This window comes from Rattus norvegicus, chromosome 5 (assembly GCF_036323735.1).
Source record: "Rattus norvegicus strain BN/NHsdMcwi chromosome 5, GRCr8, whole genome shotgun sequence".
Classification (NCBI taxonomy): domain Eukaryota; kingdom Metazoa; phylum Chordata; class Mammalia; order Rodentia; family Muridae; genus Rattus; species Rattus norvegicus.
The window spans coordinates 65,455,071-65,575,139 of NC_086023.1; the positions used below are offsets into that span (position 1 = coordinate 65,455,071).

At 46.0% G+C, this 120,069-nt stretch overlaps 3 protein-coding genes, 1 long non-coding RNA gene and 1 pseudogene across 11 annotated transcripts; 2 read left to right on the forward strand and 3 right to left on the reverse strand.

The window, feature by feature from the left end:
• Positions 1-6,418: 6,418 nt before the first annotated feature.
• On the reverse strand, positions 6,419-16,949 carry Trmo (tRNA methyltransferase O). Of its 3 annotated transcripts, none has more exons than XM_039109455.2 (5): positions 16,711-16,867; positions 15,333-15,507; positions 13,844-14,001; positions 10,247-10,873; positions 6,419-8,750 (listed from the first exon to the last, which is right to left on the reverse strand). In XM_039109455.2, the coding sequence occupies exons 2-5, from the start codon at positions 15,359-15,361 to the stop codon at positions 8,491-8,493; spliced, it is 1,074 nt and encodes a 357-aa protein (XP_038965383.1). In that variant the 5' UTR covers positions 15,362-15,507; positions 16,711-16,867; the 3' UTR covers positions 6,419-8,490. The 3 variants fall into 3 exon arrangements, with proteins under 3 accessions (XP_038965383.1, XP_038965382.1, NP_001020823.1); XM_039109454.2 differs by lacking the exon at positions 16,711-16,867 and adding an exon at positions 16,411-16,641; NM_001025652.1 differs by having other exon boundaries at positions 8,387-8,750; positions 16,817-16,949.
• Positions 16,852-41,141, forward strand: LOC120102868 (uncharacterized). Of its 4 annotated transcripts, none has more exons than XR_010051791.1 (3): positions 16,852-17,107; positions 24,775-37,993; positions 39,522-41,141. It is a non-coding gene; the product is annotated as an uncharacterized LOC120102868 (long non-coding RNA). The 4 variants fall into 4 exon arrangements; XR_005504742.2 differs by lacking the exon at positions 16,852-17,107 and having other exon boundaries at positions 30,710-35,840; positions 37,592-37,993; XR_005504741.2 differs by lacking the exon at positions 16,852-17,107 and having other exon boundaries at positions 30,710-34,638; positions 35,726-37,993.
• On the reverse strand, positions 20,158-40,314 carry Hemgn (hemogen). Of its 3 annotated transcripts, none has more exons than NM_001389257.1 (5): positions 38,986-39,119; positions 30,579-30,710; positions 26,799-26,892; positions 22,132-23,393; positions 20,158-21,156 (listed from the first exon to the last, which is right to left on the reverse strand). In NM_001389257.1, exons 2-5 carry the CDS (start codon positions 30,655-30,657, stop codon positions 21,047-21,049), a joined length of 1,545 nt encoding a protein of 514 aa, NP_001376186.1. In that variant the 5' UTR covers positions 30,658-30,710; positions 38,986-39,119; the 3' UTR covers positions 20,158-21,046. The 3 variants fall into 3 exon arrangements, with proteins under 3 accessions (NP_001376186.1, NP_579828.2, XP_063143129.1); XM_063287059.1 differs by lacking the exon at positions 38,986-39,119 and adding an exon at positions 40,181-40,314 and having other exon boundaries at positions 20,941-21,156; NM_133294.2 differs by lacking the exon at positions 38,986-39,119 and having other exon boundaries at positions 30,579-30,751.
• A 16,889-nt stretch (positions 41,142-58,030) lies between the features above and the next one.
• Pfdn6-ps1 (prefoldin subunit 6, pseudogene 1) lies at positions 58,031-58,548 on the reverse strand (annotated as a pseudogene).
• Positions 58,549-83,801: 25,253 nt separating this feature from the next.
• Positions 83,802-106,235, forward strand: Anp32b (acidic nuclear phosphoprotein 32 family member B). Its single transcript, NM_131911.2, has 7 exons — positions 83,802-84,029; positions 93,320-93,469; positions 96,942-97,064; positions 101,649-101,877; positions 103,334-103,458; positions 104,989-105,058; positions 105,795-106,235. Exons 1-7 carry the CDS (start codon positions 83,976-83,978, stop codon positions 105,860-105,862), a joined length of 819 nt encoding a protein of 272 aa, NP_571986.1. The 5' UTR covers positions 83,802-83,975; the 3' UTR covers positions 105,863-106,235.
• The last annotated feature ends 13,834 nt before the right edge of the window (positions 106,236-120,069 follow it).

Sequence of the window (120,069 nt, forward strand, 5' to 3'; positions counted from 1 at the left end):
CCTCGGGTTGAGGATTTAGCTCAGCGGTAGAGCGCTTGCCTAGCGAGTGCAAGGCCCTGGGTTCGGTCCCCAGCTCGGGGGGGGGGGGGGGGGGGGTGACCCTCTTCTGTTCCCGGATGTTGGTTTCTCTCATCCAAGCCCTCTTTCTTTGCCTGCCCTGTGACCTACTGAGTTATCACCAACCTCTGCTTCTGTTCAATCAGCATTTTAACTTTCACAAGAGTAGAATATATCATGTCTATTGTTCTGTGCTTAGCATCTTTCACTTATGAGCTTCCAGTTTCCTCAGTGTTGAGGCGAAGGACAAGAGGTTTGGTCAGGTTTCTGTTTGGTTGTTTGATTGGGCTGTTTGGGTTGTTTGGGGGGGGGGGGTTGTTGTTGGTTGGTTGGTTTTGTGTTTGTTTTGTTTGTGTTTTAGGCAGGGTTTCACATAGCTCAGGATAGCCTCAAACTCCTCTGGCCTCCCAGCCCCCACCTCCCAAGCGCTGTGATTAGGGATGTGTACCAGACCTGGTTTAGGAGTTTACCTTTTTTGAGAGTGAATAATGAACTCCATGTTCCTTGCGCGTACACTAAAGCTCCAGAGCTGAAATGAAGGGCATAGGAGAAGCTTCTGTTCACTCCGGTAAAGCTCCAGCCTCCCACCACATCCTGGACTACGGACGCTGGATGCACAGCCTCACTTTTCTTCTTTTTAAATACTAACAACCCCAAAATTTAGTGGCTTAAAACTATAAACATTTTGCCTATTTGGTGGTTGCCTTGATTCCAGCACTTGGGAGGCCAAGGAAGGTGATCTCTGTGAGTTCAAGACCAGACTGCTCTCACAGTAAGTTCAAAGCCAGGGGGGAACTACAGAGTGAGGCCCTGTCTAAAAACAGGAGAGCTCAGCCTATCAACATCCCGGTTTCTCCTTCCTGGTTATTTCATTTCATTTCATTTTTATTTCATTTCATTCTGGCAGCTAGGCCAGTTCAGAAAGAGTTGGCGCGTGTATGGTGGCCTCCCTCGCATATTTAGTGACTGGATTGATGTCCAAGGAGACTGATCTGTCACTGCCAACCAAGCTGATCTACTGAAAGAGCACCAGCCCCAAAGGACACTGTTGTTAAGACAAAACGGCAACCAACAGATTGGGAAAAGATCTTTACCAATCCTACAACTGATAGAGGGCTCATATCCAAAATATACAAAGAACTCAAGAAGTTAGACTCCAGGGAGACAAATAACCCTATTTAAAAATGGGGTTCAGAGCTAAACAAAGAATTCATAGCTGAGGAATGCCAAATGGCTGAGAAGCACCTAAAGAAATGTTCAACATCTTTAGCCATAAGGGAAATGCAAATCAAAACAACCCTGAGATTCCACCTCACACCAGTGAAAATAGCTACGATCAAAAACTCAGATGACAACAGATGCTGGTGAGGATGTGGAGAAAGAGGAACACTCCTCCATTGTTGGTGGGATTGCAGACTGGTACAACCGTTCTGGAAATCAGTCTGGAGGTTCCTCAGAAAATTGGACATTGAACTACCTGAGGACCCAGCTATACTTCTCCTGGGCATATACCCAAAAGATGCTCCAACATATAAAAAAGATACGTGCTCCACTATGTTCATAGCAGCCTTATTTATAATAGCCAGAAGCTGGAAAGAACCCAGATGCCCTTCAACAGAGGAATGGATACAGAAAATGTGGTACATCTACACAATGGAATACTACTCAGCTATCAAAAACAATGACTTTATGAAATTCATAGGCAAATGGATGGAACTGGAAAATATCATCCTGGGTGAGGTAACCCAATCACAGAAAAACACACATGGTATGCACTCATTGATAAGTGGATATTAGCCCAAATGTTCGAATTATCCTAAATGCACAGAACACATGAAACTCAAGAAGGATGACCAAAATGCGGATGCTTCACTCCTTCTTTAAAAGGGGAAAAGAATACCCTTGCGAGGGGATAGGGAAGCAAAGTTTAGAACAGAGACTGAAGGAACGCCCATTCAGAGCCTGCCCCACATGTGGCCCATACATATACAGCCACCAAACTAGATAAGATGGATGAAGCAAAGAAGTGCAGGCTGATAGGAACCGGATATAGATCTCCTGAGAGACACGGCCACAATATGACAAATACATAGGCGAATGCCAGCAGCAAACCACTGAACTGAGAACGGGACCCCCACTGAAGGAATCAGAGAAAGGACTGAAAGAGTTTGAAGGGGCTTGAGACCCCATATGAACAACAATGCCAACCAACCAGAGCTTCCAGGGACTAAGCCACTACCCAAAGACTATACATGGACTGACCCTGAGCTCCAACCGCATAGGTAGCAATGAACAGCCTAGTAAGAGCACCAGTGGAAGGGGAAGCCCTGGGTCCTGCCAAGACTGAACCCCCAGTGAACATGATTGTTGGGGGGTGGTAATGGGGGAAGGATGGGGAGGGGAACACTCATAGAGAAGCGGAGGGGAGGGGTTAGGGGGATGTTGGCCTGGAAACCGGGAAAGGGAATAACAGTTGAAATGTAAATAAGAAATACCCAAGTTAATAAAGATGGAGAGAAAAAAAAAAAAGCACCAGTCCCGGTACACAAACTCCTCCTGCCTCGCTCTGTGCGTGGCTTTCCTAATTTAATTTAATGTGTCACAAGTTTTCCCTTGCAGCCCCCACTACTTAAAAATGTGCAGTGTTAATTTTTGCATTTAAACATTTTTAAATTTTGTGATGTATATGCATAGAAACCTGAGCAGAATTTCTAATAATCCTGTTTCTCTGAGACATGGTCTCTCTCTGGACCCCGAACTCTTGTTTTTCAAGACTATTAACCAGCAAGTCTGTAATCCTCTTGTCTCTGTACCTCGGCGCTGGGGTTACAGGCACTTACGGGACCGTGTCTGGCTTTTACTGCATTCTGAGATGTAGTTACAGACCTCATACTTAAACTGCACGTGTTCTTGCTATCTTTCAGTGTGCACGAGCATGCATCTTGGCAAGAATAGGAAGGTAGGAAGGTTCAGCCGTTAGGAGAGTTTCTTGCTTTTGCAGAGACCTAATTTCAGGTCTCAGTGCCTACACGGTGATTCATAACAGAGTAGCTCCAGTCGCAGAGGATCTGACGCCCCCTCCTGGCCTCCGAGGGCATTACACACATGTGGTTCATTTACAACACGAAGGCAAAACACTCATCACACATAAAAAAGTAAATCTTTAAAATAATAATAACACGGGGTTGGGGATTTAGCTCAGTGGTAGAGCGCTTGCCTAGGAAGCGCAAGGCCCTGGGTTCGGTCCCCAGCTCCGAAAAAAAAAAGAACCAAAAAAAAAAGTACCAAGCTAAAATAATAATAACAGGGAGTTAGGAGGGGGGAGAAAGCCCAGAAAGAAAAAAAATCTGGTATCCATAGTGTTCCTGGATTGTATCTGCCTTGGCTCTACGAGTCCTCCCAGATACGGACTCCTCCCATCACTAAGTCTGTGGATAGTTCTACTGCATACCACACACAGGCTCTACCCTGCCAAGGGTGGTGTGGGCTTCTTCGTGCCCCTCATCTCAAGCGCTCTCGCGCGCGCGCGCATACACCCTCAACATTGCCTCTCACTCAGTGGACACAGCCGGTCTTGGGTTCCAAAGCTGACTTTTATTGCTGACGACTCAACCGACCGAAGTTAGGGATCCTATCCAGGCAGTGGGCCAGAGCCAGCCCAGGGGACACTGGGAAGGCAACCTCCGCTGTCACGTGACAGGTGTGCTCTACTAATGCGAATACTCAGCTCACCAGTAGGTGGCGACGAGTGAGCGGCTCCTATAAGCAGAGCACCTTAATCCGGATGAGATGAAAACACTTTAGCCATTTCTGAACCAAGGAGTGTTTGGTGGCTCAGACCTCGGCCAGCAGCACCAGACGTCTTCTATTTCCCGGAGGCACAAGACTATGCCCAAAGCTAGGAGAGCAGGAAACAGCAGTCCACCCCCAAGGACAAGGGTTCGGCTCCCATTATCCTGCTTAAGCAGGGTAAGTTCCACAGCTCATGTGCGATGTGCGTTGGTTTTGGCTTCGCGATTTGAGGTGACACGGCAGGAAATGAAATGTTCTTTATCATAAACACCACGTTTCGGAGGGCATAGATCAAAAGATATATAGCGGTGAATTTAAACACAGAAATCTAACTTCTAAAGTTACACTCTCCAAGATGCCTGATCCACTCCAAGCTGAATAGAGGACATTTTCCTTAAGTTCCACACATAAAAATAATGTACGCGGGGTTGGGGATTTAGCTCAGTGGTAGAGCGCTTGCCTGGCAAACGCAAGGCTCTGGGTTCGGTCCCCATCTCCGAAAAAAAGAAAAAGAAAAAAAAATAATGTAAGCTCCTATAATCAGAAAACAACTCACATGGACTGAAGAAAATAGAGCAAACAGTGCCTTTCCCAGTGAGTTCTGGAGACCCCTCTGCAGAGATGCCTTGGGCTGGGGCTATGGTTAAGAGGACACTATTCAACCCATAGCACCAAGAAAAGAAGTAATCTTCACCAATATGTGTCCACCCATCCAGAACCTTCTACCCATGTAGAAGCAAGGATTTGTATTACCTTGTTTTGTACAAATGGATGGTGAACTGGTTAGTTTTGTGTGTTAATTTGACACAAGCTAGAGTCAGGGGAGAGGAGGGAGCCTCAGTTGAGGAAAAATGCCTGTAAAAGATCCGGCTAACCGGCATTTTCTTTATCAGTGATTGATGGGGAGGACCCAGCCCACTGTGGGTGGTGCCATCCCTAGGCTGGAGGTTCTGGGTTCTATAAAGTAGGCTGGACAAGCCATGAGGAGCAAGCCAGTAAGCAGTGCCCCTCCGTGGTCTCTGCATCAGCTCCTGTCTCCAGGCTCCTGTCCATTTGAATTCTTGTCTTTCCTTCAATAATGAACACCAACATGGATGTGTTTGATGGGAAATATAAAAATATGATTTACCTTTTACTTTACAAACTTTCTAATAGTTATACAATCCCTTTCAAACCACAAAGAGTACCTTAGAAGTATGTGGTAACATAAAAACTTCATTCACGAGTAACATTTCTAGATCTCTAAAAGCACTTTGGGGAATCGATCTTATAGTTCAGCAGCCAGCAGTCTTTCTGAAAAGGACCAGTTAACAAGATATTTCCAGCACTGCCAGCCCATCTATGCCATGCATAGTTTCTCGGTTTTTGCTTTGTTGGTTAGGTAGTTTTTGATTATATTCTTCCCCTGCCAATGTAAAGACCAATCTTAGCTTCAACCAAGAAACAGGCCTTCAGGGAGAGAGGGCCACTGAGATGACCCAGAGGGTAAGGACACTTGCTGCCAGGCAAGAGGACCTGAGCTTCAAGAGCATGAAGCCGGCTCTAGGTGCTGCTCTCCCACTAGGTCTGGGTCTCCTAGTCTGCTGCACGCCTCTACCACTGATGACTGTTCTTTTCCGTTGCAAGAGTGAGAGGGAGTACAGTCTAAGTGGAGAAATAGTATCTATTTATGCTTGTGCCCATAGACCTTGCTGCTCTCAACCTTCTACTTTATATGCCAGGGTGCAAAGAATAAAAGACTTCCGATTGCTCAGCCCGAAATGGAAGCCCTGTATCACAACTAATCCTCCCAAGGTTCACAGATCTTACAAAAGAAAGAATGTAGGAAGTGTAAGCCAGAGATGATGGATGACTATACAAGAAGTTAGCGTCTTCTGGACACGACAGAGCAACTGCACCTATGAACTCACAGTGGTTTGACAACATGCGCAAGACCCGTGCAAGCTCAGCTGCCAAATCCACCATGGAGATGGGAGTTAGACACCAAATCCCCTATGGGCCATGGAGCGATTGGCAACTGTTAGCTGCTGGGAGAGGAAGAGAGTTTGTGTAAGAGTGTAGGCCCTGATGAGTCAACCTGAAAGGCCACACACCCAAAACCACTGGGCAGCACATGAAGAGGTTTTGTTTTGTTCTTTTCAGAAAGGACACTAAGTTGGGGGATAGGCAGGAGTGGACCTGGGAAGAGCTGGAGGAGGGGTGAAGATGATCAAAATATGTTCAAGACTCTCAGAGAAATAATAAAACGGTTTTTGGTTTGTTTTTTAAGAGAGAGGCTGGGGAGAAGGCTGGTGGTTAAGAGCACTTGTTCTTGCGGAGGACCAAAGTTTGATTCCAGCACCTACAGCAGCTCACAACCACCTGCAACTCCAGTTACTCTGACCTCCTCAGTGCAGGACATGCCATGGTAAACACACGTACACGCAGGCGAAACACTCCTATGCAGAATTAAAATCTCAGTATTCGGTTCTAGCCCCTGGCCAGGCATTCACAGGCTCCCTGGGTTCCTGCTCACATATGGAACGCCCACATACAAACGTACACACAGCTAAAATAATGAAAATAGGGATTTTTAAGAGGTAATAATCATGCATTTTATAAGAGAATAAAAAGTGAATGGTATGTTTTGTAGTTATAATTCTGTCACAGATCTTCTGTATTGGGGGTGGGTGGGAGTATAAAATATATTCAAAACAGAGAACTCATTTAAGCTGGGCACCGTGGAGCACACCTTTGATCCCAGCACTCGGGAGGCAGAGGCAGGTGGATCTCTCTGAGTCAAGGCCAGCCTGATCTACAGAGTGAATTCCAGGACAGCAGAGCTATATCATGAGACCCTATCTCAAAAAATTGAAATTAAAAAGAGTATAAAATATATTCAATCCATATTTAATGTAATGCTCTACAACTTCCATTCCGAATGCTAACTCTATCTGGTAAGCTGCAGAGTCACTGGATCTGGCTAACTTGGGTGATGTTCTTACTTATTTGCAAGGATTTTGTTTTTTGAGACAGGGTTTCTCTGCATAGCCCTGACTATCCTAGAACTCACTCTATAGACCAGGTTGGCCTCAAACTCTGAGATCTGCCTGTTTCTGCCTCCTGAGTGCTGGGATTAAAGGTGTACCATCATGCCCAACTCCAAGGGTATTGTTTTAATAGTTTTAAAAATGCAGGTGCCACTTCTGGTCTCTACACCCACACATGCGGACATATCCACACAAAATACACCCACATGAACAGAACACACGAACAAGAAGGTGTCAGAACGCCAACTTCTTAGCTAGGACTCTACTATATGTCTAGATGTTCCTTATGGAGACGCCAGATAAAGGTTAAAGGGGACCTCTGAGCTATTTTACAACTTCTAACAATCTTTTAGCTTTAGAAAAATTGAATTTAAGATCCTGTCCCAAAACATTGCAATGTCAAAGGTAATAACCAGCTACAAACCAGTCTGGCTTAGGAGTGGAATGTCATCAGCCGCAATGACTGGACAAGTTTCCACAGGCTGTGGGGTCGCTTCCAAACCGTGATCAATCAGCTCTGAGATCTGCAGCTGCGATTAGGAAAGAGCGTCATGTTGACAGGTGTCTAATTTGGTTACTCCGATTGTAAATCTTCAGTTATCTCAGACCATCTCATTAAAATCACCTACAGGCCACACATTCTTACAATCACTTCCTACATGGCATGGACCTGTGTGGTGTTAATTAGTTTATCAACCTGTAATACACTGCCTTGTTTATGTCTACCTCCTCCACAAACCATGACTGGCGGCACAAAATGAATCTTGAGCCAGGTGTGTTGGTGTAGGTCTATAATCCCAGACCCAGGAAACTGAGAAGAGAATCAGAGTCCCAGGCTACCATGGGCTATATAAGGGTCTGCCTTGAACCTGTCCCACATTTTATTCATTTCATGTTAATCATCTAAAACTAAATCACGGCAGCTTCTTCACAGTCACAGAGTAACTGAACACAGAACAGAGAGGTCAGGTTCTTGAGTGAGGAAGGCTGATGTGAACTGCTGAATGGATCAGATGAAACATGAGAGGCCCTGTTAGAATGTTCTCTGTTGCCATGTGTGGTGGCCACCTTTAATCTAAGTACTCAGGAGGCAGGAGCAGGCGCATCTCTGAGTTCAAGGCCAGCCTGGTTGAAGAGCAAGTTCCAGGACAGCCAGGGCTACACAGAGAGACCCCGTCTGGAAAAACCAGTAAAATAAAATAGAATGTTCTCTGTGTCGAGCACCGAGAATAAAGAGTGTTTCCAGGCAGCCCCTACGGCAGCACTTTGGGAGTCTTCAGCACTGGAGCAAAGCCCACAGTGAGTACTGATTTTACAGTGCTCGGGTAAGTTTACTGACATACATTTCCTTTGCCAGGCAGAGTGGCCTGCACCGGTAAGCCCAGCATTAGGACGCAGAGGTAGATAGATCTCTCTGAGTTTAAGGCTAGCCTGGTCTATAAAGTAAGTTCTAGGATAGCCAGGGCTACCTAGAAAAATCCTTTCTTGGAAAACAAAAACCAACAAAATTTCCTTCACATAAATATTTTAAACAGAGCCGATTAAAGCAGTTAGATGACAGGAGCCGGCACATCCAGACACCAACGGAGCTTCTGAAAACACTCTAGGCTCCTCAAGACCCCAAGGCCACCAAAGACTCCTCAGGGTCAGCCACCTCAACAGGCTCAGAAGCCAGTTTAATCCTCAGAACCTCTGCAAAGCCATCACCAAACCAGCACGTGACATGTGCTATGTCCACAGTAAAGAAGAAAAGGCGGTCCTCACAGAGCTTCCGCCGGTACACAGACCGAGGGTCTGCTGACAGCATAGCCTCAATGGCACACTTGGCTTCCTCTGCGGAATGGAAGTATTTAAACGACGTCTGACTAGCACCTGCAACGAGAAAGCCAGAAGCCTGTAATTACAACCACGCAGGTCAGACTTGAAACAGTGAGCTCAGCATGAAATATGTTCGTTCTGTACGTCACATGAAAGGAGCAGGGTCAGAGACGACCACCACCATGAAGTATTTACTATCATTAGAGTCAATATGCACGCGCCAAAATAAATACACACTGAAGTGTGCACAGGTCTCCAAAACAGGCAAGGCAAGCTGTAGTGTTTGACTGTGCTTGGCCCAGGGAGTGGCACTGTTTAGAGGTGTGGTCCTGGAGTGGGTGTATCACTGTGGGCGTGGGTTTTTAGACCCCCACCCTAGCTGCCTGGAAGTCAGTCTTCTCCTGGCAGCCTTCAGATGAAGATGTAGACCTCTCAGCTCCTCCAGCCCCATGTCTGCCTGGATGCTGCCATGTTCCTTATTTATGATAATGGACTGAACCTCTGAACCAATTAAATGTTGTCTTTATAAGAGTTGCCCTGATCGGGCTGGAGAGATGGCTCAGTGGTTAAGAGCACTGACTGCTCTTCCAGAGGTCCTGAGTTCAAATCCCAGCAACCACATGGTGGCTCACAACCATCTGTAAAGAGATCTGATGCCCTCTTCTGGTGTGTCTGAAGACTGCTACAGTGTACTTATATAAGAGTTGCCCTGATCGTGGTATCCATTCACAGCAATCAAACTGTATCTATTTCCAACTGTAACCTGCTAACACTGCCCTTTTCTCTGCTGTGTCCTATGCCAGGGTCACCTTCTGACAGTGTTTCTGTGTGCTTTTCACAGTGCGCTGACTTCCTATCCCTTGAGCTTTCATCTCTTCAGCCATTAGAAGACCAGCTCCGTGGAGCAGGGCAGGGGTTTTCTGACCCCTTTTCTCCCTGCTCTTTCTCCCTAAGGCCACAGTGCTGGAGAAGCTCAGTGAAGAGCCACACAGTAAACACTGCATGGCCCTCTCACTATGGTCATGCTGGCTGTTTACTGAAAAGTAACCCAAGAACAGCTCTCAACCCCCTGGATATCTGTCATCTCCTTGGAAACCAGCTTCTTGCTAGCATCCGCATTCCCACCTCTTAGCAGCCAGCAGCTTCCTTCATTCTCCATCTGCTATGGACTAGGGAAACCAAACAACACATGCTAAGAACCGTGTGTTAAATGGGCTCCAAAACCGGGTCCTGTAACCTTTCCTTGGCAGGAAGTGCATGTTGGTGGGGGAAGCAGCATTGCTGTGAGATCCTAGGGGGCCCTGATAGGATAAAACTGATACCTCTTTGGCTAGATAGGAAAGTAAGGAAGAAATTGAGTGCATTCAAGTATAGACCAAACACAAGCCACAGTATGAATGCTATTCAAAAAAGAACAGAGAGGCAAGCAGAGCTGGAGACATGGCCCGACGGTTAAGAGCACTTGCTGCTCATACAAAGGACAGTAAGAAACACAAGGAACATGAGCTCATCTCACTCACTCCTAGGAGACCCAGGGTAGCCAAGCTCACCTCCTGAACTGAGCTTCCTCAGATCCATCTCTGCATGAGGAGTAAACCGGACTTGTAAAGTGGCTACAGGAGCCTCCTTCACCCAGCTGGGGACAACACTGCAGGGCACTCTGTCAGCTGTCCTGGCATGGCAGGAAGCATCCCACCGTGTTTCTGCACTGCTCCCCCGCAGGACCAAGGCACCTTCCACTTTCCTTGGTCTATCTGTGCCTTCTTCCAGAAAGCTCTTCAGCTCCTGTGGGCCAAGCTGATCTTCAGGCTCATCCATGGTTTCCTCTCTGCTTGATTCCAGGGCTAAATCCACTGCTCTCTCTCTGTCCTCTGGCAAAGTGTGCTGGATTTCTGAGGTGTCTCTGAACTTCTGGGAGTTTTCATCCGAGGTCCTGTGTTCACGGCATTTCGGTTTCTCCTTGGTGCTGTGGCAAGGCTGTGCTTTCTCACACCCTGAGAGCAGCTGCTGGTCACAACTGTTAGCTGTGGCGTCAGATGGGCCCGCAGCCCTCAGCTTGTGGTGTTTAGTCTGTGGCTCCAAGTTCTGTGGTGAGTCGTAGTCGGCAATGTAGGGCTTTATGTCTAGCACAGGTGTGCCGTGTATCATGTCAATTCCAGACAGGTATACAGCTCCACCTGAAGGGATAAAGATCCTCTTAGGGCTCTACAGTGGATGATGGGAAAGGCAAACGTAGGACAGGATTACCCCAAGTCTCCCTCATGAGCCCCCCAGACTGACTGGAAACCCACATCTCCATCTACCAAACTCCTACTCTTCAAGGCTCTCACAGAACACGACATTTACAAACCTTCCTGGCTTTCTTTCTTCTGGGTCTCACAGAGGCTCACTCAAGTATACACACCTCCACTCAAGCCCTTTCATACAGAATGACAATGGCTGATTGACGCCTCTGTGCCCTGACAGTCAGCAGGCCTCGGAATGAGTTCACTACTCTTTTCATCGCTCCCAGGCACATACCAGTCCCCAGTGGGTCACCAGGACCAATGTGCATTTATTTCTACAGTGGCAAGCAGACTGCAGAAGGCCCAACGTTTCCCAATTTGTTGCTCGTGCCTCGTGTAACCCATCTGAGTTCAACTTATATCTAAGCCACTGAATATGGCAAAAGAGCTCTATGAGTTCCATATAGGACTCCCTGCTGACCAGACTCAGCCCAATGAGCTCTCCCTGCAGACTGGTGAAGGGCACAGGCATGGTGGGGAAGCCCAGGTGGCAAGCAGCCATAAGATGTCCTAGAAATATGCACAGCTTTAGGACCTGAGGGTGTTTGCAGCCAATACCAGCACAAAGCTGAGGCCCTCAATCCTGCATCTATGAGGACATGCACTCTGACACAACCTCCCAGAGGAACAGCAGAGATGAGCCCATTCTGCTCGACCCTAGGAAACAGCGAGGTTCTAAACACATCACCAAGGTGCTCTGTCTGTAAACAGATACGCTTTGAATCATTTTGTTAATACAGACCTAGAAATGTCCATAAGGACCCCAAAAAGTCATCAGGGCACAAGACCCTCCAACTAAGAATTAAGGTCTCCTGCTGTTCCACTTGGATAGCTGCTGTCCACACCCTGCTACTGGTACAGAGCCTCCTATGCTGACTCTTGGAACACTGACTGGATGAGAACCAAACACAGCATGCGCTCACGTTGACTCTGAGTCTACTGAAGAACACCATGATTGCAGGAAGCTCCAGATGGGAGACGTGCTGTGTGCAAGCCTTTGGAAGACGACCCTGACTATGGAAATAATGGGATACACAGGAGAACCCGAGCGTTCTCAGGAAAGTCCTACAGTGCTCAGGGCTCGGGCTATCATGTCCCTCTGCATGGACAGTATTATTATGCTGTTCTCTCGCCAACTGGCCTCCTAACACATGGCTCGTGACCTTTTATGACAGGTACAAGGAGCAGCACTCTTCCACCTCTACACTATTCATTATTGATTACTGTTTGCCCACTCACGCCTCTGACTTCATCTCTCTCAAGAGTAGGCTAAATTCCGTATGAGCAGGAATTCTTATCTGAGTTAATCACCAATGTATCGCTACCATTTACAAGACTGGCACAAAGTCAATGATTAAAAAGAAATGCAGTGTGGTGGTTTGAACTCAAAGGGCTCCAAAGGCTCATAAATTTAAATACTCAGTCCCTAGCTGTTTAGAAAGGATTAGGAGACCTGCCTTGCTGGAGAAGGTGCGTCATTGGCTGTGGGCTTTGAAATCTCGAAGTTGTCTCTCCGCTTCATGTATTTGGATCAAGAAGTAAGCCCTCAGCTACTGCCCCAGCACCAAGCCTGCCCACCATGATAATTATGGACTGTAAATAATCCTCTGAAACTGTAACCCCTGAATAAGCATTTTCTTTTATAAGTTGCCTTGGTCATAGTATCTTATCACAGTAATAAAAAAGGAACCAAAACATGCCGTTTGCATGAGTGATCAGAAAATGTCCTACAGTGCTGTTGTCCATTTCATAAGTCCACCTCAACAAAAGCGGGTGGATACGGCACTAAATTTTCTGGACAACCCACCTAACAACTGAGCACAATTCAACAGAGTGCAGGGCCCAGATAGAACAAAGCCGTCCTGAAGAGCACTGAGAAACTGTCATTTAAGACCCTCAGCTAAAACTCTGTGGAGTCCAAGAGCCAAGTCCATGCTTCTGCCCACTCCAGGGGCAAGCAATCGAGATGCAGCTTGGAATGGCTCTCCACTCTTCCACCCATGCTGTCACCTTCTGCCTCTCTAACAAAAGCAGTGAGCAATTCTCTGAGCTGGGGCAGAACTCAGTTGATAGAGTGCTTTCCTACTATGCACAGAGCCCTGGGTTCAAGCCACAGCCCCCATGTAAAGTAGGCTGTGATGCACTCCTGTAATAACAGCACTCAGGAGGCAAAGGCAGGAGGTCAAGAGTTCAAGACCATCTTCAGCTCTATATGGATTTCAAAGTCAACCTGGATCCATAAGGTCCTGTATCAAAAACAATAAAAAACTAAACAAAATAAAAAAGCCAAATAAACAAACAGAAGCTCTGAAAACATCTGCCTAGGTTATACAGGAACACAGTTGAAACCAATCTGGTCTTCTACTGTGGCACTTCTACAACCTGACACTGCTAAAGCTTGCAGGGTAACTCATCCCAGGAGACACAGCACAGCTGATGGCCTGCCCTGTGACTCAAACATCTCTTCATTCAGCCTGCAAGAGGTTAGGACACCTTTCTTCTGCTTTCCAGAAATGTATAGCAACTGAGCACATACATCACAACTGAAAATAGCCAGAAAGTTTTAATCATCTTGTATTTCCTACATCCCAAGTCTTAAAGAATCTTCTTACTAATCTAATGCTTACAAAACCTATGAGTTCTTAAAAACAGCACTGGCTTTCATAGTGGGCTAATGAAATAAGGTCTGAGCATCTCCCACAAGTCTGTCTTAGTGTTTCCTAAGTGTTCCCAATGCTGACACCCCCAATCCTCACACGGTCCTAAGGGCTGCAGGCTCTCAAAGGTGACACTGACAGTGTTGGCATGAACAGCAGCTAGCGGTTTTCAAGGAGTCAGACAAAGGTGAAGCGGGTGAGTTACCTTCCACCTTCTCCAGCTTGGCCAGTGTCAGTCCTATTGCATTCGGGCGATGGGGGCTCCGTGTGGAGAACACTCCGGTCTTTGCCCCGTTCAGCCTAGGGGGTTGCACTTTTGCCTTGTAATTCAAATGGCCGTTTTTATGAAAGACAAACAAGATCCTATTGAAGATAAACCAAGACACTCGTTTAAGAAGGACAGGCTATTTCTGTACAGTGATTTGGGAAGGGAAGTGATCTCCCACTAATTAACACGAAGAACAGTTCTTACTAAGTTTATCAGTCATAAGAAAATAGGCCCTCCCTCCCTCCCTCCCTCCCTCCCTCTCTCCCTCCCTCTCTCCTTCCTTCCTTGTAGCAAGAGCATCATCTCCATTCTTTGTACCCAGCACAATGACTGGCATGCTGCAGGAACTTAGACTTGTCACATGGCCAAGTGAACACTGCTTCTAAGTGGCTGCTGCTTGCCATGTAATGGACTGGACATTTTCATGCCCATTTTGTACCTGAGCAATCCTAGGAAGTAAAATTTAGCCCTCACTCTGAGGGTAAAGAAACCAAAGTTCAGAAAAGTTCAACTTGATGAGGCCTTTCTAAACAGAATATGAAAGCCAGAAACTATGAAGGGAACTAGTAACAGTTTGGAATTTATTAAACCATCAAATTCAGGTCTAAGAGATGTTTGCTATACACAATGGGTTAGCCAATATTGACAATATGTAAGTCATCCTTACATAAGTCACCAAGGAAAGAACTCAACTCAAAGGACCCAAAGAACCAGAATGTGCAGCTTACACGGGAACCAAAAAACAGCTAGCATGAGCGTCAATAATTAAGATAAACTAAAAACAACACTGTATTTCCCTGGTGGACATGTAAACATGGACAGAAACAGAATTCCTAATGAGAGCAAGTAGTATCCAAATTTCTAAGGCTTTTTGTCTTTTAGGGAGAGTACACTGAACTCTTCAATTCAGCAACTTCTCTAAAAGGTCGGATGATAAGTATTTTACGATTTGTTTCCACTATTCTGCAACTGAAGCAGTTTTACCCTGGTCGTCATACACAATATATAAACCTGTAGGTATGCCACAGACAATGCACAGTTTCAGATCATGCTACAGTCAGCACAGCTGTGATCCCATAAACATACTATATTTGGTGCACAGACCACAGTTTGCTGAGTCTTGTTCTAGAGACCAGCGTAATGACCCACAGGCAGAGTCTAGGAGGTGCTTGGTGTAAGCTAAACAGAAGAGAGCCATAATAATTAGAACAAGCAGTAATTAAAACACGTTCCCTCAGTGAATCACAAGTTCCTAATGGTGTCCAAGGATGCAAACAATCAAATGCACAAACTGAATATGGGAATCTACACATAATCCATAATCATACAGATAAGGGTGGTATAGGTGACAAGCTTCAAAGCTGCCTTCAATTGGTGTACTTTCTCAGGGTCCACGGTACCACTTCTAACTAAGAAAGCAACTTACCAAACATGAGAAAACTGTTCTAGGCCCATCAAGGAATGTTCAGGATTATTAAAGATGCTCTTTCTGATCTTCAAACAGGCTCTGGATTGGCTACAAATGGATGGCTGCCTTGGAGTACCAATCTTGGCTGAGAAACATGATTCCAAGTACCCTATTGGCTCAGTTAAAAGATTCCCTATGGAAGAAAACCGAGTAAGAATCATTACTCAAATGGTCAAAAAAGAAAACCTGTTTTTCTCTCAACTATTAAAAACATGTTTAAATACAAAGTCAGCCTCAAACTTATACACCTCCAGCATCAGCCCCATCCCCTAGCTGCTGGGATCACAACTGTGTAGCAGCATACCATCTCAAGTTTTACTTATAGTTATAAAAATTCATAAATTATATTAATATAATGCATTGATTGTATATTATGAGGTAGAAATTGTAATTTATAATTACTTCTTTTATGTTCTTTGAAGAGACACTCCAGATCTCCATTTTATTTAATTTGCATTAAATCTGTCCTATTATATCTTATTAGTACAACCAGTAAGATCTGGCACTGTCTCTCACAACATGTTTCCTTACTTTTTGCTGATACAAACTCTTATTACTATAGGAATGTAGCACACCTATTTTAAATCGCAGTACTTGGGGTTGGGGATTTAGCTCAGTGGTAGAGCGCTTGCCTAGCAAGCACAAGGCCCTGGGTTCGGTCCCCAGCTCCGAAAAAAAAGAAAAAGAAAAAAAAAATCGCAGTACTTGGGAGACAGAGACAGGCAGATCTCTGAGTTCAACGACAGCCTGGTCTATAGAGTGAGTACGAGACAGCCAAGGTTTCACAGAAAAACCCTGTCTTCAGGGTATGAGTGGAAAGACAAGGACCCTCTATACGGGGGGGGTGGGGGGGGTTAAAAAAATACACACACACACACACACACACACACACACACAATACTTCATTTACTTTGATTGAATTGTATAAAAGCGGACACCACACTGTAAATTATCTATATAAACTAACTGGCTTTCTTTCTCCATCTATATTGTATGTACTTCTGACAACTTTCAAGTTTTCTCCAAGAATATTTACAATTACTGCTGTATAATTTCTGTTTGGGGGGGTTTGTTGTTTTTAAATCTTCATCCATGCTCTTGTGGAAGAGGATCAAAGACAAGAAACTGGGGCCAGATGACAACATCCATCACATGCATCCTATCTCCCTGTCTCCCTAAAGAAAAAAAAAAAAAAAAAAGACCACACAACACACGTGGCCGACACAGCTGCTATGCAGAGACTAAGAGCAGCCCACACCCTGAGTACCAAAAGCGTAATACGTCACTCCCGTTGGCCTTGGAGCGTCACGTGGTGGCCTGGCCACGTGATCCTTACTTTGGCGGCAAGGACAAGAACACACGTCAGGCAGCTCGCGTTCTTCTCGGCAGGGAAGCCGGCAATCTAGCTTAGGGCGCGGCGCGGCCTGTTTCCTAGAAGTTACCTGTCTCCAGGGCCGGCTGAGCGCACCCACATGGGGCCGCTGTAGCACTCGGACCCTGCTTCTCCAAGCCGCGCATGGTTACAGGCCGCTGCGCCCCCCCGCTGATTTCCGCTTCCGCTTCCGTGCTTTGGCGCCTGCGCAGTTGTCGCAAAGTGCGGGGTCTTGGAGAACGACCTCAATGGCGGCCCAGTACCTCGTGGAGGCTGGGTATCCTAACGCTGCGCGGCCCCACCGTTCACCCATCGTGCGGCGACGGCGGTCTCGCGACAGCATGCAGTGTGCCCTCCGAAGGTGGGACGTGTGGCTAAAGATGTACTCGCAAAGATACCCTTGAATTGTGAGCGGCCTCGGTGACCAAAACTAACCATGAATTTAAAGGGAAAGGATGTGAATGGCTCATCTATGATCACATAGCAAAAGCACTGGAGTTTGGGACTTTTTTTTTTTCATTTATTGTGTGCGCGGGAGCATGTCGAAGTCAGATGACAAAATGCCGGAGCCGATTCTCTCCTTTCGCCGCGTGGCTCCCAGGATCAAATTCGGGTTGTGTTAGCCAGTTGCTTTACCCGCTGAGCCGTCTAGCGGCTCAAGAACTGGAGGTTAAATGTTTAAAATTCTCCTTGGGCGTGGGCATACGGGTTATATTTATCACTCTGCTCCACTTTTTTAGTAATAACTATTTGTCGGGAAAGGCCAAGGAAATCAAGAGTGGTAGGTGTTACAAGCAAGCTAGGAGTTAATAAATGGGTACGTTTCTTGTGCTCCAAACCACTGGAACCGAAATGAGAGTAAAGAGCCAGCTCATACATTATAAAAGTAGGCACCAACAAAAATTGTATTTTAATCTCATGCAATATCCAGCTGTCTTTAACCACTTGTAAGATTCTTTCATCCAAACTCTGTACAGGGATTTCAAAATCTTGTTGACTTAGAAGGGGGTGGTGGGGACTCCACCTGACATTACCTGTGATATAAAATATTAAAAATATGTGAGTCCGCTCCCCCCCCCCCCCCTTTCTTGTAGATAACCGTTGTCTAACTAGAGAAACAAAGTTTGAATACCTTTGGGCACCTTTGGGTACAGGCTGTAAAAATGGGTTGGATAAGCTGCAGTCGCCACTAGTCGGCGCTGTTAATAAGACAGTCAAAACTGAAAAGTGAAAGGTGCTAGTCCTCCCGAAGACCTGCCAATCACTTGATAATCTACCAGCAGTGTATAATTGCCAACTGTGCCAACTTCTGAGACTCAAAAAAAAAGTAGACTTGGAGGTACTGGACCTAGGAATCTGTCTTTTAAAATAACCTAAAGGAAGCTGAAGCGATGGCTCAGCAATTCGAAGCAAGAGAATTTTCAAGAGGATCCAGGTTCCATTCTCAGCACCCATGTGGCAACTCCCACCTTGTAGTAACTTCACTTCCCGTGTATCCGATGACCTCTTCTGGCATCCACAGTCACCCACGCACACATTTAAAAGCCCGACCTGGTAGCTCAAACTTAAATCCCAGCACTGGGGAGGCAGAAGCAGGCTGACCTCTGAGTTGGAGGTAAGCCAGAGCCACAAACACAATTTTTAAAAATTCTTCAGTAGCTCAGGCATGCCCAGATCCCTTCCTACCACACAAGGAGGCAGCACAAAGTGGAGCTTAGGTGGATTCTGGGAGATTCTAATCCATTACCTCAAAGCTCTAAACCAACAAGAAAACAGGAATAATTTGATTCACTCTGGTGTCTAGATAGGAATAGTAAGAAAATAATGAATTTATAGGGAATGGTAGAAGGAAACAGGACAAGGGGTGATGGAGATGGCTCAGTGGGTTAGGCACTTGCCACACAAGTAAGGGACTAGACTTTGGGTTCCTGGCACCCACGTAAATGCTGAATGGATGTAGTGGCCTACAGGTAAGGACAGGTAATTCCTGGAACAAGCTGGATAGTTAGACTATCCCAAGTATTGGGCTCTGGGTTCAAGTAAGAGCTCCTGCCTAACTATGTAAGCTGGAGAGCAATTGAGGAAGACAGACATCACCCTCTGGTTTCATAGGCATGTACCTATATGGGCAGCTATGAACCAGCACGCCAGTACCTGAAAGCCCATAAAACAAAATGGCTAGGGGTGTAGCTCAGTGCTTGTCTAGTACGTACAAAGTCCTAGCATTGGATAAAGCCAGGTGTGGAGACATGCTCACAAGGTGAGTTTCAAGTCATCCTGGGACATATAAGACCCCATCTTCAAAAGGACCAACAAGAAAAGATAAACCCGAGTGGTTAAGAGCATTTGTCGCTCTTGCAGAGGACCTGGGTTCAATTCCCAGCACCCACATGGACACACAAAGCTCTCCATAAATGCAGTTCCAAGGGATCTGATGCTGTCTTCTGACTTCTGTGGGCACCAAGCATTGCACGTGCACGCAGGAAGCACTCGTACTCATAAAAATACATTTAAAAATGTAAAACCTTAGACATAAAGCCATAAGGACAAAAATGTCCATGTGTAGATGTCACATAAAGTATAAAACCCTAAGGGAGAGTCCTGAGCGCCTGTATACTTGAAGGCTCCCCTGGTGGCTCGTGCTGCTCTGTGCCACCCCCTGCAGGGGAACAGGCTTGTCTTTTTGATGTAGCCTCAGAGTCTAGCACGGTCTTGCTGAATGAGCTTTTATTTGCCAAAGTTATAAAAAGCCCAAGGAAAATCCAAACTAACAAAATATCAGGGAATGTTTTCAAATATTTTCCCACCCAGCACTGTCTGTCCCTGCCCCTGGTCTCCTGTCCTTTTCAGGTCACTGTGACCATTGTCATCAGATGAATTCCTGAAATATGAGAACTTCAGCTTCGCTGTGGAAAAGCCTTACTCCTCAGTTTCCTGATAAACTATTAGGTCATGTAAGTCTACAAGTCTATCAGGGCTAAAGACACGGCTTCACTGGTTAAGAGTACTTTCTATGGCCCAGTGTGGTGTGTGTGCCTTAGTTGCCTCTCATGATGCAAAAAGGTGGGCAGATCTTTTGAGTTTGAAGCCATCATAATCTACATGGCTGGTCCCCCAGATCAAGAGCCTTGGCTCAAGAAAAGGGGGCAGGGGTTCCTAGTACCCATGTCAGATATCTCACAGCCTCCTGTAAACTCCTGGTCCAGGTGGGTCTCCACACATCAATAATAGATTAGCTGCCGTGTGGTAGATTTTTAGCAGGTAAACCAACTCTTCCATATGGACCTGACATTGACAGTTAGCATGAAGTTCACTTGACCTTGAACTGTACGGCCCTGGGTCTCCTGTACAGATTCTCCCCGTCCCTCCCACTGCATGCGCTATTCATACGGCGCCGACACTGTTTCCTTTGGTTTGGGGGAGTTTATTAATAATACTTTAACATGGATTTTAAGCATGAGGTTTAAGAGAAAGAGCCACAGAAAGGAAACCACTGAAGAGCTAGGGCGTAGGCTGCTCAGAGAGGAGCCTGTTGCACTCGGCACTTTTCTTTTGGAATAATTTTTTTCTGCTGTGTTCCTCCATGTGATCAGATTAACCTAGTGAGCAAAGGCACTGAGCCATTTAGGCGTTTTACAACCCCAGCATAAACCAAGATGCTGTCTTGGTAACACAGCTAAAGCCATAGAAATGACGATGTACATTTTTTTTTACAAGTAACAGTTTAAAAAATAGAAATAAAAAGTCCAGGTTCACACAGAAATAAATGGCATTTATCAATTCAAAAAAAAAACTTGCAAGAATTTTTAGAATAAGAATTGTTCTGATTAACTCAAAGAGACATGTAAAGTTTGAGTAAAATTCTGATGTTGCTACAACCTCACTAATTGACAAAATTCACAAGAAACTATATACTTTCAAAATGCTAAGTGTTCATATTAAATTGCTATCTTTTCCTCAGAATCACTAAATATATGTTTCTTCTCAGAGGGGAAAATCAATTACTCAGCCTTTCCCCGCTCTTACTGTCTTCCCCCATATACAAATACACACTGTCAGGCGCTCACACAGGCGCAAACACACACACACACACACACACACACACACACACACACACGTTATTGTCTATGTGTTAGAGCCTTAAAAATGTTAGTTCTCTCCTTCAGATAAGATCTACAAATGAAAAAACATGAGTTAAAATAGCAATGCAAATTTTAGTGATCGCTGCGGTGTTTCAGTAAAATCACAAGAGACACGTATGCTGTACGGAGTTGGTCTGCAGCTTCATCACCGAGCACTGTTAAAATAGAGCAGAGCTGTGGACATCATTTTCTGGACAGATCTTTTGAGGACCCTGTGGACCCGCTGGAGTTTCTGGGTCTTGATCTGCTTTGTTTCCTTCCTCCAGGTCTGTAAAATCAAACAAAATGCAAATAGATTCCATGCTTGCAGACACGTTTGCATTGGATCAGAGTCTTAACTACTAAAATGCCACATCACGGGAACAATGGGATTCTTTTCATAAAGAGCAGTGGGTGCTCTGTTTTGGACACATGTAATTATATGCGTGTTATGTGTACCCAGAGCATGCGGGACCCTGTGATGCCTGAGAAGGGCATTAAGTCCCCTGGAATTGCGGGCGGTTGTAAGCCGCCACATGAGTGCTGGAAGCCCAACTTGAGTCCTTCTCCAGAACAGTAAGTGTACGCTCTTCACTACCCAGGCCGCGCTCATTCAGCCCCAGGTGCTTTTTGTGTGCTTGTTTGGTTTGGTTTTTGAAACATAGCCCTAGCTGTGTGGAACTCACTATGGCGGCTGACCTAGAATCCACAGAGATCCGCCTGCCTCTGCGTCTGCCTCTTAAGTGCTAGGATTAAAAGTGTGGACCACAACCCCCAGCTCAGGATTTTGTGTTTTAACAGGGGTGGGGGGAGTGCTTAGGAGAAATGACTGTATACTTTAGAGCACTTGCTACTCTTCCAAAGGACTAGAATTTGGTTTTGAGCATGAAAACCAACCAGCACAGCTACATCGTGAGTTCTAGCTCAAAAAAACAAAAAGAACTTTTTTAGTGTAGCTTCTCAGAATAGGTAACTAGAATTTTCAATTTCTTAAATTTTTTTGGAAACGTGCCAATAGAGGGTTGGTAGCCCAAAAATACATTTTACTTAAAAAAGATCCAGTGAAGGGTTGGGGATTTGGCTCAGTGGTAGAGTGCTTGCCTAGCAAGCGCAAGGCCCTGGGTTCAGTCCCCAGCTCTGAAAAAAAGAAAAGAAAAGAAAAGATCCAGTGATATTCGTAGTTCCCATTGAAATAACTGGCTACTGTCAAAGACAGCTTTAAATCACAAACTCTGAGGGAGCTGCTGTTGTACAAATCCCCTACCTTGAGAGAAAGCACCAGCGTCCTCGATATCCTGTGCATCAGGGTCCTGCCTCTGGGCCCCACCTACTTCCTGGGCTCCTTCTGGAAGGCTGTGTTTAGGCCCATCCCTGTTCTTACAGGTCTTGATAGAGAGGTCTTCAGGCCCTGACATTTCATGACGGCTTCCAGGTGAATATTCTTCAGGCCCAGGTGATTCTTGGATGGTTTTATGAGAGGAGACTATAGGCACAGTGAATTCTTTGTAAGTCTTGTGAGAAAGGAATTTAGGTTCAACTGCTTCTTGGTGTGTTTTTGTAGAAATGTCTTCAGATACAATGCATTCTCCGGCTTCAGAAAAGCAGCCTTCAGCCACAGCCGTTCCCAGATCTGGGTGGGAAGTATTTTTTCCTGGTGTGACTGACATGGGGGTTACATCTGACTGGGGGAGTGTTTTGGGGGAGCATCCTTCTGGGCCAGCAGCATCTCCAGGTGTTATACAGGGAAGGGCTTTGGGAACAGTCATCTCTTGATGTGTTTTAGAAGAGAGGACGTCAGGTCTGGCCACATCTTGGCATATTTTCAAAGTATGTTCTTGAAGCACAGTTGGTTCCTGGCACATTTTAAGAGAGAGCGCCTCAGGTCCAGCCATATCCTGGGGTACTTTGGAAGAATGGTTTTGGGACACAGTTGTTTCTTGGCACATATCAGGAGCTAACGCCTCAGGTCCGGTCATATCTTGGGGTATTTTGGAAGAATGGTATTGTGGCACAGGTGTTTCCCGGCACATTTTAGGCGAAAGTGCCTCATATTCAGCCATATCTTCGTGTGCTTTGGGAGAATAGGTTTGGGGCACAGCTGTCTCCTGGCACATTTTAGGTGAGCGTGCCTCAGGTTCAGCCATATCTTGGCACATCTTAGGAGAATATTGAAGTACTCCTATTTCTTGGCACGTGGTAGGAGAGAGAGCTTCAGCTTTGTCCCTTCGTTGGTGTGTTTGAGAATGGTTCTGTATAGTTATTTCTTGGCACTGCAAGCTTTCTTGGGGTACTTCAGAACAGTGTTCTGTAGGCACAGCTTTTGTGGGGGATGCTCTCAAGGGAAGGGCTTGAGTTGCAGTGTTTCCAGAGTACTCAGTTTCTTCCTCAGCAGGTACCAATACCTCCTGTACCCTTTCGTTTTCTGTTTGTGACCAAGACTCTGCCTTTTGTTCCACATTCCCTTGTCTCTTTCGGCCTCTTCGATTACCTTTTCCTGTTCTCTGATACTTGCGTTTTTTCTGTTCTCTGCAGAGAGACCAGAATTAATGACAACAGAGCTACAGGATTCAAATGAATGCTTCCAATACCCACCCCTGTCCTGTGCCCTTTTTACACGACCTTAAACAAGCACTTACTCTCCCCAGATGTCAATTTCCATGTTTGCAAAATGAATAATCCATGTTAGGAAAGTGTTCTTTTAGGAGTTTATGGTTTCATAGATAAAGTAATTCTCAAGTGTATGTGTGTGTGTGTGTGTGCTTGTGCACACACACAATGAGGAAGGAGGAACGGAGGGAGGAGGGGAACACTTGGGGAGATAGTCCAGTGGCTTGATTGAGTTCTAGCTATCTTTAGCACCCATGTAAAAATATGGAGTATGTGGTACCATGAGTTTATAATTTCAGAGCTGGTGAGGCAGAGATCCCTGGGCCAGCTAGTTGAACCTAATTGATGAGCTCAGACCAATGAGAGAGACCCTGTCTCAAAGGAGGTGGATGGTGTCCCTGATGGTCACCCTTGACGGTGTCTTCTTGCTGCCTCCCCACCCCCACCCCCAAATACCTTCATAAGAGAGAGGGAATGTGTTAACCCAAACTAAAGATGTATGGAAAAGCCTATGGAAATCCACTGGTTGGCAAGTAATTAAAATGTTTAATTAGGGCTGAGGAGATGGCTCAGCACTTTCTGCTAAGCCTGATGACCTGAATTTGTTCCCAGGGTCCATGCGGTGGTAGGAGAGAATTGACTCCTACTCCTACAAGTTGTCTTCTGACTTCTACATGCTTGGATGCTCCCACATACCCACATACTAAATAAATAAAATGTGATTTAAAATATAACTTTTAAGAAGCCAGGTGGTGGTGGCATAAACCTTTTAGCCCAGCACTCGGGAGGCAGAGGCAGGGGGATCTCTGACTTTGAGGCCAGCCTGGTCTACAGAGTGAGTTCCAGGACAGCCAGGACTACACAGAGAATCCCTGTCTCAAAAAGGATAAAATCCTGGATTTGGATAGAAATGCCCTATATGAGTAGACAGAACTCCCCACAGAAGTCCTGGGTTGTGGCTATGGTGACATATACCTGTAAGCACAGTATTCTACAACCTGAGGAAAAGGACTGACTTGAGTTCCAGACCAGCCTGGGCTAGTGTGAGACCTACCTTTTTTATTTGTTGTCATTTTGCAACTGTGTTTTACTAGGTAGCCTGAGAATTACCATGTAGAGCAGACCAGGCTCAAACTCAGATATCTCTGGCTTCCCAGTGCTGGGGCTAAAGGTGTGTCAGTACACATGGCTCTGAGGCCCTCTCTTTAAAAAATTAAACCAAATAAAGGTACAGGGACCCCAAGGGTAATGTTACAGCATCTCAGCATTTGTTCTCTCTCTCTCTCTCTTTTCAAAACAGGGCTCTAGCTGTCCTGGAACACTCTCTGTAGTCCAGGCTAGCTTCAAACTCAGAGATTCGCCTTCCTCTGCCTCCGGAGTGCTGGGGTTTTAAAGGTGTGCGACATCGTGCCAAGCTTGTCACCTCAGCCTTTTGAACTGTTATTCCAAGGTAACAAGACGATTATGAAATCCTTTTTTTGTTGTTTGTCTTAGTTTTGAGACAAGGTCTTTCTATGTAGCCCAGGCTGGCCTCAAACTTGGTGATCCTCTGCCTTTCTCTCCCAAATGCTAGATTCTAGATGCTCAGCACCAAGCCTAACTCCAACCTTGTCAAATGATAATTTTCCCCTTACATTTATGTATTTTATGTGGGAGGGAAGTGCATGTAACACGTGTTTGTGTGTGTGCGCGTGTGTGCATGTGTGTATTGTGTATGTGTGTGTGCGCACGTGTGTGTGTGTATACGTGTGTGTTGTGTATATGTGTGTATGTGTGTTTGTGTGTGTATGTGTGTATGTGTGTGTATGTGTGTTTGTGTGTGTATGTGTGTGTGGTGTGTGTGTATACATATGTATTTGTGTGTGCGTGTATGTGTGTGGTGTGTGTGTGTATGTGTGTGTATACATGTGTTTGTGTGTGTATGTGTGTGGTGTGTGTGTATGTGTGTGTATGTGTGTGTGGTGTGTGTGTATATGTGTGTGTGCGTGCGTGTGTGTGTATATACTTGTGTGTGTGCGTGTGTGTGTATATGTGTGTGGTGTGTGTATGTATGTGTGTATGTGTGTGTATACATGTGTGTGTATGTGTGTGGTGTGTGTGTGCGTGTGTGTGTGTTTGTGTGTGTATGTGTGTACGTGTGTGTGGTGTGTGTATACGTGTGTGTGTGCGTGTGTGTGTATGTGTGTGTATGTGTGTGATGTATGTGTGTGTGTGTAGTGTGTATGTGTGCGTGTGTGTGTGTGTGCGTGTGTGTGTGTGTAGTTGTACACTCGTGAGTCTGGAGACGTAGGGGCCCCTGTGGAGCGGGCTATAGGTACTTTCAAGTAGCTCCATGTGGATGGTAAGAACTAAATTTGTGTCCTTGGCAAAAGCAATATGTATTTTTTAACTGTTAATCTCTCTCTCCAGCTCCACAGTGTTTTACTCTGTAGTGCAAAGCCTGGCCTGGAGTTCACAGCAATCCTCCTGCCTTTGCTTCTCAGGTTGTATGATTTTTAGGTGTGAGCCATCATGCCGTGTATCCTCTCTTTTTTTATTATTATTTTTTAAATGTATTCTTCTCTCATATATTACATCCAGATCACAGTTTCTCCTCCCTTCCTTCCCCCCACATCCCCTCTTCCACAGATGCACTTCTCCTCTGTTTCCCTTTAGAAAAGAGCGGGGGCCCCATGGTTATCAACCAAACAAAACAAGTTATAACAAGTTACAACAGGACTAGGTGTACATCTTCACATCAAGGCTGAACTCAGTAGGAGGAAAAGGGTCCCAAGAGCAGGCAAAAGAGTCAGTCTTTGTGTTTCAATTTGCGTTCTCACTAAGCCCTGTGAAGCATTAAAGTCCCGATCTCCCAACACCACCTCTTGAGCGCTTGTATGCACCACCAAATCAGACCTAAAGTACCCTTTAAACACTGGCAAAACCAATAAAGGGTAACAGAAGCTTCCCTGGATGTCTGCCGCAGGGGCTGATGGAGACACAGAGAAAGAAAGCAGGGGAAGTTTCTTGTGTCACGACTCTACTGCTGTGACCTTGGGCAAGAGAGTTAACCCACTGGACTCTACATTAGAAGCAAACACACAAAGAAAAAACACACGGGGGGGTTGGGGATTTAGCTCAGTGGTAGAGTGCTTGCCTAGCAAGCGCAAGGCCCTGGGTTCGGTCCCCAGCTCTGAAAAAAAAATAAAAAATAAAAAATAAATTTAAAGCAAAAACACACAGGCACAACACCAGGCGACTCGGACGACTGTTGTGAAGGTTGTGTGAGCAGGAGCACCGCCGTGCCACACCCACGCTCACTCCCCTCTTAGGAAAGGAACCTACCCAAGTTGCCATTGTGACGTCTGCCTCCCCTGTGCCTCAGCTTTTCTCTTCTTCAGTTGTTCTCTGTTTCTCAAACTCCAAGATCCAATGATGTCTGCCGGGTGAAAAGCGAAGTTACTGCAGTGTGTACCGGTGACCCATGGTGTGCCTAAGCAAATATCTCACCACACAAGCTTGGTCACAAGTTATGATTTATTTACCTTTACATCATATTATTTCCCACGGACAGGTGTTTTTGCCTGCGTGTGTGTCTGTGCCCCACAGGAATGAATGGCTGGTGCCTAAGGAAGCCAGCAGAGGACATCAGATTCCCTAGATCTGGAGTTAGAGACAGTTGGGAGCTGCCATGTGGGCGCTGAGAATTGAACCCAGGTCCTCTGGAAGAGAAAACAGCCAGTGCTCCTAACTGCTGAGCCATCTCTCCAGATACCTACAGAATTTTAGAAATACTACCCTGGGTTTTGTCCTGGATTTATGAGTTCAAGGACTAGGTCTTCCCTATCCTTACACAGTCAAAAAAAAAAAAAAAAAAAAAAAAAGAAAAGAAAAGAAATGTGGAGAAGATTCTTTTTTTCTTTTTTTAGATAGGGGTCTCAGTATGTAGCCTGGACCTGGAACTTGTGTAGGCTAGCCTTGGACTCACAGCTCCACCTGTCTCTGCACTAGGAGCGCTGAGATTAAAGACTTACAGCAACATACCCAGGGAGCAAAACAGTTTTCTTTAGTTTTTAGGGTTTTTTGTTTGTTTGTTTTGTTTTTTGAGACAGGGTTTCTTTGTGTAGCCCTGGCTGTCCTGGAACTTGCTCCATAGACCAGGCTAGCCTCAAACTCAAGAGATCCACCTGCTTCTGCCTCCTAAGTTCTGGGATTAAAGGCTGGAGCAGGCATTTAATGAGCATTTAAGTGTGAAAAGCTTTGAGACCTACACAGATTTGTTCAGAAGTGTGCTATCAACCTACTGACCCACTCAAAATAAATTTATATTTGCACAGGTAATTTTTTAAAAGGCTTTATTCTATCGTTTCTGACATAATGACCTGTCTTTACTGCATTCACTCTCTCCATCCATGCCACATATTACAGAGTAGTGATTTTTACCAAGATTTTTATCTTTTATTCATCCAACATTAGGTCAAAAACAGTTCTGTGACACAGCCTTCAACACTATAATCTTCTTGTGACATGGTGCTTAAGCTAGGTGACACCTTCTCTGGCCACTCAGCCCACTCATGGGAAAACACAGAATATCATTACCACTTGTCATTTTTCCTTATATGTAAAACTGTAATAAAATCAACTCATAGCCTGGCATGATGGGGCACACCTTTAATCCCATCTCTCGGGAGGCAGAGGCAGGAAGATCTCTGAGTTCGAGGCCAGCCTGGTCTACAGAGTGAGTTCCAGGACAGCCAGGGCTACACAGAGAAACCCTATCATAAAAGACCAAATAATAATATCCAACTGAAGTAAGCATATTCACATAACTGTTTTTTTTTTCTCTTGGAGGAATGGTAGACAGGGTCTCTCTCTGGTACATCCCTGGCTGGCCTCGAATTCCTTATCCTAACTCTGCTGGGACCAGAGACATGTACCAGCAAACCCTGCTCGACTGATGCTTTTATTATTAGATTCTGCCCTTACGGTTGTATTTATTAAAAATTATTTGGGGGGGGCTGGAGAGATGGCTCAGCGGTTAAGAGCACGGACTGGGGGTTGGGGATTTAGCTCAGTGGTAGAGTGCTTGCCTAGGAAGCACAAGGCCCTGGGTTCGGTCCCCAGCTCCGAAAAAAAGAACCCAAAAAAAAAAAAAAAAAAAAAAAGCACGGACTGCTCTTCTAGAGGTCCTGAGTTCAAATCCCAGCAACCACATGGTGGCTCACAACCATCTGTAAAGAGATCCGATGCCCTCTTCTGGTATGTCTAAAGACAGCTACGGTGTACTCACATACATACAATAAATAAAAAAAATCTTAAAAAAATTATTTGGGACACTAAGGGTACTATGAACAGCAAATTCTGGGCTGAGATGATGGCTCATCAGGTAAAGCACTTACCACAGAAACATGAGGACCAGAGTTCATACATATCCAGTGCCCATACTTATATGGGTTAAGTGGGTATTGTTGGCCTGCATGTGATCCTAGTTTGTAAGGCCTGAGACAGGGGTCCCCAAAGTTAACCAGCTAGGTCATCTAGTCAAACTAGCAAGCTCTGGGTTCAGTGTGAGACTCTAACTCAATATCTAAGGTAGAGAACAATGAGTGAAACAGACACCTGATGTCAAACTCTGGCCTAAGCACACATGCCTATGTGTCTGTACCCACTGTGCGCACAAATACAGACATATCCACATGTATGACAATGTACAACACTACACAATTTTTCAAGAAAAAAAATTTTAAGTCTACTATGACCTAAATTTGAGAAAAACTAGTAGTTCTTTAACACAGAGCCTCTCAGCATGTGGGGGTGTCTGCTCTGCACTGGCAGTCCAAGAAAGGAAGTGCCCTTGGACCAGGACTCCTGTTGTTCTTGGGGCAACAGTTTGCTTTCTTTCTCTCTCTCTTCCTTCCTTCCTTCCTTCCTTCCTTCCTTCCTTCCTTCCTTCCTTCTTTCCTCCCTCCTTCCTTCCTTCCTTTCCTTCTTTCTCTCTTCCTTCCTCCCTCTCTCCCTCCCCCCCTCTCTCTTCCTTCCTTCCTTCCTTCCTTCCTTCCTTCCTTCCTTCCTTCCTTCCTCCTTATCTAGTAGCACTGGGAATTTAACCGAGAGCCTCACACATGCTAGTCAAGCATTATGCTACTGAACTATGTTCCCAGCTCCTGGATCCTCAATAGATATAAATTATATTTTTACCAAACTCCAAATATAATTTTCTTCAAAGTAGGAATGTGAGTAAAAAGCCACAGTGGTTTCAGCAGTGTGGCTGTCTATCACTCAAAGAAATGACGGGATATTTTTTTTCCTACTTGGCACTACAGTTCTTGCGTGTGGCGTCAGTGTGATCACTTGTGGATATGGATTCTTTTCGGATTTGATACTATGTATGCTATGACTTAACACATCTATAAGTAAGCACATATACTGCTATATCACGATTTTTTTTTTCTATTCTTTTTTTCGGAGCTGGGGATCGAACCCAGGGCCTTGCGCTTGCTAGACAAGCGCTCTACCACTGAGCTAAATCCCCAACCCCTATATCATGATTTTAACAGTGTTGATAGCCATCTTAATACAATGATGACCTTTGTGATCGAGCCTGTGTATTTAAGGTTTTTTAGTCCAAGAAAGAGTCTATGGGTTCATTAAAAGCTAAAAGTTTTCAAACTGTGCCCTAGGATAACTTAGAGCCCAGGGTTCCACACAACACTTAGAGAAATGTTACTTTAGAATAGATCTTAAGATAAATTAAAAGCCAAAAGAGTAAGCATTCGGACAGGTCAGACCCTAGAGGAGTTCCTGTTGTCACATCCTTCCAAACGTCCTGCCAACTGGCTCTGTCACAGAACAGGAGGAGTTGGATCCTCCTGCCACAGCTGCCCAGTGCTGGGTATCTCCACTCTCTCCCATTTCAGAGAATTTCTCACTAACAATTTCTTTATTTCCCCTCGGGTTGCTCTAGACTGTTAAGTTCCTAGCATCCAAATGCAGCTCAGTGAGTCAGGCCCATCTTCCCACAGATGCATCCCACTGCCCCTTTCATCTAACCAGTTCCCAAACAACTAAAAAAAGAAAAAAGAAAGAGGAAAGCAGCATCCCCCAGCAGCCCCACTCTGTCTTTACCTGGAGCATGGGACTTCTCTACATGAGCTTCAGGGGTCTGGTTGAGCGTCAGATGAGATTGGTCCTTCCTCACATCCATCTTGCCACAACGCCTTCTTGGTATTTGCTCCGACTTCACAAGCAACCTAAAAGCTTTTTGAAAATATCAAAACTAACACTTAAAAAAAAAAAAACCACAGACACACATTCAAGTCTGCTTGTCACTTCCCGCCTAAAAGTTTTATCTGGTTAGACCACAGCTGTGGGCGAATTCCACTTTCTTTATCACACTGCACAGGTGTGAAGGAGGGGGGATGGTTGTCAATGGCCCTGTCATCCTGCAAGCTTCACTTTTATACAGGGAACCCCTATGGCACAGTCAGTCATGTGGGGCTTCCTGCTCAGCAGCCATACTGCTATGTGCCTGGGTTCCTTTTTAGGACACCAAATGGCTATGCCATTCCAAGCTGTGGCCGGAAGGATGGCTTTTTCATGAATGGAGGTGGCCATGTATAGGAAGAACCCTGGGTTTAGGCTCTGACCAACTCCATGGCCCAGAGCAACCCACATCCCTTTCCTGTGCCTCTACTTGCCAAGTGAGTGAACAATCACTCTTGCCTGTTTCAGACATTTCTTATGAAAGTGAAGCCTATAGAGTTGGCTATCGATTAATCTTCCTAGGTAGACTATTGATTAATCTTCCTAGGACTGGCTCTTTTCACCGTAAGCTGTTGCAAACTATCAGCAAGCCTTGCTGTTGTGACCCTAGAATAGACAATAGACACAAAGCCCTAACTAGGCTAACAAAGCTAACCTCCACTGCTCACCAGTCAATGACTAGTGAAGCCTGCTGTTAACGGACCGGAGAGGCAGGTGGCGGGGGGAGCCTCTCTGAGTGAAAAGACCTGGCATTATGTTCCAGAAATGAAGTTGAAATCGAAGGAACTGCTCTCCAGCGGATAAGTGGCCTGAAGACAGCAGTAGGCACAGGAAACCACGGCTCAGCCAAAGAGGGAATATGGAGGCCAAGGTCAGGAGACACAGGGCCCATTGTGTTCTGGAGATAGACTGAGAGGAAAAAGGTTTGAGTTCCAGAGCCTTCCTAGTTCAAGTTAGCCTGGAGCCAGCACAGACCTGGAACATGGAGACGGTACCTTTGGTATCTAACACACTCATGTCAATACATGTTAGGTGCTTTACTATTAGTAAGGACGTGGGCCCAGCACAGTGGCATAAACTGCCATCCTAGCACTTGACAGGTACAGTCAGAAGGGTCAGAAGTTCAAGGTTGTCCTCAGCTATCTGTTTAAGAAGCTGGAAGTAGGGACCAGCCTGGGCTACATGAGAACCTCTGTCTCCTTCCTCTACCTCTCTGGCTACCTTCTCTCTCTTTATGTGCACATGTACTATATACCTTCTCTATGTTATATGTGGGTATAAGAGAACACACAGAAAGGTGGTAATTAGTAGAGTGTGGTGGCACACATGAGTTTCTTATTGAGTTTAACATAACTCGATCTACTTCCCTTCTTTATTCTTGTTTGCTTTGAACAGGATCACCAACCAGGCAGAACTCAACTCACCGTCCTCCTGCCTCAGATTCCTGAGTGCTAGGATTAGGTATGTGTGATATCATGGTAGCTGAGGAATGTTGTTTGAAACATTCTGAAAAGAATTGGTGACAATACAGCAAACCCCCAAGTCCCCACCACTAAAGTGTTACCTTTGCGGTAAACAAGCAAGGTTCACACCTCCTGTTCCTTACCTCTCCATCTTGCAAGTAAAGTATTGAAAATCCAGGGAACTCTCAGGGGAGTGCTAGTCAGAGGGACCTCATGGAGAAGAATAAGAGGCATTTTCTAATATACCTTTTAAATGTTTTTGGTTTTCATATATAGAATTAAAGGCTTCGACGATATAATCTTTGAAAATTATGTTTTATAATCTAGACCAGCATTTTAATTTTTATTTATTTATTTATTTTTTTTTTTTTGAGCTGGGGACCAAACCCAGAGCCTTGCGCTTGCTAGGCAAGTACTCTACCACTGGGCTAAATCCCCAACCCCTAGACCAGCATTTTAAATGCTGTAACTCTTAGTTTGGTTTCTGGGTTTTGTTTTGTTATTGTTTGGGCTTTTTCTGGTTTTCTGTTTGTTTGTTTTGGTTTGGTGTTTGTTTGTTTGTTTGTTTGTTTGTTTGTTGAGACAGAGTCTCTCTATATAGCTTTGGCTGTCCTGGATCTTCCTATGTGACTAGGCTATCCTTGAAGTCAGAGTTCCACTTGCCTCTGCCTGCTGAGATTAAAGTCATGTGCCCCATGTCTGGCCCTAGAATGTTCTAATTTTTAATAGTTGGGTAATAGTTCAATAAAACAGTGTTATAGAATCCTTCTGAGAACACCTTCAGAGGATGGCAGAACTATTTCTAAATCAGATTTCCTCCAGAGTTCTTGATACCTATTCAGGGATGGAGTAGACTGGACAGGATGTGCACCCTGTGCTATCTACCTTCTGAGCAAAATTGTCAGGCCACAGAGGTGGGCAATGTAGTCCCTGAGTTCTTTGTACTCAAAAGGGATGGAGTACATTATTTTTTTAAATCACAGTCTCATGTATCCCTGGTTGACCTTGAACTCAGTATGTAGCTGAAGTTGAGTTTGGAATGTCTTACCCTTCTCCCTCCCTCTCCAATGCCAGGAGTACTAAAATTACAAGTGGGGACCACCATGCCGGGAGTATCTGATGAGAAGTCAGAACCCAAGACTTCATGAATGCTAGCTGAGTACTGTACCAACTGAGCAAGTTGCCAGCCCAAGGACACACATCTTTATTGGAAGGAGATAGAACATAGATCCTTTGTACTCCATGAAAACTCCCCAAGGTCATTCTCTGTGGCTGCACCACTCTCCCTGTATCTAGAAGCAGTGTGAGAGGCTCGGGAGGGTGGGGTCTCAAGTTGACAACAGACTGAGGGTGGAGGGAGCAGTAGAGACACTTTGGAGAAACCTAGATTGGAAGTCAGGCAAGGTGTCTCTGAGGTGATAAGGGTCAAGAGCGGGAATTGGGACAGAAATAGCCATGCTGTGAGCCCAAGGGTACAATCCTTCTGTGTCTGCCTCTGTTACTGAGTGTGAGGGGCCAAGCATTGTACCCCTAGACCAGGTCTTTATAACAAAGGCTGCCTTATTCTAAAGCTATGTGCATATGCACATAAACCCTCCCTCGAGGCCACAAGCTCCTGGCAGGACAGGCAATCACCAGTCCCGAGTCACCTGTTTGTCCCCATAGCATGATCTCAAAGGAGACTTGACTCCAGTCATCCCCACAAGTGGCCTCAGCTCTGTGTGTGCAGAGAGCTACCTGGGAAGATGTCCCACTGCTGTGAATTACTTAAAACAGGGCCACCAGCTAGCTATTCAAGAGTTTTGTTTTTTTTTTTTAAATCAATGCCCAGCTCCAGGAGGCTGAGGTAGGAGGGTATAAGGCTAGCCTGGGCTATTAGTGAGACCTGTTTAAAAACTAAAAAAAAAAAAAAGTCCCTGACATTATGTAGTTTATAGATTATTTATTTGTTTGTACAGTTTTCTCTGTATAGCCCTGGCTGTCCTGGAACTCACTCTGTAGACTAGGCTGGCCTCGATTCATAGATCCGACTGCTTCTGCCTCCCAAGTGCTAAGATAAAAAGTGTGCACCACCAATGCCCAGCTTAGTTTACAGCCTTTAAAAAGATGGTGACAGGGGTTGGGGATTTAGCTCAGTGGTAGAGCGCTTGCCTAGCAAGCGCAAGGCCCTGGGTTCGGTCCCCAGCTCCGAAAAAAAAAAGAAAAAAAAAAAAGACGGTGACACTTCCTTTTAATCCCAGCACTCAAGAAGCAGATCTCTGAGTTCAAGGACGGCCAAGGCTGCACAGAGAAACCCTGTCTCAAAGAGAAAAAAAAGAGAGCGAATGAAAGGAAGAAAGGAAGAAGGAAAGAAAGAAAGAAAGAAAGAAAGAAAGAAGGAAAGAAAGAGAAAAGAACAAAAACAAAGGAAATAAGTCAAAAATAAAAGAAGATCAGAAGCTGTGTGTGTAGTGATTCATGTGAGTTCTAGGACAGCCAGCTTTGTCTGTTATACAGAACCCCTGGAATGAGACAGAGACAGAGACAGAGACAGAGACAGAGACAGAGACAGATACACACAGAGACAGAGATATAAGTCCATCCAAAGACAATAATAGCCAGGAATGATAAGCTAAGAATAAAGGTGCAATGGTGGCTGCAATCTTTAAGTAAGGTGGGAGGGTGAGGCTTGACTTGCACAGGCTAACAAAATGGAAAGAGAGCCAGGGTGCTGACAGCATACAGGGCCTGGAGGATCTGAGGAGATGGTAGGATAAGGAGTGGGGGCTCAGAGGAGACCAAGTGGGATAGACAGCCACAGATGATCTGAGCAGGGGGCTGGTGCAATTTTGACTCCCGTCTTTAAAGGATGGCTGTGGATACTGTGTGGACTGAGAAGGGAGTGAAACAGGGAGACCAGTCAGAAGGACACAAAGATGAACCACGTGAGAAGTGACCACAGCTTGGGCTTCAACCGTGGTAAAGAAGTGGTGGTCAGAAATAGGACAGGTGGCCTGGGTTAATTTACAAATCGGACATGGGTCGGAAAAGCCAAAGACAAACGTTCGGGAGTAAACGGCTGGGAAGATGGAGCCGTTACCAGAAGGGGAAGTTGTGGGGAGATGAGCACTTTAGTTTGAATGTGCTGTCTCAGCCAGGGAGGACAGCGAGGGACCGAGAACCAGAAAAGCAGGATGTGCAGGAAGGTTGCTTAGTTGGACAGGAATCATGTCTCCCTTCTTGTCAGATTTTGCTGCTGTGAAGTGAACGAAGGCCTGGAGACTGACCTAACAGTTTCTTTCCTAACAATTCAATTCACTTCATTACAGACTGTGGCACCCAGGGAGGTTAAATATAGATTTGGCTGTGGACATACAGGTTAAACCAGATAGTAATTTGCTGAGGCCCAGGGCAAAATGAAAACCCAGGTCTCCTCCTTTGAACATCATTAAGATTCTTCAAGATGGTGGAAACAGACAATTAACCTAACACAGGGCCTCATTTAGCATTTATTGGGTCCTCACAGCTTCTTTCCAACACAGCTCTTACTGTCCTGCCTTCTCACAGCAAGAAACTCCATGAGGACACTGGTATAACCAAAGTCACAGAGCTAGACTGACGGCAAGAGCTGGGAACCCCGGCCCTCAGCCTCCAAGCCTGGCCCTTCTTGAACTACACAGAGGTAGGTTTCAAGACATATGGCTGTCCCACCTGGCCACCCAGCAGGTCTACTTAAGGAGCCGGATCTTGGCTGTGTCTCTCAGAGACCCAAATAGACTAGAAGCATAGGAGGGAAGGAAGTAAACATTTAGGAACCCCTGGCTGGAGGTCTTCATGGAGATAAGAGAGCAGAGGAAACAGCTTAGCCATGCAGCAGACACGGCTCACTCAATAACAAAGCTGACTTAAAAATGATAGTGTTGTTTGAGGCTAGACTAAGGGGTTTTGTTATTGGGGTTTTTTTTTTAATAGTTTTTTATTTAAATGTGTGGAGAGGGGGCAGAGGGAGAAGGTATGGGCCCATGTGCACCCTGGTACAGACTTCATACACCATTTGGATTCCAGGCATTGTACTCTGGTCAGGCTTGGCAGCAAGCACCTCTACCCACTGAGCCATCTCGACAGCCCTAGATTTAAACTTTCAATCCTCCTGCCCCAGCCTCCCAGGTGTCTAGAATTATAGGCCTGCATCACTGACTGATAGAACTTTAGAGCGAGCCCTTAAAGAGGAGCAGGAGAGCCTGCTTTATTCGTCACCTGCTTAGTCTGTGGTGCTGTGAAAGCCACAGGAGCAGGGTTTAAAGTCACCCAAGAGAGCAAAAGACTTGGGCAGCACCATCCCCTCACGGGGTAATCTGGGTAGAGTCACTTAATTCTTTCCACTCCTTGGTTTCTTTTTCTGTAAAACAGAATAATCTGGCGGGTTCTGTGAGGAGTAAGGAGACCAAGAGAGCTCTATAGGAAGTGAGACACTGTGCAGATATGAGGCCCACACATCTGGGCAGTGCACTGTGTAACTGAAGTGTTCCAGTGAGGCTGGGTCCTGTTCCTAAACACAGCAGGGGGTACAAAATCCCAGGAGGAGCCTCACTACACAGCCCTGGCTGGCCTGGAAGTCACTAAGTAGACCAGGCTGAGGGGCTGGGGATTTAGCTCAGTGGTAGAGCGCTTACCTAGGAAGCGCAAGGCCCTGGGTTCGGTCCCCAGCTCCGAAAAAAAAAGAAAAAAAAAAAAAAAGTAGACCAGGCTGGCCCTCCGACTCACAGAAGTCCGCCTGCCTCTGCCTCCTGAGTGCTGGGCGGCATGTTACTGCACCTTTTCTTGACAAAACTCTTTCTGAAGCTTCCAGTTGTTCCTCAAAGAATGGCTGGAGCTTCGTTGGCTCTTGCTTCCCTGTCAGCCTGTGGTCATGTGATAATGTGTACTGTCTCTGCTCACACAGATGCTGCTTGGAACACCAGATAATACTCCCTACAGCGTAGGAACAGCTGAAGCCTAGCTTCTATCTAGCCACCACTACCTTAAAAGGATACGCACAAACTTTTCACATTAAACATGACACTATATTGTACACCTGTTCTATTGTGTGTATGCAAATATTAAAGTATTTAATAATAACTCCGGTAGGCATCAGTGACTACACCTTAGGGAGTGGCACCCACCTGGGGAAAGACTTTTGCTTCCACCTTATTAAGTCACCAACAGACCTGTTTCTCCTGAACAATGGAACTAATAATACATTCTTGGATCCTCCTACCCCCACACTTCAGGTGGTGGGAGGGTAGCTGAGAGGCAGGGCGCTGGCCTAGGGAGGTACTGAGTTCAGTACCAGCCCCTCCTCACAGGCCGCTCTTTCGCTGTCCTAGAGTGGGGTGGGGGTTGACTGAGGATGAGCCCCTGCTCCTCTTGACTTTACACTCGCACCTTACACAGCTGACTCAACTCTCGCCTCTCAAGTATTACAGTGATGCCTAGTGCCAACCTCAACCAGCGTGACGGCCTCTCTCATCTTCAGGTATTCCCTGATGATCATTCTTTGCCAACGAGGAGCTTAAACCCCAGCACAGCTGAGCAGGAGAAGTGCTTGCTAGCCGCCTGGCTGATCCCCCCCCCCCCCCGCACCATATAAAACAGGTGTGATACCGCACATCTATAATCCCAGGTTCAAGAGGACCAGAGGTTCAAGGCTAACCTTGGCTACCTAGTATGAATCCAAGGCCAGCCTGGGCTACATGAGATTCCCTCTCATAAAACCAAAATAAAACCAAATGAACATGGGGGGACAGACATCGAAACAAGATAAAGAGAAACAATCCAAAAGCCTTCTTAAGAGAGGTGAGTTTGATATTATTTGGGGGGGGAGTGAACAGGAAATACATTTTTTATGGTACTGGAGTATGAACCCAGGATACCTGCTAGACCTGCTACTAAGCTACATCCCAAACCCTTTTTTTTTTAATGACAAGGGGTTTTTTGTTTGTTTGTTTGTTTGTTATTATTGTTATTTTTTTAAGACTTGTATTTTGAGACAGGTTTTTCACTAAATTTTCCAGGCTGGCCAAGTATACTCTGTGACCAAATATGCCTCTTGATTCAGCCTCCTGCATAGCTAGGATCTGGAATTACAGGCTGTACCTCCAGGCCTAACTTTTCCTCTTCTCCCTCCCCCTTCTCTTGCTCCTCTTCCTCCTCCTCTTCCTCTTCCTCTTCTTTCCCTTCCTCCTCTTCCCCTTTATCCTCCCTTTCCTCTTCCTCTTCCTTTTTCTCCTTCTCTTGCTCCTCTTCCTCCTTTTCCTCTTCCTCCCCTTTCTCCTCCTTTCTCCTCCTCCTCTCCTCCTCCTCCCTTTCATTTTTGATAAGGGTCTCACCATGTATAGTCTTGCCTTGCCTGGAACTCACTGTAGAGAAGGCTGGCTGCTAAGTGCTAACATTAAAGGTATGTGCTACCTCTCCTGGCAGTCCACCTTATACGACCCCATAAACTCCATCTGGCCAGTATCTCTTGTATCGTTCTTTTTTCTTTCTTTCTTTCTTTTTTCCAGAGCTGGGGACTGAACCCAGGGCCTTGTGCTTGCTAGGCAAGCGCTCTACCACTGAGCTAAAGCCCCAGCCCCCCTTGTGTCGTTCTTGTTTCTCTGCTTTTTCCACCCCTCCGTTAGAAGCATGGTGGAACCTCAAGAGAGGTCTATTCCCCTCTGATTCTGCTCACTTTCCCAGCCTACCCCGCACAAAAAGCTGGAACATTTCCCCCATTGCTAGCCCTGGACCGTCATTGCACCGTCTAAAATCCTATAAAGTCTCAGCGTGCCTTTGGAGGGAAGACGAACCTTAGTCCAGACAGTACGGTCAGCCTCCTGGTGTTCTCTCCCATGCCAATCAAACAGCTCCACTTGCCCTCCCTATTTCTCCTTGAGTCTTTCCAGCACATCCAGTACCATTGGTTTCCCAGTATTCTTCCCTGTGCCCAGCCTTCCAGGTAGCAAGTGAGAGTGCATCACGAAAGCCCTGCTACTGCTGCTGGTGTGGACAGTAGCCGCTCTGTGACCTCACAGAGGGCGCCCAACTTACCTGAGGTATCTCAGTGACACTGGCCAACAGACACCACTCCCATCTCAGTGAGTTTAAATCGGCCCCCGAGGTCACCTAACTTCAAAAGAAACAGCGCTAAGGCTCAAAACCACGGCTGTCTGATTCTACGATTCCACTGCCTTTCCCTACCTAGAATAATCTCCCTTTCCAGAACCATGATCTCACTTGTTAGCACATATTTTTATTTTTTATGTATAAATACATCTGCTGCGCTATATTCATTCACCAAACACTGAATATATTTCTGCTGTCGTTTTTGTTTGTTATCGACCAGGCCTTTCCACACAGCACAGGTTAGCCTTGAGTTCAACCTCCTGACTGCCGAGAGTGCACACAGCATCACCACACCTGGCCGCCCCATGACCCTTGAACGGTGATATCTCTGTTCTGAGGGGAGAGATGGATGCCTAACGCTGCCTCGGGACTGAAAGATGAAGACATCGCATGCTGTAGCCTATGAAGAGCCTGGCCTTGGCCGTCATCTGGCACTGGAAGGAAGGCAGAGCTCTCTGTTTGATATAGTATCATCTTGAATTTTTTCCTGATAGGGATACGTTTTTCACTTTATTCCACAGAAATAATAATAACTAATATGTATTTAGCCATTGCTTGCTATATCCTTGGCACTGTCTTATATATGTCATGTATGATTTAAAAAAAACAAAAAAAAAAAAACAAAACAACAACAACAAAAAAAAAAAACTCTTGTTAACATCCTTCAAGGCCGGTACTCTTCTATAGTGGAGGCCACAGGAGCACAGGAACTAAACACATGCCCTGTCACACCGCCCCACATTTCACTCATTGCTATGATAAAACACTCTGACCAAAAGCAACTTAGGAGAAGAAGGGGCTAATTTTAGCATCTAAGTCACAGTCCACCCTTGAGAGAAGCAGGGACAGGAACTTGTAGCCAGGCATGCTTGACATTACCTCTGACCAGGAAACTCATACACAGGCAAGGAAGTACAGCAGAAACCATGGAGGGGTGGAACTTCAGTGGACCATGCAGACTCAAGCTTAGCTAGCTGCCTTATACAGTCCAGGATCACAAGTTAGTCCTACCCACAATGCACTGGGACCTCTTATGTCAACTGACCATCAAGACATCCCCCACAGAATGCCCACAGGACCAATCTGATCTGGGCAGTTCCTCAAATGGGCCCTCCTCAGGTGATCTCATGACTGTGAAAGCTAAGACAGCATCCTTTGAGGCTGGCCCTGCCCTTACCTACCCTGCTCTCCTGGTGTTCGATCCAATAGGGCAGCAATATGTTTTCTTCTTCGTCTCCTTTCGTGGCTCCCCCCCTACCCCCTTTATGCTTGCTCTTTCTCCGCTCATTCATTGACTATCCTTCTTCTCCCCCCTCCCCCCCCCCCCCCCCCCCCCGGAGCTGGGGACCGAATGCTGGGGCCTTGCGCTTCCTAGGCAAGCGCTCTACCACTGAGCCAAATCCCCAACCCCCGTTGACTATCCTATACTCGGAACTACGCAGGCCGCAGGCCGCTGGGTACACAAAGGCAACTTTACCCCCCTAAAAACCCGAGCAGAGAAAACTAAGAGGAGAGCACAGCTTTAAGCCCAGAACTTGGTGGAGCAGATGCAGGTGAGGCTCTGAGTTTGAAGCCAGCCTGGTCTGCATAATCCAGGTCCAGGCCATTCAGAGCTACCCAACAAGATTGGGGGGGGGGGGGGTTAGAGAAAGAAAGAAAATGAAAGTAAGGGAAGGGACTGGAGTGTGGCCTAATGGTGAAGGTCACGCTTAGCATATGCAAGGGCCTGTGTTCAAATCCCAGCACCATCAAGACCAAACACAACCTTGAAGTAAAGAGGTGAGCACGAGCCCTGGAGAGATGCTCAGTAGTTAAGAGGGCCTGAGTTCCATTCCCAGCACTCATGTGGTGACTTATAACCATCTGTAGCTCCAGTTCCAGGGCATCCAACATCCTTTTCTGACCTCCATGGGCAAGCCTGTAGTAAACATACATGTTTGAAGACAGAATACTCAAACAAAATAAAAACGAGTAAATCTTTTTAAAAAACGTTCAAAGAGGGTTGGGGATTTAGCTCAGTGGTAGAGCGCTTGCCTAGGAAGCGCAAGGCCCCAGCGTTCGGTCCCCAGCTCCGGGGGGGGGGGGGGGGGGGGGGGGGGAGGGGGGAGAAGAAGGATAGTCAATGAATGAGCGGAGAAAGAGCTTGCCTAGGAAGTGCAAGGCCCTGGGTTCGGTCCCCAGCTCCGGAAAAAAAAGAATCAAAAAAAAAAAAAAAAAAAAAAAAAAAAGGATTAAGAATAGCGGATTTAGGGCTGGAAAGATGGCTCAGCGGTTAAGAGCACCCAATTACTCTTCCAGAGGTCCTGAGTTCAATTCCCAGCAACCACATGGTGGCTCACAACCATCTGTAAGAGATCTGATGCCCTCTTCTGGTGTGTCTGAAGACAGCTACGGGGCTGGGGATTTAGCTCAGTGGTAGAGCGCTTACCTAGGAAGCGCAAGGCCCTGGGTTCGGTCCCCAGCTCCGAAAAAAAGAACCAAAAAAAAAAAAAAAAAGAAAGAAAGAAAGACAGCTACAGTGTACTTATATATAATAAATGAATAAATCTTAAAAAAAAAAGAATAGCGGATTTAGGGGTTGGGGATTTAACTCAATGGTAGAGCATGTGAAAGGCTCTGGGTTCAGTTCTCAGCTCTGGAAGAAAAAAAAAAGAATGTCAATTTAATGACACCTTCCAACACAGTGCCTGGCACAAAGGTGACCTCAAGATACAGGCTGCTGCTGGCCAGCATGACCTTAATAGCATTAAATGATCTAGAAGCGCTGAGTCACAAAGCTAAAGATGGCATCCCAGCACTGCACTTCCTAAGCAGGGAAATGGAGGCCCAGGGAGGGACCTGTGTCTTGTGGACTGGAGCTGACTGACTGGCATTCTGAGCTCCCGGTTGGCAGTCCATCTGCCGTATCCCCTGGCCCGATGAAGCGGCTCCACAACATTCAGGTTGTTAACATTCTGCCTTCATTTCTCCTGCGTTTTTACTTATTTGTCCTTGAATAAACTCATTTTTTTCCCTCTAAGTGTTTAAAATGAAATTCTTAGGTCACTGCTGTAAGAAGCCATGAGCATCATCAGCAAAACCACAGGCCGTGGTATGACAAATTACATTTCTTCTAAACCACGTTTAAATAAATACCGACCTATCAAAATAAAAGTTTTCTTGGGCTGGAGAGATGGCTCAGTGGTTAAGACTGCTCTTCCAGAGGTCCTGAGTTCAATTCCCAGCAACCACATGGTGGCTCACAACCATCTGTAAAGGGATAGTGTGCACTGTTCTGGTGTGTGTCTGTAGTGTACTCATATAAATAAAAATAAATAAATCTTTTTTTAAAAAAAGTTTTCGGGGTTGGGGATTTAGCTCAGTGGTAGAGCGCTTGCCTAGCAAGCACAAGGCCCTGGGTTCGGTCCCCAGCTCCGAAAAAAGAAGAGAAAAAAAAAAAAAACATAAAAAAAAGTTTTCTCATCTCCTACACAGTGAATTTAAGGCCAGCCTAGGACTCATAAATTCTTGTTTTAACAATCAAAAGAAGCTGGGCAGAGTGCTTCATACCTGTATGTGTAATCCAGCACTCAGGAGGCAGAAGCAGGCAGATCTCTGAGTGTCTGAGGCCAGCCTAGTGTACAGAGCAAGTTCCAGGACAGCCACACCTACAAAAATAAAATAAAATAAAATAAAATAAAAACAAGAGACCACTGGATGTGGTGTCACGTGACTTTGAGGGTAGCCTATGAGTTGGCAGCCAGCCTCGATTATAGCAAGTTCCTGGTTACCCAGGACTCTACAGAGAGACCTTGTCTCAAAAAATTTAAATAAATTTAAATTTCAAATTTAGGGCTGGACAGATGGCTCAGTGGTTAAGAGCACTGACTGCTCTTCTAGAGGCCCTGAGTTCAAATCCCAGCAACCACATGGTGGCTCACAACCATCTGTAATGGGATCCAATGCCCTCTTCTGGTGTGTCTGAAGACAGCTACAGTGTACTTATAAATAAATAAATAAATATTTTTTAAAAATTTAAATTTACTTTCTCACTCAGGTGACCCGTTCCTTGCTTACAGTCTATTTCCAATCTGTACTATCACTTTGCTTTTGAATAATGTTTTCTTGCTACTTTGCAAAATAAATAAAGATTTAAAAAAATACAGCAAACAAAGAAGGCTGTGGGTACAGCTCAGCAGTTGAGCGTTTGCCTGGCGTGTGTGAAGCCCCCAGGTTCCATCCCTATTGCTGCCATTCATGTTTTCTGGTTTTATTTATTTGTTTATTTGGTTTTTTTTTTTTTAGACAATTGGGTTTTTAATGAGGGAGGGTCTCCCCTATATGGCTCCGATCCCACGACTTCTCCCTAACCTCCCACACACCGCCATTATGGTATGCCTGCCATACCTGGCTACTGACTTACCGTTATAGTACTGGGAAACCAAGTCCAAATCTGTTTTAACACTAAACTAACTAACCGCCTTCAGCTGGAGTTGCTTTGTGCTTCAAAGACTTAGAGGGAAGGACTCACCCGACTCTGTAGACTGCCACCCACCGCTCTTGTCCAATCAGCTGCTCTCTGAGGTAGGTAGTTGAATGCTCAACTCTCCAGCTCTAACTGGGGTTTAGATTCGCCCCCTTGAATCTTAGCTTCCCTGCACAGAATATGTACTAGAACCTAAGCTGATGACTAGCCCTATTTGTCTGGATATCCCAAAGCTCTGTTTCTAGCAGATTCTGTCCCCTGGAGCTTGAGTTGTAATTACCTACAGCAGACTCTGATCCGAAGGAGACATTCCAACTCTAGAGGCTGCTGGAGGATCCAGGGAATGAATGAAAAATAAGATATTATATATATGAATGGAGATATGTACACACACACATATTATATATATATATATATATATATATATATATATATATATATATGAACCAATCAGGCTCCTGGTGCCTCTGGTGGACATGGAGGGTAATTGTGTGATTCTGACTGATCTACTGGGTCCTGAGCTCTGGCTCTAGCAACTCTCCTTGGAGGGACCCAGTCTGCTCCCTGATTCTCTGACATTCTGTTTCCTCTTTCCTCTGAGTCCTCCTCTGGGTGAGTTAAGCACCCAGAGTGTTTGCATACCAAACACTTAGCTAATTGACAGTCTATTGCGTTCTGCTCAACAAATGTTAGGGTTTTCCTGTGTGCTTTGTCAGTATCCAGTGACACTCGGGTTGTATTTTTAGCCAGGTGGGGGCGGGGGAGGAGTGACTTCAGCAAGCAGGTCTTTCTTGCCTGACATGCTCCAAAGCAACTGTTAGCACCTTTACCAGAGGATGTTCAGGATCTGGTCTGCTCTGGTCTGGTTTTACCTGCAGGTATCCTGGGAGCGATCAAGGTGAGGCTGTGCCTCTCTGTGTTCCGAATCGTCTTCCTTTATAGTTATCACTGTCTCATGCCTCAGAGTCCGGAGCAGGATTGGGGCTGTAGCTCAGCTGGAAGAATCCTTGGTTTCCATCCCAAGTACCACATTAACTGGGAGTGGGGAGGGTGTGGATGCTAGTCAGCATTCTGGATGGAACTGGAGGGCCATTCCAATTGGAATTCAAGATCATCCTTGTCTAGATGTCCATGTCTGAGACCCTGACTCAAAAGGTAAAAACTAAAAACAGCCTTGCCCAGCTTTGGCAGACTCCTGTGTGGAAGCTACAGAGCAAAGTCCCACACTCCACTGGGAGTGAAGGCTAACAGGTCTACACAGACTGTAAGGTGACATCACATCAGCAGGAGCTCTCCCTCTCCCTCCCCCTCCCCCTCCCTCTCCCTCTCCCCCCCTCTCCCTCTCCCTCCCCTCCCCTCCCCCTCCCTCTCTCTAAGACAGGATCTTGCCTTATAGCTCAGGATGGCCCCAAACTGTGTAATGCAATCAACAAACACCAAAAATTTGTGGCAATCCCCCTGCTTCATCTGGGATTACAGGTAATCCCAATACACCTGGCCAAGAATCGCGTTTCTTTTTCTTTTCTCTCTTTTTTTTTTTTTCTGAGCTGGAAGAATCGCGTTTCTTTTATCACACTTATTTTTATTTGGTGTGTGTTTAGGGAGAGAACACATGTGCCAACAGCATGCCTGTGGAGGTCTGAGGACAACCCGCATGACAGCCAGCTCTCTCCTTCTGCCATGTTGGTACTGAGAATCAAACTCAGGTCGTCGGACCTGGTGGCAAACACTGTTATTCATGAGTCGTGATCTCGGTGGGCCAACCCTTCTTGCTCCTGTGTTTAAATGTCAGAATGTCCTTGATGGTCAGGAGAGAAATTAAAACAAACCCAGGCCGAATAGCCATCCGCAAAGACTGCTACAAACTGCTAGCATGACTCACACTTTGTCTATCTGAAAAACTTTCTGACAAAACAGACGTTGGATGCACACATTACATAAAGCACACAGCCTTCCTTGTTAACACTGTGGACCGTATGTCTCTTCTCAGGGAACCCTGTCCCTTTCCCTTTCCTTCCTCTCCCTTTCTTTCCTTCTTTTCCATATTTTTAATTACATGTATTTATTTGCTGAAGCCATGTGTTGCCATGGTACACAAGTGAAGGTCAGAGGACAGCTTTAGGAGTTTCAGAGTCTCTCTTCCTTTTACTATGCATACCAGGGATCAAACTTGGGGCATCTGTCAGGCTTGGTGGCAAGTGCTTTACCTTTTATCTTTTTCTTTTTCTTTTTTTTTTTTTTTTTTTTTTTTCTGGAGCTGGGGACCGAACCCAGGGGCCTTGTGTTTGCTAGGCAAGCGCTCTACCACTGAGCTAAATCCCCAACCCCTTTACCTTTTATCTTGTAGGTTTCCTTTTCTTTCCTTGAGACAGGAGCTTATTATGTAGCCCAGGCTGGTCTGGAACTCTGTGTAGCCTAGGCTAGCGTTGGAATTCTGTGTCTAGGCTGGTTTTGAACCCCAAATCATCTAACTTCAGGGCACCCTATACCTGGCCAGAATCCGGACTCTGTATCGGCATGTGGGTAGGGTTTCTAATGCCCCTGAGATGATCTTTTTTTTTTTCTTTTTTGGAGCTGAGGACTGAGCCCAGGGCCTTGCGCTTTCTAGGCAAGCGCTCTACCACTGAGCTAAATCCCCAAACAAACCCCCCTGAGATGATCTTAACTTCTGTTTTGGCTCAGCTGGGACTTATGTGCAATGTATGGTTCTCATACTGGGAGGCAGGCAGAAGCCTGGCAGGCAGTTTTGTTTGTTTGTTTGTTTTTTACATGAGACAGTGTCTCATGAAGCCCCTACTGACCTAGAACTGTGTGGTCAAAGCTGGCCTTGAATTCTTGATTCTCTTGCATCTACCTCTCAAGTTCTGGGACTCTAGGCACACTCCACCACACCTAACTAAAACATTTTTGTTTATTTGTTGTACGACAGGTTTTCAGCTAGAGAGATGGCTCAGTGCTTCAGAGAATTTACTACCTGTTTCAGTTCCCAAAGTATACAAACCAGGTCACCACAGCTGCCCATTCTGATGCATGTTGCCCTCCGTGGTCACGTGGTCACCTACATACATGCAGTGCATATAATAAGCTCATGCAACTTCACACAAATACACATAATTTTTTTAAATATTTAGTTACTTTATGTATATGAGCACACTGTCGCTGTCTTCAGACACACCAGAAGAAGGCATCAGATCCCATTACAGATAGTTGTGAGCCACCATGTGGTTGCTGGGATTTGAACTCAGGACCTCTGGAAGAGCAGTCAGTGCTCTTAACTGCTGAGCCATCTCTCTAGCCCTAAACTCTTGTTTTTGAAAGGATAGATTTTGTCAGTCGGTGGTGGCACTCATCTTTAATCCCTTTAACCCCAGCATTTGGGAGGCAGAGATTAGCAGATCTCTGAGTTCGAGGCTAGCCTGATCTACAGAGTGAGTTCCAGGACAGCTAGTGCTACAAAGAAAACCCTGTTTCGAGAAACAAAGAATAAATAAGAAAGAAAGAAAGAAAGAAAGAAGAAGAAGAAGAAGAAGAAGAAGAAGAAGAAGAAGAAGAAGAAGAAGAAGAAAAGACAAGTTTCATGTAGCCCAGGTTGACTTTCAACTTGATATATAATACATAAAGGATGACCTTGAACTTCTAATGCTCTTATCTCAGCCTCCCAAATGGTATGATTACAAGTGTGTACCACCTTGCCCAGGGTAAATATCTTAAGTAACTTAATTCATCTAGCTATGCAAACTGCCCTTCCAGGATACCTGCACATATCTGACATAACAAAACTCTATTCTTGACAGACATGATAGATAGCTCATGCCTGTAACCACAGCTGAAGGGAAACACAGGCAAGCCGATGACTGAGTCCCAGGCCAACATGGACTATATAATGAGTTCTGAGACAGCCTGGCCTACACAGTAAATTTCAGTACAGCCTGAACTACAAAGTAGAACCCTTGAACCTTGAATCCGAAGGAAAACAAAAACCTCCCTTTGTAGCTGCATGGTGGTACACACCTGTAATCTCAGTACCCAGTACTTTAAGAGGTTGGGGCGAGAAGATCAAGAGTTCAAAGTCACCTTTGGCCTCATAGTGAGTTCAAGATCCAGCTTGGACTACCTGGGACCTGCCTCAAAAGACAGCCGTGAGGGTTGCAGAGTTGGTTTAGCAGCAAAGAACTCTTCCTGCTCCTCCAGAGGACCCAAGTTTGGTTCCCAGTACTTGCTCTCATCAGGTGGCCCACAGTCAACTCCAGGGACTCCTACACCCTCTCCTGGACTCCATAGGCTCGGATACAAATGCAGCTTACATTCATACTGACACCCACATTAAAAGCGAACAAGCAAGAACAGGACTGGAGATGGAGTGCGGTTGGTAGATGGTTTACCTAGCATGCACAAGGCCTGCATTTGCTCCCCAGCACCAAATCAAACCCAGGGTAGTGGTGTGTGCACACCAGTAATCCCAGCCCTTAGGAGGTAGAGGCAAGAGACTCAGAAGCTCCACATCATCTTCCACCTCAGAGCAAATTCAAGACCAGACTGGGCTTTATGAGACCCCATCTCAAAACCAAAAACAACCCCCTGCCCAAGCTAGATGGAATGGTGTAACCTGAATCTGCGTCCTTGAAAGTACCGAAGCTGGAGGATTGGCATGAATTAAGATTTTTGTCTCCTTGGGCTGGAGAGATGACTCAGCGATTAAGAGCATTGGTTGCTCTTCCAGAGGTCCTGAGTTCAATTCCCAGCAACCACATGGTGGCTCACAACCATCTATAGTGAGGTCTGGTGCCTGCTTCTGGTGTGTAGGCATACATGCAGGCAGAACATTGTATACATAATAAGTCTTTTTTTTTTTTTTTTTGGTTCTTTTTTTTGGAGCTGGGGACCGAACCCAGGGCCTTGGGCTTGCTAGGCAAACACTCTACCACTGAGCTAAATCCCCAACCCCATAATGTCTTTAAAAAAATAATAAACGAACACCTCTTGGGCTGGGCCCCAGCTCTGCAGTAGAACGTTTCCCCAGCATACATAAAGCTCACGGTTCATGGCTGGTCCTGCAAGGAAAACAGAAAACAATAGCAAAACACCTAATTACCTCCTTCTCACCTCACATCCACTCCCCAAGATGGCACCCTGAAGGACATAGCTGTCTCTAGGGGATGGAGTGAGCAGAGTGAAAGCTTCCTAATTAGTTGATTGAATTCTCAGTAGGTGTTAAATTAAAATCTCAGCCGAGGTTGCTGACACCTCCGTCTCGTGAGGAAATGCCTTTGGCTGTAAATCCTGGTCATGGCAGGTAGAGGAAGTGAAGCGAAGCCTGATCAGATAACAGCTGCGTTGTGGAGAAGCCGGAGAAGGAAGACTAGGCTGGTAAGTGGGCAGCTGAAATGGGACAGTCTTTACTCTGATAAACCAGGCAGATGCGATCCTTTTTGGTCTGGAAATGCCTTAGAACTAATTTCTAGACCGAGATGAACTTTGAGATACAGTATATGCTAAATTTATGAAATGTAGGATCCCATCTACTTAAGAGGAAGCTAGGGTTTGTGCATCCAGAGTTCACAGCAGCCTCAACAGCGTTGTGAGATGCCATCTCAAAATAAATCCAGACATCATGATAGTTCATGTCTTCTAACCAAGTTTTCTAAGAGTTAACTAAAGACCCTCTACAGGCACAGAGAAAGGTTCTTGCAGGGCGGTGGTGGAGCACGCCTGGAATTAACCTCAGCACTTGGGAGGCAGAGGCAGGTGGATCTCTGAGTTCAAGGCCAGCCTGGTCCACACAGTGAGTTTCAGGATGTCCACGCCTACACAGAGAAACTCTGTCTTGGAAAATCAAAACAAAGCAAACAAACAAACAAAAGGGTTCTTTTTATTTTAACCATGGTGTTTTGTTCCATTTTCTGTGTGTGTGTGTGTGTGTGTGTGTGTGTGTGTGTGTGTGTGTGTGTGTGTTTGGCGGGGGTAGTTGTTTTTTGTTTGTTTGTTTTAAAGAGAACCCTAAGAAGCCAGGAATAGCTGTACATATATATAATCCCAGTGTTTGAGAAGCAAAGGCAGGAGGATCAGAAGTTCCTGGCAAACCTTGGCCATGTGGTAAATTTGAGGCTAGCCTGGGCTACATGAGCCCTTGTCTGAAATCCTCTCTTCCTCAACCATCTCCCCATCTCCAAAAAAGGAAAACTGCAGAACCCTACAGGTTATGGCTCTGATTATTGTCTCATGGCCCTGGAAGAGTGACTTCGGTTCCTCAGGCCTCTGCTTTTAATGGGTGAAGAAGCTGTGAGTCACACCATCACTTTCCCTTTCAGGACGTCCCGAGGTCTTTAAAGATAGAAATGCTGGGTGGAGTGGTGAATACCTTGGATTCCAGCGCTTGGGAGACAAAGGCAGGCAGTTCTCTATGTGTTCAAAGCCAGTCTACGTAGAGAGTTCCAGGACAGCCAGGCTACAAAACACCTGCCTCAGCCTTCAGAGGAGTGGGATTAAAGAGGTGAGCCACCATCCTCAGGCTGGAAGTGTCTTGGTGACCTTTAAGGTGTAGAGTGCATTTAAAAGAGAGCATCAGACCCAGCATGGAGGCTCATACCTGAAATGCTAACACTTGGGAGGTGAGGCAGGAGGATCATGAGTTTGAGGTGTGTCTGACAGCATAGGCAGGCGCTAGTAGCTATATTGAAAGCAGAGTTGGTCACAGCTCTCGCATTCTTCAGCCAGAGACACTCTTACTATAAACAACGACCCTCTCTTCTGCCCGTCACCAATCCCTCCACAGAGTTAGCCACAAATGGGTTCCTTCGAGAGCATTCTTTAAGGAGTGCAGTGTTTAATGAAAAACAAGGAAGGGGCTTGTGCTGGTCCCCACGTCTGCTAAGAGTCACAGCCTCAGACAGAGAAGCTTTCAGCAGGGCAACTGCAGGCTTCTCCCTTTTGCCCAAACCCTCAACTTCCAAGGGCCACCAGCCTCTTGGCCCGTGGGTGAGCTCCCAGGAGCTTGACAGTGCTGGAGGGGGTACAGGGGGGCCTTGCAGAAGCTGAGGAGGGTGGAGACGTCCACCAGTCTACGGACGAGCAGTGAATGCTGGTTATGAATAAGGACTGTGCTCTCATTTGGGGGTGAGAGATGAGTCACACAGTTGCTGGCCTGTGAGACCTCACAGTTTACTGAGAGAAACAGACCCATGAACGTCATGCGCAGGAAGTGTGATGGCCAACGCCTTCGGTTCTGGGCATAGTGGATGGATCTGTTTTGAGGGCTCAGGGAAGATTTTGCAGAAGATATTTAGTAAGTGGGGTGTAGAAATTCACCGGGGAGGCCGAGTTTGGTGGTGCTTGTCCAGAACACACACTTAGAAATCAGAAGCAGGAGGACCAAGACCACGGCCAGCCTGAGATACTTGGTGAAATCCTGTCTTTTCAAAAAAGAAGAAGGAGAAATGGCTCAGTGTTTAAGAGCACTGACTGCTCTTCCAGAGATCTGGGTTCAATTCCCAGCACCTACATGGCAGTTCACAACTGTCTGTAACTCCAGTTCCAAGGGATCTGACACCCCCATACCAATGCATATAAAATAAAAAGGGGGGAAGGAGACTGAAATGAGAGGGGGTGGAGAGAAGGAAATGGGGAGGAAAGAGTCCATTCGCCCTGAGGTGGGTCTAGGATGGAGGGAGCCAGTTCAAAGACATAGAGACAGGAAGGGCTTATTGACTCTGAGCAGAGGCCCAGTGAGGATGGAGAAAAACCTGGAACAAAAGAGGCACTTGGGGACCCCAGGAGCCTTTCTTACATTCTAGGGAGCCCCTGAGAGGGTTAGGAAAGAAAACATGGTGGGCTGCTAACACTAGCTCTCAGAGTTTCAGGGTGGACTTCTGGGTGGGAGGGGAGACATGAGAAGGGAACTGGCAGGACTGAAAGAAGGGACACATTTCAGTTTCCGAGAGATTAGAAGGTCAGTCTGCTAGATCTTGATTTAAAAAAAAAATTGTGTAAACTTTGGGGACAGAAAATTAAAAAGAAGAAGGTAGACTTCAGTCTTAGTGAGAATCCACAGGTAAGACACAAAGACTTGTCACACAAATCAGACCTTCATTGCAGCTTCTTGACTGTGGCCAGAAGTTCAAACACGTTGGTATAAACCAGTATTCCCTGCTATCCCAGCTCGGGCAGCATCTGTCTCGGCTCCAAGTCCAGTTGCTCTGTCAGAGGAAATCTTTTTTTTTTTTAAAGATTTATTTATTTATTATAGATGAGTACACTGTAGCTGTCTTCAGACACACCAGAAGAGGGCATCAGATTCCATTACAGATGGTTGTGAGCCACCATGTGGTTGCTGGGATTTGAACTCAGGACCTCTGGAAAAGTAGTCAGTGCTCCTAACCGCTGAGCCATCTCTCCAGCCCCTCAGAGGAAATCTTAAACTGGAGGTGGTGATTCTGTTAGTGGAAATATCATGGTACTCTCAGCACAAGAGAAGCTGAGGCAGGAATGGGTAAGACTTCAAGGTCAGTATGAGGTGTGAGTTCCAGACTAGCCCAAATATAGAGTGAGATCCTGGTTTTTGTTGTTGTTTTGGGGGTTTTATTTTTATTTTTAATTAATTAATTTTGAGGATACAGTCTCAGACATACACTGGAGGGAAGTCAAGGAGAGACAGTGCAGGATTAGTAAATCCTATCACTATCTTCACTAAGAACTGTGTCCTTCAAAATATCTCACTCCTGTAGCCTACAGTCATATACCAAGAATCTCATAAAGGATGGACATTTCAGTTGGGTCTTGGAGGAAAACAAGGGACAATGACAACTCTGAAGTGATAGTCTGGGCCGGCAAGATGGCTCAGTAAGTAAAGGAACTGTGGACAAGGGGGGAGACCTGAGTTGGAGGTGGAAGGAGAGAGATGGCCTGAGGTTTTTCTCTGTTCTCCACATGCACACACACCATACAAACACACGGAAATGCATGTGACTTTAAAGAGATGTCTACTGAAGTGACACGCCATGGCTAAGAAGGTGGCTCACTTGTTAACAGCTCTTGCTTCTTTTACAGAGCATCAGGGTTTGATTCTCGACATCCACCTGAAGCCACCTGAAACTCAGGTTCTAGGGGATCCAGTACCGTTTTGTTCCCCCATGAGCCTCATGCATCTGGTACACAGACATGCATTCAGACACACATACATAAAATAAATAAGCAAATCTTTTTTAAAAAATAAAATGAAAGTAAATGATATCTTAGTTGGCCTTTCTCAGGAACCCCCGGGTACAGAAGGGCTGAAGCTGTGGCTTAGTGGGTGAGTTGCTGTTTAGTATTCCCAGGCCTTGAGCTTGATTCCCATAACACACACACACACACACACACACACACACACACACACACTCACTCACATACACATTCATACACATTCATACATACAAACACATACACACTCACATATACATATATACTCACACACACATACACATACATACTCACATGCACATACTCACATATACATACATACTCACATGCACCTTCATACCTACAGACACACACATACACACACATTTACACACATACATACACACACATACACGTTCACACAAATTCACACACATACACATACATACAGACACACATACACACTCACATACACATACATACACACACACATTCACACTCACATACACATACATACACACATACATTCACACACTCACATATACATTCATATATATACACTCAGATACTCACACATGCAACACATTCATAAACACAATACACACATGCGCACATGCACACACACACACACACACACACACACACACACATGCACACATTGTTACACATTGTTTTATCCAATAGGCCGTAAGTAGTCATACACAGGAATTGAAGACCTAAAGGGAGTTAATATAACTGAGTGCTTTCATATTTTATTTTACTCTATTTTATTTAGGGGATGGAGAGACAGACGGCTCAGTGGTTAAGGTGTTTGTCGGTCTTGCAGAGGTCCTGGGTTTGAATCCTAGCCCTGACACGGTGACTCACAACTGTAACTCCAGCCTCAAGGAACCATTATGTTCTCTTCTGAACTCTGAGGACACTAGGCATACACATAGTGCACAGCCATTCGAACAAACAAAATATCCATACGCATAAAATAATAAAATAAGTAAATCTAAAAAAATTAGTATATTTTATTTAGTTATTTTTCACATTTGAGGATGAAACCTACAAGGCCTCACACATGCCAGACAAGTTCTTTTTTGTTTTGCTTTGATTTTTGGTTTTTGAGACAGTTTCCTCTGGGTATCCAGAAACTTGCTCTGTAGGCCAGGCTGGCCTCAAACTCACACAGATTTACCTGCCTCTGCCTCTCTAGTGCTGGGATTGAAGGGGTGGACCACCACGGCCCAGCGATAGACAAGTTTTTGACCACATCGGTTACACCCTGTATTAGTCAGCTGTCCATCCATGTGATCAAATGCTTGAGAAATGATCTATTTGAGGTCATGGTTTCAGAGATTTGAATCCATGGTCACTTGGCTTCATCTCTTCAGCACTGTGGTGAGGCCGGATATAGTAACAGGAAGGGCTACCAGGGGAACCAGGAAGTAAAAAGAAAGAGAAGAGGGTGCCTGAGGCAAGTTGCACTCTTCTGGAGCACGCCCAGGTGACCAGCTTCCTCTAACTGGGCTTCATTTCATGTTTCTGCCCAAAACTTCTGTCACCTGGAACCCAAGCTCATGGCCTTTGGGTGACAATTCACATCCAGACTACAGCAACCTTAGCCCAAGTTCCCAGGCGGCCGCCATATTGGAAACCTGCAGCTAGGAGTCCAGTTGTATCCCTAGAGTCCTCCATGTCTTCCTCCGAGTTGTCCTCCTGGTGACCTTTGCCTGTCCTCTTCTTGCCTCTTCCCTTCCACTTGGCACACTGGTTGGAGACCTTAGCTCCTGGCATTGCCTCTCTCTCCTGGTTATTGATTTCGTCTATGAACTGTCTGTCGTCTTCCCCTGGACTCAGCCTGGCTACCTCCCGACATGAGCAAGTATGAGCTTCAATGGCGTCATGTCCCAACCTTGTGTCCTGCCAGGCTTAGACCTTTAGTAGAACTTACTGCACACTCTTTCTGGATCATTTGGTCAACCAGTTAGCAAGCTGGAATTGTATCTGGTGTTTTCTCTCCCTGGCCACAGGCTCTGTGTGTGTGTGTGTGTGTGTGTGTGTGTGTGTGTGTGTGTTCGAGCATGTGCGTGTGCGTGTGCATGCATGTGCATGTGTGCATGGGGATTTAGCTCAGTGGTAGAGTGCTTGCCTAGGAAGCGCAAGGCCCTGGGTTCGGTCCCCAGCTCCAAAAAAAAGAACCAAAAAAAAAAAAGTTGATCTGTGAGCCGAGAACCGGAGTAGGCTTCAAAGGATGACACACGATGATGACAAATGACTGACCCTGCCTTGCGACCTGAATAGCCAACTGCTTAGGTGGTGGGCGATATACGATTTCAAATATGTGTGGCGGTTTCAGCTGGCCATGAACAGGAAAGCGAATGTACCCCTGAGAAACTTCAGTAGAGGTGTGGCTGGTGATCCAGCTTCTGCAATGAGTAGATACAGCAGGATGGATGGTTCTCAGAGTCAGAGAGAGAGAGAGAGAGAGAGAGAGAGAGAGAGAGAGAGAGAGAGAGGAAGGAAAGGAGAGGAGAGGAATGAGCTGGACATGAAAGTACTCACTTATAATCCTAGCATTTGGGAGGCATTCATGCTGACCTCTGTGAATTCAAGTCCAGCCTGCAGCTAGACTCCACTGTGAGACCTTGTCTAAAAGACAAAAGAAAAGGAAAAGAAATGAATCGACAAGGTGATCGAGGGTATGGATCACGACTATCAGAAGATCTGTGACAAGTGCACAGACCTCAGGACAGGTCCCTGAAGTACAGTCATAACATCTGAGAACTCGATCTGACTTCAGCTAAATTCCTGGGAGACACTTCTAAGGGTCAGAACCGTGATTTCCGATGACCTAACCCAAAGGAAAAGAGTGTTTGTCGTTGTTGAGCCCCTATAGGGGCCATGTGAAGCATGCCCTACTGCCAGCCTCCTCTAGCATGCACTGTCACCATAGTGATGGGCAGCTCCTTCCAAGCCAGCAGGCCTCTTTACTTGTTGACCTCGTTTAGTTTACAGGTGCTACATTGTCAGACACTTCTCCTTCCAGCTCAGCGTGCTCATTAAACAGTCTTGGCTCCTTGCGTGTGGAAACAGGTTTCAAGCACCGAGCCCCTAGCATCAGGCAGGATGGCAACATAATTTTAGCTCCTGAGCAAAATGACTCTCACAATATCGTCAGTACATTGTGCGCATTAACATTTGAATACACTGCATAATAAGCATGCTAATTATAGAAGAGAAGACTACTTGAAGAATAAAATGAGCTGTGATCATTAGAAGAGAAAGGGGCAGCAACTCGTGGCATGGGCTGTTGCCTGACAGTGTTCCAAAGGACAAGATGACCCTCGTCCCAAGGAAAAGGGAATCACTGTGATTATAATAAACGAATTGACGGTGGTATATCGATAAGAATATTTTTGAAAATAAGCCTATGATACAGTTAAACATATTCAAATTTACTACTATGAGAGAGAGAGAGAGAGAGAGAGAGAGAGAGAGAGAGAGAGAGAGAGAGTCTCCAGGCTTGGTGATGCAAGCCTGTAATTCCAGCTACTTGAGAGTCTGAGGCAGAAGCATCACAAGTTCAATACCTACCCATGCTACAAAGTGAGCTTAAATCTAGCATGGATAATTTTGGGAGACACTGTCTCAAAATGAAAAGTGAAAAAGCAACTGGGGATGTAGGTCTGAGTATATGTGAGGCCCTAAGTCCAATCCCCAGTCACACAGGCACACACACACACACACACACACACACACACACAGAGGCATGCATGCAGGCACACAAACATGCACACATACATACACGTGTGTACACACAAACACACATATGTACATACACATGCATGGGCACATACACCAACACACACATTCATGCACACGCACTCACAAGCATTCACACACACATGGATATGTCATTTGGTTGTTTATTTTTCTTTAAGATTAATTATATTTGGGGGCTGGGGAAATGGCTCAGCGGTTAAGAGCTCCAACTGCTCTTCCAGAGGTCCTGAGTTCAATTCCCAGCAACCACATGGTGGCTCACAACCATCTGTAATGAGGTCTGGTGTGTCTGAAGACAGCTACGGTGTACTTGTATACATTAAATAAATAAATAAATCTTTAAAAAAAGATTAATTATATTTTCATTTAGGTATAGTCATGTATCTGTGTATGTTATACACACACACACACACACACACACACACACACACATATCCAGAGGCCAGAAGAAGGCATGGAATCTTCTGAAGCTGGGAGCCATCTCATCCAGCCTTCTTCCTTTGAACAATTTAAAATATGAACCCTTATGATGATTCACTTCAACTTTGTAGAAATGGCTACAAGATTCCTCATCAGAGGTGACAGGCTAGGTTGGAGAACTTTTAGGTAGGAACCAAGAGCTGGAGTTGGGAAGCCAGTGAAGTACCTGCCACGCCTGCATGAGGGCATGAGTTTGATCATCCCTGGCGCCACGTAAAAGGCCAGGATCCTTCATCTGCCTTGCCCCCTTGGAGAACACTAAGCAGATGAGTGGCCTCAGGTTGCCATTCTCTACTGTGCTGATGTCCTGTCTGCAGAATCCCCTGGTGACATCACCCAAAGGGGTTGGATTCTGCTCTCCTATGGCCTTCTCTCTGGCCTAGCCTTTGGCTACCTCCATCCTTCACCCTCAGCAGCTGTCCCTTAGTGTGCTGGTCCCTGCGCTCCCCGCTGTATGGACAGGAACTAGTCCTTTCTTCAAGGTCTTACTTCTGCTGTGGTAGAGAGGGAAAACTGTAGACCTCCCCTCCCTTGCCTGATGTTCCAGGCTGTTCACACTTGTTGAAATCAGTTACTAATAAAGTTTTCTTCTCTTGAAAATAAATAACTGGGGTGGGGAGCAGTGCACACCTTTGATCCCAGCACGTGGGAGGCAGAGGCAAGCAGATCTCTGTGGGTTCGAGACCAGCCTGATCTACAGAGTGAATTCCAGGACAGTAAGCGCTGCATAGTGAGATCCTACTTAAAAAATAAGTAAGTAAATAAATAAATAAGAAAGAAGAAAACAAAGTAAGGGAGGGGAAAAAGGGAGCAAAGTTTTTTTTTTTTTTTTTTTTTTTTTTGGTTCTGTTTACATTTTATTGACTCAGGGTTAGCCTCATTCCTCCCTCCCCAGCCCCCTCCCCCTCCCACGGGGTCAGGCTTTCCCAGGAGCCTTTGCGTTCTGGGCTCGCTGGAACTCCTGCTGCAACTGAGCAAGGGTTTCCCCTCTGTTGCTCTGATTGCCTTTCGAGGTCCCGAAGCTGCGATTCGTAGCGCTTAATTTCCACTGTGATGTAGTCTAGCCTATTCCCCACTGTGGCCCGAGCCTCCCCCAGCTCCTGTTTGACAAGCACGGGTCCCAGAAGCTTAAAGACCACGTTGGATCCATCCAGCAAGGCCAGTTCCTCCTTCACGATGTTATTTTCCGTTAGCTGGGATTCAAGCTTCTGCCTCCCTGACATGGATTTACTCAAGTCCTTCTGCAGCTGTTGATATTTCTCTACCTCTCCCTTCTTTTGGATCAGTTCGGCCATGGTGAAGGAAAAAGCCTCCTGAGCGGGGGTCGCTGGGTCTCAAGCTCTGGAAGGCACCTGACCTCCCCTTCCTGGTCCTGCAGAAGGACAGCACGAGCTACCGTGGCCTCTCTGCGTCCAGAATGGTCACTCCCTCGGCACTGGAGAGCGAAAAGAAGAGACACCCCCTTAAATCCAAACCCTAACCTTTTCACGCTCTGCCCTCTGTATGGGAGCAAAGTTTTAAGAAGAGGAAAATTCATAAATTATAAAAATAGAAACAAACCAAGTTGTTACTCAGGAGTAACAATACCTAAGGTTGCTCATGCAGAAATGCAAGCACACAAGCTGGAACACACACACACACACACACACACACACACACACACACACACGCTGGAGCTGAGTGTAAGGCACACCAGAAGAGAGCATCAGACCCCATTACAGATGGTTGTGAGCCACCATGTGGTTGCTGGGAATTGAACTCAGGACCCCTGGAAGAACAGCCAGTGCTCTTAACCACTGAGCCATCTCTCCAGCCTCTGGCTTCCGTTTGTAGAACTTCACAACCCACCCCACACAACTAGGATGTTATTTAAAGCCCAGGGTGCTGACCCACACTAATAATCTTAGAGGTAGGAGGATTCCTAGTTTGATACCAATCTGAGCCACTTTGTCTGACTTCTCCTGGGGAGACTGTGGACACACCAAGGAAAAGATTCCACCCCAGCCAGACTTGAAACTCCTTAATGGATTCAAGGTTTCCTTCTGTTGTGACAAAATGTTCAAGAACAAGATAACAGCAGGTTTGCACATGGTGAAGGTGCTCTGTATCGGAGACAGTCTGGTGGATCTTACCACACACAGGGTAAAGGACTTGCACTCTATCTAGTGGGCAATTCCTCTCAAGGGTTTGCTCATCCTGGATGTTGTCTCAGCAGCTCTTCCCACAGCCACACTCCCAGCACTGAAGCTGAGTGAGGCAGGGAGGTGAATGGTCAGAGGCCAGGTGGGGCTACCCAATGAAACAGTGGCAAGTTCAAATCCCAGCAATCACAGGGTGGCTCACAACTATCTGTAATGAGATCTGATGCCCTCTTCTGGTGTGTCTGAAGACAGCTACAGTGTACTTATAGATAATAAGTAAATCTTAGAAAAAAAAAAAAAAGCAGAAAAACAAACATCCCAGCCTGGCATACTGGGCCAGCAGAATCTTGAGTTCAAGAATCTGAAGCCAGCATGGGCTAAAAAGCAAGGCTATATTTTTAAAAATAATATTTAAAAAAACAAGGCATGTTGGACTTTCCTTGGTGGCGCATGCCTTTAGTCCTAGTGCTTGGGAGGTAGAGGAAGGCAAATCTCTGTGAGTTCGAGGACTGCCTGTTCTAAGAGTTCCAGGACAGCCAGGGCTACACAGAGAAACCCTATCTGGAAAAACAAAATCATCGCCATCACCATCATCATCACCATCACCACCACCATCATAACCACCAACATCATCATCATCACCACCACCACCACCACCACCATCATAACCACCAACATCATCATCATCACCACTACCACCATCATAACCACCAACATCATCATCATCACCACCACCACCACCACTACCACCATCATAACCACCAACATCATCACCATCACCACCACCACTACCACCATCATAACCACCATCATAACCAACATCATCATCATCACCACCACCACCATCATAACCACCAACATCATCACCATCACCACCACTACCACCATCATAACCACCAACATCATCATCATCACCACCACCACCATCATAACCACCAACATCATCATCATCACCACCACCACCATCATAACCACCAACATCATCACCATTACCACCACCACTACCACCATCATAACCACCAACATCATCATCATCACCACCACCATCATAACCACCAACATCATCATCATCACCACCACCACCACCACCATCATCATCATCATCATCATCTAAGTAAAGCATGGCACAAATCTCTCAGCACTCTCAAAGTGGAGATCAGAAATTCAAGGCTTCCGGTTGGTATGCAGCAAGTTTGAAGTTAGCCTGGGTTATATGAGACCTTGTCTTCAGCTACATTTGTATGGAGCAGTGACATGGCTTAGTGTGTCAAGGTACCTAAAGCCAGCCCTGTCACCCTGAGTTCAGTCCCTGGACCTGCACAGTGGAAGGAGAAAAGTGAATGCTACAAATTGTCCTCTGTCTACCGCACCCATGTCACGGCATGCACGTGTTCAGACATACACACAAAATAAGTAAATGTAATAAAAATGTTTAAAGAACGTGGGGTTGGGGATTTAGCTCAGTGGTAGAGCGCTTACCTAGGAAGCGCAAGGCCCTGGGTTCGGTCCCCAGCTCCGAAAAAAAGAACCAAAAAAAAAAATGTTTAAAGAACTAAGTATACAACCAGGCACGGTGCATGCCTTTAATCCCAGCATTCAGGAGGCAGAGGTAGGCAGATCTCTGTAAGTTCAAGACCAACCTGACTTTTTTTTTTTTTTAAGATTTATTCATTTATTATATATACAGTACACTGTAGCTGTCTTCAAATACACCAGAAGAGGGCATCGGATCTCTTTACAGATGGTTGTGAGCCACCATGTGGTTGCTGGGAATTGAACTCAGGACCTCTGGAAGAGTAGTCGGGTGCTCTTAACCGCTGAGCCATCTCTCCAGCCCAAGACCAACCTGACTTACATAGTGACTTCTAGGCCAGCCAAGCTACACAGAGAGACCCTGTATCAGAACACAAAACAATAACAAAAAAAATTAAATATGTGTATGATAAAATTAATTCATTAAGATCAGCAAGATGGCTGGAGAGATGGTTTAGTGGTTAAGAGCACTGACTGCTCTTCCAGAGTTCCTGAGTTCAATTCCCAGCAACCACATGGTGGTTCACAACCATCTGTAATGAGATCTGATGCCCTCTTCTGATGTGTCTGAAGACAGCCACAGTGTACTTACACATAATAAATAAATAAATATTAAAAAAAAAATCAGCAAGACGGCTTGGCAGGTAAAGGCATTTGCCAGGCCAGCCTGACAACCACGTTTCAGTCTCTGAAACACATAGTACAATGAGAGAACTGACTCCCGACTGCTGTCCCATGATCTCCACATACCTGCTTTGTCATACACATTCTTGCATTCACATGTGCACATGCACATATAATGATGATGACAATAAAAAATAATAGTAATAGAAATTTAAAATTATATTTGGGTGTCGGCAGCTGTAGCGCCCACCCTGACCAGTAAGGAAGACGCAACACTGTTGGATTTTTTTCAACAGCCTTTATTGTAGGAACACCTAATTGTTGATACGGGGACCCTGAGGAACAAAGGCACCAGCCTTATATACAAGACAGGCTGTGACTGTAAACTTGTCCTCTGGGGATTGGTGGAGTATGAAATACCTTATTAGCATAAATATCACTCTAGTCTGATAACTGCTGGAGAAATGTCAACACATGTGCATTGTAGGTGTTTATCACCAACGATCACCGGATGTCAGCACCATCTTTAGCCACTCCCTACAGGCAACCAACTCCTGGTATTGTTAATAAGTTTCATTTATTTTCTTTCCTAGTTATCTGTGTTTGGGTGTTTATGCACAGGTTCTCAGTGCCTTCGGAGAATGAACCAGATCTCCTGAGGTTGGAGTTGCAGGCAATTATGATCTGGTCAGTCTGGGTTCTGGAACATAACATAGGTGGGGAACTTTGGAAGAAAAGGGAATGCTCTTAACCACAGTACCTCCAGCCTTTAAATTCTGATCTCCGGCTGGAGAGATGGCTCAGTGGTTAAGAGCACTGACTGCTCTTCCAGAGGTCCTGAGTTCAATTCCCAGCAACCACATGATGGCTCACAACCATCTGTAATGAGATCCATGCCCTCTCCTGGTGTGTCTGAAGACAGCTACAGTGTACTTATATATAATAAATAATTGTTTAAAAAAAAAGTTCTGATCTCATTAAACACTAGGAGATATGTTGCACGGCTGTTCTGGAAACCAGCACCTGGTAGCCATGGCCAGAGAACACCGGTGTATTTCGAAACCGTACAGAGTTTCAAACCTAGAATGAACACTTCCAGGAAGTAAAGATTTCAACTCCGGGCCTACAGGAGCTCCGTAATGAAGAGGACTGACTGCTCTAGCAGGACATGTTTGGTTCCCAGAATCCTTAGGTAGGGGTGAAAAGTGTAAGGCTCTGCTTACACAGAGGATCCAAACTTGATTTCCAGCACTACAACCTGGGTTTCCCGAATGTGCCTGTAACTTAAGCTGCACGAGGTCTGACACCCTCTTGAGCAGCCATGAGAATCTACAAGCGCACGCACGGGCACACACACACACACACACACACACACACACACACACACACACACACACTTAAATCTTAACAAAAGGTCTTCAAAGGGGGGCACTGCTCTGAGACCTTGACATCTGAAAACGTCTTTATCCTGTCCTTACTCTGGAAGGAGAATCTCAGTACATTCTAGGAAAAGGGCAATGTTAGTCTCCAACCTGGGACAAATGGCTAACCTAGAGCTGGCTGGCACACCCCACCCCCTACCCACCCCTTCTCCAGCCCAAGGCTTCAGCTGTTCCCCCACCCCACCACCCCCAGTTGCCCTTCCCTATATAATCCAGCCATTGTGATTATTGGGCCCTTTTCCCCAACCCCTACTCTCCTGGCTCTCGCCTCGCCTCACATGGCTCTACTCAGGGACAGTTTCACCCTGGCCTGTCCCAGATGTCCCTGCCTCTGGCTATGCTCTCCCACCTGTCTACAATAAACCTTTGCCAATACACCCAGAAGCAGTGGCAGCCTTCCTCTTCTCATTCACGTGCTCTCTGCAGACTATTGCAGAAAAGAATTTCCCACTGCCTTCAGGTTTAAGTATTTCACAGAGGAGTTCCGGACCTGGGGACCTGGGGACCTGGGGACCGAACCCAGGGCCTTGCGCTTCCTAGGCAAGCGCTCTACCACTGAGCTAAATCCCCAACCCCTCACAGAGGAGTTTTAAGTCATTGCTTTCGTTTTTCTTTTGTATTCATTCACTTTCCACCCTGACTGAAGGTCCACCCCCTCCCCCACCATCCCCACCCCTTCGCACATACCTCTTGGCTGTCTCTCTCTGACTCTCTGTTTTTCAATCCTTTTATCACATCTGAGATTTCATAACATTCCTTGTGGGACTTTCCTCTGGAATTCCAAAGGAACTGTGCTATATAGTACTTCTCAATGATTATGTCCTTACAGAGAGTTACTAAAAATATTAGCATGTATGCTTCCCTCAGTGAAAACAGCAGCTGCTTCCTGATCACCCTTTCCTGGCTGCTGTTAATTATCAGCTTGACACCATCTACAGCCACCAGGAAGGGCTTCTCAAGGAGCAACTGCCTAGATATGGTTGGCCTGTGGCATGCCCTTGAGGGACTTTCTTAATTGGTTCAACTGAGAGGGGAAGACACACCTTGAATGTAGGCGTTCAGCTCTCCAGTGGGTATAACTAGCTGCTTTTAAGCTGCTGCCTTGACTTCCCCAAATGTCAGGGGACCAGGAGTCCTGAGCCATGGAATAAGCTCTCTCCCTTAAGGTGGCCTCTTGTCAGGGTGTTTAATGACAGCAGTATGAAAGAGACCAGGGCACACACCAATGTGACACCTACTAGCCTCTAAGGTTGCCTGGTTCCCACAGACTTCCCTGTCCCCTCTGTAGAGCCTCGCTTTAAATAAATGTGAGGGTGATGAACACTCAGGAAAGACAGAGGTCAGAGTTCTGTGCTATTAGCAAGTAACTTGGAAAAAGCAGAGACGAGTCAGAGATTGGAGTGTGTGATATGTGTGTCTGTGTATGTGGTGTGTGTGTGTGTGAGATGTGTGTATGTGTGGTGGGTGTGATGTGTGTGTCTGTGTCTATGGTGTGTGTGTGAGATGTGTGTATGGTATGTGTAGTGTGTGTGAAGAGTATGTGTGTGTGTGTGGTGTGTATGTGTGGTGGGTGTGATGTGGGTGTGGTGTGTGTGTATGTGATGTGTGTATGTGTATGTGTGGTGGGTGTGATGTATATGTGTATGTGTGGTGTGTGTGGTGGATGTGATGTATATGTGTGTGTGGTGTGTGTGTGTGTGCGGTGTGTATGTGATGTGTGTGTATGTGATGTGTGTGTGTGGTGGGTGTGATATGTATGTTTGTGTGTGTGTGTGTGTGTGTGTGATGGATGTGATGTGTATGTATGTGTGTTGGGTGTGTGTATGTGCGTGTGTGTGTGTGGTGGGTGTGATGTGTGTATGTGTGTGTGTTTGTGTGTGATGGGTGTGATGTGTGTATGTGTGTGTGTTTGTGTGTGGTGGGTGTGATGTGTATGTGTGTGTGTGTGGTGTGTATGTGTGGTGTGTATGTGATGTGTGTGGTATATGTATATGTGTGGTATGTGTCTGTGTGTCTGTGTACAGTTTTATATACATACACAAATATATTACATCTAAACATGTTAATAGAGGGCTGGTGTTCCAGCACCTGTCTTTAATCCCAGCATTCTGAAGGTAGGGCATTCTGTGAGTTTGAACTAGCTTGGTCTGGTGTATATACTGAGTTCCAAAGCAGTCAGAGCTGTGTAATAAGAATCTGTCTCAAGGGGGCTGGGGATTTAGCTCAGTGGTAGAGCGCTTACCTAGGAAGCGCAAGGCCCTGGGTTCGGTCCCCAGCTCCGGAAAAAAAAAGAACCAAAAAAAAAAAAAAAGAAAAAGAATCTGTCTCAAAAAAAAAAAAGAAAGAAAGAAAGAAAGAAAGAAAGAAAGAAAGAAAGAAAGAGAGAAAGGAAAAAGAGTTAACAGAGTGGCTGAGAGAGGACTCAGCAGTTCAAAGTCCTCACTGATCTTGCAAAGAACCTGGGTTCCCTTCCCAGTCCCCACGTGGCTGCTCACAATTGTTGGCAACTCTGGTTCGAGTGAATCATACATCCTCTCTGGCCTCCGTGGGCACCAGGCATGCAAGTGGTACACAGACATACATGCAGACAATACACACATATGAGGTGAGGTGAGATTTGTACATAATGAAAAGACAATAAACAGAGTAGAACCAAAACCTCTAAAATGCCGACAGATTTTACAGAGTGGGATATCAGAGTGTGCCACAAAAATTGAGCATTAGAAGCTCTTAGTAATTAAAACTGTGGTCAGTAAGATTAAGGCAAATTTAGTTATCTTAAATCAGTTCCTCCTCCAGGAAAGAGCCCTCTAATTTCCCGCCTCTGGACACTGGCTATTAACGGTTCTGGAGCTAAGCAGGGCAAAGGGGGCTGGGAGAGCCGTCATCTGGGATGTGAACTTCCACCTATTTCCCTTCCTCCGTTTATCTTTTCCCTTTCTCAAACCCTGGTTAGTCAGGTATCGGGCCTCCTGGGCCAATCTCTAAATTATATATACACAAACACAATGATCATATATTTAAACACATAAATAACATTTAAACATGAATAATATATAACTCTGTGTGACATATATGTGAACATAAATGTATAATTTATATAATTTGCATGTGTATGCATATAAGATAATAATAATAATATATGACATATATAAATAAAAACCACGTTTCCATTAGAATGTCTCTATCTTTTTCTGCTACTTTCTGGAAAGACATGGAGAGCAGCGTGTTATTTATTGGCTCGTGTGTGTGTGTGTGTGTGTGTGTGTGTGTGTGTGTGTTGTGTATGAATGTTTGAGTGTGTAACTGAACCCAGGTGTTTGTGGTTTGGTATGCTCTGCAAATGCTATATCACCAAGCCATGTCCCAAGTTTCTTTTTTTTTTCTTTTTTGGTTTGGTTTTTTTTTTTTTTCAAGACAGGGTTTCTGTGTATGACAGAGCTCTGGCTGTCCTGGAAATCGATTTATAGACCTGGTTGGCCTAGAACCCATAGAGACATGCCTGCCTCTGTCTCCTGAGTGTGACAGAGCTCTGGCTGTCCTGGAAATCGATTTATAGACCTGGTTGGTCTAGAATCCATAGAGACATGCCTGCCTCTGTCTCCTGAGGGCTGAGATTAAAGGCATGTACCACTACAACCAAGCCTTCTTTTTCATGATTTATTTTTGAGACAGGATCTCACTTAGTTGCCCAGGCAGGCCTTAAATTCACATTTCAAACCCAGGATAAGTAGCTAAGGTGCTTATTTAACATATCAAAGCAGATCTGACCTCCAGGTTCTCCCAGCTTTCCTCAGTTACCAATTATGGCTGACACACACCACCCTCTACCCTGAACTCTCCAACCCAGGGACTGGGCTGCCCTTCCCCCTGAGACTCTTCCCTAAACAATCCAAACATTTTGATTACCCACCTCCTTTTGTACCTTTGGCTTCCTGGCTGCTGTACTTGGTTCCCCTTTCTCCCTTCCCCTCCCCCCTCTTTCTGGTTCAGGGTCAGGACCATTCTGGACACTCTCAATGTGTCTGCATCTGACTGTGCTCTCCCACATATCTACAATAAAAGCTCTCCTCCACCATACCTAGGAGGAGTCATGTCTTTCCTGGTTAAGCGAGTCACCGTGTGGTTGCTGGGAATTGAACTCAGGACCTCTGGAAGAGCAGTCAGTGCTCTTAACCTCTGAGCCATCGCTCCAGCCTTGGTCATGTCTTTCCTTTCCTTTTTATTTTGTCTCATTCATGATCTTCCTGCCTTAGCCTCCTGGGTACCTAGGAACACAGGCATGCGCCACCAGGACCAGCTGGCTTTGTTTTGGGTCTTCTTGTTTTCTTATATGTATAGGTGTCATTTGTGCACGTACGTATGTTCCTGTGTACCCGTGTACATATATGCATGTGTGTTTAAGTATAGGCCAGGGGAAAGCAGTCCCTACCTCTGCCTGGTGTTTCCATGGGGATCTGAATCTAGTTCTTCATGCTTGCATGGCAAACACTTTATCCACTAAATCATCTACCAAAAAGTTTCATTTCGTTTTTTGGTTGATTGATTTTTTTTTTTTTTGGTCTCCTTCCACCAACTGGGTTCCAGAGGGTGAGCACAGGTCATGAGGCTCAACAGCAAGCGTTTTTACTCACCGGGCCATCTTTCTTTCTTTTTTTTGTTTTTTTCTTTTTTTTTTTTCTTTTTTTTTTCTTTTCTTTTTTTCGGAGCTGGGGACCGAACCCAGGGCCTTGCGCTTGCTAGGCAAGCGCTCTGCCACTGAGCTAAATCCCCAACCCCCCGGGCCATCTTTCTGACCCCTTGTTTTCTCTGTGTGATTGATTGATCCTGGCTGGCCTGATACTCACTGTGTAGCCCAGGCTTGTGGTAATCCGACTAGCTCAGCCTCCTAAGTGCTGCCTAGGCCACCCCATGTTAATCAGTCAGGAACCTTTCTGATGCTCTACAACGAGGCTGGCTGAAGAGAGCTATAAATGGTTGAGTTTGTTTTTGTTTTTGTTTTTGTTTTTTTAAAAAGCAATAGATGCGGGGGAGATGGCTTAGCTGTTAATAGCACTCTTCCCGAGGACCTGGGTTCAATTCCCAGCACCCACATGACAGCTCACGACTGTCTGTAACTCCAGGGGATCTGACATCTTCACATGGACATACATACATGCATATAAAACACCCATGTATATTCAAGTAAATTTTAAAAATCTTAGAAAAAAGGAAAAGGGTGGTGTCGACAGTGAGCAATGGTAGCATTTAAAGGGTACAGCTTTCACCCCCATTTGGGCCTAGTGTCCTAGGATCTAGTATCTCTCTGAACCCCATGTCCAGAGACTAAACTTCTTCCTTTCCCCATTTTTCCCACTTCCTAAACTCTGAATGTTACTAAAAGACTACACACAGAGAAACAAAGGAGCCGAAAAGCAGGCCCCCAAACTACACCTAAGAGTTGGATGTGCTGCCAGCTTGGTCTCAGCACTGGGGAGGTGGAGGCAGGAGTTCAAGGCCATCCTCAGGCAGTTCCAAGCCAGCCTGGGATGTGTGCAACCCTGTTTCTAAACAAACAGATAAACAAACAAACTTGTACAGACAGAAAGAAGAGAAAGAGGAGGCAGAAGCAGAGGAAGCCAGTTATCAGGTAAAGGTGTTTGCATCCAACAGGCACTCCCCCTTCCATTAGGACGAGAAGGACTCTCAGAGAGTGACTGCTGGCAGCTGTTGTCAGTAGAGAGGACAGTGGCCAAAGGATCACTGTGTCAGGCTGCATTTTAAACACTTTGTAGGGCTGGAGAGGTGGCTCAGCGGTTAAGAGCACTGACTGCTCTTCCAGAGGTCCTGAGTTCAAATCCCAGCAACCACATGGTGGCTCACAACCATCTGTAATGGGATCTGATGCCCTCCTCTGGTGTGTCTGCAGACAGCTACAGTGTACTCATATATAATAAACAAATAAATCTTTAAAAAAAAACACTTTGTAATATTTCTAGTCTCTAGAATAGGTCTGGTAGGTTTTCCTGAGGCAAACTTCCCTGTCTCGTTGGTCTACACCCCTATTTGGATTTACTGTTTTCAAGACAGGGTTTCTCTGTGTGTAGCCTTAGCTGTCTCTGTAGACCAGGCTGGCCTCAAACTCAGAGATTTGCCTGCCTGTGCCTCCCATGTGCATGGATTAAAGGCCTGGATTTATTCTTAAGAAAGGGGACAGTGGTGTAGTTTGCCTTTGTTCTTTACCAGAAAGCCTACAGGGAAACAATAATCTGGTAAGGTGTAGATGGCCATCTGTTAATGACCTTCCAGGTAGTAGACATTGACACCTCTTGACCCAGGGTCTGAGTTGTGGCAAAAATCCCCATCTTGTGACCAGTTGTCAACATCTGCAGTTTTACACCTCATTTTCCACAAATCTTCCATCTCTAAGTGTGTGTGTGTGTGTGTGTGTGTGTGTGTGTGTGTGTGTACACGCCTCCATTTTGGGGTAAGAACAAGTCCATCCATCGCACTGATAAAAAGACAAAATTGCAACCCTTTATTGTGAAGATTCTAATTGGCTTCATTTTTCATTCTGGATTCAAGTAAGCCTTCAGGAGAGCGAACGAGGGCCTTAATGAAACACGCGGAGGGGGACGGCTGAGGGACGCCAAGGCAAGAACACAGGTGGGTCTGTCTGTCACAGCAATTTCCTCCTACCTCTTCATTCTCAGTCTCACTCCATCCTAGAACACTCTGTATAGCCAAGGCTGTCATCACACTCACAGCCATGCTCCTGCCTCCGCCCTCCAAGTGCTAGGATTATAGCTGTTAATTAAAGTGCTCACACCCAAGCTCTTTTCCTGCTACGTAGTTGATCTAACAAACAAAAGAGGGAGAGGGGGAGGGGAAGGAGGGAGGAAAAGGAAGAAGAAAGTGGACCAGTAGGTTCAAAAGTACTTTCTCTGTAAATCCCAGACCAGGAGATGCAAAAATAGAGAAACAGTAGCTGAAGCCAAGTTAGCTCAGGTTACCGATTTACATAAGGCCCATAGCCTGGGGAACTTCATTATCAGACCAGCTGAAACTGGTCTGTTGGGAAAATCTAGCTGCTCGTGCTCTCTCTCTCTCTCTCTCTCTCTCTCTCTCTCTCTCTCTCTCTCTCTCTCTCCCCCTCTCTCTCCCTCTCCCCGGGTTTCTAGGAAGCTCAGATAGCAACTTTAGCTTGGCTTTGTGAAAGTGGATGGCTCCACTTTTATTTTAGGTCTGGTCTGTTAAGGTGCTGGAGAAAACAATGGCTTATTATAACGTTTACCTAACAACGCACCAGGTATGGTGGCACAGGCCTGTGACCCCAACACTTAGGATGTAGGCAGGAAGATCATAACGACCACATGATGCTCATCCTGAATTCGGCCTGGGCTAGAGAAACTCTGACTTAAAAAACAGAGAGGGACTGGAAAGATGACTCAGCTGTTAAAAGAGCTTCCTGCTCTTCCAGAAGACCAGAGGTCAGCACCCATGTTGGTTGGCCCACAGTGGCCTGTAATTAACTCTAGCTCCAGGGAGATCCAATACCTCTGGCACACACACACACACACACACACACACACACACACACACACACACACACCTCAAAACAATGAAAATAAATCATTCGTGTGTGTGTGTGTGTGTGTGTGTGTGTGTGTGTGTGTGTGTGGTGGAAGAGCGACTGAAGAAGACACAATGTCAACATCGAGCCTTTACATACACACACACACACAACTAAAATACACACCCTTTTTTTCTTTTAAAGATCTACTCATTTATTATATATAAGTACACTGTAGCTGTCTTCAGATACACCAGAAGAGGGGATTGGATCTCCTTACAGATGGTTGTGAGCCACCATGTGGTTGTAGGAATTGAACTCAGGACCTCTGGAAGAGCAGTTGGGTGCTCTTAACCACTGAGCCATCTCTCCAGCCCCTAAAATATACATCTTAAGGCTAGATGTAGTGACAAAAGCCTTAAATCCCAAATCCCCCAGCACTGGGGAGACTGACAGATCCCAGTGTTCAGCAGACCCTGGGACAAAGGACTAAGGTGCATGTTTTACATATCAAAGCAGGCCTGGGCTCCAGGTTCTCCCAGCATCCCTCAGTTCCTTACTGGCATACCCTATCCCCAACCCTGAATGTTCTAGCCCAGGGAACTGCCCTCCCCCACAGAGTCTCTTCTATACTTAATCTAGACATTTTGGTCTCCCTACCCTTCTCTCTCTGTCTCTCTGTCTCTGTGTCTGTCTGTGTGTCCCGTTCCCCCACCCCCACCTCCGGCTTCTCTGCTAGCCCTTTTCACTTCCTTTTCCCCTTCCCCCCACCTCCCTTCCCTGTGAATTCCATGCTTTCCTTCCTTGAGGCCAGTGAACTCACCCAAAAGTAGCTTCCTAATAAACCTTCATTTAATATAATCTAATCTGGTCTGAATTGGCTCATTTCAGTGATAGAAAAGTAACTCATCACTGTGTGAGTTCAAGGCCTGCTTGGTCTACACAGTGAGTTCCAGAACAGCCAGGACTTTGAGGAAAAAAAAATAGTAAAATAAATAAACATTTGTAAAGAGGGGTGTGGAGGCACATACATGTTCCCAGCCCTGAGGAGGTACAGTTAGGAAGATCATAAGTTTAAAGTCTACTAAGGAATTTAAAGCCAGCTTGAGAATTCAATTTTTTCCCCCCAAGAATTCAAGAGAGAAAAAATAAGAACATCAAAAATGCGAAAAATAGGCTGGGGATTTAGCTCAGTGGTAGAGCACTTACCTAGGAAGCACAAGGCCCTGGGTTCGGTACCCAGCTCCGAAAAAAAAGAACAAAAAAAAAAAAATGCGAAAAATAGTTAGGAAAGATGTATCATTGCAAACTTAAAAACTGATACAATTTTTAAAAAGAATATATATATATATATATTGCAGCTGTCTTTGAACTCAGGACTTCTGGAAGAGCAGTCAGTGCTCTTAACCGCCGAGCCATTTCTCCAGCTGTTGGTAAACTTTTTAATAGTTTTACTGAGATACAGTCCATGTGCCGAGAGTTCGCCCTCCTATGTACACAAATCATTGTTAGTAGAATCAATATCACTACCAAGTTCCAGAATATTCTATGACTTCCCACCTAAATAAGGCCCACAGTCCTTAGTCACTCCCTGTTCCCTCTAACCCCTGCTCCCTCCGGCCTACCATCTGTTTCTATGGGTCTGCTTCTTTTGACTGTTCATATTAATAAATCATTTTTTTTTGGTTCTTTTTTTTTTTTGGAGCTGGGGACCGAACCCAGGGCTTTGCGCTTCCTAGGCAAGCGCTCTACCACTGAGCTAAATCCCCAACCCCCATATTAATAAATCATAACATATGACCTTTATGCAGTTTGACTCAGCGTGATAGTTTCCGGGCTCCCCTAAACTGCAGGGTGGGTCAATGCTTCATACTTTTTGGTGGCTGAGTAATATTCCATCAAATGGACATACAGACTCGAGTATTGTTTCTCTTTTACAGCCAAGATGGCTAATGTTTCTGTGAGTACTTGTGCACAAATTTGAGGTAGACATATTTTCGTTTTGTTGAGCACATGTTGGAACGTAATATCTGGCTCATATAGTAATTCTAGGCTCACAGTTTTGAGAGGCAGCCAGATTGTTTTACAAACAGTGCTCCATTTGACAATTCCACAGGCCAGACACAAGACACACACCTGTAACCAAGGTGTCCCGGGAAACTAGGGCCAACCTGAGTAAAGTGAGAAGGGTCTGTCTCAAGATAAACAGATAAAAGGCTGGGGGATCCACCTCATGGTAAGGAGAATGCTTGTGCCACTTGTTGCAGCTTCTGGGTTTTGTCCCCATAACTAAAAGGGCAAGAGACTGGGCCTCATTATAGGCTTGGGATTTTTGACTCCTGGGAGTGGTTTTATGAGATAAGGTTTTGTGCAGCCTGGGCCAGCCTCAGACTCTGTAGCTTAGGATGACCCTGAATTTCTGAACTTCCAGCCTCCATTCCCCTAGCGCTTGTTCCACCAAACTGCTTCGGGTACTGTCTTTCCTTTCTCTGCTTTGACTTTTATTCACATCTATTAATTACATGATAATGGGCTACACTGAAACATTTTCATTCACATAGATAATGTGTTTTAATCATATTCATTTCTCATCGCCCTCTCACTCCCTGATTACAGATTCTAGTCTTTTTTGGTTATTTTTTGTTTTTTTTTTTTTTTAAGATTTATTTATTTTATGTACAGCATTCTGCCTGCATATGTGACTGCAGGCCAGAAGAGGGCATCGGATCTCATTACAGATGGTTGTGAGCCACCATGTGGTTGCTGGGAATTGAACTCCTGACCTCTGGAAGTGCAGTCAGTGCTCTTAAATGCTGAGCCATCTCTCTAGCCCAGGTTGGTTATTTTTTTAACAAGCTCCTGGGTGAGGGATTATTTGTAAGAGCTCGGGGCTCCTGCTAGCAGTTACACCACTGAAGAAAATATTATTTTTTTTTTGTTTTTTTTTTCTTTTTTTTTTTTAAAGATTTATTCATTTATTATATATAAGTACACTGTCGCTGTCTTCAGACACACCAGAAGAAGGCATCGGATCTCTTTACAGATGGTTGTGAGCCACCATGTGGTTGCTGGGAATTGAACTCAGGACCTCTGGAAGAGCAGTCCGCGCTCTTAACCACTGAGCCATCTCTCCAGCCCTTTAATTTGTTTTTTAAGATGTTTTTATTTATTATTATATATGAGTACACTGTAGCTGTCTTCAGATACACCAGAAGAGGGCATCGGATCTCTTTACAGGTGGTTATGAGCCACCATGTGGTTGCTGGGATTTGAACTCAGGACCTCTGGAAGAGCAGTCAGTGCTCTTAACCGCTGAGCCACCTCTCCAGCCCTGAAGAAAATATTCTTGCCCTGGGACTATTAACTATTTATTCCCTAGTGATGCTCAAGGACTTCATGAGCCCTCACACCTTGATGTGTTCTTTTTCTTCTTCCTTTAAAAGTTATTTTGGGGGTTGGGGATTTAGCTCAGTAGTAGAGCGCTTGCCTAGCAAGTGCAAGGCCCTGGGTTCGGTCCCCAGTTCTGAAAAAAAGAAAAAAGAAAAAAAAAAGATTATTTTGGAGACAGATTCTTTTTTTTTTTTTTTTAAGGTTTATTTATTATATACATTATAGCTGTCTTCAGACACACCAGAAGAGGGCATCAGATCTCATTACAGATGGTTGTGAGCCACCATGTGGTTGCTGGGATTTGAACTCAGGACCTTTGGAAGAGCAGTCGATGCTCTTAACCACTGAGCCATCTCTCCAGCCCAATTGGAGACAGATTCTTAATAGGTAGAGTAGGATGGTTTGAGACAAAAAAAAAGAAAAAAGATTATTTTGGAGACAGATTCTTAATAGGTAGAGCAGGATGGTCTGAGACTCAGAGAGATCGGCCTGCCTCTGCCTCCCGAGTGCGAGTGCGGGGATTAAAGGCATAGGCTACCACGCCCAGTGACCCTGGAATTCTGGATAATCCTGCTCTGCCTGTTCGTGCTGAGCTTGTAGACTTGAGCCACCATAACCAGGATAGCCAGTGCAATTTCTTAGCACACTTTAAACGCAAGCACTTTCAATTTTGATAAAATATATCTTATATATATATATATATTTTTTTTGGTTCTTTTTTTCAGAGCTGGGGACCGAACCCAGGGCCTTGAGCTTCCTAGGCAAGCGCTCTACCACTGAGCTAAATCCCCAACCCCTCTTATATGTTTTTGATGTATATGTTTTTGGTTTTGGTGTTTAAGAAGGATTTGTCTAATCCAAGGTCACAAAGACTCACTCCTATGTTCCCTGAGTCTTATATTTTAACTCATATCGAGGCCTGTGAGCCTCGAGATACATCCTAGCCTGGCCTCGAGAATGCCTTATGAAGGCAAAGACGAACTCACATTTCTGTTTTTAAAAAAAAGCATTGAAGATGCATCAGCCATTGCCTCCTAGCCAAAGGAATGAAACCTACTTCTCAGCGGAGAAGTGCCAGTGTCTCCCCCTTTAAAACTCTGTCTGTGGGGTTGGGGATTTAGCTCAGTGGTAGAGCGCTTGCCTAGCAAGCGGAAGGCCCTGGGTTCGGTCCCCAGCTCTGAAAGAAAAAAGAAAAAAACAAAACAAAACAAAACTCTGTCTGATTCAGCTGCTCAGTCACCAGGCCAAAAGCTATGCTAAAGAGACATGAGGAAAGCTGGAGAGATGTCTCAGTGGTCAAGAGCACTGACTGCTCTTCTAGAGGTCCTGAGTTCAAATCCTAGCAACCACATGATGGCTCACAACCATCTCTAATGAGATCTGATGTGTCTAAGACAGCTACAGTGTGCTCATATACAATAAATAAATCTTTATTATCTCTTTAATCTCTTGAGACAGGGTTTCTCTTCGTATTCCTGGCTGTCACAAAACTTGCTCTATATACCAGGCTGGCCTCGAACTCACAGATCCATTTACCTTTGCTTCCCCAGTGCTGGGATTTAAGGCAGGTGCCACCACTGTGAATATTCTGGGAAATCCTTTTCCTGGAGTTCCTGCCCCCTGCATGGTCTCTACAGAGCCAACTGGAGCTTCTGGATCTGCCTCCAGGCTCTAAACAGCTAACCTCTTTTCCTTCGTCCTTTTCTTCCAGGTGCCGACCACAGCTTCCGGGTGCTTTTCCTCATACATGGGACTTCTCCACTCTTTTTTTTTTTTCTTTTTTAATGTATTATTTTTGTGTGGGGGCGTTTTCCCTGCACACATGTCAGTGCACAATATACCTGCCTTTGGCCCTCCGTACCAGAGAGTGTGTCTCACCCCTTAAAAAGGAGTTAAGGGGCTGGGGATTTAGCTCAGTGGTAGAGCGCTTACCTAGGAAGCGCAAGGCCCTGGGTTCGGTCCCCAGCTCCGGAAAAAAAAGAACAAAAAAAAAAAAAAAAAAAAAGGAGTTAACAGATTGCTATTAACTGCCACCTGAGTACTGGGAATTCAAAGTTGGGTCCTCTAATGCTCTTTTCTTTATATCTACTGACAAATTGTGTGCACATTCCCTCTAGTGCCCTTAACCTCTGAGCCATCTCTCCAGCCCCTCTCTACTTCTTTCTTTCTTTTTTTTTTTTTTTTTTTTTGGAGCTGGGGACCGAACCCAGGGCCTTGCGGTTGCTAGGCAAGCGCTCTACCACTGAGCTAAATCCCCAACCCCCTCTACTTCTTTCTTAAAGCCCCATTTCCTCCTTCCTGTCTGACCTTCGCTTAACTCAGAGGACATGGCTTTCTCCCATTCTTTTCTTCATTCTCCTCCATGCTGCTTCCAAGATTTACAACTTGCCTGCCCTGGGATTTTTCTATTAAATTCTAATAAAGATGGCCTTAAGTTGCCATTTGAGTCTGTTCCTAAATTACTTTATTAGTGAGACTAAGGTCCCCCAGAAGGAAACCCGATTTCCCCAGGTACATGCAGCAACAGTAGGCGTAACTCTTTCACCTCCAGGGTGATGGCATTACAGACGTGCACCCCCACCCCCACCGTGGTTAGCCGTGTGTGGTTTGCAGATCTAACCCAGGGCTTTGCGCATGCTCAGCAGGCCCCGTAGCAACAGGGCTACGTCCAGCCTTCCATTTATTTGCTTGTTTGTATTTGCAGTCCTGGGGACGGGACCCAGGGTCTCATTCATGACAGGCAAGTGCTTTGCCACTAAGCTACATCCTCAGCTTGAGTACTCTATCTGTCTCTCTCTCTGCGTCTCTCTTTGTCTTTCTCTCCCCTCTCCTCTCTGTCTCTCTTCTCTCTACCTGTGTCTCTGACTCTCTGTGTCTCTGTCTCCCTCAATTCCTCTCCCCAAAACAGGGTTTCTCTGTGTAGCCTTGGCTGTCCCAGAACTCACTCTGTAGACCAGGCCTTATCTGGTTGAACTCATTAAGATCCGCCTTCCTCTGCCTCCTGAGAGCTGAGACTAAACAACACCCGGCCAGGCTCCTCAGCTCTTTTTAACTTTTACTTCAAAACAAAGTCTCAAAAAAAAAAAAGAAAGAAAAGAAAAGAAAGAAAAAAGAAAAAAGAAAAAAAGAAAAGAAAAGAAAAAAGAAATTTATTGTCCGCCTTGGAATTTTTTACTCTTGCCTCAGCCTCCCTGACTGCTAGGAGTACAGTCCCAGCTGCACTGACAGGCCTGCTGTGCTAGACTCTTAGAAAATAACCTCTACTTTAGGCAAAAGTGGAAGGGAATCTTGTATGTTGTTAATGGCAGTGTATGCAAACAGTACAGTTGTTTTGTTGTTGTTTTTAGATTTTAAGTTGTGAGTGTGTATACATGTATATCTGGGTCTGTGTGGGGGAATGTGTAAGAGTTTAAATGCTCAAGGAGGCCAGAAGAATCAGATCCTCCTGGAGTTACAAGCAGCTATGAACTACTATGTGAGTGCTGGGAACCCAACCCAGGTCCTTTGAAAGATTAATTCTTTTTTTTTTTTTTTTTTTTTTTTGGTTCTTTTTTTTCCGGAGCTGGGGACCGAACCCAGGGCCTTGCGCTTCCTAGGCAAGCGCTCTACCACTGAGCTAAATCCCCAGCCCCGTAGTCAGTACTCTTAACCTCTGAGCCTCCTCTTTAGCCCCTCTAAGACCATTTTTAAAAATTAATTATTATTTTCAAATGAGGTAGCATTCTATAGTCCAGACTGGCTTGGAATCTACTAAGCAACTCATACTGGCCTTGAACTCTTGATTCTCCTGCTTCCTCACCTTAAGTGGCTGTAATTTCAGGCCTAATTCACCAGGCCAGGCTGACCTTTTCATTTTCTTCTGTTTATTTTCCAAGTTTGCCACAGTACATGTACAGATAATGATGACACAGGGCTAGGAGCCCAGCTGCCCTGGTTCAGAGAACGAGAGTGCCCGGTTATCTGGGATTTGACCTTTATGATCACAGAGACCACGGCTTTGAGGAGCCAGGTAAAGCACCTCAGAACTGTCCGAGTCTGGAGGGAGGGAGAGCTAACTGTATCCACTGCAGAGGCTCCTGGCTGGGCCGGAGCAGGTAAGGAGAGCTGGGGAACAGATGGTGGCTTCAGTCAGCAGGAGCCGGACTCTGATCATCCCTCAGCCCTCCTGGACATGGAAATCCCTGTGTGCTAGGAGAGGCTCCAGATGGTATGATGCAGTCCGCTGTTGGCAGGGCGGGCCCTGAGCTCTTTTCCAGTCTCAGCAGGGGCTCATTCCAAGTTACTCAAGAGAGACCAGGGATGAAACAGACAATAAGTCTTAGAAAGCCAAAACATCATTCTGAGGTGAGCCCTCTGCCAAAGGGGTGAGATAAGCACCAGCGGCCGGCGCAGTCACACATGGCCCCCGCAGAGAGGTGAGAGCCCGGAGGAAGTCAGAGTGCTCTGGAACCTGGAGGCTGGAGGGGACTTGCTTCGTGGCTGGGGTGCATCAGACGCCGGGCTAGAGAGGAGCTGCACCCAGGTGGGCAAATCTGAGGCGGGAGAAGCAGGGGGACCCCAGGAGTCTGGGGCAGGATGTCATCGCTCAAAGCCAGCCTGGGCCACATAGTGAAACCCTGTCTCAAAAACTAAAAAACAGGTCTGGTGAGATAGCTCGGCCTGAGGTGCCATCAAGTCTGAAAATCTAAGTAGAATGGACTTTATTGTGGCAGGAACATGGCCATCCATACATACAAAACAAAGTAATAAATGTGAAAAATTATATGTACAAAATAATTTGGGGTGGGGGGGCTGGAGAGATGGTTCAGCGGTTAAGAGCACTGACTGCTCTTCTGGAGGTCCTGAGTTCAAATTCCAGCAACCACATAGTGGCTCACAACCATCTGTAATGAGATCTGATGCCCTCTTCTGGTGTGTCTGAAGACAGCTACAGTGTACATATATATATATATATATATATATATATATATATATATATATATATAATCAATAAATTAATTTTAAAAATAAGTGAGCAGGCTTTAAAAAGTAATTTTTTTACAGGTAACCTGAGACTCAGAGAGGTTTGTTCGTCCAAAGGCATACAGCTGGTGATGGGACGAGATCTCCACCTCGATGGACTACTCTCCTTCCCATAGCTCTGATTCATTGTAATGGCAGGAAGGGAGATCAGGGTGAGGTTTTTGTTTGTTTGTTTGTTTGTTTGTTGCTTTTTAGAGATAGGGTTTCTCCGTGTAGCCATGGCTATCCTAGAACTCTCTATGTAGACCAAACTATCCTGGAACTTACAGAGATCTTCCTGCCTCTGCCTCCAGAGAGCTAGGATTAAAGGAGGGTACCCTCTGTTGGTTTTTTGGGATAGTTTTACTAAATTGCCCAGGCTGGTTACACTTGGTATTCTCCTGCCTCAGCTTCTCAAGTGCTCAGAGTATATGCTCAGGCCTCTCTATACAGAGCTGATTATTCAAGCCCCCCCCCCCCTTTCTGTTTTTCAAGACAGGTTTTCTCTGTGTAGAGCCTTGGCTGCTTTGGAACTTGCTCTGTAGACCAGGCTGGCCTCGGACTGGCAGAGATTGCCCCTACCTCTGCCTCCCAAGTGCTGGGATTCAAGACGTATGTTACCACCACCTGGCCTGGCTGATTTTTGTTTTGTAATTTTTGCTTTTACCCCTTAAAATATACATATGGACATATACAATAAAATGTAAGTACATTATTATTTATTTAGACAGTGTTTAACTGTGTGGTCCTGTCTGGTCTGGAGCGTGCTATGTAGCGCAGGCTGGTTTTAAATTCAAGAGTTCCACCTGCCTGCTTCTGCCTCCAGAGTGCTGGGCTTTGAAACTGTGCACCACCAGGTCAAGTTTCTTTGGTTTGGGGACAAAGTCTCACTATATAAAGCCTGGAAATGCTTGGTCTGTACACCTGCCTCTGGAATTAGAGAGAGGTGCTATCATGTATGACTTTGTGCAAACCTTAAAGGGGGAATAGGTGTGAGGACTGGTGGATCAGAGTGATAATAATATCCACAGTGAACCCTCAACAACAGAGAACTCTGTCCTCACAGCTGCCCACCCATTTCCCAAGGCTGACGAAAAGTGGAAGACAGTTCTGTCCCTGGGAGCCAGAGCTGGGGTGGAGGAGCAACGTATGCAAATGTCTCCACTACTGCACTCAGCACAAGGACAGAACTTACTCAGAACACTTGACCTTCCAGAAGGAAGCTGGTTCCCTCCACAGGGCTGGAGAGTGGGATGGGGCTGTCTGTATTCTGGCCACCCCACCTCTTCTGTTTTTACCTTTTGGTGAGTAATAGGACCTCTCTATTTCTGTCTCTGTCTCTGTCTCTGTCTCTGTCTCTGTTTCTCTCTCTCTCTCTCTCTCTCTCTCTCACACACACACACACACACACACACACACACACACAGAGCGAGAGAGACGGGGGGGGGGGGGTCTTCTGTTTTTCAAGGCAGGCTTTCTCTGTGTAGGCCTGGCTGTCCTGAAATTTGCTCTTAGACAGGCTGGCTTCAAACTAGTTCTTAACACCTGCTTGCATTTCCCTTTTCTCAACAGCCTAAGCTGCCTAGTTCCTAGTACATTGGCATCAGTTGCAACATGCACATTTGCATGTTGCACATTTGCACGTTGCAAAGGACCTCCTATGCTCTCAGGTTGGCGACCAAGCTCCTCCTCACCATAAGTATCTGGAAATGTGTACCTGTTAGCTCCCCCTGCTTCCTTTCTCTCCCTCCTCTTTCCAGTTTGAACCCAGGCCATGTACATGGCTAGGCTCTACCAGTGACCTTTCACCTGGTCCCTAGATGTGTGATCTTTTCACAGTTGTCACTTGTTATCCACACTGTGTCGTAGAAATAAGGGGAGAAACTGGTGTGGTGGCACATACCTGTGAGCTCAGCGCTCAAGAGATAGCAGGAAGAGCTGGAATTTAGGATCACCCTAGGTTATATAGTGAGTTTGAGGCCAGCCATGGCTACATGAAACCCAAACTATGACAAAAAGAGTGGGATGTGCACAGTGGTGGTGGGGACAATGGACATAGAAGTATTTGGTATTTAGAGAGTAAAGACTTTTGTTTAACAATTCTTTTGTACTTCAGTGTGTGTGCGCGCTCGCATGGGTGTGAGTTTGAATGCATTTGGGTGCAACAGAACATGTGTGGAGGTCAGAGAAGAACCTGTGGGGGGTCAGGTCTCGACTTCCACCATTTTTTTTTTTTTTTTTTTTGGTTCTTTTTTTCGGAGCTGGGGACCGAACCCAGGGCCTTGCGCTTCCTAGGTAAGCGCTCTACCACTGAGCTAAATCCCCAGCCCCGACTTCTACCATTTTGATCCTCTTGCCAGCTCTAAAGAGTGATGGTTTTTAAATCCTGAATGGTGGTGTTTCCGCTCACGGAGTTTGTGGAAGGCTTGGGTCATTGGCCAATCTGAAGTGAGGAACGGGTCCAAAAAGTTACCAGGTCTCAGTCTTGCTCTCTGACGTTTTAGAGTGTGCTGGAATTCACATGCATTCTGATGCACACAGGTGGTTTTAAGACTAAAGAAGTGCCCCAGCTTGACACTGTTAGCATTACTGTGCATGGGCATTAGCATGGACAGAAGTGGTAGGAAACTCATGAGCACAGTTGCCCATAACAAACCAGAATGTTCTCATCACCGTCCCTCCTTTCCTTCCTAGAGCTCACACCATGAATTCATGGATGGCTGCAGGTTGGATATGACTGCATACTGTCCCTCTTCCTCACACAGATCCATTAGTGATGTTAAACACAGCAATATTTAACATCAGGCCCGGTGACGGCAGCCCCTTCAGGCCGTTGGGCTGAGAGTCCTGTAGATGTTGGCAGGGCGATGGGACACACCCTGTGCTGCCTGCCTGTGTTATTTATGCCCCTGGCAGTGAAGCCCCTGACAAAGAAGCGTGTCACTGGGACACATGCTCTTTGTTCAGAGGTGCATGCCAGCACCGGCTGTGCAGGAAGGCACAGTGCCCTATCTGTAGTCACTCTTCCTTCGACTCTCTTGCCTTCTTTTTTTATTTGGTGCATGCTGTGGCTGTGTTTATTAATTACTCTGTAGCTTAATCTTATTAAATACACATTCATCCTGTGGACTGTTTACCATGGGAAAGCGTCCTCAATACCACAGATTTTGCTTTCAAGAGAGAACAGTCTGAACATACTAGGCAGGATCAATCTTACCCTCCTTGGGAGTTACCAGGTTACTCCTCTCTCACATACACTATACCTCGAACCAGCAGCACAGGACAACACCTGTGGGCTACCTGCTCTCATAGGGCCCTCAACTGTTACCCACCCAGTGTACCAAAGTAAGAGTCCCCAACGGTGACTCACTCTAGACCAGGGTGGTGCAAAACTATGGCAGATTTGGACCAGATCTATAAAGTTAAATTTTGTTGGGGTTACTGGTAGTGATTAAACCCTAATTCCTCATTTTTTCAATTAAGATATCACCAACATCATAGGGGTAGCTGAAAGTTAAATGGGGCATAACAGAGCAAGCTCTTAAAAGCCAATGCTCGGTGATTGCTTATGGAAGCGTCTCAGTAGACTTTTTTCTTTTTCCTTTTGCATAGCTCAGTGAAGCCTATCACATTATAGTTAGAGATCGTTTGTGACAAGGAGCATACCACTCCCTTCCTTTCCCCACATTCTCCTGTGGCCTTCCAGACTACCACAGGAGTCATGAATGAATCTACACCTAGAAGTGTTCACCTTTCTCCATAACCTACACATTTTCTTTTACCCTGAATTATTTCTGAAACTGATATATAGTCCATTTAAAAGTTTGGGCCTCTAAGCCAAAATGGGATGATAGAAGCTTCTCCCATTAAAATCTTAGGGTAATACCTAGAATAATGTTTTTCTCCATTAAATAGTAATTTTTGGTGCCTCTGGTTAATATCAGAATGAAGTAGGCTCCTGACTTAACACAAAGTCGTGTGCTTTAAATCCAGGGACTCTTAAAATTAGATCTTGACAAAGGCTGCCAGCCCAGGATTCACCTTAATGAAGACCGAGAATGTATACATCTTCCACAGGAGCGCCAAGAGATAAAAGTCAGAGGGTAGGGACTGAGGCTTCATTAAAATTACTAATGGCTTCCTTTACTAGTAGCTCACATGTTTAAAAAGTGTTTATGGATAGTCGTTCTGTGTCTCTTTGGACAGTTTGTAGTTTACATACCAATAAAGTTTTAAAGTATATTTTAAAAAAATTAAAAAAAAAAAAGCGCCGAGGGAAAGTCTCCTGAACTGGGGATGCGCAGATGGGGCATGGCTTGGACAAGTGGCTGGAGCTGCCCCTGCCAGTGTCGTAGTGCAGCTTCCTCGCAAGTACTACGCAGTACAGTACGGCTGGGCAGCGAGCACAGCCTCACGAGGGGTACTCGAAGGCACTTCTAACATCACTGGACCTAAAGGTTGTGAGGTCGGGCTGTGGTCTTCAAACAGGGGGCACAGGGTGAACCCCAAAGCCACAGCCTCTGAGGGCGTCTGAAGGCTCAGGCGAAATTGGGTCTGGGAGAGCCCGGAAGGCGCGAGGCAAAGCTTGTCCATAGACGTACAGGCGAGCGCGGGTGGGGGGTGGGGGTCCCGGCACCGGAAGGTCTTACATCAGCCAGCCCACGTGCGACCCGAGGGCCAGGAGGCGCGCGCGGCCCGGGAGGCGGCGCCGCAGTCCTGGCTGAGTTTAAGGCGGGTCCCGCCCCGCCCTCCGTGCGCCTCCCCAGTCCGCGCTGCAGCCCGGGCTCCCGAGCCGAGCGTCGCCGCGCAGGGCCGAGTGGAGCCGAGCAGCCGCCGCGTCGCGTCGCCGGTTTAAGCGCAGTGCGGGGCCTTGGCCGGGGGCGGCGGTAGTGAGGCCAGCGCCGCGCTCCAGCCCCCTTTTCCCTCCATGGTTTCTCTCCGCTCCCGCGAGTAACTTGGCTCCGGGGGCTCCGCTCGCCCGCACGCCCGCACGCCGCCCGGGACCACGCCGCCTCCTCCAGCCGCCTCCTTCCGACGGCCCTCGCCGCGCAGGCCGGGTCGCCTCTCCCCCCTCCGCCCCCGCCGCGGAAAGTTAAGTTTGGAGAGGGGGGACGAGGGGAACATGGACATGAAGAGGAGGATCCACCTGGAGCTGAGGAACCGGACCCCGGCAGCTGTAAGCAGAACCCCTCGGGCACCCGCGCCCCCGATGACTTGCAAGTAATGGTGGCCACCTGCGGGCCACCGGGCTCCGGCCGCGGCGCGGGGAAGGCGCTGCTCGCAGCTCGGACGGGGACAGGGAAGGCGGGCGGAAGGCGCGGAGGGGGGAGCGAGCGCGCGGGCATTAACTCTTTGGCGCCCGCGGGCCCCCGTGGCCACGGGGAGGACGGCGGGTGGAAAAGCAAACTTTGAGCCGCTCGCCTGCTCGGTCCTCTCCCGGAGGGAGCGCTTGTGCGTGTGGCCGGCGGCGAGGGCGGGCGCGGGGGTTGTGTAACGCTGGGAGCCATGTTTGCAGCCTCCCGGGATGCGCGGCCGGGCGGAGGCCGGGCCTGCCGAGGAGCCGCGCCGCCAGGCCCGCCGCGGGGCCGGGCCAGGTTCCATGCGCCCCGCGGCCCGCAGGGCCTCGCGGCCCGCGCTGAGAAGGGGGTTCGGGTCCCTGAGGGGCACGGAGCCCCCTCGGGCGCGGCCTGGCGCGGAACGGGGGAGGGGCGGGCCTGGCGGCGGAGGTGGCGCAACCGCCGCCCCTCCCGAGGCCAAGTTTGAAAAAAGGATGCGCTTCCCGCCATTTTTCAAGCCTAAAAATACAACTTTGCCCCTCCTTTGCCCGGCTCGCCTTCGCCCTCGGCCTTGCCCACGCGGGCTTCCTGGGTCGGCCGGGCACCGTCACCGCGGTGGCTTCGCCCTCCCCCGCGCCGCCGCCCGGGGCCTTGCCCGAGAGGGAGGCCGGCCCCTCGGTGTGGGCGGCCGGCGGCTCCGCGCGCCAGCCGGGGCGCGCCACAGCGCCATGTTGGCGGGCGCCGTCTTCCTCCGCCGGGTGAGCCGGCCGCCCTCGCGCTGCCTGTCGGTCCCCGGGCTGCCCCCGCCCCGCGGGCTGGGCTCCGCGCGCACTGGAAGCGCGGCGCTCGGCCACCGCCGCCGCCTCATTCCCTCGCGGGCGCCCTCCCCCTTCTTAAAAGGGCAACGGTGGCCGACGCGGGGCTGGGGCGGCCTGGGCCCCGCACGTGCTCCACGCGGCCTTTGCGGCCGACCGAGCGCAGGCCGCGGGCCCGACGCCGCCCTCGTGCGCCGCGGCGCGTCTGGGCTCGACCCCGGCCCCACGATGTCCTGTGGGACGGGCGGCCCGCGGCCTGGGCTGGCGTACGCAGGTGACTGTGGCTAACAAGTTGGGAACTTGTGGAGATGGCCTGCCTTGGTGCGCCTGGCATGCCCGAGGCTTTGTGTTCCCTGCCACAGGCCTTGAGGTCGGCACCTCCGAAGTGTGGGGCGGTCCCTGAGGACTGATTGGGTGGTGTCCCTGTTCCCCGGGGCCCTGAGCATTTCACCGGCACGTGTCCCTTCCATCCCTCAGTCAGACATTTTGTGCCCACCACGTGCTGGGAAATTGAGTTGTTGAACCATCTTCTTCCTTTAACTTGAAAAGATTAGTATTAAGCCTTGAGCTTTTCACTCTAGTCAGCCACAAAAATCAATGGAATATGAAGTAACTAAATTTAGGTAAAACACCCATTTTCATATTAAACCCTCTTGACAAAGGCTAGAGCCATGGAATTAGAAGTGAATTAGGGACTACACCTTTACAGGGTCTGCAAGCAACAAGTGGTTGACGGATAAAGCATTGGCCATTGGCCACCCTTGGGTCTCTTGAACCACTGATTTATTGCGTTGTTTAGCTTACAGTATGACGGGGCCTGAGAAACTTGTGTAAACAAGAGTATCTGCTGCCCTCCTGGGCCTCACAATGGGAGGGGGGCTTGCTACCTCCTTTTTGTACCTTGGCAGTATAGGGGGAAAGTGTCTTTTTGAGATAGCCACGAAGATTATGGGGGTTGTGAAGGGCAAGCTACTTGGAGGGAGTCAGGCCATTGGTTAATGCTTATTTAGAAAAACTTTGACCTAAACTTGAAGGATTTGAAGGGAAAATTGTCGCAAATATTTTGCCGCCCCCCCCCCTTTTTTTTTGGAGACATGGCCCTTCAAGCAGTATGTAGTCTCTGCTGACTTCTAACCTGCCATCCCCCTTCCTTCCCTCCTGAGTACTGGTACCATCACTCCTGGCAATTCGGGCGCCTTGTGTTTCACATGCAGTGTCTTAAGGCAAGAGTTCAACCAAGACGGTGCCTTTTAAATGAGCTGACCTCTCTTGAGTGTGCTGGTGCTCTGACACAGTCCTCAGGAGGCAGAGGCAGGCAGGTCTCAGTCAATATGAGACTGGCAGGGTACTGCAGGGCCTCTTTGCCTCAAAAACAGCAGAAACTCTTGGTACTTAAAACTGATAGGTTGACGCTTGGGCCCCTACAGACTTGTGGGGGTGCTGGGCAGACCTAGGTCTCCAGTTGAATGGATTGTTAAAGTTGACTGATACAGGATGCGTGTGATAATTTAAATACACAATGGTGCCTAAAACCAAGTGGGTTGTGTGTGCTATGGTGTTCCTGTTCTAAGTCTTGGGCCCATCCTGATAACATTATTTATATACTGTCTGGTGGCTGGCTCTTTTCTCCTAAGTACATAGGCCCAAGATAACAAGCTCAGGTTCATCTGCTGCACCTCTGTTACTGATGAACATGGGTGTGTTCTTTTCCTTAGGGGAGGATCTTAAACACTTAGTTCAAATTTTTTCAAAGTCCAAAGAAGCTCTTGCTGCAGTACGTTCTCACAGTGGGGGAAATGGCATAAAATGACATTGCATCAAAAAAACAAAAGTCAATACCATTTTGAAAGAGTTTTATGGGCAAGAATAGAATTTTGGGGGTACTGGAGATTGAACCAAGGGCATATGTTCTATCAGTAACCTTCTAGTCTTATCCTCTAGTAACTTTTATTTTGTGGAAAAGATCATACAGTGATGTCCCAGTGGTAGGCCTTACTCAGTATTGCATTCGGCAATTGGGTTATTCCCCAGATTGCCACCCTCCAAAGTAGGAATGAAGTGTGTATATTCGGAGATGGTCAGGGATTAGGGATTGATTAGCTCAGTGATAGAGCACTTGCCTAGTAAGCTTGAGACCCTGGGTTCAGTCCTTGGCTCCAGAGGCACCTGGGGGGATTCATTGAATGACATTAAAAAATGCTGGCACAACTTAGTAGCAGGATGTGTCTGATGTAGGTGCCCAGCTACCCATTGCACACACACTGCTGCTCTGTCATGTGCCCTTTTCACCCTGCAGCCATTGACGACAGCTAACCTTCAGGCCCACTGTCTACAGTTTTCATGCAAAGTTAGAAAAAAGTAGTTTCTTATTGGACTGCTTTTTTCTTTTTAAATACCCCTCATCCTCCAACCTTGATATGCCATGCTCCTTAGTCTGTCTCTTCACCCACTCACCAACTCCGGGGGGGGGGGGAACAGACCTCCTTAGCTGTTTTCTTTTTGTTGTTGTCTTGTGGCCCCCACCCCAACTTTTGATATCTGTTTAGTGTGATATATTTCTGAGCGCTATGGGATATTCTAATTGGTTGCATAGCAACTAATTGGGGTTGCTTTCTCTTGTATAATAATACATCTTTAAAGAAAAGTAGATGGAGACAAGCAAAAAAAAAGGTTGATAAAGATATACAACATACACTTAACCTTATGTCTGTGCATTTTGGTGTTGAGCTACAAATTGCTTAATTTCTTATTTTTACTTGGACCATGTTATAAATGTGTACTGGCTGGTTGCCTTAAAGAAGAGTCCCAGTGACTGCCTTTATCTGTTACTTAATATTTTATATCAAATTGCTTTCCAGGTTGTTCCTTTTATCCACCCTCAGGGCACATTTTCCTGTTCTGAGGTGGAGTACCTGCTCAACTTTTCTACAACCCCAACACATTGAGGGACTGTGTCCTTATTTATCTTTGGATTTTAACTCTTTATTTGCATGTGTGCATGTGGAAGTCAGAAGACAACTTGTGGGAGTTGGTTCTCTCCTCCATGTGGGTCTCAGATAGTCCTGGCAGCAAGCGTTTCTACTACTAAGCCCTGTCCTGTATGTCTGGAAGTTACTGTGTAGACCAGCCTGTCCTTAAACTCAGATTCACCCGCTTCTGCCACTATCCCTGATTTAATTTCATTTTGTAGCTTCCCATATTCCTTTCCCCTTCTAAACTCTGGGATCAGAGGTCAGCATTACTCTTGTCTTAGTGTATTAAGCAAGCTTTCTACTGACAGAGCTCCCATTTTTGTTTATTCAAGACAGGGTTTCTTCTTGGTTGTCCTGTAACTCGCTGTGCTAACTAGAGGCCCTCGTGGCTCTGCCTCTCAAGTGCTGGGGTTAAAGTGTGTGCTATCATGACTGGCTAGCCTTGTCATTTTATTGTGGCTTTGGAGTTGAACTTATGACTCCCGGCATGCAAGCCACTCAGCTCTACCCACTTGCCCTTGAATTCTTTTTTTTTTTTTAAGAATTATGTATATGAGTACACTGTAGCTGTCTTCAGACACACCACAAGAGGGCATCAGATCCCATTACAGATGGTTGTGAAGCCATGATGTGGTTGCTGGGATTTGAACTCAGGACTGCTGGAAAGAGTGATCCATGGACTTAACCACTGAGCCATCTCTCCAGCCCCCGAATTCTTCATATCCCCCCCCCCCCCATGGGGACCGAACCTGGGCAAGCACTCTAACCCCTGAATTCTTCATTTTTGAAATTAAGAAATGTGTGTCTGGGACTGGAGAGATGGCTCAGCGGTTAAGTCCACTGACTGCTCTTCCAGACGTCCAGAGTCGAATTCCCAGCAACCACATGATGGCTCACAACCATCTGTAATGGGATCTGATGCCCTCTTGTGGTGTGTCTGAAGACAGTGACAGTGTATTTAAATACATAAAATTAATCTTTAAAAATAAATTCTTGGGGTCAGAGGACAACTGGGAGATCTTAATCTCTTCTGTGTGGGTCACTGTTTTGAGGTACTTAGTGTTAGGGCGGTTTCCTTCATAAAATAGGTTTGTTTAGTACACTGCAGAGACAAGCAGGCATGCCCGTAACAAACCACAGTTTACTTAGTACCTTTCTAATTAAGAAGATTGGAAACTAGCCTTTCATGTGTGGCAGCAGGACTGTATTTCCAGCACTAGGTAGAAGGATCACCTTATGAAGATGGTGGTGTAGTCAGGGTGGTGATGGGCTTTGGAAATCGCAAAGCCCATCTCTAGTGACACGCTTCCTCCAACAGAAGCCCACCTTTTAATGCTCAAGTAGTGGTCACTCTGTGACCAAGCATTCAAATACTGAGCCCGTAGGAGTTTTCTATACTCGAACCACAGCGACTCAGAATGATCTTATTCTGTGCCTTTCCCTTCTCCTAGGGTAAGTGTGTAACTGGGAAAGATTGCCAACCCAGACCACAGGTAAAATTGGTTATTTCCCAGTGAAGGAAGTGAAGAGAGAAAGGAATGGAACTAAGAAAGGGTTGGAGTGGAAGAGAGACCTAGTGAAAAAGTGCCAAACTTTCGGCATTGTTCATGACTAGAAAACCCAGGGCAAGAGTTAAAGGCAGCGGCAGGGGGGTCTCTGAGTTCCAGGCCGCTGGGCTGCACGGTGAGACTGTATCTAGCTGAGGGTGTCCCTGGACCGGATCTGCTGCCTTCACACGCACATTATTAGCATTGCAAGCCTGAGGCACTGTGCTGTTTGTTTTTGTTTAGTTCTTAAATATTTACTTTATTCACATTTGGGGAAAAAAAGCAAGTTCTGCTGGAGAAGGACCAATGAGGAGAGGGAATTTGGTCCATGTTTGACCAGGTTACCTTGCTGTGCCTTGGACTTCAGAGCCCTCTAGTTTGCATCCACAGAGGAACAGGTTGGGACCACCTTTCCCTTTATTTTTATTTGTGTGTCTGCATGCCTGCCACACATGTATTAGGTGCCTGCAGAGGCCAAAAGAGGATGTCAGATCCCTGGAGCTGGAGTTACAGGCAGTTGTAAGCTACCCGACCTGGGCTGAACTCCGAGGAGCAGCAAGTGCTTTCAACTCTGAGCCATCTCTCCAGCGTGTATTTTTTGGTTCTTCAAGACTGTCTTATGAACTCAGGGCTTACCTAGAACTTCTGTGCCATGAAGGCTGATCTCAAACTCCTGCCTACCCTGCACCTTGTCACCTCTACCTGTGTTCTAAGATTACTGACGTGTACTACTGCCATGCCTTAATGCCTCAGCTTCCTGAGAAACTGGCCTGACCACCACCAGCTCAGACTCTGTCAAGGACGTTACAGACTTGAAGGTGGCTAGCCAGTGACACTTAAGACCTTCTCTGAGTGCAGCCTTACGGCTTGCCCTGATGTGGCAACTCCAACTGACTCATCTGGGCATTTCTGGAAGTCAGACCTGTCTTTTCTTAGCCATACTACCTACTCCTGCTTAAAATCAAAAGTCTTAGGGTTTTATTGCTAGGAGGAGACACCATGACCACAGCAACTCTATGAAGAAAAAATTTAAAAGGGTCTGGCTTTCAATATAGAGGTTTAGTCTGTTGATATTCATGGCTAGAAACGTGGTGGCATGCAGGCAGACTTGGTGCTGGAGAAGGAGCTGAGGGTTGATTCCTAGGTAGCAGGTAGTGATTATTGAGCATCTGAGCCCTCCCACCTCTTCCCTCCCTCACCCCCAATGACACCATTTTTGAACAAGGCTACATCTACTCTAACAAGGCTTCTCCTAATGAATAGTGCTACTCCCTTGGGTCAAGCGTTCAAAGATGTGAGTTTATGAGAGGCAGTCCTATTCAAACTACCACAGTGAATGTTTCCTGAGCTGCTTGTCCTTTATTTTGGAACATAGCCCACACAGGTGCATCATGGGAGGTGGGGCAGGGCAGGGTGGGGTGCACTTTCACCAAGAAGTTCAGTGTCACTCCTGCCCACTTCAGTTTTGTTCTAAAGTTTAAAAAGTTAATATGTGTGTGATGTGCAAGGGTCATGCAAGTGCCACAGTGTACATGTGGGAGTCAGGCCCATTGTGTAGTCAATTTTCTGCTATATTTTTATATGAGCGATGGGGAGTTGAGCTCACAGCACAGTAGTGCTTTCCCACGGAACAGTCCTTTTTTTTTTTTTTTTAAGATTTATTTATTATATATGAGTACACTGTAGCTGTCTTCAGATACACCAGAAGATGGCATCGGATCTCCTTACAGATGGTTGTGAGCCACCATGTGGTTGCTGGGAATTGAACTCAGGACCTCTGGAAGAGCAGTCGGGTGCTCTTAACTGCTGAGCCATCTCTCCAGCCCCCCCCCCCCCCCACGGAACAGTTTTAATATGTTGTCTTTGCTATGGCAGAAAGGCTTGTTGAAGTCCTGTTCTACCTCCCAAGTGAGACATCACATGCTTGGCTGTGTTCAGGTCGTCTTATTTTATTTTTATATATTTTTTGAGGTTTACTTTGTAGTTGAGGTTGACCTGGAACTGACTGCACTCACCTGACCAGCTCACACTCCCTTCAGCTTTCAGTCCTCTGCCTCAGCCTCCCAAGTGCTGGGATCACAGATGTCTTGTCACCATGCCCACCTTAGTTTATGAGCCAGCTTTCCTGGGGTTTAAAATGAAGTCTTCAGTTCCACCACTTGGGAGGCAGAGGCAGGAAGGTCTCTTGAGTTCCAGGATAGCCCGGCCTACACAGAGAAACCCTACCCTGTCTTGGGGAGGGTGTTTTTAGCTTTGGGCACCTTGCCTGTCTTTTTCTTAATTGCCCTGAGTTCAATCCTTGATGCTTTTTCTAGGAATACCAGGTTCCTGCCACTTATTCTTCCTTGATGACTCATGAGTACAGGCCTGAATCCAGACCACCATTGAGATTCTGAGTGTGTCTCCAGCTATAGCATTCATTGTTTCTCCTCAAAGTGCTGTTCTTTATTTCCTCGTAGGTTCGCATTTCCTTAAACCAGAACCTAAGTCCTCTCTCAATGTCCCTGTCCAACACCAGACTCAGGCCTGCATGTGGTCAACCACTTTGGGCCCTTTCCCCAGTCTCCTTTATAATCTCCATTTTGCTATTTGCCTTAGCAAATGTATTTTAGCCCGTATTTGAATGTCCTGTGGTGCTTGCCATGATAGGGTTTCTTTGTACAGCAGCAATGTTGGCTTTACATTTAGAATGCGCCTAAGTCTGCTCAGTGATAGAGCTGCCATAATATTTTGTTCCCCCTCAACCCCCTAGGGAAGTTTCTTATCATCCCACACAGTAGTTAAACTGGACAGAATCTTAGCAATTAAAAGAAGGATCAAGGAGAAAATTTTCATCCCATTTGGGAGGCAGTGTGGCATAATCTTTAATTCCTCCCCACTTGTTTTGGACATATTAGTGTCATATCTTAGGACATTTTAATTTTATTATTATACGAGAATGAAAATCGTCTTAGCTCGGCACAGTTCAGTACCAGCACTCACAAGGCAGAGGCAGTCGGGTCTCTGAGTCAGAGAAGACAGATGTCAACATCTCAAAGTCTAGGTCAGCTAGAGCTACATAGTCAGACCCTCTTTAAAACAAAACAGAAAAGATCTGAAACTGGAGAGTGTGCAGGTGTAAAAATCCTTACTAGGATTTATTTGTGACTTTTTCGTTTGAAAATGGCAAGGAAAAGCCAGGCATGGTGGTTGGTGTATGCTGTTAACCCCAGCACTTACGAGGCAGAGAAAGACAGGGGAAGTCTATGAGTTTGGGGGCAGCCTGGTTCACATTGTAGAGAGTGGCGGTAAGATCGATTATCCTGCTTCAAGCAGCAGGATCCTTGATCAAGTGCTCAAGTGCCTTGGTGACTTTTGTGGCAGAAGCAAAGTGTTCATCTCCCTATGGCCATGCCCTTCGTGGACTTGGAGAGAGAGAGAAAGCCTGAAAGGGTTTCTTCGCTCTGCACTTGAACTTAAGACGAAGCCCTTTCCAGACCCAGCCATGGAAAGGACAGGGACACAGGTTCACTTACGTTCTGAGAGCTGTTGTGCCTCTTGGTAGGATATAGAGTATGTGCACGCACCATCACCACCCACACACCCGTGTGTGTGTGTGTGTGTGTGTGTGTGTGTGTGTGTGTGTGTGTGTGTGTGTGTGTGTGTGTGTGTGTTATGAACTAGCAGTTGTCTTTGGGTCTTAGTACTATGCTGCTACAAAGCTAATCCTGCTTGCTTTATTTGTAGCTGATCCTACTCGTACATGAATGCTATTTTGAATTTGGAAGTTTCGCAGGATTGTATTTAGAGTTGTTTGCTTTTGTTGTTTCCTGTTACAGTTTTTAAAGCTTATTCCTGTTTTTGTTTATACCCACAGGTTCAAGAACTTGTCTTGGACAATTGCAAAGCAAATGATGGAAAAATCGAGGGGTTAACAGATGAATTTGTGAACTTAGAGTTCCTCAGTTTAATAAATGTAGGCTTGTTTTCAGTTTCAGACCTCCCGAAGCTACCTAAGTTGAAAAAGGTAAGTGTTTCTTTAATTTTTTAAGGGAATCACTTGAGAGGTATAAGTGTCTGGTTTTGTCTGGTGTAAGCACAATGTGTGTTAGTGCTCTGTGGCAGAAACTGAGATTTTCATCTTCATCACTAGCGGTTGTCAGGCCTGACCTGCAGTGTTGCAGCAGTGCTTTGGAAATAGTGCCTTCTGGGGAGGGGTAGTTAGTTGCTTTTCTCAATAATTGTTAATTGTCAGAAGCTCTCAGACACGTTTGTACTCAGGCTCTGGTTCAGGAGACACACAGCCTCTTACTTTTCAGTGCTTTATAGTTTGTATGCTGATGAAAAGGAAAGTGAAGACTAACTGTGTGAGTGGGGTATGTGTGGGGTGCCCTCTGAAGACATCGGATATGGGGGTGAAGTTGCGTGCAGTTTACAACTGCCCCCATGGGTAGTGAAGGTGGAACCTGTCTTGTGCAAACACAGCAAGTGCTCTTGACTGCTGGACCATCTTTAACACTATCGTGTAATTCCTTTTTATTAAGATGTATTTATTCGTTTGTTTATTTATTTATTATATATAAGTACACTGTAGCTGTATTCACCCCCACAGAAGAGGGCATCAGATCCCATTACAAATGGTTGTGAGCCACCATGTGGTTGCTGGGAATTGAACTCAGGACCTCTGGAAGAGCAGTCAGTGCTCTTAACCGCTGAGCCATCTCTCCAGCCCTACCTGTCTTGTAATTCTTTTTTTACATTTTCTGCCCCCCCCTCCCCGCCCCCAGCTGGGGACCGAACCCAGGGCCTTGTACTTGCTAGGCAAGCGCTCTACCACTGAGCTAAATCCCCAACCCTTGTAATTCTTAATAATTAGTTTGAAATGTGTTGTGATTAACTAGACAGTGCTGCTACAGGCCAGGTCTGGTGGTATCTTCACCAGCTCTTAGGCAGGTAAAGGGCTGTGGGGTTCACTAGACAGCTACTGCCTCCTGTGTCTGTGTGTCCCCCAACCACCACCCCCTCCAAAAAACCCACAAAAACAAACCTATATCTCTCTCTGGTCTTAACCCATTGTTGATAGTTAACCTTCCCTGAAGCCACCCTGTTTTGCCCTCTAGTTACTCCCAGAAAGGGCAGAATACTTAAGAAGGGTTTCTCTTGTCTCTCTGTATTTGTATCAAAGAGATGGGGGGAAATTTTGCTCCTGTGCCCTGAAAGGTGTAGCCATAGGCCCAGAAAGGAACAACAGTTTTCCTAAAGCCACCTACAGAACTCTGGTAGATTAAATAAGAACCCTTTGCTTGTTGAAGAACAGGAGGTGTGACTTGAAATTTCACAGTCCTTAACTCTGGGTACCAGGCACACATGGTGCACAGAAATCTGCAGACAAAACACTTAAACACATAGAAATATAAGAAGCTATATGTATGGGTCCTCAGTGACTGAAGGGGTCATCCAGGACCCATAGCATCTGTTTTGTGTAAATTTGATCTCTAGATACATCAAATCCACAGAGATTAAGCACCACAGTAGCTGTGTTGAACCTTTTTCAAATGCTCAATTCTTTGAGACAGTGTCTTACTGTGCTGGCCTGGAACACAGTCCTGCTTCAGCCTCCCAAATGCTGAGGGTGCAAACTTCCACCCAGCACCACACTGGGCTTTTTCTAAAAAATGTAAACACCGATCACTCATAGGGCTGAGGAGGTGATCACACTTAGAAGGCAGATTGAATGTTCTCACAGCTTCGAAGGACTGTGTTCTTCCTACCTCAGTACAGGCTTTAAATGTCTTTAAAGTTCTATGCTAGTAAATGCCTTACTGTCTTCCTGTAGAAAGAGGTGATATTCTAGCTACATGGTCTGAACATAGAAAGGTGGTTTCTAAAGATCACGAGATCCAGTGCTTGGATCTTTATTAATTATAGACAAGCAGGGTTTTTTGTTTGCTTTCTTTTTAAGATTTACTTGTGGGTGGAGTAAAACCACAGCATTCATGGCTGTCAAAGAACAACTTGGGATTCCATTCTCCTCCTGGAGACTGGTTGCCGGGCTTGTGGTGTGCCTTTATTTATAGAATTCTCTCATCTACCCTCCTAGGCTAGCATTCTAAAACTGTGGCCATTGCTTCTGTACCAGAGTATTTTATGGCATGCTAAAGACTATTCATGGAGCCAATGCTGTTTCTTTGGTTTCTGTATTTGGTGTTTTCTTAGCTTTTTAGGGTTTTTGACTTGTGTGTTGGGAATTGAATTAACAGGTTGGGGTGAATCCTAGACAAGCACTCTACCACTGAACCACATTCCCAGCTCTTTGTACCCTTTTTAAACTTTGAGACACGGTCTCTCTAAGTTGTACAGGGTGGCCTGCTACCTTAGCCTCTTGGATTGTGGTATGTTCCAAGCCTCTGTCACCATGCCAGCCATGTGAAGTTCCCACTTTCAGCACACTGGCATGTATGTAGTGTAGTGGGAGTGCCAGGGCTCTTTAAGTGTATGCAGTCAACACAGGCTCACCACAAGGCTTTGGTCATGGACCTGTCAGCCTGTAAATTGATAGGACAATCCTACAACCAGTTTGTTGTAAGAGCAAATGGGGTAAATGGGGCTCTGGAAATGACAGGCACTCAAGCTCTTCCTGATGCTGGCACAGGTATAACATATTGGAGCCGCCTGTGTGGTCTACGGGTAGGTTGTTTAATATACATATATTGGGGGTAGGGTCTTGGAGGCCTAAAGAGGATGACACTCGATCCTCCAGATGGTAAGCAATTCAACACGGGTGCTAGGAACTGTCTTCTGGAAGAACCTGATGTAGACCACTGAGTCCCATGACCTGAGTGTTCAGCTGTAAAAAGGAAGAGCTTTACCAACATAGTCTCCACTTGTGCTCTGAGACACTGGTAATTTTTGATGAGGGTTCACACTGTGAGCAGACCATTGCATGTGTGGCCGTCAGCTGAGAAACTAACATAGATTACTGTGAAAGCTATTGACAGTTTACAGAAGCAGCAACCTCTGGAGAGCACGGCTTACAGACTCTTGGGGCCTTGCACAAGGGATCTGATGCCCCCTTCTGGCCCCCACAGGCACTGCATGCACATGGTGCGTGTACACTCGGCACACATAACAAAAAAGTCCCATCTTCTGCATATATGCTTCACTCGTCCCAAATGTTTCTGGAATATATAAACTACTTAATTTGGATTTAATCAAATAAATAATTTTATAACATAATAAAAACAGGGCTTTTGGGAGAGGGGTCTATACGTGCTGCATGTATAGAAATCAGAACAACCTAGGAAAGTCTCCGGACTCCACCAAGTGGGCCCCAGGTTGACCTTGATCCGTCAGCCTTGGTAGCAAGTGTCTAGCTGAGGACCAGTTCACTCACCAGCTCTTGTAGAACTTTGCTGCCACTGTTTGTTTTTGTTAGAAGGATTTGCTTTTTACTTCAATTCAGTAGTAAGTGATTGTCTGTTTGTCCATGTTTCTGTTAGCTTGAGCTCAGTGAAAATAGAATCTTCGGAGGTCTCGACAGACTAGCAGAAGAACTTCCAAGCCTCACACATCTGAACCTAAGTGGAAATAACCTGAAAGATATCAGCACCTTGGAGCCGTTGGTGAGTGGTGGGGAGTTCAGAGTGGGTTGCTGTCATCTCATTGTCATATTCCAGTGGGAGAAATGATTGAGAATAGTTAGCTGGAAAAGGGCTGGCCTTCTGCTCTGCATGGAGTGGCTTTTAAATCTTGATGTATTCCTGGGCTTTGCTCTCTTGACTGAAACTGTTGGTGTCGTGCATGGAGAATTTTAGACATACGCTTATCTTAGCTCTAAGCATGTCTGCTAATTTTTTTCTCCTAGACTGGATAGGCTATTCTGTACTGCAACAGAACAGTGTGTCTTGGGTTACATTTCAAAGCTGTAGATAGGACAGTTTGGGGCACAAGGGTCTTGTGGTTGGTGATCTTAGACTTCCCTTCATCACTGTGTTGGATAGAAGAAGCACCTTCCTCAGCCTTACTGTAGTTATATAAATAAAGAGACCAAGTTTTAAGTGCCTTTTGGGTTGTAAGCATGGGATATGGCCTTAAGCAAACTGAATAGACAGGACTTTATTCTTTACCTTACTAAATAAAGTGCTTAGAGGACAGTCAAGAAGTAGATTGTTTTGTTTTGTAAGTTGGGAAACTTGCAATGAGAGCTCAGCAGTGTGGAGGTTCTGGAGGCAGGGTTAATGCAGGAGATAGGCAGCCCCACAGGCAGGACTTGTGTGTTATGTTAGATAGCTGGTGTTGTAGAATATGAAAACAAAGGGCTTTACTTCCCTGGAAGAATGCTCTGTTGGGGCTGTGGGTTTGGCTTAGTTGGCAGAATGCTTGCTCAGAATGCATGGAGTCCTGGGTTCCATAAATCACACATTGGCACATGCCTATAATCTCTGGAGGATCAAAAGTTCAAGGTCCTCCACCACAGGTAGCAAGTTTGAGACTAGCCTTGGCCTAGATTATACAAACCCCATCAAGCAAAACAACAAGCCAAACCCCTGCTCTGTTGATGCCCAGGAGGAAGACAGACTTTGGTTTCTTTCAGTGACGATGTTCTGGTAGTTTAATTAAAGTGGTTTCCCCGTCCCCTTCTGCAATTGAAAATGTTGAAGCAGTTATAATCTTGCTGGGCTCCTTATGTATATATGTATCTTTGTGTTTGAGCCTCCATTTGTTGTAGACATTGAACTGTTTCTTTGTTCTGCAGATCTTTTCTGCTATACATGGCCACATGCTCAGTCTCCCTCAGTGTGTGTAGAGCAGCCTGTTTGCAAGTTAAAGACGTATGCACTGCAACCTGCTATATCCAGGGACATTTACTATTTCTTCATTGCAGGCTTGTACCCCTTTAAATAGAGAATGGCTCTAATTTAGAGAGGAAACTGAGTTTGAAGAACTTAAATAATTGTTTGAAATTAATATCAGAATCAAGTTTAAATTCACTTAATTTTCTGTTGCCTTTGAGACGTGAAAATTGACTCCATACCTAATTTCAGTAAAATGGAATTCCCATAGGAATATTTAGACTCACACTCTCCCTGGTCTGTGCCAGGCCGCCTTATTGCTTGGTGGAAGTTACCTTAATTCTGGGCTAGTCCGAGCTGAAGGGTAGCAAGCATCCCCTACACCGGTGTTCATGTGTGTTGGTGGGTGTGTTAAGCAGAAGCAGACAGAGGCTCTCCTTCCTGGATTCTCCTGGAGCCAGAACCTTCTGGGACTGCAGTGTTCTAGCACTGAAGTGAGCACAGGTGGATACTGTGCTCGATTAGTCTCGAGGAGGAGGAAGAGGAGGAAGAGGAAGAGGAGGAGGAGGAGGAGGAGGAGGAGGAGGAGGAGGAGTTTGCTGTACTACTGTAGCAAATGTACATAGTTCCTACAGTAGCTGTTCTGTCCTACAAAGTGGATAGAAATCGTATGGTCCTTGATTTACATTGAAGAAGCTAAGGCTTGGGTGACACTGACACCGTGTGGCAGAGCTACCATGGTCGATACACACCAGGCTGCTTACAGCCTGGGCAGTGATGGTGCACAGCACATCTATAAGCTCACACTTGGGAGGCAGAGAGTCTTTTTGTGTTCAAGGTCAGCTTGGTCTACAGAGCCAGTTCTAGGACTGACAGGGCTACACAAAAAAATCCTGTCTTGAAGGAAAAAAGCAAAGTCTGAGTGAGGTTACAGACATCTGGTTCCCACTTGGAATGAAGAAACCTGTAGGAATGGCAAAGGGGGAGACTGGGCCCAGTGTGGACTTGTGAACGTTTTAGAGTGGGGAAAACACCATCTTCATCCTCATCACCACACATTGTGAACACTGCCTTGAGCCCAGTTTTACAGTCAATGCAATGATTGTGAATGCCTCTGCTTGCTACAGGGACATTAACGAGAGACAAAGAAGGCAGCAGTTCAAACTTCCTGGGACACCTTTTTTAAGAGACCTGGGCCATCCAAACCATCCCCCAAAGCCCTTCTAAATTCTAAGAAGGCAAGCAAAATTATTGTTAATAAAATGTTGAATGTTTATTATGGCTAGCCTATTAGCTTAGGTCAAGCTTCCAGCATGGTTAAGTTTGTAGCAGTGTTTGCGCATTACATCGGGATCCTGTATTCTGTATTCTGAGCCTGTTGGCCTGTAAGTTCAATTTTACTGCTTAAAAACAATCACTGAGTACTGTAGTCATGTGGGGTTTGTTGTGAACTTGCTTTTAGTTTCCTACCATACTCTTTGGCATATTCAAATTATCTGGTAATGGTGCTTTGTCAAGAAGTAAGCAAACATCTAAAATTTCCGCAGCTCAGAAACTGGACAGCTTCAATGGCCCAGTACAGAAGATTAAGTAATGCCCCAGTTCATTAAGTAAATAGTTTTTAGTCAGTCCAGGGATGGTGGTATACGCTGTCCTGCCAGCTTTCTGAAGGGCCAGAGCAAGAGAACTGAGTCAAAGGGCAGCACACAAAGGCTACATGGTGAGATAGGCACTTCAGGATGAGGTGGAGGAGGGGGGAGCACATTAGAATAATAGGAAGCTGCGTGTCTTACTGGGTACTAGATCTCCAGACGGGCTCAGGGGAGGCTCACCAGTTCCCGGCTACATAGGTAGCAAAGAAGAGAACTGACTCCAGACAGAAAACTAGTAAATAACCTGTGCTGATTATTTGGGGTGATATTACAGAATTTCTTTCCTCTCTGCAAGAAATCATACCTGGGTTTCTAAGGTCAGGGCCTGCCCAGTAGGAAACCTAATCTGAAAGTTGCCTGTTAAAAAGTCAGTCACCCCTAGAACCGGCAGGGCTGGACCTGGCCTGTCTGCCTGCCTTGAGACATTAGGGACCTGGTCGTTGGAAGCACATTATTTGATGGACAGACTCGTTTAGGATTTTGCATTGTATGTTTGAGTGGGTATGATATCTGCCTGTAATCCTGCTGAGCCCTGGTTCTTCGGTCCACTCTGAGAATAAAACTTCTGTGAACCTTTTCCTGATCAAGGGATGAAGATCCTTGTGTAAGGGCCCTTTCCCTCAAGGGTCAGCTAATAAAAACATGGCTTTGTGGGCCCTACTCTGTGTCACAGCTGCAGTCAGTACAGTCTAAAAGGAGCTGTGTGTGATAGATGGGCAGATGGATGTTGTGTGGCACTAAAACTTTGTTTTAGTTGGGCATGGTGGCATGTGTCTTTACTCCTAGGGCTTGAGAGGCAGGGGCAAAGGCAGGAGGAGGATCTCAGGGAGTATTAAATAAAAATCCCCAAATTTTTAGTTTATAAAAATAGCTAATGAGCCAGTTAGGCAGTGCACTGGTTGCTGTCACATCTGCAGTTTTAAAGCCAACTTTCAAAGAGAATCACAGAGGCACCTTTGGTCCCAGAAGCAAGGTTTTGTTGCTTGCTTATTTCACTGGCTCATGTGAATGTGGCCATGACTTTGCAAATGAAGTGTTACTGTTGGGTTTGTTAGAAATGGTTTCATCTAGAGCTTTGGAGTGAGGGGTCTCATGTAGCTGACCATGACCTGATCATGTAGCCTCCTGCATACTGAGGCCTGCACTGCCACTGATGGTGATATGATGTTGGGAATCTGATCCATGGCTCTGTGCAAGCACTCTACTAATAAGATACATCCCTGACCCCATATTGATGAGAGAGTACCAAACTTTATCTTGATTGGGGGTGGGGGCTATTAGGTGTGGGATGTCTGCACTCTGGGCTCTCCATGCTATTCTAGAAGATAGCAGGATGTGTATATAACAGGATCTTTATATTCCCTCTAGAGAAGTCTGGTAATGGTAACCTCTTCTAGAGAGCTTAAAGACAGGAGTGTGGAGTTTGTCTGTTCCTGAAATCTAAGCTCTTGTATTTACCCTTCTGCCCACATCAGCGTGCCAGGTCTCATTTACCTTCATGGGCGGGCTCTGTGTACACCTAAGCTAGGTCACATTTACACTCCTAATGCTACCAGAAAAGACAGTTCTTGAGGGGAAGCCAGAACAAGAGGGGAAAGTTGGCTGTTAAGAAGGCAACCCAGAATTTTACAAGGTTTTCCTATGTACAGGGACGGCTAGATAGCAGCTAATCAGTGGGAAGCCTAGAGTTTTGCCTCTTGAAAATGGTTTGGTGACATGTTCCTTTTATTTAGGAATTGTGTTTTTTGGTTCTTCACTTTAGAAAAGGTTGGATTGTCTGAAAAGCCTGGATCTGTTTGGCTGTGAAGTCACTAACCGGAGTGATTACCGAGAGACCGTCTTCAGGCTGCTGCCCCAGCTGTCCTATCTGGATGGCTATGACCGAGAGGACCAGGAAGCACCTGACTCAGATGTGGAGGTGGATAGTGTAGAGGAAGCCCCCGACTCAGACGGGGAAGTGGATGGTGTGGACAAAGAGGAAGAGGATGAAGGTGGGTAGACCGGGCATCTTGTGACCTGACTCTTGCTCTTCCAGTCCTTACAAACTGTCATTTTAGAATGCTCAGAAATGAAATGGTTTTATTAGCAAGTGGGTTTTGTATATCTATTTGGTCAATGGCTACTTCACACAAGCCACTAGAATCATTATTTCTTTGTCTACCTGGCTCTGCCTACTATCCTTCTGAGCTCAGTGCCTGACCTACAAACTTCAGGATACATTCTTAGATTGTGGCCTTTGTTTTAAATTTATAAAAGTATGATCTCAAGTATAACATGGAATTCATGGGGAAAATGTTTTTTAGGTGTGTGTGGCGGCACACGAGTTCACAAATTGGGGGTCTGCTCTTATTAATCGTAGTTTTTCACATGCTTAGGTGTCTATATTTTTGAGTGAGACTGGGTAAAGTCTTTGAAATTGAAAGCTAATCTTTTTTGTTTTGTTTGTTTTGGTTTTTGAGACAAGGTTTCTCTGTGTAGCCCTGTCTGTCCTGGAACTCACTCTGTATGTAGACCAGGCTGACCTCAAAGCCAGAATCCCACCGCCCAGCTTCCATACCTTTAATCTTAGCACTTTCTAGAACATACAAGATTGCAATAGCCAAGAAAGTGAAGGAAGAACACTGTTGGATGTTATCTTGCTTAGGATTTTACTGATGTGAGGAGACAGCATGACCATGGCAACTTTTAAAAAGGAGAGCATTCATTGGGGCTGGCTTACAGTTAAAAGGTTCAGTCCATTAGTGTGGTGGAAAACATGCTGGCATGCAGGAGACATGGTGCTGAGAGAGAAAACCAGTAAGCCTGGCTTGAGCTTCTCAGCACCTGTTCCTGGTGACACACTTCCTCCTTCAAGGCCACACCCTCTATTAGTGCCACTTCCTATAGATCTATAGGGACCACTTTTATTCACCACAGTTTGCCATTTTTGGTTGGAGGGGCAGGAGTTAAGACAGACAGTGCCTCCGGTAGCTTACACCACCATGCCAGGCTTCCCTTTTAAAAAAGTGTTGGAACTTTCAGGCGTGGCAGAAGTAGAAAGCCTCCTGTGTGAACTTGAGACTAATTTTTATCCTTAAGAAGGGGATATATATAGTCTTTGAAGCTTCTTGACTTTAGGGTGGATATTCTCTTGGAATTAATTAAGGACTGGTAGAAAAAGATCAGCTGTAAGTCTGTCCTGATATCTGTGGAGACAACCAGCTTGTTGTAGGTTGACTTTGGATACTCTCACATTTGCAGGTAGGAAGGACCCTATGGGTCGTCAGGGTCACCTGTTCTTCCCTCTCCCTTCTTCCGTGTTTTAGGGTCTTTCTCTATTACCTTGGCTGTGCTAGAACTCACTCTGTGGAATCGCTTGAACTCACTGAGATTGCCTGCCTCTGCGTTTCCTAGTGCTAGGTTTAGTAATGCTCATCCTTAGTAGTTTCTCTTTTGGACTGTTTTTAGAAGGAGAGGATGAAGAGGAAGAGGAGGATGAGGATGGTGAGGAGGAAGAAGATGAAGATGAAGAGGATGAAGATGAAGACGAGGATGTAGAAGGAGAAGATGATGAAGATGAAGTCAGCGGGGAGGTGAATACACTTTTCTTCCCTGTTGGTGTAAAGGCAAAAATGGGCAGGCAAAGGCACCGTTTATCTTGAAATAAGGGATATGCTTACTGAGCGCTACCTGGATTCCTCACTAATCTGAGTTACCTTTCACATTGCCAAAGAAGGGCGTGTGTGTTCAAAGTACTGAGACGTGCTGAGTTGTGGTTCACACACAGGTAAATATACTCCTACCTCGAGAGAGCAGCTGAGTTTCGTGTAAGAAAGAGTATATGCCTAAAAGCAGGGAAGAGTACCACCTCAAGACGTGCCTGGGCTACACTAGACTGGTTACATCCACACCCTACATAATAAACTATGACTACAACAAGAAATTTGTCCAAACCAATCCGGAAATATAAAACAGTAAAAACATGTTGAATTTTCCTTTTTTTTTTTTTTTTTTTAAAGCCAGAGCCTTGCAAGTATTCTGTTCTTGGGCTGCCTGTTCCATTAAAGATTTATTTTTATTTTGTCTGTGTGTACATATGTGCTTGCATTTATACACACACGTACACACCACATCCATGTTTGGTGAAGTCAGAAGAGCGCATTGGCTTCCCAGGGACTGGAGTTAGAGGTGGTTGTGAGCCAACAGGTGCTGCAGTGAATCAGACCGGCCTCTTCTGGAAGAACGTCTGTTGCAAGGCTCTTGACTGAGGAGCCCTCTGGCTGGCTGCTCGCTCTTTCTTGGCTGCTCGCTCTTTCTTTCTTTCTTCCTTTCTCTCTCTCTCTCTCTCTCTCTCTCTCTCTCTCTCTCTCTCTCTCCCCTTCCTTCCTTCCCTCCCTCCCTCCCTCCCTCTTCCTTCTTTCCTTCCTTCCTTCCTTCCTTTCTTTCTTTCTTTCTTTCTTTCTTTCTTTCTTTCTTTCTTTCTTTCTTTCTTTCTTTCTTTCTTTCCTAAACTCATTAAAAAAGTTCAACCAGCATTTCTGTGCAGGAAAAGGAAAGTATGTAAGATAACAGCTTTCTCCGTAGTGTTTTGATATAACGATTTGGAAGTATTTTCCTCTTTGTGTTTTTATTTATTTATTTATTTATTTATTTATTTATTATTTTCCTCTTTGTGTTTTTATTTATTTATTTATTTGGTTCTTTTTTTTGGAGCTGGGGACCGAACCCAGGGCCTTGCGCTTGCTAGGCAAGCGCTCTACCACTGAGCTAAATCCCCAACCCCGTGTTTTTATTTTTTTATAAGGAATTGGTGATTTGGAGCTTATGTGACCCAGGCTAGCCTTAAGACACTGATCCTCCTGTCCTCCATACCCAGTTGCTAGAATGACAGTTGTGAGACAGGACCTGTGGTTTTATTTGTATGGGTGTGGTCACACCCGTGACGCAGCCTGCATGGAAACATAGGAGGGCAACTTTGTTAAGTCTCTTGATTCGCCCCTTTCATCTCGGCTTCCGGCATCCATCTGAGGTTGCCAGGTTGGAAGCCTGTCTTTACTGGTTGAGTCTTGCCAGCTCATGTGCTTTAGCAGAACCTAATAATGTTAAGCTATTCTCTGGTTTAGGAAGAAGAGTTTGGACATGATGGAGAAGTTGATGAAGATGAAGAAGATGAGGATGAAGATGAGGATGAAGGTGGGTGTGATGCAGGTTCCTTTCCGTTTAGAGCTAGATGAAAGTGCAATGGAGGCAGATTGTGGTTTGCTTTGGTTCTGGTTTTTTGAGGTCAGACCTTACTGTGTTGCTGGGCTTGTCTCAAGCTCAGTGTCCCTGCCTTCCCTTCCCGAGTTCTGAGATTTGTGGCTGTCAGACCCGGGCGCACTGAGCGTATGAAGTGCCCTTGGCCACGCTGTTGTTCTGGGTTCTGATGGTCCAGCTCTGACTGCAGCAGGCATAGAACACCAGGCCATGCAGAAACCTCTACTGGGAGCAGTGTGACAGTGCCCATGTCTCATGCTTTATAAGCCTCGTGGTGGTATCAGAATAACTTCCTGTGCCATTCCTGTCGCCTGTCTTTAAAAGTAAGGAAATAGGATTCGTGGCATTTTTAAGTGGTTTGCCTAAGGGTTTACTTGTGAAGGGTGTGGCTTAGAAACAGGCTGGGTAAGCAGAGTTGTCGCTGTGTAGTAAACGCCTCAGTTCATTAGCTGGACTAGGTAAGGTGCTGCTGCCATGCCTTTTGCCTGTCTGGCCTCGGTGACCTATTTATTTGGTAACGCGTACATTGTTGATATCTGTGATAGCCACCAGGTAGTTGCTGCCTCGTTAGCGGTGTTTAAGCAGAGTCCTTTCCCTGCTCACAGCCAGGTATTTTTGTGTGTGTGTGTGTGTGTCTCCTCCTCTCCTCCCCCCCCCCCCCCCCCCACTGCAGAGGAGGAAGAAAGTGGGAAAGGTGAAAAGAGAAAGAGAGAAACAGATGACGAAGGAGAAGATGACTAAGCCCCGGGACAGCCTGCAGGACACAGAACTGTTGAGTATGGTTGGACTGCTCATGGATTTGGTAGCTGTTTTAAAAAGGTAGCTGTGATACAAGCCCCAGGACACCCCCACCCAAAGAGCCAAAGAATAGTTCCCGCGACATTCCGCCTTCCTCCGTTTAGCCCCTTGGTAATCCACCACCAAGCCTGGGGACTTCGCCCCAACAAAATTGTAAGCGTTGTTAGGTTTTCGTGTAAGACTCTTGCTGTATCGTGACAGCTGTGATTGGTGAGTTGACCGTCCTGGCTGCCAGTTACACTGCGATTGTAACAACATTTTTACTTTCTGTACAACAAGGAAAAGCTTTGTAAATAAAATCTTAACATTTTGGGTCTGTTTTCTCATGCTTTTCTTTTTTCTTTTCTTTTTTTTTTTTTTAAAGACATTAGGACATTTTGTGTGATAACTGCCAAAACCGTATTTTCTAAGACTAAGCAAAATAAATGCATTACTCTTTGGTAAAGCCTAGTTGTGCGCTCACATTTCTAACTAAGGCTGTTTACCAGCTTGCGCTGTGTCTGCGGTGCAGAGGTTGGGGAAGGGGGGTGTCTTTGGTATATTAGTGATGAGGAAAGGCAGAATCTTTGACCATCACTATTCAAATCCTCACTGTTAGCAACTAGGAGAGGAAGTGAGCTTCTTCTTAAAAATGGTTTGTAGTCCAAAATAGTGGCAGAATACCTGCCTAGCATGAATAAGGCTGTGGGTTGGTTAGAGCTGTGGGTTAATAAGTGGGTTAGTGCTCCAGCATTAGAAAAAATAATGGCAGCAGTTCAATGATCTGGAGCCTTTGCAAATCAGTCCATGTGTCAAGGGGAAAGACCTTAACCATATGTTGACTTCTGAGTCCCCTGAGTCTAAGATCAAAGGGCCAAGGCCAGATGACTTGACAAGCCTCACTCATTTTGGGTGGCCTGTGATCCCTGGACAGCAAACGCTCTAGGTAAAAACATGGACTTTACACCAAGACGGGTGGCTGACCTGAGCTCACAATTTGTTGTTAAGACAGGTGTCTGAGCAGGAATTCTGACAAAAGGCTTGCCAAGGGGCAGGCAGGTCCTGCGCTGGGCTCAGTCACTCTGAGGGTAGGCATGTGCTCTGTTCTTACGGGCTTAGGGGAGGAGTGGTGTTAGAATGCTTGCCGCATGAAGGTGCAGCCATGAATTAGAATCCTAACACGTAATAAGCAGGGAGTCCTCTAAGAGTGCCTGTGATACCAGCCTAAGGTATTGGATGCTCTGTCTGTGTACACACAAGCTTCCCTCCCCTACCTCCACACATACATATCCTCAGGCACATACTTTACAGACCCTGTCAAACAACAGAAAACAGTAACTGACTGTTTTAGAACATCATAACCTTTCCAATGTCTGTCCTAGGATGTACCAGGCTAACTGAGCAGAAGTTCACTTACAGAGGAAAGTCAGCCTTCCGTGTTCAGAAGTGACAGGGCTGGACAGATGGCTCAGTGGTTAAGAGAACTTGACTGCTGTTGGAGAGGGCCAGTGTTGGCTTCCCAGCACCCATATGATTGTTAACAACTGTCCGAAGACTAGTTCTAGGTCCTCAGGACACTAGGTACACAAGTACATACAAGGCAGGCAGAGCGTTCAGACACAAAATCTTTTAGAAACAGAGTAAGGAGGGCCTGGGACAAGGCAGGGCCATGGCAAATAGATGAGGTGGTAGAGCAGTGTCGAGAAGAACCTAAGATTCACCAGGGAATTAGAGTGGTTGGGAGGTGGTGCTGGGAACCTGACCGTATCCTTGTTACTTGTTGGCCAAGACTTTCCTGCTCTTACTGTAATGGTGGCTTCAGCCTCTGTGTGGCCATTCAGATATTAGAGTAATCCTTAAGCCAGGGATTGCTTGATTTTCCCTTAAAACCAGGGCTACCAGGAGCCTCTGACATGACGATCTTGAATGGGACTAAGGTACCTTTTGCTGAAGAATGTCAAAGTCTAGACGGGTCATGGTGAAACCATCATGGAATGGCATTACTTCCAACAGTTAGGAAAGTCTGTACTAGGTGGGAGCTCTGATGGACTAGCAGGCCTGGCGGTTAGTTCCAGTCATGGATGGGCATGCATGAAATGATGGCAGAGGTGAGAAGACAACTGAGGCCTGTTGGCAGGGCCTGAGTAAGAGGCCTGCTACAAACCCTGTGTTCTTGGCTTAACTTCTGCTACAGGAACCCAGCTATGGGGTTGACGTGTAGGAACTTCAATTCTTCAGAGGATGGTATAGATGCCCAGACCCAAATGATGACGGACTCTTCAGGCTTATACAATGAACACCCCCATGTTCAGGCTTCTGGGCTTGATGAAACCTCTGGTGTTCTTTCCTGTTGAGCTGTACTACCCTAGCATCAAACGGGCTGAGCAGAAGGACAGAGCACTGTCCTTTTCTGTGACCATCGACTCTCTCCAGCCCTGTCAGGTTGTGCTGACATCCGTTTTAATGAGGCTGATGATACTGCTGTGATGACAGTTTGGAAGGGGAGTCAAGTTACCAGCCTGCTTCTGGCTGCCAAGGAGTTGCAGGGAAACCAAGATTGCTGTCCAGGTCCCCGGGGTGGACCATTCTGAATTTGTCTAACCAGCAGTGGGGGCATTTCTAATGCCCTTCTCCCTCTTCACCCAAAAGAACAAATAAGAGTTTGGTTTAGTGGGGGTTATCACCGAAGCTTGAGTCTCATGGGCGAGAAAGGCAGATCAAAAGGACAGAGGACAAGACCAGATCAGGGTCGTGCTCTCCCCTAGCCTCCCACGCTAACCCGCTCCCACCTCCACACTGACCCACTGTGAATGAGATGTCTACTAGAGAATTTAGCAACACCAGTTAAGTTCATTGGGCTGTCTGTTAGGATTCTGGGAGTGAATTAGCATGAGCAGGACAGAGTGGCTTTCAGTTGGAGGAGGAGAACAGGAGATGGTAACTGGATATTCTTAGTCTTTCATTTCCCTGTAAACAAAGTGAATCCCATTTGAGGTGCTGAAACAGGATTTTCAAGGCCACCACACAGCCAGGAGTGGCTGACTGATCAAAGGTTCCAACCCAGCGCTCCATAATCCAAACTGCTATTCGTTCCTTGGGCTCCTGACTTTTGGGTCAGTTCTTTTTGTTTGGTTTTAGAGACCGGGTTTCTCTGTGTAGCCCTGGCTGTCCTGGAACTCACCTTGTAGACCAGGTTGGTCTTGAACTCAGAGACCCGCCTACCTCTCTGCCTCCCAAGTGTTGAGACACAGGTGTGTGGTATCATGCCTGGCTCTGGCTCAGTTGTGCTGAGAAAGTTCTAGGGCTTTTATAGTTAAAGGAGGATGGATTTTGCCTATGCTTTCAGATTTTGGCTCCTAATCTTTACTGTGTTGATACAGGGCCCTTGATGAACCTTAGAGGAGGCCAGGGGAGCGTGTGGTGAAACTTCCTCACTTCATTAGGGGCTGAGAACTCAGTGTTCACGCTGGCTAGCAAGATCTTGCTTGTTTCAGAAGAAGTCTGGTACTGGAGCCGTGGACCACTTAGGATGTGAGTCAGTATAAGTACTGGCTGGGCTGCCATTCTCCCTTGAGGTGACCTGAAGAGGCAGGCACCTTGGTGAACTCCATTAGTAAAGAAGGGTTGTCCTTGGCGAGCCAGTGCATTGACAGAGCCATATACCTAAGGGGCGCTGTGTGAAGGGCTGGGGATGGTTCTTCCCAGGGGCTTTTGTTGGTAACAGACAGTATGCATTCAGCCAGGGTCTGGCCATGTGAGGAGTTCTTAGTTCTATAAGGCCAACTCTAGGTCCTCAGCACGCAGGACCTATGCCAGTGGAAGGGAAGAGGGAAGTCATTGTCTGGGCAATAGCCATGGTATTGGGAAGTCTGACGAGGGAACAGAGCCACAGCCTTTGGTGTCAGGCCATTGTCTTGATCATGTTCAGGGAGTGACAGGACCTTGGTCTGCCTTTGAGCTGTTTACTGGTTCCCTGGGTCAGTAGTCATTCCTGCCCTCATAGCCACCTGCAAGGCCTGTCTGCAACCAGCTGCACCCTATTTTGTTGTTTTGTTTGTTTTCGAGGCAGGGTTTCTCTGGGTCACCCGGCTGCTCAGGAACTCACTTGGTTGACCAGGTTGGCCTCGAACTTACAGAGATCTGCCTGCCTCTACCTCCTTAACTGCTGGGATCAAAGGCTTGCCTTTTCTGTTTTTAAATGGAGTCTGGCTATGTTAGTTATACTCAACTAGACTCAAACAACCCTCCAGCCTCAGCTTCCTGAGGTGCATGCCTCTCCTTGGCATGAGAACTCTTTTTTGAAGATGACAGTGATGATGTCCCTGATGTGTTCTCAGCATGCTACAGTTTACAGGGCTCTTTCAGATGGTTTATCTGTTGTAAGGAGGTAGCATGGGTTCTCACCTTCCAGATGAGGGAATTAAAGCTCACAGAGACAGACCTCTGCAAGATCCCAGCACACAGAGCAAGGGCAAAGGCTCTTCCTGCCTTATGCCATTTCCAGGAAGAAACCAGGACAGGGGTGGTGATGGGTGTGTGTGTGTGTGTGTGTGTGTGTGTGTGTGTGTGTGTGTGAGTCTGCCCTCCCTCAGGGGTGGTGATGGGTGTGGGTGTGTGTGTGTGGGTGTGTGTGTGTGTGTGTGTGTGTGTGTGTGTGAAAGTCTGCCCTCCCTCAACCTGAAAGAAGCTGTGGTTGAAGCTGTGGTTGAGGGGCCCCTATGAGAACTTGGAAGTGGAGATCTCTGCCTGATGATGTGGTTCATTAGGTAAATGACAGGGAAAAAAAGGCTGAGGAAGTTCAAGTGCCCAGCTTAGCAACAAAACCGGCACCCGTTGTTACAAGTCTCAGGTTGTTTTCTTCTGCCCCATGTCCAATGAACTATGATCCTCCAACCTCTTCTTGGGCCCCTCGTGTGGCTCACAGGATACCAGGAAACCTTCCTTAGGTTAGCCATCTGCTGTGTTGTGAAGGTGTCGAAAAAAGCAGGCAAGAAGACGCATATGGTGAGATGTGGGCAGCTGTGTAACACACACACACAACACACACACACACACACAGGTCCTCAGATGGTGTGGAGCTATGAATTGGTATGGCCCTCATAAACCCACGTTTGAATGCTTGGCCCATTGGGAGTGGCACTATTAGGAGGCGTGGGACTAGAAGAAGTATGTCACTGTGGGGGCCAGTTTGAGGTCTTCAGTGCCTAGCTTCACCCAGTGTGGAATCCAGCTCCCTTCTCGTGCCTTCAGAACTCAGCTCCTTCTCCTGCACCAGGCCTACCTGGATGCTGCCATGCTTCCCACCATGATGGTAATGGACTGAACCTCTGAAACTGTAAGCCAGCCCCAATTACATGCTGTCCTTTATAAGAGTTGCCTTGGTCAAGGTGTCTCTTCACAGCAGTGAAACCCAAGCTAAGACACATGACTAGACAGTTTCCTACTCAGCCATATCCTTATGCACTGTGTATCCATTGTCAAAAAAAAAAAAGTTTTCCTTCTAGGATATTAAGGCAGTTGTGTGTATTTTGCCTGAACAGACACCTCTATACCACAAGCATGCAGTGCATGCAGTCCCAACAGAGACTAGAAATGTCACCTTGTCGTGTACTGCCCTGTGGGTGCAAAGAATCAAACCTGGGTCCTCTGGAAGAGCAGCCAGTGTTCTTAACCACTGAACAATTTCTCCAACAATCTCATTAAAACGCTCTGAAGGCTCGAGTCCAGCTCAGTGGGTGAGTACATGCGTAGTAGACACAAGGCTCTGGGTCCCATTCTCAGTTGTTCATGAATAGATACATGCCTTGATTTAATCTCCCTTCACATCCATGCCTTTGAGTTTGCCCCATGGAGACAAGATGGTGGGTTCATCTCATTTGTTTTGGGATTTGCTTGCTTGCTTATTTGTTTTTGAATGGATCCTTTCAAATAGTTGATAATCACTGGATTAGCTTTCTACTATGGGCAAAATGGATACCCAAGAGAAATCAGTTTCTGGGGGAAAAGGTTATTCTACTCATAGTTTTGGTCCATGGTTACTTGGGGTCTTTGCATGATTCACTGGTTCATTCTGCATTTCTGAATGAAGACAGTAGATGGTAGATAGTTCAGGGCATTCCCTCATTGACTCGGGGTGTGTGTTTGTGTGTGTGTGTGTGTGTGTGTGTGTGTGTATCTGTATGAGTGTGTATGTATCTGTATGAGTGTATGGGAGAGAGAATGTGTGTATGTGAATGTGTGTGTATGTATCTGTGAGTGTGAGAGAGGATGTGTGTGTGAATGTGTGTGTGTATCTGTGAGTGTGAGAGAGGATGTGTGTGTGAATGTGTATGTATCTGTGAGTCTGTGAGAGGATGTGTGTGTGTATCTGTGAGTGTGAGAGGATGTGTGTGTATGTGTGTGAATGTGTGTGTATCTGTGAGTGTGTAAGAGAGGGTGTGTGTGTGAATGTGAGTGTATGTATCTGTGTGAGTGTGAGTGTGTGAAAGAGAATGTGTGTATGTGTGTGTGAATGTGTATGTATGTGTGTGAGAGAGAATGTGTGTGTGTATGTATCTTTGTGAGTGAGAGAATATGGGTGTGTGTGAATATGTGTATGTATCTGTGTGAGTGTGTGAGAGAGAGAATGTGTGTGTAAATGTCAGTTGGCTTCCTGAATTGCTGTCAACCATTTTTTTTTGTGACAGTGTCTGTCACTAAATCAGGGACACATCAATTCAGATGGGGTGGCTAGCTGATGAACCCCAGGAGTCCCCACCAGTCTTTGGCTCACTGTTACTCAGACTATTTATGTGGTCCATACAGATTTCATTCATGGGTGTTGGGGATCTAAACTTAGGTCCTCCTGCTTGGTGGCAAGCACTTTGCTGACTGAGCCATCTCCACGGTCCCTCACCTCACACATTATGCAAAGGTTTATTCAAGAATTGGATATATGTGCCCTAAGGATTTTATGCGAGATAATTTCTTCAAGTACAATGCTAGCCTTGGCTACATAGTGAGTTGAAGCTAGCCTGGATCACAGTAAGACTTTAAAAATAAAAAAATAAAAACCAGGTACATGGGTGGTGTCTAGAAGTAGGGCATTATACATTTGTGGCCATTCTGGACTACATAACAAGACCCTGTGTCAAAAACAAAACACAAAAATGGTAAAAGAAACTCTTTTTTTTTTTTTCCTTTTCTTTTTTTCGGAGCTGGGGACCGAACCCAGGGCCTTGCGCTTGCTAGGCAAGCGCTCTACCACTGAGCTAAATCCCCAACCCCGTAAAAGAAACTCTTAATTCTTTTTTTTCTTTGTTTAGTCGGTTAGTTTGTTTATTTTTTCAAGACAGGGTTTCTCTATAGCCCTGCCTATCCTGGAAATCACTCCATACACCAGGCGAGCCTTGAACTCAGAGATCCACCTCTGACTTCCAAGTTCTGGGGTAAAGGGTATGTGTCACTAGCACCCAGCTTTAAAAACCATTTTAATTCTAATGGTACTACAAACAGAAACCTAAGCATAAAAGTACAGAAAGGCTGGAGTGGACACACATTGAATCCCATCACTTTGGGAAGCAGAGGCAGTTAGATCTCTAAGAGTTCAAGGCCAGCCTGGGATATAGAGAGAACTTGTTTTAAACAAAACAAAAGCCCAGCCTCTAACTAGTGAGATGGCCCAGTAGTTAGGTACTTGCCCTAACCCTGACCACCGGAGTTCAATCCCTGGGCCCCACAGGATGAAAAGAGAGACTGCTACAAGTTGTCAATTCTGACCCCAACAGGAGTGCCTGGCACAGGAACACTTACACACCAACATACACGTATGCACACAAATTAGGTTAAGATGTAATTTAATAAGGTGTGTGTGTGTGTGTGTGTGTGTGTGTGTGTGTGTGTGTGTGTGTTTAGAGATGGCTCAGTGGTTAAGAACACCAGCACCCACATAGCAGCTCACAACCCTTTATAACTCCAGTTCCAGGGGGATCCAACACCCTCATACAGACACACATGCAGACAAAACACTGATCAATGCATGTGAAATAAAAATAAATAATTAAAACAATGACAATAAAATCCCCCAAACAAAAATAACTGGGAAAATCCTTTAGCATCTAGATCCAGGAAAGAACCACTAGACGAAGCCCTAAGGTGTAATCCCTACAGGGAAACAATAACAAACTGTACTTCATTAAAATTAAAAGCCTTTGCTTTGCAAAAGACTAAGAAAACAGTTGTAGCTACAAACTGGGAGAAAACACCTACAACCTACACGGCCGACTAAAGGACTAGAATTTAAGCACACACAATAAAAACTCAGCTTAAGAAAAAAATCAAGGGGCTGGGGATTTAGCTCAGTGGTAGAGCGCTTACCTAGGAAGCGCAAGGCCCTGGGTTCCGTCCCCAGCTCCGAAAAAAAGAACCAAAAAAAAAAAAAAAAGAAAAATATCAATAGATTAGGAAATGGCAGGTGGAGAGACGGGTCAGTGCCTGTTCTGCCACAGGGCCAGAGTCCAGGTCCCAGCACCCGCATCAGGTTGCTCACAACCACTTAATTCCAGCTCCAGAAGATTCCAGGCCCTTCTGGTTCCCACTGGCACTGGCACTTACACGCTCATGTAGATACAGATAAGCACACGTTCCCGTAAAGACTTTTTTTTTTTTTTTTTTGAATCTTGAGAAAGAATATGGGGAAAAGCCACGGAGTGATTTCACTGCTGAGGAAATGCCAAGGGCAAATAAATGCACGAAGAGATACCCAGCGTCACTAGCCGTTTGAGAGATGCAGTGGACACCTGTGTACGGAATGCTTGCAAGCCTGTCGGAATAGGCAGACCTGACGCAGCGTTGGAGAACGCAGATGGTATGCTGCTGGGACGGATGAGCCACCCTGGGAAGCACGTTTGCACTTCCTAAGGCAACTACCAGGGGACCCAGATATTGTACTCCTGGGCGTGATTTGAGAGAATGTAAACTGATCTTCACGTCTAAGGCACATGCGCACATGATTGAAGCAGCTTTTACATAGTAGCCCCAAGTGGAAACAGTCAAGTGTTCAGCAGTGCAAACGGTGAGTGTCTTAGTTAGGGTTTTACTGCGGTGAACAAATACCATGACCAAGACAACTCTTTTTTTAGGCTTCTTGTCTTCTTTTTTTCTTAAATATTTATTTATTAATTTTATGTATTTGAGTACACTGTTGCAGTCTTCAGACACACCAGAAGAGGCATCAGATCCCATGAAAGATGGGGGTCAAACCTATTCAAACCACCACAGTTAGGTAAACTGTGCTGAGCACAAGTCATGGAATACTACTCAACCAGCAGTCAGAAAGCACACACTAGATGCCTGTAACTGTCTGAATGAAACCCCAAGAATAATGTTGAGTGAAAAAAAGTTCATTCCTCATTATGGTACGGTAACTACACACCTATAATCTCACCAATCAGAAAGCAGAGGCAGGAGGAGTAAGTATGAATTCAGCAGCTGGAGAGATGGCTCAGTGGTTAAGAGCACTGACTTCTCTTCCAGAGGTCCTGAGTTCAAATCCCAGCAACCACATGGTGGTTCACAACTATCTGGAATGGGATCTGATGCCCTCTTCTGGTGTGTCAGAAGACAGCTACAGTGTACTTAAATAAATAAATCTTTAAAAAAGATTTATTAAAAGGGAGAAATAAAAATCATTGTAATGTTACATAATCTGTGATCAAATAAAAAATTATTAAGCTAGAGGTGGTAGCATATGCCTTTAATCCTAGAATTTAGGAGGCAAAAGCAGACAGATCCCTGTGAGTTCTAAGCCAGTCTGGTCTACACAATTGCAGGCCGGAACTACATAAAGAGAGACCTTGGGGTTGGGGATTTAGCTCAGTGGTAGAGCGCTTGCCTAGCAAACGCAAGGTCCTGGGTTCGGTCCCCAGCTCCGAAAAAAAGAAAAAAGAAAAAAATAAAAGAGAGACTTTGCCTCGAAAAAAAAAAGAAGCCGATTGGTGGTGTGCAGGCCTTCAATCCTAGCCCTTGGGAGGCAGAGCTAGGCAGATCTCTGAGTTTGAGGCCAGCCTTGTTTACAGAGTGAGTTCCAGGACAGCCAGGACCTCACAGAGAAACCCTGTCTCCAAAAAAAAAAAAAAAAAAAAAAGAGAGAGAGAGAGAGGAGGGGGAAGGGAGAGAAGAAGGGGGTAGGAGGAGGAAGAAGAAGAGGAGGAAGAGGACTACAATGAAGAGAAAACACATCCATCCCTACAGGAAAACCTGTCTCAAAAAAAGAAAAATGTGTGTGTGTGTATTCCACTACATTTAATTAGGATTGCTTGAAGGATAATTTATTTTCTGGGAGTTTATTTAGTTGAGCAAGTAATGTATTCTCTTGCCCTCTATTTAAACCCCAAACCTCATATTAGCTCCTGATATATGTGTCACTAAGCTTCTTTATTTGTCCCTCTTCCCAAAGCAGAAAAAAATCTTTCCCTGCATTTCCCTATGCATTCTTCTTTCTTCTTCTTCTTCTTCTTCTTCTTCTTCTTCTTCTTCTTCTTATTATTATTATTATTATTATTATTATTATTATTATTATTATTATTATTATTTACGGGTGCTTTGCTTTCATATATGCCTGTGCATGCCTGGTGCCCACAAAGCCAGAAGAGGACACTGGATCCCCTAGAGATGGGACAGCAGCTGGTACCTCTAACCACTGAGCTATCTGGCGCGCCTCACGTTTGTCGTATTGATGTATTGAGGAGAGTGGCCAAGTTCACCTTGCCACAGCTGCCGGGGCCAGGCTTACCGTCTAAAATCTTTGGTGACAAGCTTGCTGTCATTCGTTGGCTTCACAAGCAGACTGAGTGTGTGTTTTTCATTGCCTTCTGTATAATTTGTGGTCAGACACTTATGTGTGAATATAATTTACTTGCACTGCAAATGCCTTTCATTGCAGTTCATAGGAAAGGACCACGGCTACCTGCTGCACATTCTGTTCCCTGGCACAGCTTCTGGGATGAGCTTCTGGATGTAGGTATGACGTACCTTTAGGGAACAAAGGCAGGCAATGTTGTCAAGGGTCAAATCGTACAAGCAGGGATACCCACAGCTGAGTTTGAGCTCTCGTGTCATCCCAGCATAGAATGGGGACTTGTTTGCCCAGAGACAGCTAGCAAACTAGTTTTATGCTACCAGGAGATGCCCAAGGCAAAAGGAGCCGGAAGTAGGCATTCGTATGACTGGTGATGATGCCTCTATATGAAACTCACTGGGAGATCAGGGCAGGTCTTTAGCAGCTCGGGTGGGGACCCACGAGTGGTTTGATGACTCATTTCTTCCTCGGATGTACTTGCCAGAAAACTGACTTCAGTAAGAGCCACATCAGTTATATTCTCCCAGGGAGCTGGATAAGGTTAGGAGAGAAAACGGATGTGGTGAATTAATCTTCAGGTTTCCAGAACATAGCACCCAACTGCCCAGGGTGTGCTCTGGAGTTCTGATATTACAGGGACATGAAGTTCCATTCCTCCCTGGCCTGTCCCCAACCCTGGCTCCAGAACACAGTTCTAAATCATGGCTCCATATGGCACCAAACAGAGAAGGTACTATACTATCTACATCTTCTGAGCTCTGCAAAGGGCTTTGCCCCAGGTTTGGTGTTATATATGTGTCCCAGGTGGTCCCCGATCCCAAGTCCCTCGGGATCCCAGGGGGACATCAAAGAGGGACAGTTAATTAAAAGGCAAGGGTGCAAAGAAGACAGTTCCCTCAGAGAAGGGATTGAGAGGAATTGACCAATGCCCTGAAGAGCAGGCAAGGATGGCTGGGTTTAGAGTGCTGGGGGAGGGGAGTGTGGGAAGAACCCTACCAGGAAGCTGCCTGGGCTGTAGCCTGGAGGTGACAGAACATGATCCTTAGGGAACTCAAAATAGTTCAGTGTGGCTGGACAGGCCGTGGCAACATGCGAAGCGGGAGCCATCAGCTGGAGGAAGCTTTGCCAAAGCCAAGTTCAAGAGGAACTTGGCATGATCTGGGTAGCCCCTGGGCCTCAGAGGTCTAATGTGGGAAGTGTCAGGGTTCTCTAGTTTCCTCAAGAGCAAGCTCTTCCTTGCCCTCCTCAGCCGGCATGGGGAAAGTTCCTGTTCTGAGTCTCCCTTGGTTTTGAAAATCCTTTCCACACACTCTCACCCATCCAGACAGATTAAACATTGATAACATTGATTCACCAGTCAATCAGAAAAAAAAAAAAGCCACAGAAAACACCAGAAATACCATTGGAACGCAAGACCAATAGTGGGGTGAACTGCCTCCTAGAGATGTTCATGCTAGCACACTTACTTGCCTAGCATGTCAGGCTGCTGGACCTCATCTGCAAAAAGCAGGGGAGCAAACAAGCAAAACCCTTTACTGCTTACTGTAGTGTGTAGGGGAATAAGCCTTTAATTTACTCCAAATTTTATTCAGTAACATCAGTCTAATTGACTCTTTGTGGGACACACACACACACACACACACACACACACACACACACACACATTTTTCTTTTTTTAAGACAAGTTTTCCTGTAGGGATGTGCTTCATTGTAGGCTTTCTTCTTCTTCCTCTTCTTCCTCCTCTCCCTCCCCCCTCCTCTTCCTCCTTTTTGATTTTTTGAGACAGGGTTTCTCTGTGAGGTCCTGGCTGTCCTGGAGCTCACTCTGTAGAGCTGGCCTCAAACTCAGAGATCTGCCTGACTCTGCTTCCCAAGTGCTAAGACTGAAGGCCTGCACCACCACCAATTGGCTTCTTTCTTTTTTCGAGGCAAGGTCTTTCTTTATGTAGCTCTGGCCTGCAATTGTGTAGACCAGACTGGCTTAGAACTCACAGGGATCTGTCTGCTTTTGCCTCCTAAATTCTAGGATTAAAGGCATATGCTACCACCTTAATTTTTTATTCGATTACAGATTATGTAACATTACAATGACTTTTATTTCTCTCTTTTTTTAAATAAATATTTTTTAAAAGATTTATTTTATTCATTTAAGAACACTGTTGCTGTACTTAGACGCACCAGAAGAGGGCATCAGATCCCATTACAGATGGTTGTGAGCCACCATGTGGTTGCTGGGAATTGAACTCAGGACCTCTGGAAGAGCAGCTAGTGCTCTTAACCACTGAGCCACCTCTCCAGCCCAGAATTTATTTATTTATTTATTTATTTATTTATTTATCTATTTATCTATTTATTTATTTATTTAATTTTTTAAAAAATTTCATTCTTTCTTAAGTTAGACATAGTGACATATGGTAGTAAGCCCAGCATTTAGAGGGATCCAGGAGCTCATGGCCATCTTGAGCTATGTAGCAGTCTGGGCTATCTGAGGCCCTTTCTCGAAACAAAAACAAACCCACAATGATAAATAAATGATAGGATGACTGCTCCCCTGGCTGATGTGGAACTCGCCATGTAGTCACAGTTCCCTCAAGTGCTGTGGTTATAGGCAGGAGCCACCATGCTCCGCTGACACTGTTTTCTTTAGCCAAAAGTGACTGAGTTTCCTTAGTGCCATATTTCCTATTCTCTGTGATCGGGGTCTGTTCCTCTGCCATCAACTGATGCAGCACACCAACATCCTTCCTGTTCAGCCATGAGCCCAGCTTCTATTTCCTTCTTTCTCATTCTCCAGCAACAGGCCTTCCATGCTGGCTTGCCCTCCTTGGGACACTTGCCAGCTCTCTATGGGCGTTGTCCTCTCTCTGCTTCCTCCACTCTGCCCACCCCCTCTCCCTATCCCTCCTGCTTTCTCCATCGACACTGGGGCTCACCCCTCAGTCTTTCTCCCTGGGGATGGCTTCCAGAGTTCCCTCCCTCCCAGTCAGGTTCAGATGTGTTTCTTCCTGTCTTGTGGGTAGTTTGAACTACACGTTCATTCCAATGTGTTCAGGCTTTGTTCTCCTCCGCTCTGGCTGTCTTCTGTTCTTCAGCTCTGTGTAGTCAAATAGGCAATCAATCTAACTTGGTCTAGAATCCGGGGAGTGCACTGTAGGAGTCTCAAGCTGGGAGACACTCCAGGGCCTCAGCCTGAGCCCTGCTCTAGAGTTCAGGATGACTTCCTGAGGCCACTGCCTCTCATCTAGTAGGCACAGCTATGGCTGTCTAAAATGGACTACACTATGGACTGGAGGGATGGCTCAGGGATAAGGCTCATTGGTTGCTTTTACAGAGG

Excerpts from the sequence above, each read along its gene's own strand:
- Hemgn (XM_063287059.1), bottom strand. The coding sequence starts at position 40,229 with ATGGTTTCTGCTGTACTTCCTTGCCTGTGTATGAGTTTCCTGGTCAGA. Across the intron at positions 30,711-40,180 it reads TATGAGTTTCCTGGTCAGAG|CTTTTAGGTTGCTTGTGAAG; the intron begins GTAATGTCAAGC and ends ATTTTCAAAAAG. Across the intron at positions 26,893-30,578 it reads AGAGAAGTCCCATGCTCCAG|ACATCATTGGATCTTGGAGT; the intron begins GTAAAGACAGAG and ends TTCACCCGGCAG.
- Anp32b (NM_131911.2), top strand. The coding sequence starts at position 83,976 with ATGGACATGAAGAGGAGGATCCACCTGGAGCTGAGGAACCGGACCCCG. Across the intron at positions 97,065-101,648 it reads TCAGCACCTTGGAGCCGTTG|AAAAGGTTGGATTGTCTGAA; the intron begins GTGAGTGGTGGG and ends TCTTCACTTTAG. Across the intron at positions 105,059-105,794 it reads GGATGAAGATGAGGATGAAG|AGGAGGAAGAAAGTGGGAAA; the intron begins GTGGGTGTGATG and ends CCCCCACTGCAG.
- Trmo (XM_039109454.2), bottom strand. The coding sequence starts at position 16,519 with ATGTTGTCATCTGGCCCCAGTTTCTTGTCTTTGATCCTCTTCCACAAG. Across the intron at positions 15,508-16,410 it reads GAAATTATACAGCAGTAATT|GGAATCTTTTAACTGAGCCA; the intron begins GTAAATATTCTT and ends TTTCTTCCATAG. Across the intron at positions 8,751-10,246 it reads GAGGAAGCTCAGTTCAGGAG|GTGCTAGTCAGACGTCGTTT; the intron begins GTGAGCTTGGCT and ends TTCTCGTTGCAG.